The sequence below is a fragment of the Neoarius graeffei genome, chromosome 4, assembly GCF_027579695.1.
Source record: "Neoarius graeffei isolate fNeoGra1 chromosome 4, fNeoGra1.pri, whole genome shotgun sequence".
In the NCBI taxonomy this organism is placed as follows: Eukaryota; Metazoa; Chordata; class Actinopteri; order Siluriformes; family Ariidae; genus Neoarius; species Neoarius graeffei.
Genome location: NC_083572.1, coordinates 6090263 through 6234441, shown reverse-complemented (window position 1 = coordinate 6234441; position 144179 = coordinate 6090263). Strand labels below are relative to the sequence as shown.

The 144179-nt window shown below is 42.2% G+C and overlaps 3 protein-coding genes across 4 annotated transcripts; 1 reads left to right on the top strand and 2 right to left on the bottom strand.

Moving 5' to 3' along the window:
• Nucleotides 1-22810: 22810 nt before the first annotated feature.
• On the bottom strand, nucleotides 22811-34826 carry coq7 (coenzyme Q7 homolog, ubiquinone (yeast)). The gene is made up of 6 exons (XM_060918714.1): nucleotides 34659-34826; nucleotides 34177-34355; nucleotides 32485-32599; nucleotides 30533-30672; nucleotides 30068-30136; nucleotides 22811-23225 (listed from the first exon to the last, which is right to left on the bottom strand). The coding sequence occupies exons 1-6, from the start codon at nucleotides 34738-34740 to the stop codon at nucleotides 23148-23150; spliced, it is 663 nt and encodes a 220-aa protein (XP_060774697.1). The 5' UTR covers nucleotides 34741-34826; the 3' UTR covers nucleotides 22811-23147.
• Nucleotides 34827-74248: 39422 nt separating this feature from the next.
• abcc6a (ATP-binding cassette, sub-family C (CFTR/MRP), member 6a) lies at nucleotides 74249-125307 on the top strand. Its single transcript, XM_060918710.1, has 31 exons — nucleotides 74249-74410; nucleotides 75583-75759; nucleotides 76817-76942; nucleotides 90808-90945; nucleotides 96396-96515; nucleotides 97669-97730; nucleotides 99975-100106; nucleotides 100738-100944; nucleotides 103932-104109; nucleotides 108278-108439; nucleotides 108543-108635; nucleotides 109529-109732; nucleotides 109824-109970; nucleotides 110059-110146; nucleotides 112669-112738; nucleotides 114305-114431; nucleotides 114544-114720; nucleotides 115550-115717; nucleotides 115983-116166; nucleotides 116380-116461; nucleotides 117159-117270; nucleotides 117416-117623; nucleotides 118165-118475; nucleotides 118591-118790; nucleotides 119991-120117; nucleotides 120409-120510; nucleotides 121261-121407; nucleotides 123129-123287; nucleotides 123471-123637; nucleotides 123803-123997; nucleotides 124139-125307. Exons 1-31 carry the CDS (start codon nucleotides 74369-74371, stop codon nucleotides 124245-124247), a joined length of 4521 nt encoding a protein of 1506 aa, XP_060774693.1. The 5' UTR covers nucleotides 74249-74368; the 3' UTR covers nucleotides 124248-125307.
• Nucleotides 125308-125417: 110 nt separating this feature from the next.
• Nucleotides 125418-129400, bottom strand: sumo3a (small ubiquitin like modifier 3a). 2 transcript variants are annotated; one of them, XM_060918712.1, is made up of 4 exons: nucleotides 129246-129397; nucleotides 128103-128231; nucleotides 126893-126964; nucleotides 125418-126284 (listed from the first exon to the last, which is right to left on the bottom strand). In XM_060918712.1, the coding sequence occupies exons 1-4, from the start codon at nucleotides 129264-129266 to the stop codon at nucleotides 126222-126224; spliced, it is 285 nt and encodes a 94-aa protein (XP_060774695.1). In that variant the 5' UTR covers nucleotides 129267-129397; the 3' UTR covers nucleotides 125418-126221. The 2 variants fall into 2 exon arrangements, with proteins under 2 accessions (XP_060774695.1, XP_060774696.1); XM_060918713.1 differs by lacking the exon at nucleotides 126893-126964 and having other exon boundaries at nucleotides 129246-129400.
• Between the last annotated feature and the right edge of the window lie 14779 nt (nucleotides 129401-144179).

Sequence of the window (144179 nt, the reverse complement as noted above, 5' to 3'; positions counted from 1 at the left end):
TCACTCAGTGTTTTTTGTTCCATTCTGTGTAAACTCTAGAGACTGTTGTGTGTGAAAACCCCAGGAGATCAGCAGTTTCTGAAATACTCAAACCAGTCCATCTGGCTCAAACCAACACCCATGCTACAGTGAACGAAAGTCACACTTCACTGTGAGATCACAATTTTTCCCATTCTGATGTTTGAACATTGTGAACATTAACTGAAGCTCTTGATTTGTATCTGCGTGATTTCATGCATTGTGCTGCTGTCCAGGGATTGGCTGACTACAGAACTGCAGAAAACAAAACAGTAGATGGACGGATGCACCTAATAAAGTGGCCAGCGAGTGTATATTTGGGAGATGGGAGGAAACTGGTGAACCTGGAAGAAACCCACACAGGAATGGGGAGCAGAGTTTATTTTAGAAGGATTTTTATTATATTTCTTGAAATTATCTTTACATCACAATAGCGATGAATAAATCAAATGCTGGCGGCACGGTGGTGTAGTGGTTAGCGCTGTTGCCTCACAGCAAGAGGGTCCGGGTTCGAGCCCCGTGGCCGGCGAGGGCCTTTCTGTGCGGAGTTTGCACGTTCTCCCCGTGTCTGCGTCGGTTTCCTCCGGGTGCTCCGGTTTCCCCCACAGTCCAAAGACATGCAGGTTAGGTTAACTGGTGACTCTAAATTGACCGTAGGTGTGAATGTGAGTGTGAACGGTTGTCTGTGTCTATGTGTCAGCCCTGTGATGACCTGGCGACTTGTCCAGGGTGTACCCCGCCTTTTGCCCGTAGCCAGCTGGGATAGGCTCCAGCTTGCCTGCGACCCTGTAGAAGGATAAAGCGGCTAGAGATAATGAGATGAGATGGGAAATCAAATGCTCTGACAATAAAAAGAAAAAAAATATGTCATCTATGGTAGTCACAGGGATGTGAAAAGCCAGAACAATCATTTCATCATCTCATCTCATCTCATTATCTCTAGCCACTTTATCCTGTTCTACAGGGTCGTAGGCAAGCTGGAGCCTATCCCAGCTGACTACGGGTGAAAGGCGGGGTACATCCTGGACAAGTCGCCAGGTCATCACAGGGCTGACACATAGACACAGACAACCATTCACACTCACATTCACACCTATGCTCAATTTAGAGTCACCAGTTAACCTAACCTGCATGTCTTTGGACTGTGGGGGAAACCGGAGCACCCGGAGGAAACCCACGCGGACACGGGGAGAACATGCAAACTCCGCACAGAAAGGCCCTCGCCGGCCACGGGGCTCGAACCCGGACCTTCTTGCTGTGAGGCGACAGTGCTAACCACTACACCACCATGCTGCCTCATTTCATCATGTTTCAAATAAAATGACTGGATGGCCTACCTGCCTGCAATATACTCCTCTCATCAACTCTCTCTCTCTCATGGACTCGTCTTCCAGCAGTAATCAGGCAGTGCGCATTCATGTGTTTTGGAGCAGTGGCTTTGGCCAGAGGTCTGAATGGAAGGGTGAGGCTTTTTCTTTCAAAATCTAGCTAACTCTTGCTGGTTTCTCCAATGTTGCCTACCCTAGCTTTAACTTCCATCAAATGAAGAAGCAGAACTTTATTCATCGCATGTACACTTGTGAAATTCCTCTCTGCATTTAAACCATCTGAAGCAGTGAACACACACATACCCAGAGCAGTGGGCAGCCATGCTAACAGCACCCGGGGAGCAGTTGGGGGGTTGGTGGGTCGCCCAAGGGGACTTCAGCCCAAGGCCGCCCCATGTTAACTTAACCGCATGTGTTTGAACTGTGGGGGAAACCGGAGCACCCAGAAGAAACCCACGCAGACACGGGGAGAACATGTAAACTCCACACAGAAAGGCCCCTATCAGCTGCTGGACTTGAACCCAGAACCTTCTTGCTGTGAGGCGACAGTGCTAACCACTACACCACCCTGCCTCCAATGGTGCCACAAATGGAGAACAGAAGGAACGCTGAACAGCCCATATCGCATCGTGTCATACTCATACTGACTGAAACGTATGTATGCTGAGTCCTTTATGCCCTTGCAAATTTAGTTCCATGAACATTTGAGGAACCACTAAGATATTTCATAGCTCCTGGGACTAAAATCTGTATTTCAGTGTTACTGAATATTAAACTGGTGGGAGGGAGGAGAGAGGAGACTAGACAACCTGAAGGAAACCCACACATACTTGGGCTCGAGTAACTTCAGAACTGCTCGACCTAAAAACAAGGAATGTCTGTACTTTAGTGTTACTGAGATTTACACTTGGTAATCGATACAGAGCCAGAGATTTCTACCCTTCTTTTTCACAGAACAACCTGCTGGAGAAGTGGAAGTTCATACGTAGCTACGTTCATGTATGGAAATGTGGAACATCTGGAAATAAAGCTGACTTGATTTCAACACCTGCTATGATCACCCTGAAGTTCATTATTTTACTATAACAATGCAACTCTTAGTGTTTTATTCCATTTATATCACAGCAATTGACCCATGTTTATGAAATATTTCTCGGTGAAAGAAAGAACATTTCACATTTCAAAGTCACATGCTGTGCCACATCTGTTGTCCCTTCTCGCAGCTATAAACATAAGCAGCTTGTAATTGAGAAAATTCCAGATGTTCTTACGTTGGAAATTTGAAGTTACAGCTTGACCACTGACTGTTATAAAGCGCTGACACTGGAGACTCCTTCCATAAATTTTAAATAAACGTCACGTTACAGAAAACCATATCAATAACAATTTTACGTTTGTCTTTTTTGAATAACAATATGTATTTAAAAAAAAACATAAGCTGGTCATTGTTAGAGTGAGTATATGCAGCGTCTACCATACAGTGGTGCTTGAAAGTTTGTGAACCTTTTAGAATTTTCTATATTTCTGCATAAATAGGACCTAAAACATCATCAGATTTTCACACAAGTCCTAAAAGTAGATAAAGAGAACCCAGTTAAACAAATGAGACAAAAATATTATACTTGGTCATTTACTTCTTGAGGAAAATGATCCAGTATTACATATCTGTGAGTGGCAAAAGTATGTGAACCTTTGCTTTCAGTATCTGGTGTGACCCCCTTGTGCAGCAATAATTGCAACTAAACATTTGCGGTAACTGTTGATCAGTCCTGCACACCGGCTTGGAGGAATTTTAGCCCATTCCTCCGTACAGAACAGCTTCAACTCTGGGATGTTGGTGGGTTTCTTCACATGAACTGCTTGCTTCAGGTCCTTCCACAACATTTCGATTGGATTAAGGTCAGGACGTTGACTTGGCCATTCCAAAACATTAACTTTATTCTTCTTTAACCCTTCTTTGGTAGAACAACTTGTGTGCTTAGGGTCGTTGTCTTGCTGCATGACCCACAGATGTCCTGACATTTTCCTTTAGAATTCGCTGGTATAATTCAGAATTCATTGTTCCATCAATGATGGAAAGCCGTCCTGGTCCAGATGCAGCAAAACAGGCCCAAACCATGATACTACCACCACCATGTTTCACAGATGGGATAAGGTTCTTATGCTGGAATGCAGTGTTTTCTTTTCTCCAAACATAATGCTTCTCATTTAAACGAAAAAGTTCTATTTTGGTCTCATCTGTCCACAAAACATTTTTCCAATAGCCTTCTGGCTTGTCCACGTGATCTTTAGTAAACTGCAGAAGAGCAGCAATGCTCTTTTTGGAGAGCAGTGGTTTTCTTCTTGCAACCCTGCCATGCACACCATTGTTGTTCAGTGTTCTCCTGATGGTGGACTCATGAACATTAACATTAGCCAATGTGAGAGAAGCCTTCAGTTGCTTAGAAGTTACCCTGGGGGTCCTTTGTGACATCACTGACTATTATACGCCTTGCTCTTGGAGTGATCTTTGTTGGTCGACCACTCCTGGGGAGGGTAACAATGGTCTTGAATTTCCTCCATTCGTACCCAGTCTGTCTGACTGTGGATTGGTGGAGTCCAAACTCTTTAGAGATGCTTTTGTAACCTTTTCCAGCCTGATGAGCATCAACAATGCTTTTTCTGAGGTCCTCAGAAATCTCCTTTGTTCGTGCCATGATACACTTCCACAAACATGTGTTGTGAAGATCAGACTTTGATAGATCCCTGTTCTTTAAATAAAACAGGGTGCCCACTCACACCTGATTGTCATCCCACTGATTGAAAACACCTGACTCTAATTTCACCTTCAAATTAACTGCTAATCCTAGAGGTTCACATACTTTTGCCACTCACAGATATGTAATATTGGATCATTTTCCTCAATAAATAAATGACCAAGTATAATATTCTTGTCTCATTTGTTTAACTGGGTTCTCTTTATCTACTTTTAGGACTTGTGTGAAAATCTGATGATGTTTTAGGTCATATTTATGCAGAAATATAGAAAATTCTAAAGGGTTCACAAACTTTCAAGCACCATTGTACAACTCCTTGTGGACGAGTTGTTCCTATAGCAGTGATAATGTACCAGAATGAGTGCGTTAATATGAACCTGCTGCACTACTATCAAAGTTGCTGTTAAAGAAATGTTATCAACACCTTCTGACCAATCAGGATGGAGAATTCAACAATGCTGAACCAAGAAGTGAACTTACAGCTGTACGCAGAGGCAGCTGTTCATGTTTAAGATATGAAAAAAAAACACCCATAGTGAAGGAATGTAGCACCTCAGAAGAGCTGGAAAGCCGTCAGTGAGCTGATACGCATCCTAAAGCATTACCAGTAACAAGGCCACTTTAATTGCTCTCGTCCAGCTCATGTGTTGTTTTTCAGTAGGAGCTGAAAGGGGGTGTCTTGATTTATGAAGGTATGCATGACATTTATTTATATACAGAGAGCGGCTTGTGAGTAGTTCAGCTTAGTGTGTGCAGAAGGGTGATGTCATCCTAATGCTTAAGCTTGTGTTACCTAGTGCAAGGCGAGAAGGGTTAAAGTGACACATGCAAAAAAAAAAAAAAACTACATGTATACATTCAGAATTATGTCATATGGAGTTCTTTTAGAAAGGCATTCAGATGATTCTCTACAGAGATTTAGCTTGTCGTTTTGGGATTTCCCATATTTCATGGTAGTGGCTGGGGTATTTTTACAGGGAGAGTTACAGTGGTTTAACCTTAAAGTTTGTTTCTCACACATGAAACCTCAGCCTCATTTCAGTAGGAAAAACAGAGATTAAATTGGTATCATAATCATGAGAAGAAATGGTTCAAAAATGGTCGATTTACAGAATAAGAACACAAAAGTAAGTGGTGTTAATACAAAGGTAAATATAACCCTGCTGAAAAATTCAACCTGGTTGAGCTGCTCGAACTGGTAGACCACCTGTCCAGCTGGTAGAAATGAACCAGTTGAATGTGTTGCTAGAAACGCAGTAGTTAGGCAACTAGAAAATCCCAGACGTTTACTTTTTTGGGGGGATTTCCCATCATTTTCTGCCTAAATTCATCTTGGCCAACTACTACACACCAGTCAGCTCTCCACGATCATATCGCAGCTACCTACCAAGCAGAGTGAAAGCTAACATGTGCTTCTCTGAGACCATGGACGTCGTTAGGTCCATTTTAGAGGGGCTTAAGCCACCCTAAAATGTTCCCAAGCCGCCTTATAATTTTCAGTGGTTTTTTTTGTGTACCCCGCCTTTCGCCCGTAGTCAGCTGGGATAGGCTCCAGCTTGCCTGCGACCCTGTAGAACAGGATAAAGCGGCTAGAGATAATTTTATATATATATATATATATATATATATATATATATATATATATATATATATATATATATATATATATATATATACACAGTGGGGCAAAAGGGGCAAAAAAGTATTTAGTCAGTCACCAATTGTGCAAGTTCTCCCACTTAAAAAGATGAGAGAGGCCTGTAATTTCCATCATAGGTACACTTCAACTATGAGAGACAGAATGAGAAAAAAAAATCCAGAAAATCACATTGTCTGATTTTTAAAGAATTTATTTGCAAATTATGGTGGAAAATAAGTATTTGGTCAATAACTAAAGTTCATCTCAATACTTTGTTATATACCCTTTGTTGGGAATGACAGAGGTCAAACGTTTTCTGTAAGTCTTCACAAGGTTTTCACACACTGTTGTTGGTATTTTGGCCCATTCCTCCATGCAGATCTCCTCTAGAGCAGTGATGTTTTGGGGCTGTCGCTGGGCAACACGGACTTTCAACTCCCTCCAAAGATTTTCTATGGGGTTGAGATCTGGAGACTGGCTAGGCCATTCCAGGACCTTGAAATGCTTCTTATGAAGCCACTCCTTCGTTGCCCGGGCGGTGTGTTTGGGATCATTGTCATGCTGAAAGACCCAGCCACGTTTCATCTTCAATGCCCTTGCTGATGGAAGGAGGTTTTCACTCAAAATCTCACGATACATGGCCCCATTCATTCTTTCCTTTACACGGACCAGTCGTCCTGGTCCCTTTGCAGAAAAACAGCCCCAAAGCATGATGTTTCCACCCCCATGCTTCACAGTAGGTACGGTGTTCTTTGGATGCAAATCAGCATTCTTTCTCCTCCAAACACGACAAGTTGAGTGTTTACCAAAAAGTTCTATTTTGGTTTCATCTGACCATATGACATTCTCCCAATCCTCTTCTGGATCATCCAAATGCTCTCTAGCAAACTTCAGACGGGCCTGGACATGTACCGGCTTAAGCAGGGGGACACGTCTGGCACTGCAGGATTTGAGTCCCTGACGGCGTAGTGTGTTACTGATGGTAGCCTTTGTTACTTTGGTCCCAGCTCTCTGCAGGTCATTCGCTAGGTCCCCCCGTGTGGTTCTGGGATTTTTGCTCACCGTTCTTGTGATCATTTTGACCCCACGGGGTGAGATCTTGCGTGGAGCCCCAGATCGAGGGAGATTATCAGTGGTCTTGTATGTCTTCCATTTTCTAATAATTGCTCCCACAGTTGATTTCTTCACACCAAGCTGCTTACCTATTGCAGATTCAGTCTTCCCAGCCTGGTGCAGGTCTACAGTTTTGTTTCTGGTGTCCTTTGACAGCTCTTTGGTCTTGGCCATAGTGGAGTTTGGAGTGTGACTGTTTGAGGTTGTGGACAGGTGTCTTTTATACTGATAACGAGTTCAAACGGGTGCCATTAATACAGGTAACGAGTGGAGGACAGAGGAGCCTCTTAAAGAAGAAGTTACAGGTCTGTGAGAGCCAGAAATCTTGCTTGTTTGTAGATGACCAAATACTTATTTTACCGAGGAATTTACCAATTAATTCATTAAAAATCCTCCAATGTGATTTCCTGGATTCTTTCCCCCCATTCTGTCTCTCATAGTTGAAGTGTACCTATGATGAAAATTACAGGCCTCTCTCATCTTTTTAAGTGGGAGAACTTGCACAATTGGTGGCTGACTAAATACTTTTTTGCCCCACTGTGTGTGTATATATATATATATATATATATATATATATATATATATATATATATAAAATAGTGCGGACTTGCACATAACAGAAACCAGCAAGAAAACGAGTCGAACAATAATATGTCTCCAAGTTCTAGCTACGACACGAATAAAATTATCGTTATGTTTCCCAGCATAGCCAGGTAGGCGGGCATGCGCGGTTCAGGCGGGAGCTGTATGTTATTAGGCCTACTTGCTGTAACGTTACGTTCCTGAGGCCGGCAGAGTTGTTAAGGCAGCTGGGCCATAGAAGGTTCACGCTGCACGCTGCATGCTGCACGCTACACGTTCACGTGAAGAACCGGACCCTGGGCCATTAAACTTCATGCTTGGATGTTCACGTGTTGCGTCTGTTCTACTTTGACCGAGTAACCAACAATATGGACTCTTCGGATGACGACGATTGCCTCATTCTGCTTTTACTGAGACAGAGGAAGAGAAAAAGGAACAGAATTTGGAGCCGAGAACACTTCCTTCTGAGAGAAACCCGTGGTGAATTTCACCGAACATTCTATAATCTGCTTGACAATCCCGATGAAGAACTATTTTTCAATTATACCATTCAATTATATTTTTTCTGAAGTTTTCCACTGAAAGCATAGAGTTATCTCCCTAGACCCGTTCTGATTGGCTGGCGCGGCGGTGACCGCATGCATTGACTGGAATTTCCATCTTCACGCCTAGAAAAAAGTGTGCATGTTCATTTCACGCTTCACGCGTGAAGTGTGCAGCGTGCAACGTGAACGCCGTTCTATGGCCCAGAGCAAGTCATGCTACGTTTGTCCACTTTTCTTTACACGCGTGTAGCGTGTAGTGTGCAGCATGCAGCGTGCAGCGTGAACCTTCTATGGCCCAGCTGCCTAAGAGAAGAAGATGACTTAATTCGCAGTGAATGATACAGTGAACAAGAGATTGTAACTTGATGTTATTGTTAATTGCTTAACGTTACCTACGTTTATCTAAGGGGAAGAAAATGTAATGTTGTAGGCTACTTGTCCCTTTTAGCATTATGGCAGCTAAATTGAACTTTATGGAAAATGTTAGCCAATATTAGCATGAACAGTTAAACTTGACAGCTTTCTATATTCTGTCCCATCTGTGTTTTGGTATGTTCTTCAACTATTGGGAGTGAAAACTAAATGCCATTGGTAGCAATAGTTATGGCGAGAGAAGATGTGTCCTTTCAATTCATTGGCTAGATGGATAGACGACGATTTTTAAGAGAGTGAGTGAGGAACAGGAGCGTGACAAGGGAGCTGATGCTGAAGAGGTCTGCGTGGTCGAGGTCAGTAAATGTCAACAGAGAAAACAGGGCTGAGTTCAACCAATGCACCGTTTTGAGACGGTTTAGCTCCGGTTTGATCTAGGCCACTAATTGAACGAGGTAGCCTATTTGGCCGCAACGTAGTAGCCCACAACGCTTTCCTCGAGTTAAAGATGACAACGCGTTGCATAAGAATGGAAACTGTAGGAAAACATTTCAAAACATTGTGACCGCTTTGGCCTTTGCAATAGGCTTCCGAGTTTGTTTTCTTTCGTTTGGTGGGTGTGTCAGAAGTCACCACATCAGCACTGATGTGCAGTAGGGTGCATCAGTTGCCCCCTAAAAATGAAAAGTTCCTCCGATCATGATGCATTTTTGTTTTTATGTTCCTTTTGGTAAGAAAACACACTGGGTGAAATATTTTGACAAAATTCAAAAGTTTAATGGTGGCACCAGGAGCTCAAAGTTATGGAAAAAGCTGCTATTTTATGACTTTTATGACAGTTTCGATCACTTCATGAAACATTATGGCACCTTATAGAGTATACCAAATATCTTAGATACACATTTTTAGTCCATATTCTAAATATATTATCAAGCACAGTTTGAGTTTTAGCTGTTCATTGAATCATTGTTCAACTACTTTTAAACAACACAAATGTATTATGAATCACATTAATGCTTCTCAATCCCTTGCAAAGGTTCTTAACATGATCTCTGGCTCACAAGAAATCAATAAATGGAGTCCAACATTGTGATTCAAAGCTTACGCGAAAACATAAAATAAAATAAGCGTTTTTTGGCAAAAAATTAAGCTCATGGTGCCACCATTAGACTTTTGAATATGGTCAAAAAATTTTACAGGATATCTTTATTGGTAAAAAGGAACACCCAAACAAAAATGCATCAGATTTTATGAAAGTGAGGGCAACTGATGCACCCTAATGTGCAGGCTATCAAAAACCCACCGAATTAAAAAGAAAAAAAGACAACATGCACAGTAGGCTATCCACCTCCAGTTGAATGATATAAGAGTGAAAATAAAGTAATCCCCATATTTATATGCCTTAATCAAGCTTGGATAAAAGCAAATGGCAAGCGATGGCCCACTCAGCTGCTCCTGTCTGATCAACGCCTTTAGTGCACCTCTGTTTCTGTTGAATTAACCATCTTGCATGGCATAAACTACTGTAGCCCCTTATTTCATATTCAGTTCACAACAGTGATAAGAATGGATAGTTGACTTTCTGTATTATAAGTTCTTCTACTTAGTTATATGCTGTAATTTTGCCTTTAATTGTTGATTTAAAGACATTTCCTCCTCTGTTCTCTAACATATCACTGTTACTTACATTAAAACTCTGTTATGTAAGACTCAATCAGACATACACATTGAGTTTATAAGAATGCACTGCAAAAAATGGCCTTTCAAAAATAAGAAATAAAAGATTAAAACAAAGCATATTTGCTTGGATCAGGTGAAAAAAATCTGCCAATGGAACTAGTCAAATTTGACTTGGTAAGATTTCTTAAAGTAAGATGAAAAATCTAACCTGTTTTTAGATGAAATAATTCCAAAATAAGATTGGGGAACTTATTGTGCGAGATCTGATTAACTCAAAATAATCAAAATAGTTCTTATAACAAGATCGTACTTCTTACATTTAGCCATTCAAGTCATTTTTGTTTATTTCATTTTAAGGGTATTTCACTTAAATTCATGACAAAGTCTTAGCAGTAAAAACTGAATTTAAGATAAATATACTAATATTAGGATTGTTAAATTCTACAACTAAGCATTGCTAACTTAAAAGATTCTCCTTTTGTGACCTGTAATTAGTAAAATACTCTAGATATGAGACCAGAGACTATCTTGAATCAAGTTGACGACACGTGTAGCATTGCAACAAGTTTATTTTTTTTCCCATTTCAACATTCAGACATTAAAACATCTCTTAAGATTCCACTTCCCCAGGACCTCAGGCACCAAAAAAAAAAAAAAAAAAACTTAAAAAAAGTCTACGCATTTTGACTTACAGTGCTTACCAGTGGCGGCTGGTAGTCTTTCAAACAGGGGAGGCTGGTCAGTTACGATATTTCCAGATTTCAAAAGAAAAAACACATCAATTTTGCCCATACTCTTGCCTCTGATCTGGCTGATTGTTGGCAGGGTCACAAACTGTGAAATAACAGGTTCTTTTGGCCCATTAGCCTACTGTCCAATATGCATGATGATGGTGTTGGGGGGGGTATATTTTAACATTTTATATTTTAAAATTGTGGCATGTTGTTTAAAAATTGACCTCGGCTGTGTTTTTGTTTAAAAATGTTTTCCAAATTGTAGCTGTGTTTAATTCATCTCCAGAAAAACATACATTCCAATATAATATACTCAGCATAAACATTTTAAATAGATTCTATATTTTTGGTCCATCCATGACATATTACTAAAGTAGCCTATTTACTGTTGTTGACGTGGGTCACTTGCTGTTAGCCAATTCACTTTCTCGTACCAGGAGAGCTGAAAGGAACGAGTATTATTCCCTACCTTTTTCACCAAGTCAATTTGAGGTGTTGGTCTACCCCGCTCTTTAATTTTAATTTTTTTCTCGAAAGGAAGACTGGCAAATGGCTTCGCCAAAATTAAATCAGCAATGTTTGGCATCCGTGCGCAGCTTTCTTGCTAGCTGACTAACCCCCTCAAGTTCAAGTTCAGTCACTCAAATAAACGAAATTTCTGGAACTAAGATAGCAAACTTGACAACACTATATTTACACTTTATTTACAATGAAAATATATACAAACTAAAAAAGCTGGTAGAAACCGTATGTAATGAATGAAATCGAAATGTAAGCCGATCTCTTACAATACACCACAGCACTTACGAATCCGCATGGGACTGAACTGATGTTGGCAGATACTGCTGACGTTATCCAGCCCAAAATATGTTCAAAACCCGCCAAAATGCACTTAAAACTGCCCAATTGGGCGGGAAATCACCGAATCTGGCAACACTGTCCGCTGCCTGTCTATAGTTGAAACGAGCTGTCAATCAAAGAAAATATCTGGCCGCTTTCACCAATCACCAGTCTCCTCACGGAAACTGCCATGTCCCTCCCATGTGAGGCTCGGAGTCTGTGGGCGGGCATTTTCGCAGTATTTGTCCAATAACCATCTTGCATTTTGAGATTGAAAAGCGCATAGCTCCCAAATGCCGTTGAAGTCCATTGAGGCTGGGAGTCCGTGAGACTCCGTGGGCGGGTGTTTTCGCAGTATTTGTCCAATAATCGTCTTGCATTTTGAGATTGACAAGCACATAGCTCCCAATCCACTGAGGCTGGGCTGCATCACGCTGTCACGAGGGGGAAAAACTCACGCACACATTAGGCGAACTGGGGAAAGTTATAACGGAATGATTTCGCACTGTAGTGGGTTGAGCACATATATTTCTATGATTCTGGATGTGAAATAGCAATGTTATAAGGTCGGCTATAACATAAGCCTAGCGCAATTCATCCTACACGATGTTCATCATTTTTAGAGGAGGCTGAGCCTCCCTCGTTGTCTTAGAGCAGTCACCTGTGGTGCTTACCCAACGCCAAAGCAACAGTGCATTTTGGGGGCACTGACTATTCATGTGTACGAGGGGTTTACAAGATCAGGCACAAAACAAACAAACAAACAAACAAACAAACACTGAACTTAACTCACAGCATTCCAAAAAGACCTCACTAAAACGCCCTCCACTCACTCATAGCCTTTTTGAAGGCGCTTGTCTGGTCTAGAGTCTGTACAGCATCTAGAAGGAGCTCACTCTGAATGACTGAGAAAACAGCCGCAGTAAACTTAGGATCTGTAAGGTGGAGTTGAATTGTAATGAAAGATTCAAAGATTTCAGTAAAGTTCATTTATTCCCAAAACAAGCATACTTTGTTTTTTTTTCTTGAAACAAGATGAACCGCATTTGACAAATGTCCAAAATGTACTTACTTGTTTTAAAAAAAAAAACTTGTTTTATTTTCAAAGGTGCTCCAAATAAGACTTTTTCAAGACATTTTGTCTATACAAGATTTTCAAGATGGACTGTCTAAAAACTAGCCTTTCTAGCTAAATGAGGTTTTGCTTGTTGGGCAATTATGTCTTATAATAAGGGTGGCTAGATGTTTTGACTTGAAAATAGACAAATAAACTTCGTAAGATTTTTATTTTTTGCAGTGTGTAGCTGCGTACTGTGAAATAGTCTCCAGGATGTTCGTCTTTAATGTGATGTTGTTGTACAACTTGACAACTTAGGACAACTTATATTTTGGGCTAAACTAAGTAAGACCTTAGTTTTTTTCTTTGTGTTTTAGCCCATCTCGTAAAGTAGCTCTAGCTAGCACTTAAATAATGAAAGCTGTTTTTGAGATAGGACAGAAATGGTGAGCAAATTTTCTTTCTAAACTTCACTATCAGTTTAAGCTTATTTATTTGTTTGATATCTGATCTGAAAACTAAGTGTCCCCCAAAGGGTTAAGGTATACTAGATTCTCATTTGGCAGAATAAATGTTTGAGAAACATTCATATTTGTCTGTATTGTCAGATTTTACTAGGATTTTGAACTAAGCTAGTTGTAACTAAACTAATTAAATAAAGCACCACACCATTATGTTGTCTCCTGTTCAGTGCGTCAGACTGAAATAAATAGCTTTATGTGGAATATAACCTAATTAATTTTTACCGAATGCATTGATGGAGATATTTGCAAACATCTTTCTTCATAAACACAGCCCCAGCCTCTAATGAACTGATTTAGACTTCTCATCTCTCATCTCATTATCTCTAGCCGCTTTATCCTGTCCTACAGGGTCGCAGGCAAGCTGGATCCTATCCCAGCTGACTATGGGCGAAAGGCGGGGTACACCCTGGACAAGTCGCCAGGTCATCACAGGACTGACACATAGACACAGACAACCATTCACACTCACATTCACACCTACGGTCAATTTAGAGTCACCAGTTAACCTAACCTGCATGTCTTTGGACTGTGGGGGAAACCGGAGCACCCGGAGGAAACCCACGCGGACACGGGGAGAACATGCAAACTCCGCACAGAAAGGCCCTCGCCGGCCACGGGGCTCGAACCCGGACCTTCTTGCTGTGAGGTGACAGCGCTAACCAGTACACCACCGCGCCGCCAATCCAGATAACAGATTCTGATAAATGTTCTTCAAATAATGAATAATTGACGAAGCCTATACGAGCAATAAAAAAAATTTCGGCGTGTGCGCGCATTACTGAATACACTCCTGGGGCTAAGCCCCCCCATCTCTCAATCCTAGTGACGTCCATGTCTGAGACACATCAAGCCAGCCAAACACATCTTTTAAAAGTTGAATATGCTGAATATCTCATCGTAACGCGTTCAGAGGAAATCTGCTCTGCTATCTGCCCTCTTCCACATACATGAGCTCACATGCAGATGCTGACGATTGGCTAAAATCGCAAACATTTATTTAGACAAGTATAAAGAAAGCTGGAAAAGACGGTCCACCAGTTTGTTCTGTCCGCTAGCTTTTTCAATAAAATATTCAACTTCGCTGCGTTTATTTTTGGTCATTGTTACAGGGTGCATAATATATTAGTGATGCATTTAGTGTCCGAAGATTGTCAGCAAATCAAAATATAATGTTTTGAAATTTTTAAATAATTCAATTCCAAGCCTCAGTTGAAATAAAGCCTAATGAAAGTTGACACTCTTTAGTAGCAATGTCTGAGAGTAAAGACAGAGGAGTATCCCTGGTCCAAAGCTTCAAAGGAAACAACGTGAGGAAAAAATCCAATCTGCAGGAACATGTACAGATAAGCCATGAGCTAGCTGAGTGGGCTCGCCAGATCTTTTTAATATTTTTCAGTATGAAAGGTCGGGATTAAACTTAAGATGTCACGTTGATACTCAGCAGTGATTGCTTGTCATGTTAAATACAGTATAACTAAGTGCTGCTAGAACCTATAGGTAACATTCAGGATAAAGTGTCTTTGCTAGAGAGCTAACTATGTAGCTTGAAACGTGTATGAATTAACATGAGCTAGCTAGTTACATAATGAACAGACTGAAAACCGAACAGCATTTGGTTAAGTTAGCTAGCTAGCCTTTTTAAATATATACAGTTAGGTTCATAAATATTTGGACAGATGCAACATTTTTCTAATTTTGGTTCTGTACATTACCACAATGAATTTTGAACAAAACAATTCAGATGCAGTTGAAGTTCAGACTTTCAGCTTTAATTCAGTGGGTTGAACAAAATGATTGCTTAAAAATGTGAGGAACTAAAGCATTTTTTAAACACAATCCCTTCATTTCAGGGGCTCAAAAGTAATTGGACAAATTAAATAATTGTAAATAAAATGTTCATTTCTAATACTTGGTTGAAAACCCTTTGTTGGCAATGACTGCCTGAAGTCTTGAACTCATGGGCATCACCAGACGCTGTGTTTCCTCCTTTTTAATGCTCTGCCAGGCCTTTACTGCAGCGGTTTTCAGTTGCTGTTTGTTTGTGGGCCTTTCTGTCTGAAGTTTAGTCTTTAACAAGTGAAATGCTGCTCAATTGGGTTGAGATCAGGTGACTGACTTGGCCACTCAAGAATATTCCACTTCTTTGCTTTAATAAACTCCTGGGTTGCTTTGGCTTTATGTCCTGGGTCATTGTCCATCTGTATTATGAAACGCCGACCAATCAGTTTGGCTGCATTTGGCTGGATTTGAGCACACAGTACGTCTCTGAATACCTCAGAATTCATCCTGCTGCTTCTGTCCTGTGTCACATCATCAATAAACACTAGTGACCCAGTGCCACTGGCAGCCATGCATGCCCAAGCCATCACACTGCCTCCGGTGTGTTTTACAGATGATGTGGTATGCTTTGGATCATGAGCTGTACCACGCCTTCACCATACTTTTTTCTTTCCATCATTCTGGTAGAGGTTGAGCTTGGTTTCATCTGTCCAAAGAATGTTCTTCCAGAACTGTGCTGGCTTTTTTAGATTTTTTTTAGCAAAGTCCAATCTAGACTTTTTATTCTTGAGGCTTATGAGTGGCTTGCACCGTGCAGTGAACCCTCTGTATTTACTTTCATGTAGTCTTCTCTTTATGGTAGATTTGGATATTGATACGCCTACCTCCTGGAGAGTGTTGCTCACTTGGTTGGTTGTTGTGAAGGGGTTTCTCTTCACCATGGAAATTATTCTGCGATCATCCACCACTGTTGTCGTCTGTGGGCGTCCAGGTCTTTTTGCATTGATGAGTTCACCAGTGCTTTCTTTCTTTCTCAGGATGTACCAAACTGTAGATTTTGCCACTCCTAATATTGTAGCAATTTCTCGGATGGGTTTTTTTCTGTTTTCGCAGCTTAAGGATGGCTTGTTTCACCTGCATGGAGAGCTCCTTTGACTACATGTTTTCTTCACAGCAAAATCTTCCAAATGCAAGCACCACACCTCAAATCAACTCCAGGCCTTTTATCTGCTTAACTGAGAATGACATAACGAAGGAATTGCCCACACCTGCCCATGAAATAGCCTTTGAGTCAATTGTCCAATTACTTTTGGTCCCTTTAAAAACAGGGTGGCACATGTTAAGGAGCTGAAACTCCTAAACCCTTCATCCAATTTTAATGTGGATACCCTCAAATGAAAGCTGAAAGTCTAGACTTTATGTCCATGTCCATTATATAACTATAACCTGAATATGTTTCAGTAAACAGGTAAAAAAAAAACAAAATTTGTGTCAGTGTCCAAATATATATGGACCTAACTGTATTTAACAGTTATTCCACAAAATTAAGACATATAAGCCGTGCACGATGAGATTGAGTGGAATAACTGTTTTATTCTATCCACATTCACTGGATTTTGAGAAACAGAGCATTTTTATTTGTATTTTTTGCAAACTCGATAAATAAAAACTTTATACAAAACACCCGACAAAATCATTTCCACTTAGAATGTAAACAAACCGGCGAAATGACAGGAGCAATTTGTGAAAAATGCAATAATAATAATAATAATTCTTGAAAGAAAAAAAACGTTCTTACCATCAAATACTTTCATTCCATATTTTGTTGCTTTTTTTTTTTGGTAATTTTTGGGGTTTTGTTTTTGAGTCACATGGAGGAGTCCCATGTCCCTTCTGTCACCAGTGTTCTGAGCGTGCCAGCCTGGGTGACAGTAAAACATGGGAGTACCTAGCACCTGGGCGGAGGAGATTCAGCACACAAAGGCTACAACACCTATGCCTAAGCCAACAGCCAGCTAGGAAAAGGTAATGGGCAGGCTACCATACATAGGACAGATGAGGGTCCCTCAACTCCTCGGAGAGACACCCCAACAACCTCCTGCCTAGGTCAGTCCCTGCTTGGGTCAGCCCACTGACCTTACATTTGACTGCCCCTCCGGCATGGGGTGTGGATCATTTGCATCCCTTAGGAGTCCACGCTGCACCATTTACCATTGGGGGACGTAAGTACGGAAGAGGGCAGCCTACTTACCCACAGCCCAAGGCCAGCAACCTTTGGTTGTGGAACTTCATACCCGCTACAGACTCAAGACAACGCACGACAAGCTGACCGTGATACATGGCGCTCCAAGACATGGCAAGGTTCTGATCGAAGCTTACCTGGCACAGCGAGCTGAGATGCGACGCCAGTGACATCACAACCGGGCCCCCACTCATCAGACGTGATGTAGACCGCAGTGAGTGAGTGAGTTTTTATTTCGTCCTCGGTTGCTTCAGCAACACGTGCTGCCATTTTGTTTTGCTCTACTCACGGTATATGAGCTGATATCCTAGTAGTAGAGTAGCCAATCAGAGCATGCGATTGCTCATATCCAGTGAATGCTGATAGAATAAATGTACATATACTGTTGACAGTGGAGGTGGAGTTCATTTCAGCATAGCTTACTTGGCTAGGTAATGTAATTGTTCTAAAATGCGTTCCTCAGATAAAGAACATGTACAGATTGTAGACGTAAAAATGTGTAATTTGTAAAGTACTGTAATTACTCAAGCAGGTTTTTTTTTAACTCTTAAATGAGTCATTTGCCTAATTGTGAATTATTACTTGACAGTATTCAGTATTTTTACACAAGTCAACGTGTTTTGTCATAATTCCTCCACCCAGAGAACAAAGACATTGAAAAAAAGAAAAAGAAAAAAACCCTTCTTCTGGGCAGGTTGCATGAAAACATCAGAGAACACCAAACAGGAACTACAAAACATCTGCTTTCCACTAGATGGCGCATTACAAACAGCATCCAGTGTTTGTCTGTCAAATGTTTCTCGGTCTACAATTTTTTTTTCTACTCCAAACACACACCAAAACTGTGAAGGAGATATTTGGAGATTAAGGACAAAGTGTTGTGCAACAAGTGTGTGATATTGTGTCTAAAGAATTTTGGCAAAACTCAAAGAAAATGCTCATTTATTAAAACATCTTAAAGCTAGGAGTCTCCAAACGTTTAACAAGCAACACTTTTGAGGGTTCTTTGGATCGTTAAATGTTTCTTAGCTTACTAAAGCAGCCTCAGATAGAACCACTCTGTTGTACGGTTCTAGATTAACCCTCCTAGGTACAGTAATAGTTAGATCCACTATATGGCCAAAGATCTGTGGACGCATGCTGTTGTGTGGTTACTGAACATCCCATTCACACACGGGCGCAGATAGAGGGGGGGATGGGGGGGATTCGTCCCACCCAGATTTAAATTCACCTCGTTCGGTCCCCCCCACTTATAGGGAGGAAAAAACATCTATGCTGTCTTTCTTTGCATAAGGCAAACCTCATGGAAAAATCAAAAGACTAATTACCATTCAGTTTATTGAGGTGCACAGCAGTATATATAGTTGCAACTGCGCAGACTGCACAGGTTGCGAGCTCGAGCTTGGTTGCTATGGTTACCCACAACAAGTTTGACAGGCATATCGGGGACAGCTCCTCCTAGTTCAGGACCCCAACACGGCGTGATGAAGGGTGCCAAAAGGCAGAAAACGATTGAATCGTTTTTTCAAAAAAAAAACGACTGTAAGTAAACTGTGCCTTACTTTATCATATCACCTTGCAATTTTTTGTTAGTCTGTTCAAAGTAATGTCATAGTGAAAGTAAAATCGTACGGAGTAGAGATGCCTTTCTGGTAGCCTCCTTCTTTCGGTGGTAGCCTGTAGATACAGTGCTCAGAAGGCAGTTTTAATGTTTAATCTGGCGTTCCCTGCCATAATTTCAGCGAGCATATTGTTTCATAAGGAAACTTTGCGAAGAGTTGTTGACTGATTGCCGCTCACGCAACACACAGGCATAGTTAGAAAGTCAGGATGCACTGGTTTACACTTTACACACACACGTAGCCCAGCCTCTCGCTATGTTTAACAGTTGGAACTTAGCGGTTTTAAAACTAGTTTTGCAGTTTTGCAGTTTCTGTGCGTGATGATAATGTGTAAACTTTGGATTTCCATAGGCTATGTTAAAATGTTATCATTGTCCTGGCCTGCAGGTAGTTCCTGGTGATGGCAGTGAGGGAGGTGAAATAACATGTATACACACTACCGTTCAAAAGTTTGGGGTCACCCAGACAATTTTGTGTTTTCCATGAAAAGTCACACTTTTATTTACCACCATAAGTTGTAAAATGAATAGAAAATATAGTCAAGACATTTTTCTGGGGCGGCACGGTGGTGTAGTGGTTAGCGCTGTCGCCTCACAGCAAGAAGGTCCGGGTTCGAGCCCCGGGGCCTGCGAGGGCCTTTCTGTGTGGAGTTTGCATGTTCTCCCCGTGTCCGCGTGGGTTTCCTCCGGGTGCTCCGGTTTCCCCCACAGTCCAAAGACATGCAGGTTAGGTTAACTGGTGACCCTAAATTGACCGTAGGTGTGAATGTGAGTGTGAATGGTTGTCTGTGTCTATGTGTCAGCCCTGTGATGACCTGGCGACTTGTCCAGGGTGTACCCCGCCTTTCGCCCGTAGTCAGCTGGGATAGGCTCCAGCTTGCCTGCGACCCTGTAGAAGGATAAAGCGGCTAGAGATAATGAGATGAGATGAGACATTTTTCTGGCCATTTTGAGCATTTAATCGACCCCACAAATGTGATGCTCCAGAAACTCAATCTGCTCAAAGGAAGGTCAGTTTTATAGCTTCTCTAAAGAGCTCAACTGTTTTCAGCTGTGCTAACATGATTGTACAAGGGTTTTCTAATCATCCATTAGCCTTCTGAGGCAATGAGCAAACACATTGTACCATTAGAACACTGGAGTGATAGTTGCTGGAAATGGGCCTCTATACACCTATGGAGATATTGCACCAAAAACCAGACATTTGCAGCTAGAATAGTCATTTACCACATTAGCAATGTATAGAGTGGATTTCTGATTAGTTTAAAGTGATCTTCATTGAAAAGAACAGTGCTTTTCTTTCAAAAATAAGGACATTTCAAAGTGACCCCAAACTTTTGAACGGTAGTGTGTATATATATATATATATACACAAAATGGAATCATTTGCTGACAGCTCAGTCCCCCCCAGTTCAAAAATCCTATCTGCGCCCCTGCATTCACAATACAGTCCCCCTCTTCTGTTGTAATAACCTCCACTACTCTTCTTCCGTATGGGGTGCCAAGTGTCACCGGGCCCATTTCGTGGACGAAATGCATTTCGTCCCACGAAATGCATTTCGTCCCAAGAAATGCATTTCGTCCCACGAAATGCATTTCGTCCATCACAGAATGCATTTCGTCCATCACAGAATGCATTTCGTCATCACAAAATGCATTTCATCGGACGAAATGCATTTCGTGATGGACGAAATGCATTTCGTGATGACGAAATGCATTCTGTGATGGATGAAATGCATTTCGTGTGACGAAATGCATTCCGTGTGACGAAATGCATTTCTTGGGATGAAATGCATTTTGTGATGACAATGCATTTCGTGGGACGAAATGCATTCTGTGATGGACGAAATGCTTTTCGTCCATCACGAAATCCATTTCATGGGACGAAATGCATTTCGTCCGACGAAATGCATTTTGTGATGGACGAAATGGGCCCGGTGACACTTGGCACCCCATACTTCCGAGAAGGCTTTGGGGCATGGCTGTGAGTACTTGTGTTTAATCAGTGACAAGAGCGTGAGTGAGATCAGACGGTGATGTGAGGAGGTCTGGGGTGCAGTCGGTGTTCCAGTTCATCTCAGAAGGTGTTCAGTGGGGTTGAGTTCAATCAGGGCTCTGTACAGGACACTTGAGTTCTACTCCAACCTCAACACACCACGTCTTCATGTAGCTCTGTGCTTTGTGCACAGGAGCATTGTCATGCTGGAACAGGTTTGGGTTTCTTAGTTCCAGTGAAGGGAAATTGTAATGCTACAGTATACAAAGACATTCGACATAACTGTGTGATGACCGGGTGTCCACATACTTTTGGTCTTCATGTATATTCCGGTAACCATTGCTGCATAGTGGTAGAAGTTATACACTATTTTTATATTTCAGTGTTCAAGTGTTCAGCATGCTCTCAGGCAGAAATAAATACAGTGTCTTGCAAAAGTATTCATCCCCCTTGGTGTTTGTCCTGTTTTGTCGCATTACAGGCTGGAATTAAAATGGACTTTTGGGGGGTTAGCACCATTTGATTTACACAACATGCCGACCACTTTAAAGGTGCAAATTGTTTTTTTTTTTTAGTTGTGACACAAAAAATAATTAAGATGAAAAAACAGAAATCAGTGTGCACAGGTATTCACTCCTAAAGTCAATACTTTGTAGAGCCACCTTTTGCTGCAATTACAGCTGCAATTCCCTTGGGGTATGGCTCCATTAGCTTAGCACATCTAACCAGTGAGATTTTTGCCCATTCCTCAAGGCAAAACTGCTCCAACTCCTTCAAGTTAGATGGGTTGTGTTGGTGTACAGCAACCTTCAAGTTATGCCACAGAGTCTCAATTGGATTGCGGTCTGGGCTTTGACTAGGTCATTCCAAGACATTTAAATGTTTCCCTTTAAACCACTCCAGTGTAGCTTTAGCAGTATGTTTAGGGTCATTGTCCTGCTGGAACGTGAACCTTCGTCCCAGTCTCAAACCTTTGGCTGACCCAAACAGGTTTTCCTCCAGAATTGCCCTGTATTTAGTGCCATCCATCTTTCCTTCAGTCCTGACCAGCTTTCCTGTCCCTGCAGATGAAAAATATCCCCACAGCATGATGCTGCCATCACTATGCTTCACTGTAGGAATGGTGTTGTCAAGGTGTTGGATTTGCGCCACACATGGCATTTCCCATGATGGCCAAAAAGATCGATTTTAGTCTCATCTGACCAGAGAATCTTCTTCCATGTGTTTGGGGAGTCTGCCACATGCTGTTGGGCAAACTCCAAATGTGATTTTTTTTTTAAAAGCAATGGCTTTTTTCTGGCCACTCTTCCATAAAGCCCTGCCCACTCTGTGGAGTGTATGGTTTAAAGTGGTCCTATGGACAGGTTCTCCCATGTCTGCTGTGGATCTTTGCAGCTCCTTCAGCGTTATCTTTGGTGTCTTTGTTGCATCTCTGATTAATGCCCTCCTTGCCCGGTCTGTGAGTTTTGATGGGCGGGGCCTTCTCTTGTCAGGTTTGTAGTGGTGCCATATTCTTTCCATTTTGCTATAATGGATTTAATGGAGCTCCATGGGATATTCAAAGTTTGGGATATTTTTTATGACCCAATCCTGATCTATACTTCTCCTTTGTCTCTGACCTGTTTGGAGGCTCCTTGGTTCTCATGTTGCTTGCTTAGTTGTGTTGTAGAGTCAGGGTCCTTCCAGAACAGGGTGATTTATACAGACATCATGTGACAATGATTGCACACAGGTGGATCTTAAATCAACTAATTGGTTGGAGCAGCTCTTATTTAGGGGTTTCATACGAAAGAGGGTGAATACCTATGCACACTCCAGATTTCTGTTTTTTCCATCTTAGTGTTTGTGTCCAATTAAAAAAAAAAAAAAATCCAAAAATCCATTTTAATTGCAGCTTGTAATGCGACAAAACAGGACAAACACCAAGGGGATGAATACTTTTGCAAGGTACTGTATATAAAAATAAAAACCAAAACAAAAGGCATATACGATAATATTTTATTAGAAGGGTAATGAAACATCCTTAGAAAAAAAAATCTATTCTTCCTGTGCAGATGAAAATGACTCATCACTGGGCAAATAAATGCAACTTCATTTTAAATAGAACCAGTCCTGTACCCCATACCCATAACAAAGCTCTGAGTATCAGCTGATTGCCTGAGTTATCCCAAATATCAGAGGCGTCCTTTACGTTCCTGTGCAGGATCTGAGTCCCGTCACTTAGCGTTGCACTCGTTCATGTCATACTCAACATTGGACTGGTTTAAAAAGAGAGAAAGAAAGAAAACACAACGACACACAGTACAACAAAGGATTTCTTTTTAAATCCGCTGTGAGATGTAAATTGCAGCTTTACAGCCGGCCTGGATTAGAGTCTTCAAAACCAAATATCCAGGTACCTGGAGGAAAAACACACACACCAAAGCCAACAAGAACAAACAAGCTGATTATACATAGTCAAGTATAAGGGCATTATATCAGACATCCTACTCCAGTTAACATCTCATCATCCCCAGTACTTCTCAATACCAGTCTGGAGGACGAATGTGCGTGGTCATTTGAATATCCGACCCGTTGAACAAACATGAAGACGCAAACTGCACATAATTGTACAGTGTCACACTGTGTGTTATACTTTATTTTACAGAACCAATTTTGTATTTGAGCTGTTTATAAATCACCCTATAGCCATCTTTCAAAACACCTCTAGACCAGTTTGAAAAGGTTTATTTTTAAAGTATTCAGGATTCATTAAGACTTCAGTGATTTTACTGGATCACAGAAAGGAAAGCGATTCGATATATGAGCACGAGTATTTTACTGAGAAATGCGCCACTCGCCACTTCATCTGAGCTCCATCCGGGACGTGGAGAACCAAAACCGCGACATAAATCTCTATCACTCGTGAAGAATTCAATGAATTGTTTTGATAAATTTGGGGACTTTTCGTTTGAGAGTGTGTCGGTATAATAAAAAGAAAAATCACATGTTGGCTTGAAGAACGTGATGAAGTTTATCTTCTTGTGTTGAAAAACTCGCATTTTTCATACAAAATACATCACAGATCTGATTGCCATTTAAATAATATTGGTTGGCTTTTTTTCATGGTGTATCAGAAATATTCCATTCAGCTAGCATGATACTGAACAAGTCGAAGACAAGTCGCTAAATGGAATATATATGATATACCATGAAAAAAAAACCCAGCCATCATTATTAATACACATTCCTTTCAGGTGTGCAATGCGTCTGTAGTAATCCCTGATGTAGGTGGAGCACAGAAGCACGGCAGGCGAGAGTTGGCGTTCACACAGACACTATTTTACTTATCATCAGCTTTTCAGCTTCTCTCACTCACACCGTCACACACGCAACACACACGTGTTCTGGTCGGGGTCGCTCTTCTCTGCTCTCCCCCTCCTTGTATACTCCATCCCTAGACCAAACACACACACACACACACACACTAATTGACACCAGGTGTAATGACTTAGCCACTTACCTTCCCCGACCTCCATTCACAGACTGCTGCTTGGCCACGCCCCCGCTGCCACATACCCCCACCACCCGACTCAGGCCGGGGAGCCGTCCGGCCTGAAGCTGACTCCCCCCCCGACGGGACAGGAAGTCCGCCACCACCATCTGTGCCCCCGGCCTGCGGATCACCTCGAACTTAAATGGCTGGAGAGCGAGATACCAATGGGTGATCCGCACATTGGCATCCTTCATGCGGTGGAGCCACTGGAGGGGCGTGTGGTCCGAACAGAGAGTGAAAGGGTGCCCCAGGAGGTAGTATCGGAGGGTGAGGACCGCCTACTTGATGGCAAGACACTCCTTTTCAATTGTGCTGTACTTGCTTTCATGCATCGATAGCTTTCGGCTGATATACAGCACCGGGCGAGGGGCCCCCAGCGCCCTGTCCGATGCATCAGTCTGCACAATAAAGGGGAGAGAGAAGTCAGGGGAATGTAAAAGTGGCCCCCCCACACAGTACAGCTTTTACCTCAGAGAAGGCCTGTTGGTACTGCTCCGTCCACTGGACCGGATCTAGAGCCCCCTTTTTAGTGAGGTCGGTTAGCGGGCTGGTGACGTCCGCATAGTTAGGTAGGAACCTACGATAATAGCCAGCCAGCCCCAAGAACCGCCTCACCTCCTTTTTGGTCTTGGGCCTCGGGCAGGCCACAATCGCTACAGTCTTGTTAATTTGGGGACGCACCTGCCCATGACCCAAGTGGAACCCCAGATACCGTACTTCCACCCGCCCAATCGGACACTTTTTCAGGTTAGCCATGAGGCCCGCCCGCCTCAGCGACTTTAGAACGACCCTCAGGTGGTCCAAGTGCCGCGGCCAATCATGACTGTAGATTATTATGTCATCTAGATAGGCGGCCGCGTAGGCAGCATGAGGGCGGAGGACCCTGTCCATAAGCTGCTGGAACATAGCCGGCGCCCCAAACAACCCAAAAGGGAGCATGACAAATTAGTGTAAACCAAACGGTGTGGAAAAGGCTGTTTTCTCTCAGGATAGAGGAGTCAAGGGGAACTTGTCGGAAAATTCCTTCTGCACCTTGGCTACCTCCGTGAGTTGGGTTGGCGAGAGGTGGTCTCCACAAGGGACCGGAGTGGTCCAAGATGTTATCTTTTTTACCTCCGGCTCCAGCTCTGCCTTCTCTGGGACTACCGACGCCAACGCCATGGGGACCCCCTCATTCCAGCATTTTAAAAGGTTGAGGTGGTAGACTTGCAGTGCCCCACCCCTATCCGTTCGCTTCACCTCATAGTCGACATCCCCGACTCGCCGTATGACCTTGAAGGGCCCTTGCCACTTGGCGACTAATTTAGAACTCAATGTGGGCAATAATATGAGTACTTTGTCTCCCGGCGTGAACTCTCTAAGGCGCGTGCCCCTGTCATACAGCCGGCTTTGACGTTCTTGTGCCTGCCGCAAATTCTCCTGGGTTAGGTGCGTGAGGGTTTTGCGCGCAGGTCAAGAACGTACTGGATTTCATTTTTACTCGGTGAAGGTCCCTCCTCCCAATTTTCCCGCAGCACATCCAGAATGCCATGCGGCTTACGCCCATATAATAATTCAAAAGGAGAAAACCCTGTGGAGGCTTGCGGGACCTCTCGTACTGCGAACAACAGGGGTTCGAGCCACTTATCCCAATTACGCGCATCTTCACTAATGAATTTCCAGATTATGTTTTTGAGTGTCTGGTTGAATCGTTCTACTAATCCATCCGTTTGTGGGTGATAGACACTGGTGCGGATAGACTTAATCCCCAGTAACCCATACAGCTCGCGCAGTGTGCGTGACATAAACGAGGTGCCTTGGCCTGTCAGGATTTCTTTTGGAATCCCGACCCGGGAGATAAAGCAGAAGAGCATTTCCGCAATACTGCGTGCTGAGATATTGCGGAGAGGCACTGCTTCCGGATATCGCGTTGCATAGTCCACTAGAACTAAAATAAAGCGATATCCCCGTGCTGACCGATCTAATGGCCCGGATGAGATCCATCCCAATTCACTCAAACAGGGTCTCGATTAGAGGAAGAGGGTGCAACGGCACTTTTGGAATGGCTGCAGGATTTACTAATTGGCATTCACGGCACGCCGCACACCACCGACGGACATCCCTGCAAATCTCTGGCCAATAGAACCGGGCCATTATTCGGGCTAGTGTTTTGTCTTGCCCCAAGTGTCCAGCCATGGGATTAAAGTGAGCCGCATGGAACACGAGTTCCCTACGGCTCTTTGGGATTAACAACTGGGTTATTCATTCCTTAGTTTGAGTGTCTTGCATCACTCGGTACAATCTGTCTTTAATAATGGCAAAATAGGGGAAGGTTGGTGCTGTGCTTGGCTGAAGAGTTTGACCATCGATTACTCTCACTTGGTCAAACGCATGCCGCAGAGTCTCGTCTCGTGACTGCTCTAACGGGAAATCCCCAAGGGAATCCCCGAGAGAGGGAGGAGGAGCGGGATGCTCCTCACTCTGACGCGGTGTTGACGTAGACGGCTCTGTGACAGCTTCTCCAGCCAATGCCACACCGGGATCTTCCCGTGACCTACTAGGGCAGGACCCACTACGTGTTAAATACTCCATTAGTTCTTTAAATCCCGGCCAATCAGTACCCAAAATCAACGAGTGAGTAAGACGAGGACTAACCGCCACCTTTATTCTATGTGTTTGGCCCCAGAATAGAATATGGACAGACACCAGCGGGTAATGGTGAACATCCCTGTGCACACAACACCTTCACCACTTGTGCTCCCTCCAATGCCTCACCTTGCACCAGGCGTTGGTGAATTGAGGTCTGATTACAACCGGAATCCACCAAAGCGTGACATGTATCCCCTTGAATACTCACCAGTATGCGATACGTTACAGCCTGATCGGGGCGGTTTCTGGCGCGTTGGGGATCCGGATGACAGCACCCACCTCCCTTGCGGAGCTCTGATTCTGGAGATGCTCCGATTCCCCACCGTGCCAGCACATCGGCCCAGGCTTTCCCTCTGCACTGGTGTTATGGGTGTCACTCACCTGAGGGGGGAGACAACACAGACACAGAAGAGGGAGATGGGAGGACACCACGGGTGCGACGGGCCGGCTGGGGAGGAGCCAGCCGCCGCCTTCGTGGCAGGGGAACGGGGAGGAGAGGGGGACAAGAGACAGGAGAGAGAGAGAGGGAAAAGAGAAGCGAGGGGAGACGTCTTTTCTGCCTGCCGTTGGTGCCGCCTCCAGATGGTTCATCGCCAGCTCGATGGCTCGTTCCAGTGACACCGGGCGGTGACACTGGACCCATTCCGCCATTCCTTCCGGAAGTTGAGAGATAAACTGCTCCAGTGCCACCAGATCGATGATCTTGTCTGCGTCGCGGTCTTCCGCCCTCAGCCACCGCCAGCAGGCGTCCCAGAGTTGCTGGCTGAATGCAAACGGCCGGCCGACCTCCTCCAGTGCCAGCGTCCGGAAGCGCTGACGATGTTGCTCCGGGGAGCGGCCGAGCCGCTGCAGAATGGCTTTCTTTAGGTCAGCAAAGACCAGCCGGCTGTCAGCAGGGAGCTGCTGTGCTGCGAGCTGTGCCTCGCCAGTCAGGAGCGGGAGGAGGCGCGCCACACGCTGCTCCTGTGGCCACCCCCACGCCTCGGCTGCTTGCTCAAAGAGAGCGAGGAACGCTTCCGGATCGTCCTGCAGTCCCATCTTTGTGAGGGTGGCGGCAGCAGTGGCCGACGGCCCTGCTGACATGAGCAGGTGCCAGAACGCCTGGCAATCTTCCTGCTGGGCCAGCATCAAGGCTTCAAAGTGCTGCTGCTGCTCCTTCCAGAGGGTGATCAGCGCTTGATGCTGGTTCTGCGGGGCGGTAGCGAGGGCAAGGATGAGCTCTTCGAACGGGGAGGACTCCATGGGGTGGTTCCCTTCTGCGCTCCCGGGTTTCGGCACCACTGTAGTAATCCCTGATGTGGGTGAAGCACAGAAGCACGGCAGGCAAGAGCTGGCGTTCACACAGGCACTTTATTTTACTTTTTATCATCAGCTTTTCAGCTTCTCTCACACCATCACACACACAACACACACGTGTTCTGGTTGGGGTCGTTCTTCTCTGCTCTCCCCCTCCTTTTATATTCCATCCCTGCACCAAACGAACGAACACACACACACACACACACACACACACACACTAATTGACACCAGGTGTAATGACTTAGCCACTTACCTTCCCCGACCCCACCCTCCATTCACAGACTGCTGCTTGGCCACGCCCCCGCTGCCACAGCGTCTTTCTCTTTCAAAATTTTCTCAAAATCTTCCGTTTTTTTTTTTTTTTAAACGAAGCAAACCTGGTGGCCATGTTTGTTTACAAACTGTCCCAGTTGCTCGCTAGCGCGGAAGTTTTATGTCTCTGACATGTGATGTCATGTTGTCTTGACAACCATGCAATATCGTAAACCATATTCAACGCTCATTCTCCATTGGGTAGAGTGACGTAATACACGTAGGATAAGCGATATGCTAACAATATTGCATGCTATCAAACCAAGTGAATGAAACCCGCTAGAAGGGAATAGAACACGTGTTTTTATTCCATCGAAAAAGTGTCCTGCATGTATAATAATTCCCGATATTTCACGCTGATGACGTCACTCCGGGTGTTTTCCCACACGTCAAAATGACACAGTTAAAAATTAAAATTCTTTTCATTAACTTGCGTTTTTGTTTTTTTGTGGATGTGTCCATAGAATATAAAGAACATTACATGGTGATGCAAAGATATGAAATTTATCTTCTTGTGTAGAAAATATTTTCACTCATTTATGAATATATACATTAACAACTCGAAGATAAACTTTATATCTTTGCACAACTCTGCAACATCCTCTATATATTAAAGCTAGACGGCCTTTCGATTTCATGAAAATTGGTGAAATTTAGTGTCCTCTGAAATGTGGTCATTGTGATGCATGTTTAATTTTGTGAGCTATTCCAGAAAATCAGGCCATTCTGTAGCTAGGAAGTTATTTAATTTGAGGGGATTAAAGCAAATAATGTGCGTGAAATCGCTCGCTTTGCGCAGTCAAGCAGACAGAGGAAGTCTGTGTGTGCGTGCGCAGGTTTCCCTTTGAGCGTGCACTGACAGTTCCATCATTCTGTCGCTAAACGAACAGCTGATCACACCGAGGTGCTCGCTGAGCGCCGATATTTATTAGTTTGGTCCTGCGTTTCCTTTCCTTCGTATAGAACATAACATCTTTTCTTCTCGCTTTCTTTCCGTTACTGTAGTCGGTCTTTCACATTTCATTCGCACACTCACGCCCTCCATTTTTCTCTCCTGTTTCAAATTTGTATCACACAATGCCTTGCGCGAACGGGAAAGCCCACCACGTGATGTGATGCATGATCGGGTCATGGTGAAGCAGGAAAAAAAATAGCGGAGAATTTAGGGCCATGTGGAGATAAATTCATTAATTGTTCTATTAAATTAAAAAAAAACTAATAAAATTGAAAGTCTGTGATTCAAATTCAGTAGCTTTCGGTCCACTAGACAAAATTAATTGGGTGTCGGGAAATTTTTTTAATGACCTTTAATTTGTTCCATGGTTTTTAAGCCATTCTTAAAATAAGCAGACGCCGAGGGACTTTTGTTCATAATAAATGCAAATAAATTGTATTATCGAGTCGTTTTAAAGTGAAACGGGGATTGAGAAGCGACACTGGAGGTATGCTTCATGTACCGTGACTCACCAATTCGGCGTCGTGTTCCAGCCCGGTGTCGTGGTGCTCCAGCTCATCGTCACGAAACTCTTTAATAAGCTAACGGAGGTAAAAACAGATCAGAGATAATGTTCATTAAAATGTGTGCGATACCTAATGCCTGTTTTACACTCTGCAATTTCTGCTTTAGTCTTTTAATATCATTATTCGTCACGCTCTCCGAGATCCTAATAAAACTCTACACCAGACTGTGTGACAACACAACATAACATAGCGTGTTCTCCGTGTCAGATGATACGATCGCGCTCCTCTCGTCTAATAATAGACCTCTGATTAAAGAAAACAAACAAGGTCACGACTGTTTACGTCATCAATCAGCGTGATGAGGAAACAGGCTCGTTATAAATACAAACAGTCCTGATGGAAGACGGATATTTCTCTGTTTATTAACATGTCCGTAGAATGTAAAGTCAGCTTTAGAGGTGTGTCTCCTACCTGTAATAACTCCTCATATCGCTCAGGATCTACCTCCATTAGTGTTCGGATTTGGTTGTTGTAGTGTTCAGAGATGCTCTCTTCCACTGCGACGGTGCAGGCCATCGCACCCTCTTTTCCCAGAAGTGCTGTCGAGGCTCCTTCAACCAACACACACACACACCTCACTTTAATCTGAACAGTGCACACACCGCACAAGATACTGTTATAATTTTGTATATTCCATTAGTAATATTTCTCTCTCTATTATGTAGCATTTAATTTGCTGATTTTGCTCATCATCAGGAGGCAAATCTACAGCTACACACTCTAAAGAATAAAACATTCGGGGTCATGCTGTTCTCGGTAAATAATTAACGACTGGATGGTGTGATAAATCAAGAGTTACTGTTTTATTCCTCTTGCCAGCAAATACATTTTTTTTTGTTAATGATATTACAAACACATCAGACTTTTTTTTTTTTTTTTTTAACATTTATAGCTATTGTGCAATAGACCCCTTTCACTGACGTCACCCGAAACCGGAAGTAAACAGACCCTGCGCCATTTTGGAAGACCAACAAACTCGTGATAAGGGGATAATAACGGCAGCGGTATGTGAACCCACGAGAATAAAGTGGAGTGGCAAACGACTTAAACAAACAAATCTGAGCTGTTTTATTTATGATTTATTGGCCCAACAGTAGACTTGAAAGAAACCTGTGTGAGGCTTGGCAAAAAACTGTGGATATACAGTAATGGATAAGTCTGTGCATGATCTACGGACACTTTGAGGTAAGCAGACGCAAGAAATTCAGATTTAAAACATGCTAAATTGGCCCCAAGTTGATAACTGTATGAGGAGCAAGCCTCTCAGACTTCTACAATTTAATAATAATAATAATTTAGGATGGTTTGGGGCTTGCTCGCTGCTGCCAGGTTGGTTGTTGAGTACCCGGACTGGTTTTTTTTTTTTTTCCTTGCGTGTGGTATCATTGTTGACGCAAGGTTGTTTTTTGAACATGCCAATGTGGACACGATTTCCCCTGATGAGTTATGACTTCAGACGCGATGCGTGTGTGGAGGTGTGGAGTCCGCGTGATATGTGCACAAGATAGGCTTCTCATGTGTTTGGAGATCCGCGCTCCGAGACAAGCGCAAGCACACACACACACACACACACACACACACACACAAGGGAAAAAAAGGGACCCCCCGAAAATATCGGCATAGTTCGAACACTGAGTGTAGGCACTGGGTGTAAACAACAAATAGTTTACAATGTCTGGGTAGCAAACAGATGGCAGAATTGGTGTCAGGTCCTCGTTATGTTTCCATTCTCCCTTGCCCCGAGTCTTATCATATGGGTCAAACCCATCGATCACAGCCAGTTTCTCCACATACCGTGCCCTTTCTGCAGCTGGTAATGTACTCACATAACCAGAATTATCATCCATCGTGTCACTTTACTCTCGCTCGTACTTTGTTTTATATTGTGAGTGCATGTACTTGATCTTCCAATATGGCGCCTAACAAAATCTCGCGGCGCGGTGACGTCATGTGAAAGGGGTCTATATCATTAAAAAGTACTTCCTGTTCTCACTTACGTTACAGCAGCTGTAACTAGTCATTAAACAATGGTCATGATGAACGGACGGTTGGATAACGTTTCGAAAGCAGCACGTGGTTATACTGGAAATAAAGACTACAGAAATAAAATCTAAAAATACACAAAAAGAGTCAATTTATACCTGGATTTCTAAAACTGAATCGAATCATGTTGAGGCATGAAGTCTGTCATATTAAGCTGGGTACATTAATATCCTCTGATAAGTCATGATTACTTTATTTAGTCAAAACACCACAAACACACACACACACACACACACACAAGTTCACTGTCCAATTTTTTACAGACTGCACTTTAAGTTAATCAAACTGCATAATCGTTAAAGAGTTAGAATCAAACCTACCGAGTAAAAATCCTGCAACGTTCCATAAAGGCAGCATGAGCGTCGGACGCACCCGGTTCTCCCCCAAGATCTCATTAAGCTTCTGCAAATGCGTCTTTTCTTGGTCCCACATGTGCTACAAATGACAATTCAGTATTTAAACATCTCATCTCATCATCTCTAGCCGCTTTATCCTGTTCTACAGGGTCGCAGGCAAGCTGGATCCTATCCCAGCTGACTACGGGCGAAAGGCGGGGTACACCCTGGACAAGTCGCCAGGTCATCACAGGGCTGACACATAGACACAGACAACCATTCACACTCACATTCACACCTACGGTCAATTTAGAGTCACCAGTTAACCTAACCTGCATGTCTTTGGACTGTGGGGGAAACCGGAGCACCCGGAGGAAACCCACACGGACACGGGAAGAACATGCAAACTCCGCACAGAAAGGCCCTCGCCGGCCACGGGGCTCGAACCCAGACCTTCTTGCTGTGAGGCGACAGCGCTAACCACTACACCACCGTGCCGCCCAACATTAAACACAAATGCTGGTTTGGAGTTTTCGCCTTCAACGCATGGTGGAGGTTATATGTTTGAATCAACTATTAATAGTACCATTAATAACAGGACAGGACAACGATAGGGGCTTTGGGATTTGAACATCTCCATGCCCTTACTTTGCACCATGTCGGTTCCTACGCTTCGACATGCTGGATCACGCTGAACAGAGTTACATCTTGTGCCTTAGAAGTTCAAGAAAAGGTCACATCATTGCTCTTGAGTAAACCCGTCCTGTTATCAACAATGTCTCAGGAAAAGAGAGAAACTGGCTTCCTATCCTTTCTCGCCCTTCACAGCCACAAAAAGTACTCCGCGTTCTCCGGCGCAAGAACCAGGGCTTTCCACAAGCGCCGGCTGCCGGCCATACAACCTACTACACAATTAAGTCCAGCCGGCTACTTTAATGACTATTATTTTTGTAGCCTACAGGCTCTAAATATTAATTTTCGATTTTAATCAAATTAAATGTTTATCTAACGGACTGACAATAATGTCAAACTGAACCGCACTCATTTAAGTTGTGATTCGCGCTGTTTGTACCGATAATAACCACAAATTCCCCGCAGACTTCGTTGATCAAGGGAGAGTAACTCATCCACGGCCCCGACATGCGGTGTGTGTGCGTGAGCACTCGGCGGAGGCAGTAGTGTGTCGGAGGGAACAGAAGCAGAGATAACGCTTATTTTGTCTCCGGTAAACCAGTCTTCTCTCGTTCAATTACGTGCTGGCATCAAAAGACACCGTTGGTTGTAAATGAACCCAAACTGAGTGGTTGGAGTGTATTTTCACACACAAATGGAGAAATGTTTGCTGAGTGTGTAATTGTGTAGCCCCACTGCAGACCGTTGTCGTTGTTAATTCGTAGCATGCTCAGCTGCGTGAATGTGTCATGCACCGAAAATAAGAGATTTACAAGCCAGGAACGCCTCATGATGCAATACGCAAGAAAAGAAAGATGATTTACTGCCATTTTACTTTGTATTTGAGTAAAGTGAATAAATAAATGGTCTGTGGAAAATACATTTAATCCTGGGAACTGCGTGCACAGGAGTTTATTTTGTGTTTACTCCCCCCCGGCTGGCTACTTATTTGTCATGGCTGGCTAGTATGAGCCTTAGTGGAAAGCCCTGAAGAACCTTTAGTACCTGGATAAGTGGGCCTGTCTGAGTTCTTCCCAAAACAGCCATCTGTCCAGCGTAGATACGATTGGCCCCGTATTCTCCAGCATGGTCCACCCGGAGCATGCTGTCCAGCAGGGCTTTCTCCTCCTTGTCCCGAGGAGGAGGAAGAGTACTGTACTTTCTGCACAATAGGGAGCTATTCACTGGAACAAAACACACCATGAGCCAAGAGAACACACTACAACATTACACACAGCAGTTATGCTGGATCATATAATGCACTCAGAAAGTAACCTGGACACTGGTGCCATGTTTCTGCAGAGGTCAAGTCAATCATATGGCAAACATATAAACAACAGAGAGTATACTGCAATCTGTGAGGACGTTAAATATATTCAGAGTCTGAGCTGAGGAAGAAAAATGCTCTTTAACTAGACAATTAACCTGATGCTGTTTGTTTTATTTATTTAGCACATTAGTTAGTACTAATTAATCTACACAGTTACCTCGGTTAATGACAGCAGGAATATTTCCTACATTTAACGGATTAAAAACACGCCCTAAAACGCAGTTTGTAGATCTATGCATAACTACTAAGGGAAAACAAAAACTAAAATAAACTATGCTCCGTTAAGCAATGGTTGTACATGTAGTATTTTGTCGCTTTTGAGATGACGCAATCACTGCGCGTCATCCTGAAAACGGGCGCTTTTTTATTCTTCCACCGCTGCTCAGGTTAGGTTTTTTTTTTTTTTTAATTACACTTTATCTAACTTTACTACAACTTAGGAAACGTTCCAACCACTAAGATTACCTTCGTATAATATGAAATGTTTTTGTATTTTACAGTTTTTCTGAATTGCTCAAACACTAATTCCTGTTGTGTGAATCAATTGCTCAGTGGTCTAAACTCATTCACTGTATTGAGCATCATTTTGACAAAACCATAGCCTAAACTAAATTCATCTCATCTCATTATCTCTAGCTGCTTTATCCTGTTCTACAGGGTCGCAGGCGAGCTGGAGCCTATCCCAGCTGACTATGGGCGAAAGGCGGGGTACACCCTGGACAAGTCGCCAGGTCATCACAGGGCTGACACATAGACACAGACAACCATTCACACTCACATTCACACCTACGCTCAATTTAGAGTCACCAGTTAACCTAACCTGCATGTCTTTGGACTGTGGGGGAAACCGGAGCACCCGGAGGAAACCCACGCGGACAACATGCAAACTCCACACAGAAAGGCCCTCGCCGCCGCCGGCCAAGGGGCTCGAACCCGGACCTTCTTGCTGTGAGGCGACAGCACTAATCACTACACCACCATGCCGCCCCAAGTGGCAAAATAGGAACACAAATGAAACACGTGTCATCCATTGGACACAACGATTCAAAATTGATCACACTTGTTTCTCATCATGTCATGACAACATGACAACCAATATAAGCCAGTTCACAGGGCAAGCAGGTTGGTCCTGCAAGCTCATGACAACAATAGATCAGAGATACAGAGGACGAGTGTGAGGAGGAAGAGATTATTCTGGCTACCGTCATAGACCATGTACTGGTGCATGGCATGACCATGAGGGAGGCAGGCCAAAGAGTCCAGCCAAACATGAGTTGATTCTCTGTGTCCACCATAATCTGGAGATTCAGACATGAGAACAGGTACAGTCTACTTTACTGTACTGTTTTATCATTGAAAGTTTACAGTAGTGGTTAGCGCTGTCACCTCACAGCAAGAAGGTCCGGGTTCGAGCCCCGTGGCCGGTGAGGGCCTTTCTATGCAGGGTTTGCATGTTCTCCCCGTGTCTGCGTGGGTTTCCTCCGGGTGCTCCGGATTCCCCCACAGTCCAAAGACATGCAGGTTAGGTTAACTGGCGACTCTAAATTGACCGTAGGTGTGAATGGTTGTCTGTGTCTATGTGTCAGCCCTGTGATGACCTGGCAACTTGTCCAGGGTGTACCCCGCCTTTCGCCCGTAGTCAGCTGGGATAGGCTCCAGCTTGCCTGTGACCCTGTAGAACAGGATAAAGCGGCTAGAGATAATGAGATGAGATGAGATGAGATATTTTGCACATTCTCTTTTTGCAGAATTGCAAGATACGAGGGTGGGAGGACACCCATGTTCACATCCCAGCAGGAAGCCATTGTAGTCGACATTGTCCGTCAAAACAATGCCATTACACTACAGGAAATACAGCAACAAATTACTGAAAACCACACAGACTTTGAGGGAATCAATAGTGTGAGCCTTTCCACCATAGACCGTATCCTCCATCGCAACAGGATACGAATGAAACAAGTGTACAGAGTGCCCTTTGAACGTAACTCTGAAAGGGTGAAGGAGCTGCGATTTCAGTATGTACAGGTAAGTGTACAGTTAGTTATGGTATACATAATTATTGTCAAGTTCAATAGCATCACATTACATATACAATGTATGTTAGTGAAGAATGCATACATTGTACTCCACAGCATAGGCCTGTCTCTTTGAAGCACTTACAAAACTATATCTATCTAATTGCAGAGAATGTTTGAACTGGATGCCATGGAGAGACCCCATGAATTCATTTTTCTTGATGAAGCTGGCTTCAATCTCACCAAGAGAAGGAGAGGCAGGAACATAATTGGCCAGCGAGCCATTGTTGAAGTCCCTGGCCAGCGTGGTGGTAATATAACACTGTGTGCTGCTACTGTATAAGCAACCGGGGTGTTCTTCACCATCATGCCACTCTGGGGCCATATAACACCCAGCACCTTCTCACCTGTCTTGGTGGTCTTAGAGATGTGTTGTCTGCAAATGAACAGCAGGAACATGAGATGATTGAGTGGCCTATTTGTTCTAATTTGGGACAATGTTAGTTTTCACCACGCTGTCCAAATCAGAGAATGGTTCAATATGAATCAGAATTTCATTAACCTATACTTGTACTCTCCCTTCCTCAATGCAATAGAGGAGTTTTTCTTCACTTAGAGATGGAAGGTCTACGAGCGACAGCCCTACATCAGGCTTGATCTTCTTGAGGCCATGGAACTAGCCTGTGATGACATTGGCGAGGAGATGTGTCAGGGCTGAGTATGGCACACTAGGGTTTTTTTCCCCTGTTGCCTGGCAAGGGCAAATATAGCGTGTGATGTGGATGAAGTGCTGTGGCCTGACCCAGACCAAAGACAGGATGAAGCTCAATGATCAACTGTGTAAAGTCGTGGGTTTTTTTTTAACCTTTTACAGTACATTGTAGGCTGTACACTTTCATTTGTATTTGTCAATTTCAGGATGATTTTTTTTCACAGTACCTATTACTATAGTTTGTTTGAATGCAGAGTAAATGCTAAATCCACTGTAAAACTATTTTGAGGCGATGGTCTGGTTTTGCAAAAAGAATCAGAGGTTTTGTGAATGTAGTTTGAGAAGTTTTGTGTTTAGAATTCTGAGAAAAGGACAGGAGGGTTCAAAAAATGTGTTTTAACAATTGTGAAAAACTGTAATATGCTGTCTTTTTATTTTGTTTATATATTTTGTGTGTTTTTCCCCAGTAACAGTAGCTTTAGTGCCGCTAGGTGGCAGCAGTGTAAAGGTTAGAGCTCCTATAACAAAATCTCGCGGTTACTGGGCCACAGGTTTTGTCTCATCTCATCTCATTATCTGTAGCCGCTTTATCCTGTTCTACAGGGTCGCAGGCAAGCTGGAGCCTATCCCAGCTGACTACGGGCGAAAGGCGGGGTACACCCTGGACAAGTCGCCAGGTCATCACAGGGCTGACACATAGACACAGACAACCATTCACACTCACATTCACACCTACGCTCAATTTAGAGTCACCAGTTAACCTAACCTGCATGTCTTTGGACTGTGGGGGAAACCGGAGCACCCGGAGGAAACCCACGTGGACAACATGCAAACTCCACACAGAAAGGCCCTCGCCGGCCACGGGGCTTGAACCCGGACCTTCTTGCTGTGAGGCGACAGCACTAACCACTACACCACCGTGCCGCCCCAAGTGGCAAAATATGAACACAAATGAAACACGTGTCATCCATTGGACACAACGATTCAAAATTGATCACACTTGTTTCTCATCATGTCATGACAACATGACAACCAATATAAGCCAGTTCACAGGGCAAGCAGGTTGGTCCTGCAAGCTCATGACAACAATAGATCAGAGACACAGAGGACGAGTGTGAGGAGGAAGAGATTATTCTGGCTACCGTCATAGACCATGTACTGGTGCATGGCATGACCATGAGGGAGGCAGGCCAAAGAGTCCAGCCAAACATGAGTTGATTCTCTGTGTCCACCATAATCTGGAGATTCAGACATGAGAACAGGTACAGTCTACTTTACTGTACTGTTTTATCATTGAAAGTTTACAGTAGTGGTTAGCGCTGTTGCCTCACAGCAAGAAGGTCCGGGTTCGAGCCCCGTGGCCGGTGAGGGCCTTTCTATGCAGGGTTTGCATGTTCTCCCCGTGTCCGCGTGGGTTTCCTCCGGGTGCTCCGGTTTCCCCCACAGTCCAAAGACATGCAGGTTAGGTTAACTGGCGACTCTAAATTGACCGTAGGTGTGAATGGTTGTCTGTGTCTATGTGTCAGCCCTGTGATGACCTGGCAACTTGTCCAGGGTGTACCCCGTCTTTCGCCTGTAGTCAGCTGGGATAGGCTCCAGCTTGCCTGCAACCCTGTAGAACAGGATAAAGCAGCTAGAGATAATGAGATGAGATGAGATATTTTGCACATTCTCTTTTGGCAGAATTGCAAGACTGCCATATGGGGGTGGGAGGACACCCATGTTCACATCCCAGCAGGAAGCCATTGTAGTCGACATTGTCCGTCAAAACAATGCCATTACACTACAGGAAATACAGCAACAAATTACTGAAAACCACACAGACTTTGAGGGAATCAATAGTGTGAGCCTTTCCACCATAGACCGTATCCTCCATCGCAACAGGATACGAATGAAACAAGTGTACAGAGTGCCCTTTGAACGTAACTCTGAAAGGGTGAAGGAGCTGCGATTTCAGTATGTACAGGTAAGTGTACAGTTAGTTATGGTATACATAATTATTGTCAAGTTCAATAGCATCACATTACATATACAATGTATGTTAGTGAAGAATGCATACATTGTACTCCACAGCATAGGCCTGTCTCTTTGAAGCACTTACAAAACTATATCTATCTAATTGCAGAGAATGTTTGAACTGGATGCCATGGAGAGACCCCATGAATTCATTTTTGTTGATGAAGCTGGCTTCAGTCTCACCAAGAGAAGGAGAGGCAGGAACATAATTGGCCAGCGAGCCATTGTTGAAGTCCCTGGCCAGCGTGGTGGTAATATAACACTGCGTGCTGCTACTGTATAAGCAACCGGGGTGTTTTTCACCATCATGCCACTCTGGGGCCATATAACACCCAGCACCTTCTCACCTGTCTTGGTGGTCTTAGAGATGTGTTGTCTGCAAATGAACAGCAGGAACATGAGATGATTGAGTGGCCTATTTGTTCTAATTTGGGACAATGTTAGTTTTCACCACGCTGTCCAAATCAGAGAATGGTTCAATATGAATCAGAATTTCATTAACCTATACTTGCCACCGTACTCTCCCTTCCTCAATGCAATAGAGGAGTTTTTCTTCACTTGGAGATGGAAGGTCTACGAGCGACAGCCCTACATCAGGCTTGATCTTCTTGAGGCCATGGAACTAGCCTGTGATGACATTGGCGAGGAGATGTGTCAGGGCTAAGTATGGCACACTAGGGTTATTTTCCCCTGTTGCCTGGCAAGGGCAAATATAGCGTGTGATGTGGATGAAGTGCTGTGGCCTGACCCAGACCAATGACAGGATGAAGCTCAATGATCAACTGTGTAAAGTCGTGGGTTTTTTTTTTTTAACCTTTTACAGTACATTGTAGGCTGTACACTTTCATTTGTATTTGTCAATTTCAGGATGATTTTTTTTCACAGTACCTATTACTATAGTTTGTTTGAATGCAGAGTAAATGCTAAATCCACTGTAAAACTATTTTGAGGTGATGGTCTGGTTTTGCAAAAAGAATCAGAGGTTTTGTGAATGTAGTTTGAGAAGTTTTGTGTTTAGAATTCTGAGAAAAGGACAGGAGGGTTAAAAAATGTGTTTTAACAATTGTGAAAAACTGTAATATGCTGTCTTTTTATTTTGTTTATATATTTTGTGTGTTTTTCCCCAGTAACAGTAGCTTTAGGGCCGCTAGGTGGCAGCAGTGTACAGGTTAGAGCTCCTATAACAAAATCTCGCGGTTACTGGGCCACAGGTTTTGTCTCATCTCATCTCATTATCTGTAGCCGCTTTATCCTGTTCTACAGGGTCGCAGGCAAGCTGGAGCCTATCCCAGCTGACTACGGGCGAAAGGCGGGGTACACCCTGGACAAGTCGCCAGGTCATCACAGGGCTGACACATAGACAACCATTCACACCTACGGTCAATTTAGAGTCACCAGTTAACCTAACCTGCATATCTTTGGACTGTGGGGGAAACCAGAGTACCCGGAGGAAACCCACACGGACAACATGCAAACTCTGCACAGAAAGGCCCTCGCTGGCCATGGGGCTCGAACCCGGACCTTCTTGCTGTGAGGCAACAGCACTAACCACTACACCACCGTGCCGCCCCCACAGCTTTTGTTTTATATTTAATTTGAGAAACCTACAGTATTACCCATCCATCCATTATCTGTAGCCGCTTTATCCTGTTCTACAGGGTCACAGGCAAGCTGGAGCCTATCCCAGCTGACTACGGGTGAAAGGCGGGGTACACCCTGGACAAGTCGCCAGGTCATCACAGGGCTGACACATAGACACAGACAACCATTCACACTCACATTCACACCTACGCTCAATTTAGAGTCACCAGTTAACCTAACCTGCATGTCTTTGGACTGTGGGGGAAACCGGAGCACCCGGAGGAAACCCACGCGGACACGGGGAGAACATGCAAACTCCACACAGAAAGGCCCTCGCCGGCCCCGGGGCTTGAACCCAGGACCTTCTTGCTGTGAGGCGACAGTGCTAACCACTACACCACCATGCCGCCCCCTACAGTATTAGTTATTTGAAAATTGCTACAGTAGGGAAGCAAAGAAGCAGTAGTTAAAAACAGTAGGAGACCAGAATATGTATAGATAGAAGTGTCATTCATTTTGACAATATTCAATATATTCATCTGAGCATGATCTACCAGCTGTGTTTAGTATGATCCCAGAAAATCTGGAGGAAACCCACACAAACATTACATTACAGGCATTTAGCAGACACACTTATCGACGCACAATATACTCTGAGTAGCCTGGAGAGAGCAGTTGGGGGTTAGGTGCCTTACTCAAGGGCACTTCAGCCATTCCTTCTGGTCCAGGGAATCAAATTAGCAACCTTTTGGTCCCAAAACTGCTTCTCTAACCATTAGACCATGTCTTCCCCATGGCTTTAGACATGAAATATTCCACACAGACAGAAACCCGAGCTTGGACTTGAACCAAGGAGAAGTGGCAAAGCTAGCCACTGCTAACTTTTTTGAATAAGGTAAATTTTGTGTAATCTTTTGTGGATTTTTTTTTTCCCCTCAAAATATTATGACCTTAGGGTGTCACGGTGGTGCAGTGGTTAGAGCTGTTGCCTTACAGCAAGCAAGTTCTGGGTTCGAAGCTGCTAGTTGACTGGGGTCACACATGCACTACAATCAATAACATGTCAATCCACTCACATTTTGTGCAATATTTATCCATCCATCCATTATCTGTAGCCGCTTATCCTGTACAGGGTCATGGGCAAGCTGGAGCCTATCCCAGCTGATTATGGGTGAGAGGCGGGGTACACCCTGGACAAGTCGCCAGGTCATCGCAGGGCTGACACATAGACACAAACAACTATCCATACTTGCATTCGAGCCACCAATTAACCTAACCTGCATGTCTTTGGACTGCGGGGGAAATTGGAGCATCTGGAGCAAACCCACACAGACAGAACATGCAAACTCCACACAGAAAGGCCCTCGTCAGCCACTGGGCTCGAACCCAGGATCTTCTTGCTGTGAGGCGACAGTGCTAACCATTACACCATCGTGCTGCCTGCAATATTTATATTTCGGTTATTTATCTATTACCAAATGTAATATCCTTCACAAGTGCTCAGTTTCACTTCCTTAAGCATATGTTATATGAATATCTGTACATTTGTAAATCTTTCATGTACAGTTTGGTCAGAAGTTTACATACAGTGACATGAATGTCATCTTGGATATGAATTTAACGGCAATATTTGGGCTTTCAGTAATTTCTTTGAACTGTTCTTTTTCCGTGGCAGAATGATTGTACAGCATACAGCTTTAATTTAAAAAAGAAAACACTCGAATTTGATGCACAAGTTTTAAAATGTCTCTTATCTTGCCAAGGCAGAGGTCTCTTAACTTCCTGTTAGTGATCATGATTGACTACAGCTGGTAGCTTCTCTGTGCAGTCATAAAAAGGGTTTGTTTACAGCACTCATTGGATTGACCAACACACAGTAAAATGGGAAAGTCCAAGGAGCTCAGTGCAGATCTGAGAAAGAGGATCGCAGATGTACACAACTCTGGAATGTCTCTTGGAGCCATTTCCAAACAACTGCAAATTCCAAGATCAGTTCAAACAATTGTATCACTGTAGAAATGGTGTTCTCAGGTAGAGCCCTGCACTCCTGCGGGAGTCCCACGGGACTCGCGGGACCCGCCGCAAAGCAGTGCAGTCATAAAAAGGGTTTGTTTACAGCACTCATTGGATTGACCAACACACAGTAAAATGGGAAAGTCCAAGGAGCTCAGTGCAGATCTGAGAAAGAGGATCGCAGATGTACACAACTCTGGAATGTCTCTTGGAGCCATTTCCAAACAACTGCAAATTCCAAGATCAGTTCAAACAATTGTATCACTGTAGAAATGGTGTTCTCAGGTAGAGCCCTGCACTCCTGCGGGAGTCCCACGGGACTCGCGGGACCCGCCGCAAAGCAGTGCGGCGCGGGACAAATTTTGAAAGCTCATTGCGGGCGCGGCCGGAAGTGCACATATGCGGGCACAGGTGCGGGCGGTGATAAGCTGCAGTCCCGCTAACTAAAAACGTGTTTGAAATAAAATTTATAAATTATTAATTTATGTCTATCATATAAAATTTGTGCTGGATATTTTATTTAGCATTAATAAAAACATTTTAAGATGCCTAAATTTGCAGAGAGAGTCAGATTGCCAGATTGAGTGAGGGCACCCTAACGGGAAATCCTTTGGTCACTCTAACGACTCGCCCTTCACACCCAGCTAGTAAGAGAACCATGAGTGAAGTGATTTGCTGCTTGAGTTAGTCTACAACTCTAATCAGAGAGACAGGTTACACAGTGATGGTAGGCTTGACTCAATGCTATCCCAGAAATCCTTCCTGTAATATGCAAATTTGGATGTCCAATCAGAGGCGGCCAAATTTGCATATTACAGGAAGGATTTCTGGGATAGCATTGAGTCAAACCTACCGTCACTGTGTAACCTGTCTCTCTGATTAGAGTTGTTCACTCATGGATCTCTTGCTAGCTCTGCTTTGCAATAAAAAAAAAACAAAAAACATTGGTACAAAGCAAGCCCATTCACTTTTTTATGCTGATCAGAGAATTACAATGGTTTCTCATATGACAAAAATGTGCGATTTGCGATCAAATATTTTAATCGCTTGACAGCACTAATTATTATTAGAGACACTACATGCTGAATTCAGAAACAAGGTAAATAATAACAAACGTGAACGTGAGCTGTAGATATTTATGCTCAAATCCACTCAAAGTAGGGGGCGGGGCACAATCACGCTGTGTCAAGACAAGAACTTTCCTGAGAAATAACGCGAACGTCTGCATCATGCAGGATTTGCGGGCGGGAGCGGGACAAAATATGGCAGGCGCGGGCGGGAGCGGGACTGAAAATCATAATTCTTTGCGGGCGCGGGCGGGAGTGGGACTGCACAACGCGGGCGCGGGCGGGAGCGGGACTGAAAAATCCGACCCGCGCAGACCTCTATTCTCAGGGTGTTGGGTTTGCACCACACATGGTGTTTCCCTTGATGGTCAAAAAGATCATCTGATCAGAGAATCTTCTTCCATGTGTTTGGGGAATCTGTCATATGCTGTTGGGCAAACTCCAAACGTGCTTTCTTAAGCAATGAATTTTTTTTTCTGCCCACTCTGTGGAGTGTGCGGCTTAAAGTGGTCCTATGGACAGATTCTCCCATCTCCGCTGTGGATCTTTGCAGCTCCTTCAGTGTTTATCTTTGGTGTCTTTGTTGCATCTCTGATTAATGCTCTCCTTGCCCGGTCTGTGAGTTTTGGTGGGCGGCCTTCTCTTGTCAGGTTTGTAGTGGCGCCATATTCTTTCCATTTTGCTATAATGGATTTAATGGTGCTCCCTGGGATATTCAAAGTTTGGGATATTTTTATAACCCAACCCTGATCTATACTTCTCCACAACTTTGTCTCGGACCTGTTTGGAGGCTCCTTGGATCTCATGTAGCTTGCTTGGTAGTGTTGCAGAGTCAGGGTCCTTCCAGAACAGGTTGATTTATACAGACATCATGTGACAGATAATGTGACACTTTGATTGCACACAGGTGGATCTTAATTAACTAATTATGTGACTTAAGAAGTGAATTGGTTGGACCAGCTCTTATTTAGGGATTTCATACGAAAGGGGCTGAATACTTTTACACACTCCAGATTTCTATTTTTTCATCTTAATTATTGTTTGTGTCACAATAAAACAACAATGTGCACCTTTAAAGTGGTCGGCATGTTGTGTAAATCAAATGGTGCTAATCCTCAAAATCCATTTTAATTCCAGCTTGTAATGCGACAAAACAGGACCAACACCAAGGGGGATGAATACTTTTGCAAGACACTGTACATCTCATATGTCCTCCTTGACCAATTCTGAGGAAAAGTTGAAATATTTCTGCCAACATTTAGGTCAGAAATTGAGGCTAAAACAGAGATAATAGTCCCTTCAGTCCCTAAATGCTGTCACGTGAGTCAGCGCAGAGACAATTAGAGCGCACACAGAGTTGCCATTTTATTAGGTACACCTGAAGGACAGGGCAAAGAAAAAGAGAAGACTGAGAAAAGTAAAATCAAATAAAAGACTTTTTATTTGAAGTTGAACATTTTAGATTAAACCTGACTTTTGATCTTCAGGGCCACCATGGCCTCTCTCTCTCTCTCTCTCTCTCTCTCTCTTTTATCTTTAAATATTAACATGTATATGAGTCAGCCATCTCTATCATATTGACAAAAATGGACCATAAGACCAACTTATCTGATTTGGTCGGTGGATCATTTTCAGTACAGCAGTGACACTGACGTAGTAGTGTAACATCACTACGAGTGTAGATCAGGTCCAGCACTGTTGGGAATTTTTGTGTAAATGTACACCGTGGACATTTACACACTCCTACATTGTTAGTTCACAGTGTACAGTAGGTGTGCAGGTTTTTTTCCATGGACAGCATTCATTATTTGTGCTCTAGTTGTGTAACTGTCGTTCTTTGAAGACCACTCGTCTTTGGTTGGTGAAAATATTTAAAAAAGCAACCAAAAAGGATTGTTTTATTTTATTGTGTGTTTATCATTGAAAAGGGTATGAAGGTATCAGTGGCGGCTGGTAGTCTTTCAAACAGGGGAGGCTGGTCGGTTACGATATTTCCAGATTTTAAAAGAAAAAAGAAAAAACACATCAATTTTGCCCATACTCTTGCCTCTGATCTGGCTGATTGTTGGCAGGGTCACAAACTGTGAAATAACAGGTTCTTTTGGCCCATTAGCCTACTGTCCAATATACATGATGGTGGTGTTGGGGGGGGGGGTATATTTTAACATTTTATATTTTAAAATTGTGGCATGTTGTTTAAAAATTGATCATTATTGAAAGCAGCTCTTTGTCAGGAACCTCAGCAGTAACAGCAGAGTGTTCTGGAATAGGCACAAGCACTGACCTTGGGGAGCCAAACATAGAGCTGGGTGCCACACATTTCATTCAATGACACTTTCCCTATATTTTACTTATTTTGACTGAGAAATGTTTTATTGACAATTTTGATAACCCTTCACTTTTAATCCAGGTCTGTAGTGTGAAATGTTCTCGGCTGTGTTTTTATTTAAAAATGTTTTCCAAATTGTAGCTGTGTTTAAATCATATCCAGAGAAATATATATTCCAATATAATATACTCAGCATAAACATTTTAAATAGATTCTATATTTTTGGTCCATCCATGCCATATTACTAAAGTAGCCTATTTACTGTTGTTGATGTGGGTCACTTGCTGTTAGCCAATTCACTTTCTCGTACCAGGAGAGCTGAAAGGAACGAGTATTATTCCCTACCTTTTTCACCAAGTCAATTTGAGGCGTTGGTCTACCCTGCTCTTTAATTTTAATTTTTTCCTCGAAAGGAAGACTGGCAAATGGCTTCGCCAAAATTAAATCAACAATGCTTGGCATCCGTGCGCAGCTTTCTTGCTAGCTGACTAGCCCCCTCAAGTTCAAGTTCAGTCACTCAAATAAACAAAATTTCTGGAACTAAGATAGCAAACTTGACAACACTATATTTACAATGAAAATATATACAAACTAAAAAAGCTGGTAGAAACCGTATGTAATGAATGAAATCGAAATGTAAGCTGATCTCTTACAATACACCACAGCACTTGCGAATCCGCATGGGACTGAACTGAAATTCACCGCTGCCTGTCTATATTTGAAACGAGCTGTCAATCAAAGAAAATATCCGGCCGCTTTCACCAATCACCAGTCTCCTCACGGAAAGCTTTGCCATGTCCCTCCCACTGTGAGGCTGGGAGTCCGTAGGCGGGCATTTTCGCAGTATTTGTCCAATAATCGTCTTGCATTTTGATATTGAAAAGCGCATAGCTCCCAAATGCCATTGAAGTCCACTGAGGCTGGGCTGCATTGCGCTGTCACGAGGGGGAAAAACTCACGCACACATTAGGCGAACTGGGGAAAGTTATAAGGGAATGATTTCGCACTGTAGTTGGGTTGAGCACATATATTTCTATGATTCTGGATCTGAAATAGCAATGTTATAAGGTCGGCTATAACATAAGCCTAGCGCAATTCATCCTACACGATGTTCGTCATTTTTAGAGGAGGCTGAGCCTCCCTCGTTGTCTTAGAGCAATCGCCCATGGAAGGTATGAAGAAGGTGTGTGTGTGTGTGTGTGTGTGTGTATACGTGTGCGACCTTAACCTTCGTTTCCCAGCTCTGTTGTGAGACAGAGTGTAGAGTTGGCAGTCGGAAGTGAAGTGGAACCGTTCACTGTGTTAGCGGCCATGTTTAATTGTCATGATGTTTTCCATAAAACGTCTATGAGAATTCTGCGACGTCGTGTGCATTTCCCGGCAGCCTCTCCAGCCGAGTGGTAAACTTGTGGCTGAAACAAGAATGTGTAATCACTCAACAGAGAATACTGTCATTGTCATAATGTGGAGGTAGACAGTCAGAGGGTCTGACTAACACTATTTGAAAACAATACAGACAGGAATCTGAGGCTACAGAGGGCACAGATTCACACAAACTGAACAGCTGAAGATTAAAAATCGTCGCCTGGTCTTATTCCGTTCTTCACTTGTTTTAGTTTTGGTGATCCTTGGCCCACTGTAGCCTCAGATTGCTGTTCTTACCTGACAGGTATGGAACCTGATGTGGATTGTGATGGAGATGTTTATGCACAAAATGTGCCATTAAATTATCATCTCTAAAAGATCCCAATCCAGCCATTTATCCCCAGGTTTCAGGCTCTACCGTGGAAGCTGTGATGCAACTGTTTAAATCTCACGAGTGAAACCTCTCATGATATGCAGAAGCTGACAGAATTAAAATAGGAAATATCTTACTGTAATTAATGCTAATTTTTTTCCCCTACACTTCAGTGTCATTCTCTACAGAATAAGAAAAAGTCCAAACATAATTCCTGATAGAGACAAAAAGCCAGATGTTAGGCAAAGAACCTGAGATAGCGCTAAGAGTTTAATAAATTATAAAACGTGCCACTTTAATAGGAACTTGTTCTTAATTCTAAGAGCCCTGTTCTTGGTTGCAGGAGTGGAACCCAATGTGTTCTTCTGTTTTCTGTTGCATGCTGAGATGCTTTTCTGTTCACCACGGTTGTAAAGAGTAATGAGTTACTATATCCTTCCTGGCAAAAAAGCTCGAACCAATCTGGCCATTTTCTGATCTCTGACCTCTCTTATCAAACAAGGCGTTTGTTTCCACCCACAGAACCGCCGCTCACTCACTCGATGTTTTTATGTTTTTCATGTGGCTCAAACCAGCACCCATGCCACAGCGAAAGAAAGTCACACTTCACAGTGAGATCACAATTTTTCCCATTCTGATGTTTGAACATTAACTGAAACCCTTGATTTGTATCTGCATGATTTGATGCATTGTGCTGCTGTCCAGGGATTGGCTGATTAGAGAACTGCATAAAACAGCAGGTATTCCTAATAAAGTGGCTGGTGAGTGTATATTATACCACTGGTCTGTTGAATTCAGAAGGCCCAGGAGTAACTCTAACACATCTGAAAATATCTACATCTCAGATGAGAAAAGCTGCTCACAGGACACCTGTGGAGGTTTCTCGCCACAAAGCCCAACTTTATGTAAGAGTGACAGGAACAGGAAAAATAACCACAGTAATTTGTAAAAAGACATTGAAGAATTAAAAAATGTGTCTTTTTTTTTTTTTTGTCTGATTAGACAAACTTTTTTTTTGGCCTTGCCAAAAAAGCTCTTACTTAACACTTTAATAACACTGAAAACATTGTCAACATGGTGGTGGTAGCATAATGTTGTGGGAATGCTTTTCATCAGCAGGGACTGGGAAATTGGTTTGAGGTCAAGATGGATGGAGCCAAATACAGGAAGAAGAAAACCTGTAATCTGTAAGAGACTACAGTGGTGCTTGAAAGTTTGTGAACCCTTTAGAATTTTCTTTATTGCTGCATAAATATGACCTAAAACAACATCAGATTTTCACACAAGTCCTAAAAGTAGATAAAGAGAACTCAGTTAAACAAATGAGACAAAAATATTATACTTGGCCATTTATTTATTGAGGAAAATGATCCAATATTACATATCTGTGAGTGGCAAAAGTATGTGAACCTCTAGGATTAGTAGTTAATTTGAAGGTGAAATTAGTGTCAGGTGTTTTCAATCAATGGGATGACAATCAGGTGTGAGTGGGCACCCTGTTTTATTTCAAGAACAGGGATCTATCAAAGTCTGATCTTCACAACACATGTTTATGGACGTGTATCATGGCACGAACAAAGGAGATTTCTGAGGACCTCAGAAAAAGCATTGCTGATGCTCATCAAAACCATCTCTAAAGAGTTTGGACTCCACCAATCCACAGTCAGACAGATTATATACAAATAGAGGAAATTCAAGACCATTGTTACCCTCCCCAGGAGTGGTCGACCAACAAAGATCACTCCAAGAGCAAGGTGTGTAATAGTTGGCGAGGTCACAAAGGACCCCAGGGTAACTTCTAAGCAACTGAAGGCCTCTCTCACATTGGCTAATGTTAATGTTCATGAGTCCACCATCAGGAGAACACTGAACAACAATGGTGTGCATGTCAGGATTGCAAGGAGAAAGCCACTGCTCTCCAAAAAGAACATTGCTGCTCATCTGCAGTTTGCTAAAAATCACGTGGACAAGCCAGAAGGCTTTTGGGAAAATGTTTTGTGGACAGATGAGACCAAAATCGAACTTTTTGGTTTAAATGAGAAGCGTTATGTTTGGAGAAAGGAAAACACTGCATTCCAGCATAAGAACCTTATCCCATCTGTGAAACATGGTGGTGGTAGTATCATGGTTTGGGCCTGTTTTGCTGCATCTGGGCCAGGACAGCTTGCCATCATTGATGGAACAATGAATTCTGAATTATACCAGTGAATTCTAAAGGAAAATGTCAGGACATCTGTCCATGAACTGAAGCTCAAGAGAAGGTGGGTCATGCAGCAAGACAACGACCCTAAGCACACAAGTCATTCTACCAAAGAATGGTTAAAGAAGAATAAAGTTAATGTTTTGGAATGGCCAAGTCAAAGTCCTGACCTTAATCCAATGGAAATGTTGTGGAAGGACCTGAAGCGAGCAGTTCATGTGAGGAAACCCACCAACATCCCAGAGTTGAAGCTGTTCTGTACGGAGGAACGGGCTAAAATTCCTCCAAGCCGGTGTGCAGGACTGATCAACAGTTACCGGAAATGTTTAGTTGCTGCACAAGGGGGTCACACCAGATACTGAAAGCAAAGGTTCACATACTTTTGCCACTCACAGATATGTAATATTGGATCATTTTCCTCAATAAATAAATGACCAAGTATAATATTTTTGCCTCATTTGTTTAACTGGGTTCTCTTTATCTACGTTTAGGACTTGTGTGAAAATCTGATGTTTTAGGTCATATTTATGCAGAAATATAGAAAATTCTAAAGGGTTCACAAACTTTCAAGCACCACTTTGAGACTGGGGCAGAAATTCAGCTTCCAACAGGACAAGGACCTTTAAGCAGTACTAGAGTACTTCAAAACCAAAAACCTGAATGTGTTAGATCAGTACAGTCAAAGTCCTGGACTCAATCTGATTAAGAATCCATGGCAAGACCTGAACAATGCTGTTGGCCAGCAATGGTCTTCATCTAATCTGTCAAAGCTTGAGCAAACAATACATTTTTGATTTTTTTAAATTTAACCTTTGTATCACAATTTTAAAAAAAAGTTTGTGACATATTGGCCAGATAGATGTCTATCAATAATGGGAACATAGCCATCTGTGAATCAAATTAGTCAGCAAGTTTACATTTTATGTAAATACACTATATGGTCAAAAGTTTTTGGACAGCTGACCATCACACCCATGTGTGATTCTTCTTCAAACTGTTGCGACAAAGTTGGAAGCACACAATAGTATAGAATGTATTTGTATGCTGCAACATTACCAATTCCCTTCCCTAGAACTAAGAGGCCCAAACCTGTTCCAGCATGACGATGCCCATGTGTACAAAACGAGCTCCATGAAGACATGATTTGTCAAGGTTGGAGTGGAAGAACTTGTGTCGCCCTGACTGAAATCAACCCCACTAAACACCATTGGGAAGAACTGGAACACCGACTAAACTCCAGGTTTCCTCACCCACCATCAATGCCTGACATCAGTAATGATAATCTTGTGGTTGAATTGGCAAATCCCCACTGCCATGTTGGGAATGGAATGTTCAAAATGCACCTATGGGTGTGATGGTCAGGTGTCCACCAACTTTTCGCCATATAGTGTATATTCATGTGGCAGAAGCTTTTTTTTTTTCCAAAGTGACTTACTAAATGTGCTTAGAAGGAGACAATGTGTTCTTCACTGATGTTTCATGGTCAGGGTCAGACAGCAAATATCTGTGGTGGAACTTCAACCGCGAACTCCAGGCTAATGTGAGTCAATGTGTCTGCCCACTGCCTCGAGACGCAACATGTCTTGCCTTGACGTACACAGATGTTGGCGTATTCAATTCCATATGTACAGTATTAGGCATGTTATTTTTAACTAGTAGCCAAGTTTATGTGGGCAATCATCAGAGGCGTAGAGTCACATGATTCCAACTTGAGTCATGAAAAAAAAATAAAACATGGCTTGCACCTCAACTTTGACTTGAGATTCAAACCTCAGACTTGGACTTTGGGTTTATAAACCTGAAAAGACTTAAAAATCCTTGAGCAGGCACACTGCAAACATGCATCCAAGGATATCCTGAAGATATCGGCTTTAATTACAAACGCAGCATGCAAAAAAAAAACAAAAAACGTCATTAGCCGTGAAGATTTTTAGCCACTTAAAATCTTAGATACTTTGCATGTCGCATTATACAGATTTACATTTCTGACTCTTGTTAATTTGTTTGTATTGAGTCTAAATTTTCCTTGGGGGCATCAATCATCTTTACTACATGTTTCTGAGACAAAAGTATATTCACTCGTTTTCAGAAACCCGTTTATCCTGGTCGGTTGGAGTCACAGAGCCTTTTCCAGAAATGAATGGAAACTCTGCGATGGAGGGAAACTAGAGAAAGTGCTGTTAATATTAATATGATACAAGATATTTTGAAGCTGCATTTCATGCAGTGTAAATGGCTTGGGTCGTATGGGTGGAAAGTCACTCTCTCACTCACATTCAGTAAGTGCTTAATCCTGGTTAAGGTCATGGTGGAACCGAAGCTCATCCCAGGAGCGCTGGCGTGAGATGGGAACACACCCTGGATGGCAGACCATCCATTGCAGGGCAAGAGAAAATACAATTACACACTAAAAAGTTGAAGACAAAGAGTTTACAATCATCCATCATTTATAGCCATTAGCATCTCTAGCGTAGTCAGGGTCACTGTGAATCTGGAGCCTATTCTGGGAACAAATGGAAATTCTGGAATGATGCAAAATCTTTCAAATCTACATTTGAAATACACGTGGGTTCTATTGGTGGAAAGTCACGCTTTCACTCACTTTCAGTACGTGCTTTAGCCTGATTGGGGTCATGGTGGATCCAGGAGGCCTATTACAGGAACTCTTGGTGTGAGGGGTAATTTAGCATAGTCTATCCACATTGTGTGTTTGTGTGTGTATGTGTGTGTTTTTGGATGGTGATAGGAAACCAGAGAACCCAGAGGAAACCCACATGGACATTGATGTTCTGTGGAACCTCTATGATAATGTTTGCCCTCAAAGCGTGCTGTATGGTGTTCACGACATACAACAATTTACAACCCCGATTCCAAAAAAGTTGGGACAAAGTACAAATTGTAAATAAAAATGGAATGCAATGATGTGGAAGTTTCAAAATTCCATATTTTATTCAGAATAGAACATAGATGACATATCAAATGTTTAAACTGAGAAAATGTATCATTTAAAGAGAAAAATTAGGTGATTTTAAATTTCATGACAACAACACATCTCAAAAAAGTTGGGACAAGGCCATGTTTACCACTGTGGGACATCCCCTTTTCTCTTTACAACAGTCTGTAAACGTCTGGGGACTGAGGAGACAAGTTGCTCAAGTTTAGGGACAGGAATGTTAACCCATTCTTGTCTAATGTAGGATTCTAGTTGTTCAACTGTCTTAGGTCTTTTTGTCGTATCTTCCGTTTTATGATGCGGCAAATGTTTTCTATGGATGAAAGATCTGGACTGCAGGCTGGCCAGTTCAGTACCCGGACCCTTCTTCTACGCAGCCATGATGCTGTAATTGATGCAGTATGTGGTTTGGCATTGTCATGTTGGAAAATGCAAGGTCTTCCCTGAAAGAGACGTCGTCTGGATGGGAGCATATGTTGCTCTAGAACCTGGATATACCTTTCAGCATTGATGGTGTCTTTCCAGATGTGTAAGCTGCCCATGCCACACGCACTAATGCAACCCCATACCATCAGAGATGCAGGCTTCTGAACTGAGCACCGATAACAACTCGGGTCGTCCTTCTCCTCTTTAGTCCGAATGACACGGCGTCCCTGATTTCCATAAAGAACTTCAAATTTTGATTCGTCTGACCACAGAACAGTTTTCCACTTTGCCACAGTCCATTTGAAATGAGCCTTGGCCCAGAGAAGACGTCTGCGCTTCTGGATCATGTTTAGATACGGCTTCTTCTTTGAACTATAGAATTTTAGCTGGCAACGGCGGATGGTACGGTGAATTGTGTTCGCAGATAATGTTCTCTGGAAATATTCCTGAGCCCATTTTGTGATTTCCAATACAGAAGCATGCCTGTATGTGATGCAGTGCCGTCTAAGATCACGGGCACCCAGTATGGTTTTCCGGCCTTGACCCTTACGCACAGAGATTCTTCCAGATTCTCTGAATCTTTTTGTCATGGTCCTACCTGTGGGCTTCTCTCTTCAGGTAACATCTCCACTCAGCATTACCGGCCATGCCCGCTCTCACTTCCTCTTATTAACTTTCAGTGACTGTCATTGGCTGTTGCCAATCACCTGCTTCCCCCCTGTGTGTATTTAAGCTGCAGTTCTCCCAAGCCTCAGTGTCAGATCGTCTGCAACTTCCAGCGTGATAACCTGCTCTGTGTTCCTACTACTCTGACTCCTTACGATATTCTGTTCCGTCTGACTCTGTCTGCTCTCCAGCCCCGGTAACCTGATCTGCCTTCTGTCCTGTCGACTCTGCCTCTTGCCTGCCTCTCCTGTACCTTCGCCTGATCTCCAGCTTGCTGGGAGACTGCCTGAAACCCAAGTGCTGTCAGCCTACAGCCACACCTCTCTGACAATGCCTGATCCCATCTGATCTCAGAAGCTAAGCAGGGTTGGGCCTGGCCAGTACTTGGATGGGAGACCTCAGATGTTACCACCACGCTCCCACCAGCCGTCCCTGCCTCTCAGTCCTCCTGCCACTGAACTTCACACACACATTCTCCCTTTTCCCCTGTTATTATTAAACTGTGGTTTGAGTGCATTTGATCTCCTGGTGTAGTGGTTAGCGCTGTCGCCTCACAGCAAGAAGGTCCGGGTTCAAGCCCCGTGGTCAGCGAGGGCCTTTCTGTGCGGAGTTTGCATGTTGTCCGCGTGGGTTTCCTCCGGGTGCTCTGGTTTCCCCCACAGTCCAAAGACATGCAGGTTAGGTTAACTGGTGACTCTAAATTGACCATAGGTGTGAGTGTGAATGGTTGTCTGTGTCTATGTGTCAGCCCTGTGATGACCTGGCGACTTGTCCAGGGTGTACCCCGCCTTTTGCCCGTAGTCAGCTGGGATAGGCTCCAGCTTGCCTGCGACCCTGTAGAAGGATAAAGCGGCTAGAGATAATGATGAGATGAATGATCTCCTCTCCTGTCTGGTCCTTGACACTTTTGATGATATTATGCACTGTAGATGATGATATGTTCAAACTCTTTGCAATTTTACACTGTCGAACTCCTTTCTGATATTGCTCCACTATTTGTCAGCGCAGGATTAGGGGGATTGGTGATCCTCTTCCCATCTTTACTTCTGAGAGCCGCTGCCACTCCAAGATGCTCTTTTTATACCCAGTCATGTTAATGACCTATTGCCAGTTGACCTAATGAGTTGCAATTTGGTCCTCCAGCTGTTCCTTTTTTGTACCTTTAACTTTTCCAGCCTCTTATTGCCCCTGTCCCAACTTTTTTGAGATGTGTTGCTGTCATGAAATTTCAAATGAGCCAATATTTGGCAAGAAATTTCAAAATGTCTCACTTTCGACATTTGATATGTTGTCTATGTTCTATTGTGAATGCAATATCAGTTTTTGAGATTTGTAAATTATTGCATTCTGTTTTTATTGACAATTTGGACTTTGTCCCAACTTTTTTGGAATCGGGGTTGTATGAACTGTGACTGTGCAGATGTGCAGTTACATTTTTTTTTTAATTTTTTTTAAATACTCATATAGAATCCTTTGCAAAATACATTGAGAAAAACCTCTGGAATCCATGAAAGAGGATTTGTGTGCAACAGGGTTAACCAGACTGTGTTACTGTGAGTGGCAGCAGATGTTTCTCCACTGCTAGTATTATATCAGTGTGTGTCGGAAAGGAACGTTCGGAACGCTGGATATACATTGGGTTTGCTTAAGTGTACGTGTGCGTGTGTGTTAAGGTCTGGTGGTCATCTGGGTGCTTAAGAACACACTCTGAGAAACAGAGCTGCCAGTGTGTAGAAGTGGATGTGTATTTTGCAACAGAAAACCATGCAGGAAGGAGACGCTGTGCTGGAACGATGTGAGGAGGGTCTTCTCGGTTATGCAACAGTCCAGTACACTGGGACCATCAGTCCAATTGTGGTCCAGAACTTTCCATTTAATTGTCTCCTTATGGTGCTTCCCCTCGACTTGTAAAAATAACACCACCACCACCACCAAACATCAAATTCTGATTTAAATTCGCAACCACCCAGCTCTTTTTATAGCTTACTATATAAGACATAAGCCTAGGGTGAGAAAGACAGCAAGACAGACAGAGATACACTTTACTGGCCATGCTGAAGTGTTTACGCTGAAAAAAGCATGTCTCTTCATCTACAGTCCTTGTTAAGTGGTTCAAAACAGGCAGCCCTCAGAGACAGAGGGAATTCAGCATGCGTCTGGTGGAAGCTCACAACCACTCGTCTGTCTCGGCTGATTTAACTCCGACACTTTCTCCGTCTTGTTTCCACCTGTTCCTGGCTGCGGGACCCATGCAACATTTTCACGTCCAGACACATTTCATTTCCCAGTGAGCCAAAAAAACAAACACATGATATTCTGCGTAATACAGACAGAAAACCAAACCACTTCTCTCTCACAGGGTTTAGATTTTTATTTATTTATTTGATACTTAACCTGTTATTTCGTTATGGATTCAGCACAATTACAGGGAGAGTGAGAAATTAGATCAGCATAATTAAACTACATACACAAATATTTCATCTGTGCAGACATTTTACACAATCAAAATCTCTGCTGAACGTCTCATTTCCCAGGAAAATCAGGAAGAATTTGGACTACAAGCATCCATATACAGTACTCAGGGGCATAGCTGGAGGGGGGGGTGTCCTGGGGTGCCTGTGACCCCCCCCCCTTGTCAGACCATACATTTTTTCAATAGCCACATAAGAATCTTAGAAAAGCGCCCACTGCAATTTTTCTAACCTTTTTTTTTTTAAACTACAACCCCGATTCCAAAAAAGTTGGGACAAAGTACAAATTGTAAATAAAATCGTAATGCAATAATTTACAAATCTCAAAAACTGATATTGCATTCACAATAGAACATAAACAACATATCAAATGTCGAAAGTGAGACATTTTGAAATTTCTTGCCAAATATTGGCTCATTTGAAATTTCATGACAGCAACACATCTCAAAAAAGTTGGGACAGGGGCAATAAGAGGCTGGAAAAGTTAAAGGAACAAAAAAGGAACAGCTGGAGGACCAAATTGCAACTCATTAGGTCAATTGGCAATAGGTCATTAACATGACTGGGTATAAAAAGAGCATCTTGGAGTGGCAGCGGCTCTCAGAAGTAAAGATGGGAAGAGGATCACCAATCCCCCTAATTCTGCGCTGACAAATAGTGGAGCAATATCAGAAAGGAGTTCGACAGTGTAAAATTGCAAAGAGTTTGAACATATCATCATCTACAGTGCATAATATCATCAAAATATTCAGAGAATCTGGAAGAATCTCTGTGCGTAAGGGTCAAGGCCAGAAAACCATACTGGGTGCCCGTGATCTTCGGGCCCTTAGACGGCACTGTATCACATACAGGCATGCTTCTGTATTGGAAATCACAAAATGGGCTCAGGAATATTCAGAGAATATTAGAGAATATTCAGAGAATAATCAGAGAACATTATCTGCGAACACAATTCACCGTGCCATCCACCGTTGCCAGCTAAAACTCTATAGTTCAAAGAAGAAGCCGTATCTAAACATGATCCAGAAGCACAGACGTCTTCTCTGGGCCAAGGCTCATTTAAAATGGACTGTGGCAAAGTGGAAAACTGTTCTGTGGTCAGACGAATCAAAATGTGAAGTTCTTTATGGAAATCAGGGACGCCGTGTCATTCGGACTAAAGAGGAGAAGGACGGCCCAAGTTGTTATCAGCGCTCAGTTCAGAAGCCTGCATCTCTGATGGTATGGGGTTGCATTAGTGCATGAGGCATGGGCAGCTTACACATCTGGAAAGACACCATCAATGCTGAAAGGTATATCCAGGTTCTAGAGCAACATATGTTCCCATCCAGACGACGTCTCTTTCAGGGAAGACCTTGCATTTTCCAACATGACAATGCCAAACCACATACTGCATCAATTACAGCATCATGGCTGCGTAGAAGAAGGGTCCGGGTACTGAACTGGCCAGCCTGCAGTCCAGATCTTTCACCCATAGAAAACATTAGGCGCATCATAAAGCGGAAGATACGACAAAAAAGACCTAAGACAGCTGAGTAACTAGAATCCTACATTAGACAAGAATGGGTTAACATTCCTCTCCCTAAACTTGAGCAACTTGTCTCCTCAGTCCCCAGACGTTTACAGACTGTTGTAAAGAGAAAAGGGGATGTCTCACAGTGGGAAACATGGCCTTGTCCCAACTTTTTTGAGGTGTGGTGTTGTCATGAAATTTAAAATCACCTAATTTTTCTCTTTAAATGATACATTTTCTCAGTTTAAACATTTGATATGTCATCTATGTTCTATTCTGAATAAAATATGGAATTTTGAAACTTCCACATCATTGCATTCCGTTTTTATTTACAATTTGTACTTTGCCCCAACTTTTTTGGAATCGGGGTTGTAGATTGTCACCTCGGGGCGGCACAGTGGTGTAGTGGTTAGCGCTGTCGCCTCACAGCAAGAAGGTCCTGGGTTTGAGCCCAGCGGCCGACAAGGGCCTTTCTGTGTGGAGTTTGCATGTTCTCCGCGTGGGTTTCCTCCGGATGCTCCGGTTTCCCCCACAGTCCAAAGACATGCAGGTTAGGCTAATTGGTGGCTCTAAATTGACCGTAGGTGTGAATGTGAGTGTGAATGGTTGTCTGTGTCTATGTGCAGCCCTGTGATGACCTGGCGACTTGTCCAGGGTGTACCCCGCCTCTTGCCCATAGTCAGCTGGGATAGGATCCAGCTTGCCTGCGACCCTGTAGAACAGGATAAAGCGGCTAGAGATAATGGATGGATGGATTGTCACCTCAGCCTCATTAGGGTTTCTATAACCTTGTATGGACTTCCTGTGCGAAAACCCAGTTCTGTGCAAGCGTAACACGATCGCACTAGAAAGCATGGTCAAGCTGCCAGTGTAGCTGCAGTCTTTTTAGTTGCGAATTACGAGTATTTCCTCATGATAATAATTTGCCATGTCAAAACAAGCAAAACTTTCCTCCTTCTTTTGACGTGAAGAGAGGTAAGCAATTTATTATATATTTTTTCCATCAAAGTTGCATTTTGTGGCTTCAAAGCTAAGTTTTAGTGCCGTTTCTACAACACAACATCAAGAAAACGTGGAAGAAACAGCGATAATGGAAGAGCCGGTTTCTAAGCTACCTAAAACTCATCTCATCTCATCTCATCTCATTATCTCTAGCCGCTTTATCCTTCTACAGGGTCGCAGGCAAGCTGGAGCCTATCCCAGCTGACTACGGGCGAAAGGCGGGGTACACCCTGGACAAGTCGCCAGGTCATCACAGGGCTGACACATAGACACAGACAACCATTCACACTCACATTCACACCTACGCTCAATTTAGAGTCACCAGTTAACCTAACCTGCATGTCTTTGGACTGTGGGGGAAACCGGAGCACCCGGAGGAAACCCACGCGGACACGGCGAGAACATGCAAACTCCGCACAGAAAGGCCCTCGCCGGCCCCGGGGCTCGAACCCGGACCTTCTTGCTGTGAGGCGACAGATCTGTAATAATGCAGGAAAAATAAATAAATAAAAATGCCTTCCTGGTGTATCTGTTCGTGGTTTAGCGCACTAATAGGACATTACTTGAAAAGAAAAAAAAGGAATTTAGCTTTCAGTTAAAAAAAATAAAAATTACAGTACAGCCAACATTTATGCTAATCAGGCTAACAACAAAAGGAAGCTAGTAGCTAACTAGGTTAACAATGAAGAGAAGCTTGTTAGCATGATGTTAACTGGTGTAACATTTGTACTAAAACTAGCCTTAGAGTCCTTCAAAAACAGAAAAGCAGCACCTTCTGACTCCTCAGAATCAAGAATTGTTCAACACTGGGGTATAAAAAAAAAGAATGACCGGGCAACAAGCCACATTGCTAAGGGTTAAATCCTCCTGCTGAGCATTTCGGACACAGAAAAAGCGACTGACATGAATCACTGTGTCTGCTAATTAAAACTTTCTTTGTTTCTAAACCTCACTATGTGCAAAATGCTATAAATGGTGCAAAGCTGCTACCACTAACCATTGATTGCTCAAGAAAATGCAATTTAGCTTTGATTTGGTTTGTGAAATTGTCCTAGAGACATTTTTTAAACATTGGCCCAAACACTTATGCTAACCAGGCTAACAACATGTTAATAACAAGCTAGTGGCTTTTTTTTTTTTTTTTTTTGGACATGTGCACTATTAAAATAAGCCTCAGAGTCCTTAAAACAGAACAGCAGACCAAAGGTTGAAGAAACATCTTCTAGTATGGATCATTATGGATAGGGTGGGATTGTTTTTTGAACAACAAAAATGCATTTCTACTGCGGTTTGCTAAAATCTTAGCTTTACCTGAATGTTCATCTCATCTCATTATCTCTAGCCGCTTTATCCTGTTCTACAGGGTCGCAGGCAAGCTGGAGCCTATCCCAGCTGACTACGGGCGAAAGGCGGGGTACACCCTGGACAAGTCGCCAGGTCTACCTGAATGTTGTTTAGGAAATTTTAGACCACTGGCCATTTTAACAGCTACTCGTACTCATTTGGGCAAATCCCATAATTCTCAATCCGCTGTGTTTTAATGGATGAACCTACTGCGAGATCAACACCACATTCATCAAAGGTGACATATCATATCCTTTTTCCACAAGTCGACACAATTCCCTGAGGTCTTAATGAAATGTCTGTGACATGATTTGGTCAAAATACAAGGATAAAACACCATAGCTCCCTTCTCACCCTGTCTAAACAGCCCTGTTCAAAAACGGCTGAGTTGAGGAACGGCCTGTTCCTTTAAATGATAATGAGCCACTGCTCATCCCACCCACCTCTTCTGATGGCCAATCAGGTACCACTTTCCTCAAGAGTATTCATTCACAAAAGCAGTTCTCAATCTGTGAGTGGAGATACTCAGATAAGGGGCGGGATTTTTTTAATGAGCTCTGCTTGTGACATAGAAAGAAGAGACAAATCTGAATGGCTTGTTGAAGCACATGTTTTCTGAAATAGGCAGAACAAAATAAACTGACCGGGTTGTCTCTTATTTCAAAGTTTGTGGGCTCAGCTGGGAGGTCCGTATCGTGAAATACTGTGACCGAGGTCTTGAAAGTACTGAGCGAGGCCCTCTGAGCCAAGATCAGTATTCAAGGCTGAGGTCACGGTATTTCACCATACGGACCGACCTTAAGCTGGTAAATAATATATTTATTTTTTCTTTACCAAATTCTAACAGAAAACGAGAGCGCCCGAAAGGGAAAACCGAGCCGAGCCGCCATTTTGAATCCTCGTTCACGGCTGTAATGCAAATTGCTTCCTCCTCGGTATACAAGTGCACTTCCATGGCAGGAAAAAAACTACATTTTGCCGCCTATGTAGTCCCCTATTTATACAAAATTGAGTCAGTCAGGATTCAGCCATGTTTTTGCTCGGCGTTAGCAACAGTTACAGGTTTTTAGCTTTCTCCTGAAATGTTTTCTTTTATTTCTTCTTCCTCAGGGTAATAAAACTCGCTTTCGCTGTGAACACTGTCGTTATCGCTATCCATGCTGTAAAATTAATGCTATTCTCCTGAGAAATGCTGGCAAAAATTTATAAGATTGTTGTTAATCTTATAAATAAATCTTATAAAAAAAAGATAAATGTTGACAAAAAATGCTACTATGTTTGTTGTTGTGAACGAGTGAGTCGCCAGAGGTCCGTAACCGGAGTCCGTAACCGGGGTCCATATTGTAGGATACGGACCTGCTCACCAGCCAATCGGAGCGCAGGATTTGATGGAAACCGGACCGCGAAAAAAATAATTCCCTTTAATTATTGAATTAATAATTATAATTGTTGATAGAAGAGGAATAAAACACTTCGAGACGTGCTGTGATAGAAAAACCATAAACTTCATTAACTCTGCTTACACCACCTCATCACACCACTTTGTCATTATTTCCTATAAAAGCATTCCATTACGTGTTTTATTCCTTTCTGAATATATTCTTATTTGTGGATCTTACAGCAAAGTGTTACCTGAAACATTTATATCTAATATTATGCATATAAGGTCCGATAAATTCAAGATACATTCCCAAATAATAATAGACTGACAGCGTTCCACTGAAAAACCAACTCAAACAATTCCCATAAACTTCATGGTGTTGTTTAAATCTCATTCTTGTTCACCTCGAGCGGCCTCGAGGCACATCTGGATGACAGCTGTGTCGTCTTCCATAAATAGACACAAGATTCGACCAAGAACCAGCAAGTTGGATTTGATTTGAACAGACACACCTCTAATGGAGGTCTTTAAGGTGATATAAAGCTTAATTTGGAGCAGTGATATTATCAGAATTGTTATTTTTAGTATACATAAAGAAAAACTAGTCCGATTAGTCATGGCAAGTGAGAAAACATTTACTTCGAGAACACATTTTGGTTTTTTTTTTTTGGTCTATAATAATGTTCCTTTAATCGTTGTTTGTCCTCCGTTGAGGAACTCTTATAAACATCTCCGCACTCCTACGTACGCTTCAGTCCTGTATTTTTAGTCCAAAATATGGCAATAAAAATTAAGCCATGTTTGTGCGGCTCGTGTCTGTACCACGATTTATGTCACAGATGAATGGAAATACGTCATGGAGGAACTCTGAGTAGGAGGCTTTCTCCATTAGATTAGAAGAATGGCTCCAGTGAGCTGTCTGTGGCCCCGGCTTACGGATTTCCTTATACTTCTATTTTGGAGCCAAAGGGCCTGTTTTTAGTAATTAAAAAACCACAGCATCGTAGAAAGCATTGTGAAAGTAATTGGGAAATGCTCGCTAGGTGCCCCGCCTCATTTCAGCCTTTTTTTTTAACATATTTGATTTGATTTGATTAGCAAATACTATCTAAACTATGACTATTAGGCATGAAACATATGGATTTGAATACTTTTAATACTTTTAGTAACGTAGCCAGATCTGTTGATATGCAGAATGTTTCGGAGTCTTATATACTGATTTTGTGAAATTTGTGAAAAAGTACTCCAGTGACGATGATGATGATGATGATGATGATACCGGGATGTTGTGTCACAATGTGAATTAATTTAACCGATTAATCAAGTATCCATTTAAAATTATACTTGACTGAAATGCAGTTTATAAATGAATTTAAAAAATGCACAGAAATGAACCTAATTGAATTGCCACACGGACAAAATAAAAAGGCAAAATCTTTCCAATTTGTAACATATAACTGCTTCGGAATATGACTAAGAGGAATTCATTTTCTCTTACACGCAGGTAAAGTACAAATCCTATAATACTGGGGTTCAAACTTTTGTAAGCAGGGACCCTTTTAATTACATTAAAAAATCATGGACACTCACAATTCAGATTTATTTCATAACTGTTCAAATATTAGTGCACAATATTTAAATAATATTGGCTGGCTTTTTTTTTCATGGTATATCAGATATATTCCATTCAGCTAGCATGATACTAAACGAGTCAAAGACGAGTAGCTGAATGGAATATTTCTGATATACCACAAAAAAGCCAGACAATATTATTATTATTATTATTAATACACATTACTTTCGGGTGTTCAACGTGTCTTTCTCTTTCAAAATTCTCTCAAAATCTTCCATATTTAACAAAGCAAACCTGGCAGCCATGTTTGTTTACAAATTGTCCCAGTCGCTCACTCGCTAGTGCGGAAGTTTTATGTCTCCGTGTCGCTTTTCCAGTTTTTCGATGTCCGTTGGTATGTTTTTCTCTTGTAAATATGCATGAAGAATATCTAATGAACTTTTGGTTGCCTTTTGGGTGTTCAACGCGTCTTTCTCTTTCCCGGCGAACAAAGAAATGCTTCTGTGCATGCGCAGCAGGAAACTTTCTCATTGGATATTGGCATCAGCTCTGATGTGTGACATCATGTTGTCTCGACAACCATGCAATATCGTAAACTGTATTCAACACTCATTCTCCATTGCGTAGAGTGACGTAATACATGTAGGATAAGCGATATGCTAACAATATTGCATGCTATCAAACCAAATGAATGAAACCCGCTAGAAGAGAATAGAACACGTTTTTATTCCATCAAAAAAGTGTCCTGTATGGATAATAATACATAATAATATTTGGGCTGAGCATTGGAGCCAAAAAGGTTTCATTCCTGAACTTTCCACCCACAGAACCCATTTCTATTCAATTCTCATTCAACTGAAATTCATGTTAATTACAGGATTACTTGTAGACTAGTAACTATAAGAAGTCGATAATAAATAACTTGACCCCTTGGTTGTGCTTCTCGGGCCTGGGCTGCTTTTGTGAATCACGGGCATAAAAGTGATGCTCAAGTACAATAACGAATTACAGTTGCTGAAGTACTTTCCAAGTCTGGTCTAGAGATAATAAATTTCTAATGTGTATAATGTAGTTAAATGTGTGTAGAGTGTAGCACTGGCCAGAAGGTTTGCGGTTTGTGCATTGATATTTCAACGAGGTGTTTTTAGTATCACACTTTTAAACAGTTTAGACCGCTGATCACCAACCATCTCTGTTCCTGGATATCTACCACACTACAAAATTCCATTCCAACCCTCAACCAAGGATTGTGTTCCAGATGCATGTACAGTAGTTAGCTGAACCGTCATTGTGGGCGTAGCTAAATAGCAACCCCACCCCACAAGTAAAACTTTCATCTAGGAACAAGCTTGTTTCTCTAGAAAACAAAAGTGTTCCCAGAACTGTTCCCCAGCCACACTGACCACACTATTTAAATAATATTGGCTGGTTGTTTTCGTGGTATATCAGATATATTCCATTCAGCTAGCATGATACTGAATGAGTCAAAGATGAGCCAGTCAATATTATTATTATTATTATTATTATTATTATACATTCCTTTCAGGTGTTCAATGTGTCTTTTTCAAAATTCTCTCAAAATCTTCTGTATTTAATGAAGCAAACCTGGCGGTCATGTTTGTTTACAAACTGTCACAGTCGCTCACTCGCTACCGTGGAAGTTTTACGTCTCCGACGTGTGACGTCATGTTGTCTTGACAACCATGCAATATCGTAAACCATATTCAATGCTCATTCTCCATTGGGTAAAGTGATGTAATACATGTAGGATAAGCGATATGCTAACAATATTGCATGCTCGTCTCGTCTTCTTCCGCTTATCTGGGGCCGGGTCGCGGAGGCAGCAGTCTAAGCATGGAAGCCCAAACTTCCCTTTCCCCGGACACCTCGGCCAGCTCCTCGGGAAGAACACCGAGGCGTTCCCAGGCCAGCCGAGAGACATAGTCCCTCCAGCGTGTCCTGGGTCTTCCCCGGGGCCTCCTCCCGGGGGGACATGCCTGGAACACCTCCCCAGGGAGGCGTTCAGGAGGCATCCGAAAAAGATGCCCGAGCCACCTCAGCTGATTCCTCTCGATGTGGAGGAGCAGCGGCTCTACTCCGAGCTCCTCCCGAGTGACTGTGCTTCTTACCCTATCTCTAAGGGAGCGCCCAGCCACCCTGCGAAGGAAACTCATTTCGGCCGCTTGTATCCGCGATCTTGTTCTTTCGGTCATTACCCAAAGCTCATGACCATAGGTGAGAGTCGGAACGTAGATCGACCGGTAAATTGAGAGCTTCGCCTTTTGGCTCAGCTCCTTCTTCACCACGACAGACCGGTAAAGTGACCGCATCACTGCGGAGGCTGCACCGATCCGCCTGTCGATCTCATGTCGATAGCGATATTGCATGCTATCAAACCAAATGAATGAAACCCGCTAGAGGGGAATAGAACACGTTTTTATTCCATCGAAAAAGTGTCCTGTATGTATAATAATTATTCTGATTGTTATTAGTTACTGCTAGCTATTGATATTGAATTTGTAACACTAACGCATTTCATAAAATACAGCGTAATGTTATGCTAGCAATGACTTTTCTGGAGCCAAACGACAAACAACTGTTGCTTAGCTGTATGTGAATCCATGCACAAATACGGTCAGATACATTACATCGTTTTTTTTTCCACAGATGCGGATCGGTATTTTACCTCGCCCTGTACTGACACCCCAATATAGTAATTAAGTTTAATCTGGCTATGTGATTGTAAAAGGTCTCGCCACACCCCTGGACTCAATTATCCAGGTTATCTTTGCCGGATTAGGACCGTTGAAATCCGATAGTTCTGCAGGAGCAGATGATCTCTGAGGCAGGTACTACAGGAGTAGATGAATCCTCCATCCAGACATAATTACACGGCGGGGCAAGTTTGTTCAGACATGAAATTAAAATCCTGTAATTAGTACAGTAGAGTTGTTTGTGTGGCGAAGGTATCGGGACGTCACCGTTTCCGGTGGGACTTTCATCCAGACGGGAATACCCAGCATCATTCGCCACTGCAATTTGGTCGTCAGCCCATGATCCTCTTGTGGTTGTGGAAGCCTTACCCTGGGATACCATGAAATCCATCTACATCAGCACAAGTCTTTCGGAGCTGATTTTCTGCACAGAACTTCCATGTTGAAAGGATTACAGTGTACACTTTGATAGGAATATAGAAATGTTACAACATCTGAAACATGTCTAATAAGCTGAAATTTGTCTTTGCTTGAGTCAACGTTTTCATGTTGACCATAACGTTGTCCTGTTAATATGTTACGCTTGACACTACTGGAGCAGATGGTAAGACCTGGGGGTAAATAGTTTCGATGCTGATATCCTCACAATGGTCTGTGAGAGCAGCTTTCAGACAGCCGACTGAGCACCGACTGAGCATGTAGTCTTACCATCAAACCCGAGACAGGAGGAAGGAGGGGGCAGAAGTCTCAGGCAGAAGGAGAGAGGATGTGTGTGGTTGTGTGGAAGGTGGGGGATTGGTTCGAGGAGGAGGGGTAGTGGAGTGTGTGGAGGAAAACAAGTCGAGTCATAATTGCACGCGTAGGCTGACACATCTGGAATTACCACTTTTTGGCTCACAGCCATAGTTGACGCTGTTCCTGAAAAAATAATGAAACTTTTGCTTGCTCCTCAAAGCTGTGCCTTAATGGGTTTGGCACTTCTCTTCAGGGATGATGCTAAATTTGTACCCCCTCTCCTCCCGCCTCTTTGTTGGAGTGTGTGGGCTGAAAATGACACCATTATTTTCACCAGACTGTTTTCCTTCAGAGAGAGAGAGAGAGAGAGAGAGAGAGAGAGAGAGAGAGAGAAGGAAGTGGAGGTGAGTCAGTCTGGCAAAAGCAGCGCTCTCTAGACTGGAGTACAGACACTTTCTCACACACATACACAGATGGAGCTCTACACCACCCCCTTACGTGCCAGCACAGGGCTACAGTCCAGCGTTTGCTGGCTTCAGCCCCTCATCCCGTTAGTGTTAAATATCTGACTGCTCCATAGAGCTTTATTGCATTCAGTGGTGTGCTCTTGAAAAAGGTCTTACTCAAATATAACCAAAAATCTGGCTCTTATCTCTGGCGCAAATCATTCAAGCATGAGTGGCTTGCCATATGAATTTTTTTTTTTTTAAGTATCTTGACAACATCTGAGGATACTTCACCCCCAGCATTTTCAGGTTGAATTGCAAAGTGTTCAGCCAATATTTGATTTAGGCCATATTCTAATTTTATACCCCAGACTGGTGACTCACTGTTTGCTCATATTGGAGTACAAATCCCTAAAGAGACTTGAACTCATACAGTCACACACTCATCCTGTGCCGAGAAACAAAACAGATCCAGGATTTAAAAAAAAAAAAAAACCTGAGAGAAAAGCGTGAGAGCTTCAGGGGACAGGAGAGTGAAAGGATACTTTCTGCAGTCTCAGTGACCTTGACCCTCTTTGGGTGAGTGATTAGTAGCAGGGACATGTCTGAATTTGACCTCCAAAAGTTAGGTATTATGCAAGGGTTTAAAACACTTGCCATGCTATTATAGGTTAAAAAAAAATAAATGACAGGGTGGTGTGATGAAGCGGCATTACTGTGACCACAACGAATGTTGGCAGTGCATCTTAACATGTTTTTTATCTACATTCATTGGATATAAGCAATCATGCATTCTGATTGGTGACTCTACTACAAGGATATCAGCTCATATACCGTGAGTAGAGAAAAACAAATGGCGGAACGTGTTGCTGAACCAACCAAGGACAAAATAAAAACTTGACTCGAAAACAAAACCACAAAAAAATCAAGAAAATATGGAATAAAAGTACAACCCCGATTCCAAAAAAGTTGGGACAAAGTACAAATTGTAAATAAAAACGGAATGCAATAATTTACAAATCTCAAAAACTGATATTGTATTCACAATAGAACATATTGGCTCATTTGAAATTTCATGACAGCAACACATCTAAAAAAAGTTGGGATGGGGCAATAAGAGGCTGGAAAAGTTAAAGGTACAAAAAAGGAACAGCTGGAGGACCAAATTGCAACTCGTTAGGTCAATTGGCAATAGGTCATTAACATGACTGGGTATAAAAAGAGCATCTTGGAGTGGCAGCGGCTCTCAGAAGTAAAGATGGGAAGAGGATCACCAATCCCCCTAATTCTGCGCCGACAAATAGTGGAGCAATATCAGAAAGGAGTTCGACAGTGCAAAATTGCAAAGAGTTTGAACATATCATCATCTACAGTGCATAATATCATCAAAAGATTCAGAGAATCTGGAAGAATCTCTGTGCGTAAGGGTCAAGGCCGGAAAACCATACTGGGTGCCCGTGATCTTCGGGCCCTTAGACGGCACTGCATCACATACAGGCATGCTTCTGTATTGGAAATCACAAAATGGGCTCAGGAATATTTCCAGAGAACATTATCTGTGAATACAATTCACCGTGCCATCCGCCGTTGCCAGCTAAAACTCTATAGTTCAAAGAAGAAGCCGTATCTAAACATGATCCAGAAGCGCAGACGTCTTCTCTGGGCCAAGGCTTATTTAAAATGGACTGTGGCAAAGTGGAAAACTGTTCTGTGGTCAGACGAATCAAAATTTGAAGTTCTTTATGGAAATCAGGGACGCCGTGTCATTCGGACTAAAGAGGAGAAGGACGACCCAAGTTGTTATCAGCGCTCAGTTCAGAAGCCTGCATCTCTGATGGTATGGGGTTGCATTAGTGCGTGTGGCATGGGCAGCTTACACATCTGGAAAGACACCATCAATGCTGAAAGGTATATCCAGGTTCTAGAGCAACATATGCTCCTATCCAGACAACGTCTCTTTCAGGGAAGACCTTGCATTTTCCAACATGACAATGCCAAACCACATACTGCATCAATTACAGCATCGTGGCTGCGTAGAAGAAGGGTCCGGGTACTGAACTGGCCAGCCTGCAGTCCAGATCTTTCACCCATAGAAAACATTTGGCGCATCATAAAATGGAAGATACGACAAAAAAGACCTAAGACAGTTGAGCAACTAGAATCCTACATTAGGCAAGAATGGGTTAACATTCCTATCCCTAAACTTGAGCAACTTGTCTCCTCAGTCCCCAGACGTTTACAGACTGTTGTAAAGAGAAAAGGGGATGTCTCACAGTGGGAAACATGGCCTTGTCCCAACTTTTTTGAGATGTGTTGTTGTCATGAAATTTAAAATCACCTAATTTTTCTCTTTAAATGATACATTTTCTCAGTTTAAACATTTGATATGTCATCTATGTTCTATTCTGACTAAAATATGGAATTTTGAAACTTCCACATCATTGCATTCCGTTTTTATTTACAATTTGTACTTTGCCCCAACTTTTTTGGAATCGGGGTCGTATTTGATGGTCAGAACGTATCTTTTTTTTATTTTTCAAGAATTATTATTATTATTATTATTATTATAGCATTTTTCATAAATCGCTCCTGTCATTTCGCCGGTTTGTTTACATTCTAAGTGGAAATTATTTTGTTGGATGTTTTGTATAAAGTTTTTATTAATAAAATTTGCAAGAAATAAAAATGCTCCGTTTGTCAAAATCCAGTGAAGGTGGATAGAATAAAACAGTTATTCCACTCAATCTTGTCATACACGGCTTATAGCCGACTCGGTGCTACACGCCTCTTTGGCTATCAGCTCATGTACGACTCGATTTTGTGGAATAACTGTTAAATATATATTTTGTTATTAAAGGACAACACCTCATAGTTTGTGTGTATTTGTGGTTACATTTAAGTCCCTGTTATCATTTACATTTACATCGCAGCTATATAAAGTCTCTGGAAGTTCTCATCTCATCTCATTATCTCTAGCCGCTTTATCCTGTTCTACAGGGTTGCAGGCAAGCTGGAGCCTATCCCAGCTGACTACGGGCGAAAGGCGGGGTACACCCTGGACAAGTTGCCAGGTCATCACAGGGCTGGTCTCTGGAAGTTATTCAGAGAAAAAAAATTCAAGAAACTGCAAAGTTCTGAACACTTTACAGCTTTACCTCTCACTCTTACAAAGCGCTAACACTGGAGACTCCTTCCGTAAATGTTAAATAAACACCTCCTAACAGAAAACTGCACCATATCAACAATTGCATGTTTTTTTGAACCAGATTACGTGGCGCAGCCATGAAACAAGTCACTGTAATTTGCAGCAGTGTTACTGTTAGAGCTGCTGTTGTAGAAAATTAATCAACACCATAGGCGGATCTACCGGGGTGGCATAGGGTGGCAAATGCCACCCTAAAAGAAAGCCTTGCCACCCCTGCTGCCACCCCAGTTGGCAGCGACGAATTCAAAGAAAAATTACAGCCAATTTGACATTTATGTGCGCAAATTTCCAATGTCCGACTGCGGCGAATGCAACACGAGATAACGCCAGAGATTGGTTGTTTTGGAAAATTGAGAGGCGCGAAGCGAGGGAGCCAGGAGTCGCGAGGAAAGGAGACACGGGAGGAAAGGGGTAAAAGCTGATTAACTATCTATCAAGAAATGAAATTATAATGAATGAACAGTGCTAGCATAGTTGCGATGCTGATTTTGAGAGAATAAAAATCAGGTTGGAGAACGTTATTTAGCTAACTATACATGTAATGTGAAGTGTTTTGCTGAGCAACATGGAAATCGCCGCATTCAGCTGTTGTAGGCATGACAAGTTCATGTTATGCTCACTGGTGAGCCTTTACAAAGCGTGAGAAAAAAAACTATAAAATGTGACACTGGTGTAAATGGTTTAAATCATGTTGAACTTGAAGCAGTGTTGTCATTGTTGTTGTTTTTTAGTGTCTGTTCTTTTGCATATACAGTATAAAACTGTCCAGAAACGGTATAGACCTCATCTGAGAATGTGTGTTCTTCGTGAACAATAAAAGCATGAGATTAAGTTTGTCTGTCTGAGTTTGTAAATGGCAGCCCGTGCCCTTTTGTAGTGTGTACATACTATTTGTCATCAAACTGTGATAACTGTGATTAAATTCAGTATATATACGTCTGTAATACGTTGCCACCCCTCAAACATTCCTGCCCCCCTCTTGCCACCCCATAAATATTTTTCTAGATCCGCCCCTGATCAACACCTTCTGAAAAATCAGAATTGCTGACTCGACAGCACTCGTAGTTGTGATTAAGTTGTGTCCTGTCTATAATATTATCACAAGCTGTATGATTTAGTGACCATATGATGCCACATTATGCGTTGTGTAACTTATACATGCACAAACAAATTCTAGTTTACAAGCAAATTTACAAAAAAAAAAACAAAAACAAAGAGTGAATTCGAAGGAAAGGACTTGCTTGGAGTTTCATGGGTTAAAAATGGCCACATTAATACTACGTCAGGTTTTATTTCAAAATAGAGGAAACAACAATGCGAACACACCCAAGAGCATCTTAGTATCCTGACCACATCTAAGGACCTTTCACTGGCTTCCCACGGAATTCTCAGGTTGAATACAAACAGCAAATCCTATGGTTAATTTAGACTGTTTTCTAATTTTATAACCCAGACTGGTGATTCATTGCTTTTTTCATATTGGAGTAACTATGAGGTCAATACGGGACACTGCTTATGGTATGGTACTTTCACTAAAATCCAATAAAAAATATCCTTCAGCTGTGTAAAGCCTGTAGGATCAGTTTGGCCCACCACATTGCACCATGGTTTAGACCATTATTTAGACTGTTATTTAGGTGTCTGGTCTTGATTAGGACAAAAACAAAACGAGATAAATTGGCCTCTTGGATATGCCCCATGGGGTGGCTGTTTAATGTTTCATAAGCCATAACTACTGTTCGATGTAAATAAACTCCAGATCTACCCCCCCTCCCGTTTTCAAGGGGCCGTGTTATTGTTGTAGTCGCGTGTGGCAGGTTTTTTTTTCTTGCAGCGCTCCAGGCTTGCTTCCTCCCGCTTCTGCTACTTCAGACGTAATAACATGGTCGCTCGGTTGTCTAGAGCCAGTTAGTCAAACCTTTGGTGGCTTCATGGTTAACCACCAAGAATGCCTCCATTCATCTCTCTGTCTAAGCCTCTGGTATTGTTTACACTCCACTATAGATGGGCGTTTTATATATGAGACGACGACACCCTTATGATCTATTACTGACAGTTTGGTAAACAGTTGTGGATGGAGGTGACCACCGATCTTGGGGGCCACTGGGTTCAGGTTCAGTAGGTTCACTCAATCAACAAAATCTCTAGGGCTAATTAAAGACCTTTTTTAAGACGTGGTGCATGATTGAAAACAGGATGATCCACTATTTGGACTTTCACATCCCACACATGTGAAAGTCAACAACTTAGCATAATGTAGTCCAGGTTACCTAATTTCAGTTTGTGTTTATTGGGCACAAACGTAAACTGGTAATTTAACTGGTGAATCAAATCAAAGCAGGGACATCACCAAATTGTACTGGATGCCAACTTTCTAGGATGGGAATTAGAGAACCCTGTTGTAGGCCTATAGTACGGTAGATACCTGGGAATGTCAATTTTTTTTGGTCTTCGTAGATACTCACTTGTGTGGATGGTTTAAGAAGTTCTTCTAAAATTAATGGAGTTTCAAATAATATAGCAATCACCAGGTTTGTGCAGATTGCATCACTTCTTGCTAAATCTATGTGCAGTGAAAATAAATAAACATGGATGACCCAGAAAAGCAAAGGGATCACCCGATTTGTGCGGCACGTGTGTTGTTTTTTCTTTCGTGAACAAGGCTGATGACTCTTACTTAACAATAATTAACCCCAATATAAATATACACTGAAGTTCAGTGCAGGTAAGACATATGCAAAACCAGGATTCAGAGTTGCTTTAGTGGCTGAGTTACAGGTAACTGTTGGAGAACTGAAGTGAAAATAAGCTTGCAGACGCACAAATATTTGGACATCCTGAAAAAAAGCATTGCAGATATTTGCTCTGGTGTAGAACATGTCTTGACATGGACAGTGTGGGTCGGTTCGTCCGCTCATCGGTTTTTCCATGTCTTGGCTCTGGTTCCTTGGCCAAGATCGACCTAAAACTTTCCGACAGCGTGCCTGGCTTTTCCAGCACTTCAGACCATGATGACTAGCATCTGTTCGGCTGATGTTAGCTCATGACAGAACACTGAGAGCTTCAAAAGAGACAGACATAATACAAATCCGTCCTGTCTGTTTCAGTAGTGCTGATCTGGCAAAGGAAAGGTGTGTGTGTGTTCGTTCTGTGAGGACAGGTCAGTAGGCTGTGGCTCTACTTGTCCCTGCACTGCTAAATACTGGCACAGTCCTTTTTCCAAGAAGTGTCGCACTTGGCAGTCTCTTCTAGCAGACGTATATCTTATAGAGTGATTATTGTATGTCCTGATGGTAAAGGATGCAACGATGCATTGCATTTTGCATCTAGAGGTTTGTCGATGACCTTATACACAAATGAGCCCATGTTTTGTTAGAGATCTCGAGCCGGTGTGTTTTCATGTGAGAGAGAATGGGAGGGAAATCGAGGCAGAGTGACAGGGATAGGGAGGGAAGAAATGAAGAAAAGGGAGGGATAGAGAAAATGAGAGCAGGAACATGTGAACAGGAGGAGGGCTAAATGAGAGAGACAGAGAATATAACCACCCACCTAAGTGGCCAACAGTCATAAAACAGCCCGTCTTCCAAACAGTCTCAGAAACAAGGAGCTCTCAGTCACAAGGTGTATGGGAGAGAGAGAGAGAGAGAGAGAGAGAGAGAGAGAGTTGGACTTACAGTCACACGCTCTTGCATCCTGTACCGAATAACAGAACAGTGCCACAAAATACACCTGTGAAACGTCTGGTAGCTTCAGGAACAGGAGAGTGAATGGACACTTTCTGCAGCCTCAGTGGCCTTGACCCTCTTTGGGTGAGTGATCAGAACGAAGAACCTCATCAGGCATCGTCCTTGCTTATTTATTTAATTTTTTAAAAATGTTAGAATTCTGTATGCTAATTTTAGGATGTCAGTAATCTGTTTATGATAAATGTTTGGTGATATGATCACATGCTGTATGATTTCGTGACCTTATGTGATGCCTCATCACCGGTTCCCATTAGCAACAGATTGTAGTTCACATGGGTATGTTAAAAAAAAAAAACATTTTAAAAAATATGCGTATTTATAAAACCAAAAGTGCAAATTTAAACTGAGTACAAATGCACTGTAATGGAAGGAAGTGTTGCCAGAAAGCCTACACTGATACAAAAGTATGTTATGTTGCTTACATACTGTAATCGATGCAGAAACTAGGTGTTCTTTTCATGCATAACTTCTTCTTAACTTCTCAAACTTTCAGCTTATTATTACACTTGACTAATTGTTCTTCCAGTAGCTACTATGAATTATTCCGTAACTACAGTGTCACTATTAGGAAATGTATCCAATTGCAAGAATGAGAACCTCTGGGTTTTATTACGCAAAAAATCAAAACAGAGCAAACAACAGTACAATAAGTTTCTGTTCATCTGGTACAAAAGAAGACGAATGGTTAAGTCAGATCATACTATGGACAGTAGGAGTTCCAGTACTCTTTGAGATCAACAGCAGATGGATTGGTGAAATTAGCCAAACCACCATAACACATGGTGTGCAGATTCATCTATGGGGCTTAACCGCCAGTGCTTCCTGGACACCATTGTACTAATACTCTAAACAACAACAAAATGATCAGTTTGGGACAAAGTCTTCAGTGAATTCAGCATAATTCCAGTCATTTTAGGACATTTCCATGCCTACATGTGAACTGACTCAAGGTTTCTTTAGGAGGAGTGATGGTTTCATTTAGCTTATAATTAAAACAAACAAACAAGAAACCAAAAACTAAATAGGTTCAATATGCAAATAGGGCACAGCTTGTTCTGGAAAATGAAACAGAGCAGAACAGGATTGATTTTGCTTTCAAATCAGAAATAATTTTTAAAGCTCAAATGGATTTTATTGATTAGCCTGAAAAACAACCGCAACTAATGGATACCATTATGTTTCTCATCATGGCATATCAGGACATGATTTCACATGATCTTCTCCTAAACTTCCAGGACTGGAACCAGACATGGTACACACACACCCCTGAACTGAGCGACTGTTTCCAGAACACAGTGCTGGTATGGGCGCCCTGTATCTACCTGTGGCTCTGCTCACCCTTCTATTGTCTTCATCTGTACTGCCATGGTCGAGGACGCCTGCCCTTCTCCCTGCTCTGCAGTGCCAAGCTGGTGAGTGAGTTCTCGGGTAGGCTCTGTTTCATGGTTAACGTGGATGGTGTCAGGCTCAAGGACAGGTTTAGACATTATAGGGATAGCCATATTTAACCCTTAAAGCTCAAATGAATGGTGTTTAGTGAAAGTGTCAAGCTTAGAGACAGTTTAAGGCATTATACACAGACACACACTGGCTCTCAAAGCTAAAATGGAGGGTGTTGGATGAAAGCAAACATGGCAGGATGGTGTACGGCATGAGGAACAGTTTCTGGAGAAAGAGATGGTGAATTGGGATGACAGCCCAGCACCGCAAAAGCCTGTGGGTGAGAGTAACACACTGGTGCCTGTTTGGGTTTGCTTGGTGATACACTGATTTTCACATAGCTATCATGTATGCCCAGTTTATGAGCAACTGTTTATTCATTGCTGAAGAAAAAGATAATTAGGTTTAATATTTCTAATGGACCAAACTGTAGATACCGTAGGTGTTTGTCATGTCTTAGATCAACCCTTAAGGCAGGAGTGTCCGATCTTATCTGCAAAAGGCCAATGTTGTTGCAGGTTTTCATTCTAGCCTGTCAGGAGCATGTCTGATTCCACCTGTGTAATCAGTTGGCCTTCAGTTGACTATCAGGTGTGGTTCCTGATTACTTGGAAAGATAACTTGCAGCCTGACCCCCTTGTGAAACGCCTTTCTGAATGAGAATGGACATCCCTGCCATAAGGGTTCTTTGGTTTGCCGTTATGGGAGAACCTTTAAAAATTAAATGTAGCAAATTTCCAACAGCGGGTTTTCCTTTCACAGTGGGTTCAACCTTGGAAGGCGTGGAAGCCAAACCCAAAACACCCTTGAGAAACTCTTTTTTAAAGCTTTTGGTTGACAGGAATTTGCAGTTCCAGCAGGGAAAGTTTCACAGTGTAAATCTGAAAGGGTTAAACGGCACCACTGCCGCCTACAAAAACCATCCTTCCAGACATAATATGTACTGAGAGACTAAGGTCATTCCCGGAAGAATGACTCAGATGAGTTTCTCACCCAGGTCTGATTCCCGTTCATATTTGTCTCCTATAGTTGCTGGGCTTCTTCTTGGCTTCCTTTGGCTTTGTTGAATTCTTCTACATCCTGTTGGAACGAAACCAAGAGATCCACCGCCACTTCATCTTTCTCCTGGCCTCGGTCATACGCAGCCTCACTGTGGTAACATATATTCCATTACACTGGAGTGTTAACATTGCCATAAATGATATGTTAGACTACCAATCTTAACCACTGCCAGGAATGATGGCATGGAAATGATGAACTGTAAATCAAACACAGGAAAAAACACCCAAGGCTTTTTTTAAAAAGTTGGATTTCAAAGGTGGTAGTGGTGGCGGTGGCGTTTTTGAAAAACTGACATGAATAATCCTTTTCTAAAACAGCCCTAGCTCCTTTTCCATCCTCTTTGGACATGCAATATCAATTAAAATATTTATTAACAACAACATTTATAAACGGCTAAGCAAATACTACAGCAAAATCTATTGACTGTCCTTAAGCTAATAAATACATCAGTAATGTATCAAGCTAGCAAGCTAACTAGCTGCTTTGCGTACATTTTGCACATTTGTACAATCATACATATGTGAGGTAAGATTTTTGAGACAGGCAGTAGAAGATTCCTTTTTAGCTGTGAACTAACCCAGATAGCAAGCTGACATTGAATAGATATTGATTTTCCATCTGAATCATCAGAATGGTCAACATTGAAATCTTGATGCAAAATAGATGTTGAATCACCATTGTTAAACCGATGTAACCCGACCTAAAATAGTTGACAGCAGTGATATTGAAACAACATTGAAAGCGCACTGATTTTTAGTTATGTCGAAATTTCAATGTTGTTTCAATATCGATGCGAATTGAAATACAATTGAAGTTACGTGTGTCCATAGTTAATAAATCAACATTGTTTCAATGTTAGCGGAGGGTGCAAACTGATGTTGATTCAATGGTTTAACGTTGACAATGCAATGTTGATTCTACATCGTTTCAATGTCAGCTTCTAGACTCCTTTATTGAGATTTACATGAGAGAAAAAGCCTTGCTAGCTAAGCTAATTCAGCTTATTTTCAGAGGTAAAACAAAAAACAAATCTGGTCCTCTCCTTTTAGCTATCTGGCTAACAAATTAAAAACGCCATTCAAAAGTTTGGGGATGATTTGTTTTGTGCCAAATCATCTTTTTAGTCGTTTAAATCAAGAGTGCTTGCAAATGTGATTCTGATTGGTCGGAAGATGTTGATTAGTTTTCTGTAACAGCAGCTGTCCAGCTGTAAAATCACAGGTTTATGTTAATACGCTCTTTCTAATATGTTATCGTTTCTGTCGGAACAACTTGCACAGGGCCTTAGACAATGGACACTCCTTTTAAAAAGTACTGATAAACTTGTATAATCGTTGATATGATGAGTTTTTCTGTAAGGGTATTATTTATTTAGCGTTTATGGAAGGAGTCTCCAGTGTCAGCGCTTTGTAAAAGTCAGAGGTTTCTCGATAGCATGACGAGAGACAGAGAGAGACAGAGAGAGAGAGAGAGAGGACATAAGAAAGAAAAAAGACAGAGGACAGAGAGAAAGAAAGGAAGAACATAAGAAAGAAGAGAGAGAGAGGGGGAGAGAGAGATTAAGAAAAGAGAGAGAGAGAGTAAGAAAGAGGAGGGGGGCAAGAAAGAAAAAAGAGAGTAAGAAAGAAAAGAGAGGAAGAACATAAGAAAGGAGAGAGTAAGAAAGGGGAGAGAGAGGACATAAAGAAAAAAGAGAAAGACAGAGGACAGAGAGTAAGAAAGAAAAGAGAGGAAGAACATAAAGAAAAGAGAGAGAGAGAGGCTGGTGAGGGAGCAACTGTTTATAGTTGCTGTAAAGCAAGTGCTGAAAGGAATGAAGTTGTTTTGGAGACAGTCCAAAAGTTTAAATGCAACTATAAATGGATAAAAAGTATCGCATTGTTTTGTAATAAATAAAATTGTCGTCATTGCCAAATTGCTGTCGGATAAAAGGATGAAAGCATGATGGAACATGTTATTACTTGGGGAAGCCATGGCCTAAAGGTTAGAGAAGCAGCTTTGGGACCATAAGGTTGCCTGTTCAATTCCCTGGATCAGCAGGAATAGCTGAAGTGCCCTTGAGCAAGGCACCGAACCCCAGACTGCTCCCCAGACTGCTCCCCAGACTGCTCCCCAGACTGCTCCCCAGACTGCTCCCCAGACTGCTCCCCAGACTGCTCCCCAGACTGCTCCCCAGACTGCTCTGGGTTTGTTGTACATCGCTGTGGATAAGAGTGTCAGCTAAATGATGCTAATATTACTGGAAAATAATCAAGCTTATCTCTCTTGGTTAGTTTCCTACAACAGCACTCCCCATTGTGTTTTATTCATATTTCTCTGCCTTGAGGTTTTTTTTTTTTGTCTACACTGTCAGAAATAGAGCTGGAGTAGGAGTCCACTTCTGTCCCCATGGTACAATCTACCGTACACTAATGTACCCCATAGGGCTCCTTATTGGACCTCAAGGTAACTGTGTGTACCTTTTTAGGGCCGAAACGGTACATATATGTTCCCAAGCAGTATTTAAAAGGTGCAGATAAGTACCTGAGAGGGTACTGCCCCAGTGACAAGCCGTTGTACCTCTAAATGTACAATAATGTACTTTATTTTCTGAGAGTGTAGGATGAATGCAGGATCCAGTCACGTTTAATCTTTAACTTGTTGTAGATAAATTGCAAAATAAGAAAACAATAGAATTCCCTTTGCACTGTAATAGAAAGCCTAATCTGTAAGCATCTTGGTCTACACTACCGTTCAAAAGTTTGGGACCACCCAGACAATTTTGTGTTTTCCATGAAAAGTCACACTTTTATTTACCACCATAAGTTGTAAAATGAATAGAAAATATAGTCAAGACATTTTTCTGGCCATTTTGAGCATTTAATCGACCCCACAAATGTGATGCTCCAGAAACTCAATCTGCTCAAAGGAAGGTCAGTTTTATAGCTTCTCTAAAGAGCTCAACTGTTTTCAGCTGTGCTCACATGATTGTACAAGGGTTTTCTAATCATCCATTAGCCTTCTGAGGCAATGAGCAAACACATTGTACCATTAGAACACTGGAGTGATAGTTGCTGGAAATGGGCCTCTATACACCTATGGAGATATTGCACCAAAAACCAGACATTTGCAGCTAGAATAGTCATTTACCACATTAGCAATGTATAGAGTGGATTTCTGATTAGTTTAAAGTGATCTTCATTGAAAAGAACAGTGCTTTTCTTTCAAAAATAAGGATATTTCAAAGTGACCCCAAACTTTTGAACGGTAGTGTGTGTATATATATATATATATATATATATATATATATATATATATATATATATATATATACACACAACCCCGATTCCATAAAAGGTGGGACAAAGTACAAATTGTAAATAAAAACGGAATGCAATAATTTACAAATCTCAAAAACTGATACACTGATACTGTATTCACAATAGAACATAGACAACATATCAAATGTCGAAAGTGAGACGTTTTGAAATTTCATGCCAAATATTGGCTCATTTGAAATTTCATGACAGCAACACATCTCAAAAAAGTTGGGACAGGGGCAATAAGAGGCTGGAAAAGTTAAAGGTACAAAAAAGGAACAGCTGGAGGACCAAATTGCAACTCATTAGGTCAATTGGCAATAGGTCATTAACATGACTGGGTATAAAAAGAGCATCTTGGAGTGGCAGCGGCTCTCAGAAGTAAAGATGGGAAGAGGATCACCAATCCCCCTAATTCTGCGCCGACAAATAGTGGAGCAATATCAGAAAGGAGTTCGACAGTGTAAAATTGCAAAGAGTTTGAACATATCATCATCTACAGTGCATAATATCATCAAAAGATCCAGGGAATCTGGAAGAATCTCTGTGCGTAAGGGTCAAGGCCGGAAAACCATACCTTCGGGCCCTTAGACGGCACTGCATCACATACAGGCATGCTTCTGTATTGGAAATCACAAAATGGGCTCAGGAATATTTCCAGAGAACATTATCTGTGAAAACAATTCACCGTGCCATCTGCCGTTGCCAGCTAAAACTCTATAGTTCAAAGAAGAAGCCGTATCTAAACACGATCCAGAAACACAGACGTCTTCTCTGGGCCAAGGCTCATTTAAAATGGACTGTGACAAAGTGGAAAACTGTTCTGTGGTCAGACGAATCAAAATTTGAAGTTCTTTATGGAAATCAGGGACGCCGTGTCATTCGGACTAAAGAGGAGAAGGACGACCCAAGTTGTTATCAGCGCTCAGTTCAGAAGCCTGCATCTCTGATGGTATGGGGTTGCATTAGTGCGTGTGGCATGGGCAGCTTACACATCTGGAAAGACACCATCAATGCTGAAAGGTATATCCAGGTTCTAGAGCAACATATGCTCCCATCCAGACGACGTCTCTTTCAGGGAAGACCTTGCATTTTCCAACATGACAATGCCAAACCACATACTGCATCAATTACAGCATCATGGCTGCGTAGAAGAAGGGTCCGGGTACTGAACGGGCCAGCCTGCAGTCCAGATCTTTCACCCATAGAAAACATTTGGCACATCATAAAACGGAAGATACGACAAAAAAGACCTAAGACAGTTGAGCAACTAGAATCCTACATTAGACAAGAATGGGTTATCATTCCTATCCCTAAACTTGAGCAACTTGTCTCCTCAGTCCCCAGATGTTTACAGACTGTTGTAAAGAGAAAAGGGGATGTCTCACAGTGGTAAACATGGCCTTGTCCCAACTTTTTTGAGATGTGTTGTTGTCATGAAATTTAAAATCACCTAATTTTTCTCTTTAAATGATACATTTTCTCAGTTTAAACATTTGATATGTCATCTATGTTCTATTCTGAATAAAATATGGAATTTTGAAACTTCCACATCATTGCATTCCGTTTTTATTTACAATTTGTACTTTGTCCCAACTTTTTTGGAATCGGGGTTTTATATATATATATATATATATATATATATATATATATATATATATATATATATATATATATATATATATATATGTGTATATGTATATATATATAAAATTTATAAATATCAACAGTCTTGACAGATTAGCGCAGTTTAGCTTAGCTGGATAGCGTAACCAATTAAGATTATACCTATTTATGGACATTAGCAATCTGCTTCTTTTTTTTTTTAGCTAACTGGCTAAGAAAACATAGAGGAAATGTATGGGATATTTTCTCTGAGGTAAAATTTTTGACAAGATTAATTTTTAGCTGTGAAATGGGTTTTAGAGTATTTCTAGGCTCATTTTATGACATTCAGATTAAAAATCTGTCCTAGCTAAGCTAATCAGCTGTGTTCCTGAGGTAAAAATACAGAAAATATCATTATCAAGTAAAAGATCTGATCATCTTTCATAACCATAAACAGCTACGTAAGCTGTAACCTGACCGAGCACAGACACAGACATATTTATCTCACTGTGGGTGACTTTAAACATGAGTTTGAACTGTGTAGGTTAGCAAAGTGGGTGCACAAAACATAAGGCCACAAGATTTCACTGCTGTGGAATTTTTTTTTTGCATCCAGACTAGACTCTCGCCCTATCTGTGGTCACTACAGACACCTAAGTCAACACTGACCTGAGCTCTGTGGAAAATGGTAAAAGAGATAAATAGGAATTTTTTTTTTCCAGTGAATACTCGCTCATCAAATGATTGTAATCTCAACTCTATAAACAGTAGAGCAGATAGCTGAAAATGCAGTCACGCGCAGGGATATAGGTCAAAAGAATTTACTCGTAGTTGGGTGACTTATTAACTACATGCACAAATATTACTGTTAAAACCTTGAAACAGTCCTTTTTTTCTGTTCTTACTTTTTTAACCGTCTACTTTTTAAACTCTGATATCTCCAGGCATTATACAGTTCGACAAACAAATGTCTATCTCTGTAGTCAGACACTAAGAAAACAATCCAGATAGATCGACATATAGTAGTAGTCTGGTCCACTCGGTAACAAGTATGGGGAGTCCTTCCCTTCACCATCCTCTTCAGGTACATCTTCCACCCCTGGTAGCGTCCAAGCGTTGATGGCTCTGAGTATGGCTGTAGAGCCTGAGTTGAGTTCGAAGGAGCCTGGGGCAGTGGGAGCACGAGATGGATGGGGGCTGCTGCTTGCGAATCATTGCAAGATGCTTACGGTGCTCTCTCCACTCTGCCACTTTCCGGCGGAGGGTGACCTCGAAGCGTGCGACTGCTGCCTTGGACGTTCCCGGGCAATTCCATGTAAATGTCAACCTCACCATGCAAAAATAAAGCAACATGTAATACATCAAAACCACTCCCAGAGATATCACCTAGGCCTGTATTTTACAGATGTGAATAAGTTGAACCAATTTGTAACCAACCTAATATGTCACAGTCAGTCAGTCTTTCTTATAATGTAAACCCCAAGCTAAAATCAACTTTGATCATGTACAATTCTATATTATTGCCACAAGCCACAGAAATGTATGCTAAAATCCACAAAACAGCAAAACAATAGCCATCCTAAATATTATTTAAGAGCTTTGATAGTTTTAGCTGATATTTAGAGAGTTTTTCAAAGGGTTATGGTGGTTAAATTGCTGATTTTCTAAACATATGCCATGTCTATTTCAGACGCGTCACATCCATAACGGAATTTCGTCACATCCATAACGCTGACTTTTCCTTCCGAAACTCTGCATGAAATACAAAATATTTTAAACAAAGATTTTTTAATATTCACCTTGGACCCCTCTATCAAATGGATATCTCCATTTCGACATTAGGTTTACAATTTCACAGAGTTTGATAAAAATGTACAGTCACCCAAGAAAAGTGATACTTTTTCTGTCACATCCATAACGCATCTTTTATTGGCATTTTCTGGCATGCCCTAGATGTACTATGGGAATTGTTCTTGTTCTATCACTTCTCCAGTATGGTACAGCCTTAAAATATGCAACACCTGTTTAAATACTGGGAGACAATAAAACATGCACTGGGTCATCTGTTGCCATTTTGAGTTCAAGTGTCACGTCCATAACGCTGGAATTGCTCTCCCCTCCATCGGTTCCTGTCCTTGGCCAACACCTCGAAGTCTGAAGGGGGGACTTCAGCCGCTTGGAGGTTCTCCTTGAGGACGTCCTTGAGGCGCTTGAGAGGTCTACCTCAATGCCTGGCTCCCACCGGCAGTTTGCTGTACATGACCAACTTGGAGAAGTGGGAGTCTTTCATGTGGACGACGTGACCCATCCAGCAAAGCTGGTGCCAGAAGATCATAGAATGAATGGATGGAAGAAGCGCTTGCTCTAGGACGGAGACGTTGGTCCTACGCTTCTCCCACGAGATGTTCAGAATTTGGCGAAGCTTGCTTTGGTGGAACTGCTCGAGGATCTTAGGGTGCCAGTGGTACGTTGTCCAGGTTTCACAGGCATAGGGAAGGAGAAGAGGACTACCACTCGCGTGACGCAAGGGCTCGGCTGTGACTTCCAGGCCGCTACTTGGCCCAGGATCCTGTGGTTCCGTGGAACAGAACTGACAGAACGGCGGGAAGCCAGGGTTGCACCCTCCGTGTGGGTTGACATGACATTTAGTGTAAAGTGTAAAACTGAGCACAAGGGTGAACAATCTTGTTAAATTCCACAAAACGGAATTTAAAATTAAATTTACAGAAAAATCACATGTAGATAATGAAATAATTCATATGTGAAATCGACACATTTTTATTCTCACACATGATTTCTCCCACTAATTTAAAGGTGCTGACTGTAAAGTCATCTGAAATTTTCAAATTTTTTATTGTGCATGTCATTTTCCTCTGTCTCACAAGAACAATATCATGTGGACGAACAGGATGTGATCATTTTGATATCCTAAGGGTCGCTTTCCTCCGTTTTAGGACCATTTTCCTCCCTCTTCAGGTAAACGGTACGGTCCTACGGAAACAGCCGAATGAGAAGGAGGAGCTTTAACTAATTAGCATAACTATGGAACTGCGTCACACCAAGATGGCGACGCCACCAAGAGAACATCGTGACTTTACATCGATATCAACCTCGGAGAGTTTGAGTCGCAGGGATGTAATTTGTAGTTGACATTCGTGAATAGATCCGTGAAACAAAAGGCAAATGCATCTTTTCTCTGTTACTGCTTTTGTGTTCTCATTTCTTTTTGTGTAAGACCAAAACATTAGGTATATAACTCCATCCTCACTACCGTGGAGTCGAGCTCATGCATTCTGATTCTAAGATAGCTAAGCACTAGCTAGAATGATTTAGTTATATGTCCAGAAAAATGACACGTCCTTGAACCTTGCTCTATCTTGCAGTTGCACTCACTAGGCAGGCTTTCCTTTTCTTTTCCGCTGATGGGAGAACCGAGTCCACCGTGTTTGCCCATGCTAGCTTGTTTTGGCTAAAAGTAGATCAAACATGCCCCACGGTAGTCATGTGATATTGTGGTCATGTGACACTTGCTTCAGCAATCTCCGGAATCGTAAAATGTGGGGTACATTTTATCTCTGCAAAACATTTACACAGAGGATACACAGTGTGTGTGTGTGTGTGTGTGTGTGTGCGCGCGTGCATGCAGCAGCGAAACATCTCGAAACTCCAACAGCAGTAGAAATAGAACATTTTGGCCGGTATTCAACTTTGCAGTCAGCACTTCGCATCTTAATTTTCCACATGTAAAGCATGTGATTTCATCTGGATTTTTTTTTTGTCAGTCATGATTTTTCACGGGCGGCACGGTGGTGTAGTGGTTAGCGCTGTCGCCTCACAGCAAGAAGGTCCTGGGTTCGAGCCCCGTGGCTGGCGAGGGCCTTTCTGTGTGGAGTTTGCATGTTCTCCCCGTGTCCGTGTGGGTTTCCTCCGGGTGCTCCGGTTTCCCCCACAGTCCAAAGACATGCAGGTTAGGTTAACTGGTGACTCTAAATTGAGCGTAGGTGTGAATGTGAATGGTTGTCTGTGTCTATGTGTCAGCCCTGTGATGACTTGGCGACTTGTCCAGGGTGTACCCTGCCTTTCGCCCGTAGTCAGCTGGGATAGGCTCCAGCTTGCCTGCGACCCTGTAGAACAGGATAAAGCGGCTACAGATAATGAGATGAGATGATGATTTTTCACATAATTAATGTTTAAACGTGATCGCGTGCACACTCTCAGAAAATAAAGTATATTATTGTACCTTTATGGGTTGTACAACGGCTTGTCACTGGGGCAGTACCTTCTAAGGTACTTATTTGTACACTTTATATACTGCTTGGGAAACTATATGAAACCTTTTGGACCTAAAAGGGTACACACAGTTACCTTGAGGCCCAATAATGAGCCCTAGGAGGTGCATTAGTGTAGATTGTACCTTAGGGGACAGAAATGGACTCCTACTGTACCCCTATTTCAGGGAATAGGGGAAAGTGGGGCATTAGGCCTAACAGTTTTTTGGTTTAAAAAAAATGATATGGTATAAGGAATGTCACTTTGTTAACAGTAACAAGCAAACATGTAATTACAAATTAACTGGCATCAAATCTAACGATTTTTTTTTAACAGTAGAGCCTATTTCCTATAGGTGTGGGCAATAATCTTCCAGCAGAAGAGTCCAACTTTGAATTTCTATTTCATTTTAAGGGTACAATTATCATGCGTTCTGATTGGCTCCGGAGTAATCTGCAGTAATGTCGGACATGCTGGTGATAGTCCATGCATTTTGAATGTACTGGGGTCTAATACCCCACAGGACCTCATGCCCCTCTTTCCCCTATATGGTGAAATGCACCTTCACATGTTTTTCATGTAAAGTTCACATGTGTAAAGTGTTTTTAACCCAATCCCATCTGCTCCTGCAGTTATTATTTTTGCTAATATTTTCAGATATTATCTGTTAGCTTAACATGGTAACCCAAATGCTATTAAACATTACTGACTAGGAAACATTTTACAGTTGCACTAAAAAATGCTTCCTAAAATATCTTGTGAAGCTAGTTTATGTTAACCATCTGATTAGCGTTAACAGTGAAGATAATAATCAAACCTTCTCAGAATTCCTGTCAGGTTTAGTTCATCTTATCTAGCCGGATAATGTTATTAGCGATGATTATGAACGTTTATGGCTTTATATGACTTTTAAAAAAAATGTAAATCTTCTTAACTCATGTTAGCCAGTAGTGTTAGCAGTACAATTTATGCTTAGCTAGCTAATCCAATAACGTTAACTATCTGGTTATGTTTATGATCTTGCTAACAAAATCCAGGAAAATAATGTGCATATAAAGTCAATGATTTCAATATATGAACACAATATTCTCATCAGTGGTATTAAAGCCATTCAGTGCAGGTCCGTTTATGTCCATATGGACCCAAATACATGCCTTCTGCAGCAGACAGAGCTGATCCGCTAAAAATCCCCACACAAACCCAAAGATCAGACTAATCAAGGCAAGTTCTAGTGCACCACACCACCAAGTCTGAGCGGTTAAGTGAGCCTCATCTTTTCCTTCTTCCCATGAGCCAACCTGTGAGGGCATCACCAGCTATATTCAGGAGCCAAGCAATGCAAATCTCAGAACAACCTCACTCAGCACTTCCCCTTTCTGATTACTAGGTAGGCACTGAGTCTGAGGTTTAACTGATGCTTTAGCTTCCTCCCACACTCCAGAGTAGGGGCCATTACTTACCTCATTACAAGGCAGATACGATAAGGGGAAAAAAAAATAAACACCCATTAGCATGTTTTTGATCACACACCTACAGTTTGTAAGATGAAGTGAGAAGTATTTGGAAAGTTCAGGCCACACCAAGTGATTAAGAGATTCCCTGAAACATTTTACTTCATTACCCTGAGGTTGGGAGACTTTGGTTTGGTTTGGAAAAGGCTGTAGTTTAGATTTGGAGGAGGCATCATTAGGAATAGCTTGAAGCCTGATTTTTAGCCGTGCCTTACGTAATCCGGTGTTTTCCACAGCCTTGGAGATGCTCTGACAAAATAAGACCATGAAAAGATATCCACAAGACACCACAGGATGTTTAGGACGAGATGAGGGATGGAGAATGTTGAAGGCCTGTTGGACAAAGAAAATAAAGATAATTAAAGGCAAAACGCAGAAACGACAACGATCTTGTTGGACATGTGGTTTATTAGGGAGGTTTTTCATGGACCAGCTGTCGTGGCAGCGAGAGGAAATCTCATTATAAACCCAATACAACTGGCCAAGCAGAAATACAGACTCCGCTTTATTTATACGAGGCTCTGACCCGAGCCTTGGTCGTTATAAAGGTACAGCCCCAATTCTAAAAAAGTTGGGACAAAGAACAAATTGTAAATAAAAACGGAATGCAATGATGTGGAAGTTTCAAAATTCCATATTTTATTCAGAATAGAACACAGATGACATATCAAATGTTTAAACTGAGAAAATGTATCATTTAAAGAGAAAAATTAGGTGATTTTAAATTTCATGACAACAACACAGCTCAAAAAAGTTGGGACAAGGCCATGTTTCCCACTGTGAGACATCCCCTTTTCTCTTTGCAACAGTCTGTAAACGTCTGGGGACTGAGGAGACAAGTTGCTCAAGTTTAGAGATAGGAATGTTAACCCATTCTTGTCTAATGTAGGATTCTAGTTGCTCAACTGTCTTAGGTCTTTTTTGTCGTATCTTCCGTTTTATGATGCGCCAAATGTTTTCTATGGGTGAAAGATCTGGACTGCAGGCTGGCCAGTTCAGTACCCGGACCCTTCTTCTACGCACCCATGATGCTGTAATTGATGCAGTATGTGGTTTGGCATTGTCATGTTGGAAAATGCAAGGTCTTCCCTGAAAGAGACCTTGTCTGGATGGGAGCATATGTTGCTCTAGAACCTGGATATACCTTTCAGCATTGATGGTGTCTTTCCAGATGTGTAAGCTGCCCATGCCACACGCACTAATGCAACCCCATACCATCAGAGATGCAGGCTTCTGAACTGAGCGCTGATAACAACTCGGGTCATCCTTCTCCTCTTTAGTCCAAATGACACGGCGTCCCTGATTTCCATAAAGAACTTCAAATTTTGATTCATCTGACCACAGAACAGTTTTCCACTTTGCCACAGTCCATTTTAAATGAGCCTTGGCCCAGAGAAGACGTCTGCGCTTCTGGATCGTGTTTAGATACGGCTTCTTCTTTGAGCTATAGAGTTTTAGCTGGCAACGGCGGATGGCACGGTGAATTGTTTTCACAGATAATGTTCTCTGGAAATATTCCTGAGCCCATTTTGTGATTTCCAATACAGAAGCATGCCTGTATGTGATGCAGTGCCGTCTAAGGGCCCGAAGATCACGGGCACCCAGTATGGTTTTCCGGCCTTGACCCTTACACACAGAGATTCTTCCAGATTCTCTGAATCTTTTGATGATATTATGCACTGTAGATGATGATATGTTCAAACTCTTTGCAATTTTACACTGTCGAACTCCTTTCTGATATTGCTCCACTATTTGTCGGCGCAGAATTAGGGGGATTGGTGATCCTCTTCCCATCTTTACTTCTGAGAGTCGCTGCCACTCCAAGATGCTCTTTTTATACCCAGTCATGTTAATGACCTATTGCCAATTGACCTAATGAGTTGCAATTTGGTCCTCCAGCTGTTCCTCTTTTGTACCTTTAACTTTTCCAGCCTCTTATTGCCCCTGTCCCAACTTTTTTGAGATGTGTTGCTGTCATGAAATTTCAAATGAGCCAATATTTGGCATGAAATTTCAAAATGTCTCACTTTCAACATTTGATATGTTGTCTATGTTCTATTGTGAATACAATATCAGTTTTTAAGATTTGTAAATTATTGCATTCCATTTTTATTTACAATTTGTACTTTGTCCCAACTTTTTTGAAATCGCGGTTGTACACATTGCAGTTTTTAAACAGCAGAGACTGAAAAATGGATTCAGTATCAGTTTATTAATCACGTTTTATTTCCTTTATTCCACTGGAACAAGTATATCTAGTAAATTGATTTAACTCTAGTGTCACTCTGTGGAATAAGAGGAATAAAACACTTCATTATGGTAACAGTAACACTGTATCACCTCGTCGTTGATTAATTTCCTGCATCAGCATGTCCTGAGTTTTTATTCCTTACATAGTTAAAGCATCCAATCAAATCCCTACCAGCTCATATGAATATCACAATCAGTCAACGTCAAATGAATGAGTGTGAGAATACTCTGTGTGTGTGTGTAAGATTTTTCTTGATTTAATATGAATGAAATCATGTTAGGGTGGTGCAGTGATTAGCACCATCACCTCACAGCAAGAAGGTTATGAGTTGGAGACCCATGATTGAATGGGGGCTTTTCGTGGAGTTTGCATGTTCTCCCCGTGACTGCGTGGGTTTCCTCCAACAGTCCAAAGATCTGCAGATTGGTTCAGTTATCCAACATAGAACTCTAAATTGCCCATGAGTGTTAATGGCTGTCTGTCTCTCTGTTTTGGTCCTGCGATGGATTGGCGACCCATCCAGGGTGTACCCCGCCTCTTGGCTGATGTCAGCTGGAATTGGCTCCAGCTTCGCTGCAACCCACAATGGATAAGCAGTATAGAAAATGAAATCATGTTAGGGTAAAAGACACAAATCCTAACTCCACCCCTGATGCTAACCTTAACCTTTTCTACATGTTGAGTCATACGATATGTCAAGAAGAAAAGACGTCCTGCCCTGTAATTTCCTTGAACTTATCTAAATACTTGAGCATATTTAGAAGTGTGGATGCTTTTCAACTTTCACTCCTGTATGATTTTCACTCTCCACTTTTTAATTGTGCTGGTCAGTGTTTTGACTTCATAGCCACACTTTCTGTCCTTTTTTCCACCTTTGCTCATGACTCATGTTTTTTTTTTTTACCCGTTCACGTTCAAAGGACATAGTCATTCTGCCATCATTACGTTTACAGTAATTCCACACAGGATTCAGAATATGAGTCTGGTCCGGTCAGTAAAGCTCAGTGTTGTGTTTGGCAGGTTTTGGCGGTGTGTATCATCCAGTGGGAGCGAATGCGAGGCTGCCGTTCCTCTGTGGTGCTCTTCCTGTACTGGCTGCTCAGCGTGGTCTGTTCTCTCGTTCCTCTGAAGGCCAAGATCCAGCTGGCCGTCGAACAGGTGAGAGAAATGACACGCACCCCCAATCTGGGGCATCCATTTCACGGCCCTGTCCTAAAACCCATAAAGACCTGTATGCACACACACATACACACACGCACGTACAAACAGTGAGAAAAACGCACGCATGCATGCACGTGCACAAGGTTTTGCACTAAATTTGACACAATCCAGAGCTACTTTTACCAGAGCATTTTTGTGGCAGCTATTTTTAGGGAGAGTTTTATTTGTTATGATTTGTCATATGAATATATAAACTCAAGTCAAGGACGTAAAATGTGCCAGTGTGAAATTTGGAAGGAACGTGTCAACATACATCTGATTAAAGGACATGGGACATGGATTTTTTTCTGGGTATAATTATGTATAAAGGACATAAGAAATGCCATCTAAATCACTGCAGGGCGTCAAAAATGTGAAAATCATCACATTATTCAACTTTTTTATACATCAGCGTAAAACAATGATTTGTTAATTAGCTAGGTGGTCACGTGACCCGTGACGTCACAAAAACTTTCCAAGGAGCCAGCGCTTGGGAATCTAATGTAAACAGGTTACCGAAATGGACACCATCGACAGTGACATTCCCGATGTTTCACAGAGATGTGAAGTTAGACCCTATCAATTCGAACCGATAGCTGGAAATTCACATGAACATGGATCTTGTCTTTACTCTGACGGGTCAGATGACTCTGATAGTGAGAGTTCATTCAATCCCCATGAAACTGAAAGCGGTCGGCTCCATAACACTTCCTGGTAAGTTAAAAACAATTCTGCTCAAAGGCTAATGATCTGTTGAAAGAAGTATTATTTTTGTATCATACATTGAAAGTTCATCATAGATCTAGCTAAAGTCCGTTGCAAGCTAGTTTTTTTTTGCTGATATTTTTCGAGATTGATTGAGATACAATGCTTCCAGAGTCCGAGATGAAAACATTCAAAATGGCGAAACGAGTCAGGATTATGATAATCAATAATTGATACACCCAAAATTATAATACTAATCCTTACCTCGGCTTTCAGTCGCTTAGCGAATGCACCTCGGCATTTTTCCGCATGAGGCCCATGGTAAAACCACACTTCCAGGAGGGGCTGCTGTCTGCCTCCCAAGCCGGCCGAGAGCGCTCCTCGTCGGGCACGGCCAGGCGGGCAAATGCCCTGGTCCGTCCGCCCTGTCTAAAAAATAATGGTACAACTCCGAGTAAAGGTATCAATGCGCTGTCGAAGCGCGCAGAAGGTGTTAGTACGCCTGTCATTATAGTGCGGACTTTCCATAGCATAGAAAATCGCCACGTTTCAATTTGTGTAACTGAACTTGTTTCATGTCACTGGTCATATAAATCTATGCAAACAGGAAAAACGTGGAAGAGTTTGGTCGCATCTAACTACAGCCCCAAAAAATACCATTGGCCATGCTGAGCCTAGCTACATTGCTAACAGGAGTGACAGCGCGTCTGACTGACTGGTAGGTCGCAATACACCATGATGTTCAATGTATGTTAAACACTCTAAAAACGAAACAATTTTCTTGTCATCCAAGACACAAAAACTATTTTGTCGCATTCGTCATCATCACGATTCGCACTTCTCCATATTCATCTACCCGCTTGTGCTGTACCCGAAAGTTTTTGTGACGTATGATCACGTGACAGCTCTGTGTAAAATATGCATATCGGAGCTCGAGCAGAAATGCCATATAATCATCACAAATATAACGATTTTGCTGAATTTAATAGATAATTTTGTATTTGTTGATGCGATTATTTCATATTTTTAATGGAAAGAAACTGATATAGCGTGCATTTATGTTTCATGTCCCATGTCCTTTAAATGCTCGCTCTCTTTTCATGAAGGGAATGTCAGATTTGTGCGTGGGAATGTGCGGTTAAAGATTCAGCGCTGGCATTTTGCGTAGTGCGATGCGGATATTTACGATATCGCACTACTGGGACCGTAACCGTGTCGAATTACATCTTTCCAAATAATGAGATTTTTTTTTCATAACGTCTCAGAGAAAATATCCCAGTAAAGACTTGATTGCTAAACCTGAGCTTGCAGTTTTGAAAAAAATAAATTAAATAAAAAAATACCCAAGCTATATTGGTAAGACTGATCTGTGTTTTTTCACACTGCCTTGCTAAAAGCTGAATTTATGCTTGCATGAAAGTGAAAAAAAGAGGCAGACGGTTTGACAGAACTATATTTTGCGACCGCTTAAACCAAGGCTGACCCTGTTTTGTTCTGTGGTGGGGGGAAGAATATAGTCGTATCTTGGCATGGTGCGCACTCACTCAGCCCGGGCAAGATGTTTACTCTCGGCTTGCTGTTTCACAAATCCAGTGCAAAGTGCAGCCTCGCACAACATGGCACAGGCTCACCTCTTCCTGAGTATGTGTTCAGATCCGCATATGACTGCCATATGGAGTTAGTAAATAACCCATTTACTTGGGCTGTTCGACCACAAACGGAGGCCGCTGGCTTCCGCGAACGCAATCTATGCATTTCCAGAGTGTAGCGTGACTCGTTGTGATTACTATTCTTTTCATGCGTAATTCATTTATATAAAGCAGACCATTAAAGATTCTGGTTTTCACCATGATTTGCTTTCACTGTTCAAAATAAGCTTTATGGTGTCATTAATGGCAGGAGCACGCCCATCAGCCTGCACTACTAAGCAAGCTTACAGTCTCAGCAGTGTGCATTATGCAAGTAAGCCATGGCCTAATGGTTAGAGAAGCAGCCTTGGGACCAAAAGGTTGCCAGTTTGATTCCCTGGACCAGCAGGAGTGGCTGAAATACCCTTGAGTAAGGCACTTAACCCTCAACTGCTCCCCAGGCTGCTCTGGGTATGTTGTATGTCACTCTGGATAAGAGCGTCTGCTAAAATGCCTGTAATGTAAACTAGGGAGTAAAACACTTTGGGAAAATAATCAATGACATGGTGGGGTGATGTAGCAGTTGCTGGAACGTCATGTCCTGAAGTGTTTCATTCCTCTTACCGTACAGCAATTTTCCCAACTATTACAAATATTTTAGTTAATAAAGAATATTACGTAGGGGCGGCAAGGTGGTGTAGTGGTTAGCGCTGTCGCCTCACAGCAAGAAGGTCCGGGTTCGAGCCCCGTGGCCGGCAAGGGCCTTTCTGTGTGGAGTTTGCATGTTCTCCCCGTGTCCGCGTGGGTTTCCTCCGGGTGCTCCGGTTTCCCCCACAGTCCAAAGACATGCAGGTTAGGTTAACTGGTGACTCTAAATTGACCATAGGTGTGAATGTGAGTGTGAATGGTTGTCTGTGTCTATGTGTCAGCCCTGTGATGACCTGGCAACTTGTCCAGGGTGTACCCCGCCTTTCGCCCGTAGTCAGCTGGGATAGGCTCCAGCTTGCCTGCGACCCTGTAGAACAGAATAAAGCGGCTAGAGATAATGAGATGAGATGAGAATATTACGTTGTACTTTTTATGCATTTGTGGCTACGCTTAATGTTGTGGAACTTCCAAGAAACAAATTAACATTGAAATAACTTTTCATTCCTTCGTTCCCTTCGGAGCCTCTTTTAAGCTGTGAATTCACCAGGCAGGAAAACTTATCTCTGACTGTTACAAAACACTGACACTGGAGACTCCTTCCATTAATTTTACATTTATTAAAACAGAAAACTTTTTTTTAATTAGTTTATGCAAAGCATCTGCAGAGTACACATAGATAGATAGATAGATAGATAGATAGATAGATAGATAGATAGATAGATAGATAGATAGATAGATAGATAGATAGATAGATAGATAGATTGATTTACTTTATTGATCCCAAGCTGGGAAATTATGTTACAGCAGCAAGTTATCAGACATGCAAAAAGAAAAAAGGCACACTGTACCACAAAAGAGAATTTAAAAAAAAAATCCCAAGAACAGATGGCACAGTGGTGTAGTGGTTAGCGCTGTCGCCTCACAGCAGGAAGGTCCGGGTTCGAGCCCCGTGGCCGGCGAGGGCCTTTCTGTGCGGAGTTTGCATGTTCTCCCCGTGTCCGCGTGGGTTTCCTCCGGGTGCTCCGGTTTCCCCCACAGTCCAAAGACATGCAGGTTAGGTTAACTGGTGACTCTAAATTGAGCGTAGGTGTGAATGTGAGTGTGAATGGTTGTCTGTGTCTATGTGCAGCCCTGTGATGACCTGGCGACTTGTCCAGGGTGTACCTCGCCTTTCGCCCGTAGTCAGCTGGGATAGGCTCCAGCTCGCCTGCGACCTTGTAGAACAGGATAAAGCGGCTAGAGATAATGAGATGAGATGAGATCCCAAGAACAAGCCGACAACACAATATAAAGATAAAAATGTCACGATAAAAAAATATATATATATCTGTGTATTTGCTTTGTACAAGTGAATGTGCATTAATAGGGCTAAAAAACAAGAATTGCAATGAATTAATGAAAATAAAAACTGTGCAAAAGTGGCAGTATTGAACGGAAGATAAATAAATAAATAAGTTATTCCACAAAATCGAGTCGTACATGAGCTGACAGCCGACGAGGCGCGTAGCACCGAGTTGTCTATAATCCACGTACAGTGAGATTGAGTGGAATAACTGTTTTATTCTAACCACATTCGCTGGATTTTGAGAAACAGAGCATTTTTATTTTTTGCAAATTCGATAAATAAAAACTTTATACAAAACATCCGACAAAATCATTTCCGCTTAGAATGTAAACAAACCAGCGAAATGAGAGTATCAATTTGTGAAAAATGCTGTAATAATAATAATTCTTGAAATTTAAAAAAAAAAGATACTTTCAAAGATACATCAAATACTTTCATCCCATATTTTGTTGCCTTTTTTTTTTTTTTGCATTTTTTGAGGTTTTGTTTTCAAATAAAGTTTTTATTTCGTCCTCGGTTGGTTCAGCAGCACGCGCCGCCATTTTGTTTTCCTCTACTCACGGTACGGTATATGAGCTGATATTCTTGTAGTAGAGTAGCCAATCAGAGCGCACAATTGCTCATATCCAGTGAATGTGGATGGAATAATACCAAATAGACTCAAAAGTTGCAAAGTTAATCAACACCTTCTGAAGAATCAAGAATCAGACAGTACAGGAATCGGATCAGGACGCTGCACTGCTCAGTTTTCGACAAGCTTCGGTTTATTTCAGCCCTACTTTGGAATGCAGGTTTTGAGCTCGTATTGCGAAGAACTTCATAAATATCTATGAATTCATGGTTTGTATACCATAGAACGGAACAATAATTATATGTAGGAATGAGGTTTGATTGTTTAGATATCTTCGTAGACCATAAAATATGTGTCTTGGGACGTCTGTGGCTCCAGGACGAGAAAGAAATAATGGAAAGCCACTGTTATACTGTAGGGCTCAATTTGTGCTACACGGTTACAGAGTACAATATCTTGGTCTGTCTCCATGTCTCTGTCTCTCCTCTCCTGAATCCCGTTTTTCTTTCAGGGTCTCACTCCTGATATCGTGCACTACTTGGCCTTTTTCTCGCACTTCGCCCTCCAACTGGCGCAGCTCTTCCTGAGCTGTTTCGCAGACCAGGCTCCTCCAGGCAAAGCCGTCCTCCAGGTACGTGTCTCCGAGACAACACGAAACAGAAAGACGCAGGGAGCCAACATGTCATTTAGTCAGATTTATGGAATATAAAACCACACCCCAGCAGCAGAGGACACGTGCACCCCTCGTAAGTGATGCCTTGTCATTAGGGAGAGCTCATGATTGCTTCAAGGAGATGTTTTGAAGTTTGGTTAACTGGTGAGTCATGTTTAGGAATGAGCTCCTTCTGCCTTGATAATAATATCTACCCCTTTTAGCCCGAGTCTTGCGGCTTAGGGAGCCCAATATATTGGTGTTTACTGTGAAAAATGCATGCAAGGCCACACACACAAGACAAAATACATGATAGAAAGTCTGATTGGATCCATAAATGAAAACGTCTGATCAGTTCCGGGTTCACCTTTAGTTTAGGACAATATTGCTCTTCTTTTTTTGTGTGCCATATTAACTTTGATGTTTTCTGCATGACCATGGTATTTGTATGTTTTTTTAACGTCTCTGATAAGAAACATAAAAAAAAAAACTCGACCTCGCTGATATCTGTTTACGTCTGTTTCATGTCTTCAGGCCTCAGGAATCTGAACCATGATTATGATGAGCTAGTGGGCAATAAATGTGCCCTGCTTTAGTGTGTGTGTGTGTGTAATGAAGTTGAAGCCACAGACATGGGTGCCGCACCCCATTCTCCTCTCCTGGCTCAGTCCCTTCCTGTGTTATTCACAGCATGCCACTGAGTGAGACCTCCGGTGAAGAAACGTGTGTGTGTGTGTTCATGCCCGTGTTTGGGTGGATGGGGACAGGAGCAGAGCTGAGGTCAGCTGTGGGTGGAAATGTGTAGTAACTTGGCCCATGCTGGCCTCACACACACTTTCTTTCTCTCACACACACACAGCACCAGTTTTGTCACTGATTCCCACAGACACTCTCACTGATTTTCTGTTTACTCTCAGAGCACTGCGGCCAGATACTTTTTTTTTTTTCCTGCTCAACCATCCTCACTATCCAAGAAAGCGATACTGTAAACCCGCACTCTCTCAAAATGCTTTAATAACAAATTAACGAAACAATATTGATGGATATGACGTGTATAGTACAGTATACACCGCAATACAGCTACTATATACAGTATACCAAACGTAAACCCGGTCATTTGTTTTGATTTCAGAATGCGTGCCCTGTCCAGGATGCGTCATTTTTGTCGAAGATGCTCTTCTGGTGGTTTAGTGGGTAAGCAAGACAACCTCGTCCAACCTCGTTTGTGTCTTTTCGGATGTTTGTTTTGTGCCAAATCATCTTTTTAGTCGTTTAAATCAAGAGTGCTTACAAATGTGATTCTGATTGGTCGGAAGATGTTGATTAGTTTTCTGTAACAGCAGCTGTCCAGCTGTAAAATCACAGGTTTATGTTAATACGCTCTTTCTAATATGTTATCCTTTCTGTCGGAACAACTTGCACAGGGCCTTAGACAATGGACACTCCTTTTAAAAAGTACTGATAAACTTGTATAATCGTTGATATGATGAGTTTTTCTGTAAGGGTATTATTTATTTAGCGTTTATGGAAGGAGTCTCCAGTGTCAGCGCTTTGTAAAAGTCAGAGGTTTCTCGATAGCATGACGAGAGACAGAGAGAGACAGAGAGAGAGAGAGAGAGAGAGAGGACATAAGAAAGAAAAAAGACAGAGGACAGAGAGAAAGAAAGGAAGAACATAAGAAAGAAGAGAGAGAGAGGGGGAGAGAGAGATTAAGAAAAGAGAGAGAGAGTAAGAAAGAGGAGGGGGGGCAAGAAAGAAAAAAGAGAGTAAGAAAGAAAAGAGAGGAAGGACATAAGAAAGGAGAGAGAGTAAGAAAGGGGAGAGAGAGGACATAAAGAAAAAAGAGAAAGACAGAGGACAGAGAGTAAGAAAGAAAAGAGAGGAAGAACATAAAGAATCGAGAGAGAGAGAGAGAGAGAGAGAGGCTGGTGAGGGAGCAACTGTTGATAGTTGCTGTAAAGCAAGTGCTGAAAGGAATGAAGTTGTTTTGGAGACAGTCCAAAAGTTTAAATGCAACTATAAATGGATAAAAAGTATCGCATTGTTTTGTAATAAATAAAATTGTCGTCATTGCCAAATTGCTGTTGGATAAAAGGATGAAAGCATGATGGAACATGTTATTACTTGGGGAAGCCATGGCCTAAAGGTTAGAGAAGCAGCTTTGGGACCATAAGGTTGCCTGTTCAATTCCCTGGATCAGCAGGAATAGCTGAAGTGCCCTTGAGCAAGGCACCGAACCCCAGACTGCACCCCAGACTGCACCCCAGACTGCACCCCAGACTGCTCCCCAGACTGCTCCCCAGACTGCTCCCCAGACTGCTCCCCAGACTGCTCCCCAGACTGCTCTGGGTTTGTTGTACATCGCTGTGGATAAGAGTGTCAGCTAAATGATGCTAATATTACTGGAAAATAATCAAGCTTATCTCTCTTGGTTAGTTTCCTACAACAGCACTCCCCATTGTGTTTTATTCATATTTCTCTGCCTTGAGGTTTTTTTTTTTTTTTTGTCTACACTGTCAGAAATAGAGCTGGAGTAGGAGTCCACTTCTGTCCCCATGGTACAATCTACCGTACACTAATGTACCCCATAGGGCTCCTTATTGGACCTCAAGGTAACTGTGTGTACCTTTTTAGGGCCGAAACGGTACATATATGTTCCCAAGCAGTATTTAAAAGGTGCAGATAAGTACCTGAGAGGGTACTGCCCCAGTGACAAGCCGTTGTACCTCTAAATGTACAATAATGTACTTTATTTTCTGAGAGTGTAGGATGAATGCAGGATCCAGTCACGTTTAATCTTTAACTTGTTGTAGATAAATTGCAAAATAAGAAAACAATAGAATTCCCTTTGCACTGTAATAGAAAGCCTAATCTGTAAGCATCTTGGTCTACACTACCGTTCAAAAGTTTGGGGTCACCCAGACAATTTTGTGTTTTCCATGAAAAGTCACACTTTTATTTACCACCATAAGTTGTAAAATGAATAGAAAATATAGTCGAGACATTTTTCTGGCCATTTTGAGCATTTAATCGACCCCACAAATGTGATGCTCCAGAAACTCAATCTGCTCAAAGGAAGGTCAGTTTTATAGCTTCTCTAAAGAGCTCAACTGTTTTCAGCTGTGCTAACATGATTGTACAAGGGTTTTCTAATCATCCATTAGCCTTCTGAGGCAATGAGCAAACACATTGTACCATTAGAACACTGGAGTGAGAGTTGCTGGAAATGGGCCTCTATACACCTATGGAGATATTGCACCAAAAACCAGACATTTGCAGCTAGAATAGTCATTTACCACATTAGCAATGTATAGAGTGGATTTCTGATTAGTTTAAAGTGATCTTCATTGAAAAGAACAAGGAAATTTCAAAGTGACCCCAAACTTTTGAACGGTAGTGTATGTGTAAGTGTGTAAGCGTGTGTTTGTATTTCTGCAGGTTGGTTGTTAAAGGATACCGCAGCCCTCTCCAGGCAGAAGATCTTTGGTGCCTGCGTGAGGAGGACACGTCACACAAAATCCTCTCGGATCTGGAAGAGGAATGGACCAAGGAGCGCACCAAACTGCAGCAGTATGAATTTTGTCCATAATCCCATTTATATATCCATATTATACCCATATTCTCATTCAGTCCCAAGAGAGATATTTGCTCACGTTTAACAAATTAGGGTCAGTACAAGGTTTGTGGGGAATAAGATGCACTTAGAGTGATGTATTTAATGTATTTCATATCAGTGTGTTAAGATTTAACCACCATGAAACGACACACCGCTGCTTCTGGTTTTGTCTTAATGAAAATCTGCAAGACGTGACATTTAGGCAAGTGTTGTGGTTCATTTTGTTGATTTGACGCAAATCTCGATCTGAACGATGCCCATGACAGCAGCTGTAAACAACCGAATCAAATCACAGCACAGACACCATCGACACCAGTGCCAGCTTGTTAATTCATTTCTACTTTGAAGATACGTTGTATTGTTGAGGAACTGGATCTTCTTCAGAAACTTCATAAGCGAGGAGTCAACTGCCTTTTACGACTTGTGGAAAACTGATGCATATTGCAGACAAGCTAACCCTTTTTAAGGCTTTTCCTTAGCACATCTCATTTTTAAAAATAAGCAAAGAGCTACTTTCATGAGTTGGTTAAACTCTTGTCCTGATTTAATGTGTAAAGAATGTTTGGTTTTTTGTTTCATTCCTAGGCAGGAGAAGCAGCTGAGCAGCAGTGTGGTGTTGGGAACCCGCTTGCCGGATCAGGCTCAGCTCCTGAGGAAGCTCCAGAAGGAACAAAGCTCAGGCTTTTGTCTTTTACGGATGCTCGCTCGCAACTTCGGGCCCTACTTCCTGTCTGGAACGCTGTGCCTCGTGGTCCATGATGCTTTCATGTTTGCCATTCCGCAAGTCCTCAGGTAAGCAGGACGTTCATCCATTAAACCAGGAGACACACTCTGGTCTAGTCTGGTTCTTCTAAGTTCATGAACTTTGGCATGTGGAGGTGGAGGCAGGTTTATGAAAATTCTTCTCATTAAATAAACACAGACTCTGAAATAAACTGTCTCCTGATGGTTCAAAGACACATTTCTAAATGTTTTTCGGTGTCCATCGTACGGTTCATGATATCTCAGAAAAACAGGAAGTCACAGTTTGTAGCAGGTGCTCGGCCAGTCGGTGTTAGCCTAGCCAGGGAGAGATTGGGTTGTTTATGCCCACAGAGCGGCAATTATGGCTTAGAGTCTGAACTCTGGTCAGGACCAGTCACCACAGCCTTGTGCCCGGTGTGGACTCGTCTGCTCCAGTGAAGCTGAAGCGGAACTGCTGAGGTTGTGGTCGTAAAGCTACCATGGCAGGAGAGCCAGCCAGCCAGCCAACCAGAAGTATGAGACAACCACCAGCAACGTACGACAGTAAACGTTGCCCTTTTTACTCTGCATTAAAGACCTAAAGTGATTGTGTCTGGAATTTCGATAGGGCCAGATGAATGCAAGGAATGCGACATTGTCCTTAATGAACAGTGTTGTGGATTTAACTCTCAACTCAGTGAAGCTCTTGCCAGGAGCAGAGTAATTAAACCAAACATTTTGCACTGAGGATTGCTTTCTTAATATAGGATCCTGACCTTTATCGCCTGGTCTGCACTTTTCTCTGGCCAAAGATAAGAGCAAATTGTTGAGTTTTCCTTTCCTAGTACTTCAACAATCATCCTACTTCAATCATCTTCATTTTTGATGGATGGTGAGGTGATACCTTGCTCAAAGTGTGCTTAAAGGAGATACGCAGAACCTCTCATCTCATTATCTCTAGCTGCTTTATCCCAGCTGACTACGGGCGAAAGGCAGGGTACACCCTGGACAAGTCGCCAGGTCATCACAGGGCTGACACATAGACACAGACAACCATTCACACCTACGGTCAATTTAGAGTCACCAGTTAACCTAACCTGCATGTCTTTGGACTGTGGGGGAAACCGGAGCACCCGGAGGAAACCCACGCGGACACGGGGAGAACATGCAAACTCCACACAGAAAGGCCCTCGCCGGCCACGGGGCTCGAACCCGGACCTTCTTGCTGTGAGGCGACAGCGCTAACCACTACACCACCGTGCCGCCCCATACGCAGAACCTTTATTTTTAAATACATTTCTGAGTGGATAGTATCTCTATCCTTGACTCTTGTATGCTGCATAAATGGGAATAAAAAAAAAAAATTTTTGAGAGTTAAAATCGACCGCAAAGTTGGGATTCGAGCTGAGCCAGCCAGCCCTGAGCGCGTGACGTCACAGCGGTAACCGGTTTTAAGGCCGAGACCTTTGACAGCTATAGACCAAAGTCATATAAATAAAAATTTATGGTGAAAGTAAGAAATAGCGTTACCGACTCGCTCAACTAAGACTGATTTGACTTCACTGATTGTGGGTTGACTCTCATTAAAACAGGATGGGTGTTATAACTTATGCAACATACATGCACATACATGCATTTTCACTGATAAAACGCAAAAGGCGAATTAAATAATCAGATGAACTGAGACAATCACATTCTGAAGCAAATTAAATAATCTTAAACTGGTAACTTAAACACACAATACAAGTTACATGTATTAATCTAAATGCAGGTAAACGAGTGTTGTTGTTGTTTTGTATCCAAATGAGAGTTGCATCTTACCCGTCTGTGTTCTCGCTTCTTGAAGGCCGACCTTGTGGCCGACTGTTTTGAAACAATCTGGCTTTCAGTTGTTTGTTCGGTTCTCTGTTCATTTGCTTCTTCCATGTAAGGGCGAGATATTGCTGCTGAGGCGAGCACATCCAGCAGAGAAATCAGACGGCTGGTCCACTCATTCTCCATTTTCTCCATACTGAGTACTCCGCCATTACTGCTCGGCTCAGGCAATTACTAAAATCCGGGATGGGACGGGACATCACTGGTTTAGCACTGCCCAAGTGATAATATGTCACGTCACATCACGTTCCGTCCCAGGTTTTAGCAACAACCCTTGACTCACACTCTGGGAGAACTGGTGCAACTGAACTTACTTTCCTTTCCTTGTAGTTTTCTTTTCCTTTAATTGTTGGGACTGCACCCTCTTTCAATCTGGGCTTATAGCCAACGCTCCTCAACAGATCAGAGGTCTCGTACGAGTCTTCAGTCAAATGTGCAGAGCAGACGAGAGACCACTTCCTAGGCGCCCAATGTGCCCGTGAACTTCTCGCAAAACACGTCCAAATCTTTGCAGTTTGAACATTCTTGGGTCATGAATGCAACGTAAATCCAACTTCTGTCGTGTTGCTGCACCCGCCAGCAACACATATACATGTGATAAATTAGCTCAAAATGGAAGCTCAGACCGCTACCTATATGAATCACTTTAATCGTAAAAATGACTATATTAGATTTATTGTTAACGCTTAAAACTATTCCTGTGCCATTCTTGAGGTCTCAAGGCATTTATAAACAAAAAGTGAGGCCATGGCTCTGTGTACCTCCTTTAAATGTTTCGTTTTCTTAAGCAAGGGTCAAATATTCAGTCTGCCTCGTTCACGGGTTCAGCTGTAGTGTGGAAGCCACTTTGTGGCGTCTTTTAATAGCGTATACTTTGAGATTTGTTATGTAACATTAATCTTGTGAACAACAGTGTTGTTTTTAGCACTAGGTTCTGTCTCAAGGCCTCATTTCGCTAACCATTTGGCTGCTAGATCTTTCACCATTTCCTTGTTTATCTCTACTTTGACATCAAACTGCAATAAGGGGATTCTTTTCTGGTAAGGAAGTGATTTGGAAAAGCTTAAAAACTAGCTAATGATTAGATGTATAATTTCTACATAGCAGTCGCAGCAGTTAAATGATGAAAAATAACCCCTGATAACCCCTAACATGTGTTCTTCCTGTCTTTATCCTCACAGCCTGCTGCTGGGCTTTATGAGGGAGGAAGACGCTCCACTGTGGAAAGGATATTTCTACGCCACACTCATGTTCCTCCTGTCCTGCCTGCAGTCCCTCTTTAACCACCAGTACATGTACTCCTGCTTCACCGTGGGCATGAGAGTCAAGACGGCCGTCATGGGCCTCGTCTACAGGAAGGTAGAAGCTTCTTTGGCTGCGCTGGATTTGTATCTGATTTTTTTTTTTTTGAAGCCAGACGCTGTGCTCTAAGTGAAAGCTGTTTGTTGTAGCAAAAAATAGTTGGAGCAATTTGTAAAGCAGCCATTTTTGACAAGATCTTACCTGTAAATTTAACATCATAAATAGAGTTAACAATTACACTGACTGAGATTTAACCCTGCTGTTGATGTGATAGAACACAATTATACTCCACAGTATACACGACAGCATCTGGGAGAGGAACTAATAACTGATAGGTACGAAATAAAACACAACAAGGCGTGCTGTTATAGGAAAATAATCCCTGACGAGGCCTGACGTGAAGCCAACCCAACCTGAAGTGGATCAGTTTCCTATTCTTTGTTTGCAACCACATGACCAAAACTGCTTGCATCATTGACCACCGCCATGTTAGAGGATATACAATCAAACAATATGGCGTCTGTAAACAGCGTTCCAAGTGATAACGTTACTAACTTATTCGACTTATTTTAACTCACTGGATGGCCTTTCCAAGTAAAGGTACCAAGCCTATACTGTAAATCAATGGAGGCTTATAATTTTTACGTCTCTGGCTGGGTGAACACTTTGCAACTGAAAACACACACGATATAACATACTTAGTTCTACAACCCCGATTCCAAAAAAGTTGGGACAAAGTACAAATTGTAAATAAAAACGGAATGCAATGATGTAGAAGTTTCAAAATTCCATATTTTATTCAGAATAGAACATAGATGACATATCAAATGTTTAAACTGAGAAAATGTATCATTTAAAGAGAAAAATTAGGTGATTTTAAATTTCATGACAACACGTCTCAAAAAAGTTGGGACAAGGCCATGTTTCCCACTGTGAGACATCCCCTTTTCTCTTTACAACAGTCTGTAAACGTCTGGGGACTGAGGAGACAAGTTGCTCAAGTTTAGGGATAGGAATGTTAACCCATTCTTGTCTAATGTAGGATTCTAGTTGCTCGACTGTCTTAGGTCTTTTTTGTCGTATCTTCTGTTTTATGATGCGCCAAATGTTTTCTATGGGTGAAAGATCTGGACTGCAGGCTGGCCAGTTCAGTACCCGGACCCTTCTTCTACGCAGCCATGATGCTGTAATTGATGCAGTATGTGGTTTGGCATTCATCAGAGATGCAGGCTTCTGAACTGAGCGCCGATAACAACTTGGGTCGTCCTTCTCCTCTTTAGTCCGAATGACACGGCGTCCCTGATTTCCATAAAGAACTTCAAATTTTGATTCGTCTGACCACAGAACAGTTTTCCACTTTGCCACAGTCCATTTTAAATGAGCCTTGGCCCAGAGAAGACGTCTGCGCTTCTGGATCGTGTTTAGATACGGCTTCTTATTTGAGCTATAGAGTTTTAGCTGGCAACGGCGGATGGCACGGTGAATTGTGTTCACAGATAATGTTCTCTGGAAATATTCCTGAGCCCATTTTGTGATTTCCAATACAGAAGCATGCCTGTATGTGATGCAGTGCCGTCTAAGGGCCCGAAGATCACGGGCACCCAGTATGGTTTTCTGGCCTTGATCCTTACGCACAGAGATTCTTCCAGATTCTCTGAATCTTTTGATGATATTATGCACTGTAGATGATGATATGTTCAAACTCTTTGCAATTTTACACTGTCAAACTCCTTTCTGATATTGCTCCACTATTTTTCGGTGCAGAATTAGGGGGATTGGTGATCCTCTTCCCATCTTTACTTCTGAGAGCCGCTGCCACTCCAAGATGCTCTTTTTATACCCAGTCATGTTAATGACCTATTGCCAATTGACCTAATGAGTTGCAATTTGGTCCTCCAGCTGTTTCTTTTTTGTACCTTTAACTTTTCCAGCCTCTTATTGCCCCTGTCCCAACTTTTTTGAGATGTGTTGCTGTCATGAAATTTCAAATGAGCCAATATTTGGCATGAAATTTCAAAATGTCTCACTTTCGACATTTGATATGTTGTCTGTGTTCTATTGTGAATGCAATATCAGTTTTTGAGATTTGTAAATTATTGCATTCCATTTTTATTTACAATTTGTACTTTGTCCCAACTTTTTTGGAATCAGGGTTGTAAAAGAGCACTCACTGGGCGAGGCGAGGAGGCTGCAGTGTTTGACATGAATCTTGTTCGATTGACTCTGATCGTTTGGGAAGATTTTTCAATAATTTTGCATTTCTTTCTGTGCTCTGTAAGCCTCGCATTTCGAGCTACCACTTTAGTACCATCTTTGATTTTGCTGTGGCCCGTATTTTGTGTTGAGGCCCATTCTGGATCTGTAAAATTGTAGAGCTCAGCTGGAAAGAAAAAGCAAATAAAAGCAGCAGCATCGAAACATTTTTAAAATGAAATAATCGTAGAAGCCTTTGATTGTCGGATCATGTGCTCAACGATCACGGCTTTGTCATGTTTGACAGTGGCGAGTTTCTGCACGACCAGGCTATTGAACGATCCAATGTTTCTTATATGTTGCGATCTTTCCTTAATAACTAGTTCGTAGCACTTACCATTGATAAAATGTTCACTGCAGACTCGTGTGGTTTTTGCTTTCTCATCGCTTAGATCAGCCCGGTTTGTGTTGGACAGCCAGTGACGTCTACGCTTGTTTTTTCTCCTTGATTATTTATAATTGCAGGAATTCTAAAGAACTTATAAGTCCCCTTGTGTCGAATAGAGTTGCGCCCGCATCCAATTACGGCACAAAGACTCAGCACAGCGAAGAAACAAGAGGAATTCTTGAGCATAACAAGCTCTCGGTGAACCCTGGCTTTTGCTGGAGGAGGCAACTGAGGAAATGTCTGAACTTTATTCGGGGTTAATCATCTCATCTCATCTCATCTCATCTCATCTCATCATCTCTAGCTGCTTTATCCTGTTCTACAGGGTCGCAGGCAAGCTGGAGCCTATCCCGGCTGACTACGGGCGAAAGGCGGGGTACACCCTGGACAAGTCGCCAGGTCATCACAGGGCTGACACATAGACACAGACAACCATTCACACTCACATTCACACCTACGCTCAATTTAGAGTCACCAGTTAACCTAACCTGCATGTCTTTGGACTGTGGGGGAAACCGGAGCACCCGGAGGAAACCCACGCGGACACGGGGAGAACATGCAAACTCTGCACAGAAAGGCCCTCGCCGGCTACGGGGCTCGAACCCGGACCTTCTTGCTGTGAGGCGACAGCGCTAACCACTACACCACCGTGCCGCCTCGGGGTTAATCAGAGTCATTTTAATTGACGGCAGGCGTGAACCCAAAAAGACTGAATGCTGTAATTAAATCAAAAGGTGCTTCAGCAAAGTATTAGTTTAAGGGTGTGCACACTTATGCAACCAGCTTAGTGTACTTTTTTTATTTTTTACGTTTTTCCCCCTAACAGATTTGTTTGTTTTTTAATTGACTTGTACAGGTTATAGGTCACATTAAAGGTGGGAAAAGTTTTGAAATTATTTATCGTGGTCTCATTTTTTTTACGTCAGAAAAACCCATCATTTTAACGGGGTGTGTAGACTTTTTATATCCACTGTATGACGTCATGTGCAAACGAAGAATACCAGCAAATCGGGAAGTGTTTTATTCCTCTTATATCACAATGATTGATTTGCCAATGAGCACAATTTTAAATTTACAGATTTGAACAAAGGGATGACACTTTGCACTCTTAACCATTTATAGTTACATTGTGGAACATCTTCGAAATGAGTTAATTTATGTTGACAGTTACGTTTTAGCCTCTAGAAACAGTCGTTCCCTCACCATAATCTATTTTTTTCCTCTCTTGAAGTTAATTTACAAAAACAAAAACAAAAAAAAACGTAGCTTGCTATGTTACTGTCCTCTGAAACGGTCTTCAATCCTGAAGACTTTCCTGTGGCGGAAAACCTACTGACCTTTACACATTACACATTACAAAGCGCAGACTCCTTCCAAAAATAACAACGCATTTTTAAAATCAGGTTTAGATTTTGTGAAGCATCAGTCATAGCTGTTGTTGAAGTTAGTTGTTACGATAAAAACACTAACATATTAGAATGAGCATTTTAATCCTCAGGTCATGATACCGTACGATAAACTTCTGACCCATGTCGCATCAGGGTTCCTGAGTGATCGTATTTCTGTCTGTCGTCTCCTCTGTAGGCTCTGGTGATAAACAATGCAGCACGGAGGACGTGTACGGTCGGAGAGCTCGTGAATCTGGTCTCGGCTGACACCCAAAAGCTCATGGATTTTGTCGTGTACTTCAACGCTGTGTGGCTCGCTCCCATCGAGATCGCCCTCTGCCTCTTCTTTCTCTGGCAGGTGAGCTTCTCGGGAGGTTTTTATTTCCACCACAAATGTGTTATCATTTCTGATCTAGCTTTGTAATCATGAACCTTAATTTCTTGCGCTGTTCCTGAATCAGCACCTGGGACCATCTGCTCTGGCTGGCATCACCACCGTCTTTCTCATCTTCCCTCTGAACGGATTCATCGCCAAGAAGAGAAGCAAACTGCAGGTGCTGTAGGACAGACGCTGGACGGATTAAATGAAATGAAATAAAATAAAATAAAGTCTTTTGGGTAAACAGGTCAAAAAAGGAAGGACTGCGGTTTCAGGATATTTAAACGAGTTAAATGTTTATATAACACGGTCAGCAATAAATAGTTGCGGCTCAAGCCGTTGTCTGCTAGTAACTGCGCCAAAAACTTTAATAAATCACACACTCTCACACTTTTGGTACCAGGGTCTATCCTCGAGGACCAGCTGTGCTCAGGTGATTGAAAGACAAAACAAAGTGCACACTTACTTGAACTAATTTCACGTCTCTAAACCATAATCCTGGACTTCACAAAGGGTCAGTGTTCAAGCTCCACAGCTGGTTCAGATAGCCCAGCGAGCACAGAGCGGAGTGTGGGTGTGTGGCTTGGATTCAAGCTCCTCATTCCTTTGATGTTTCTACATCTCCTTAGACGGGAGACAACCACAGTGCAAAAAGTGGCAATATTTTATTCCTCCTTTTTGAAAACAGCAGATGCTCGCTCCCTCTGACAAATTGGAAGTCGTAGAACTTTGGTTGTAACCTTGGCCCATGTCTATGTCTGGACCTTCTGAGTTGCGAGACACTGGCTGACCCAGATTTCTAGAAATATCACGTCATAACTGTAGGTTCGCTCATGATAATTGAGATATATATATATATACTGTATTTATATAAAAAGCAGGGAATGTTGTAAAACCAAACCCAATACTTTCTTTGACTTAATGACCGGAACTTTTTTCCACGTTCATCATTCCCATCATTCCCACTGACTTTCTCTATAAAGACTCAGACTGTAACTTGGAACATTATCTTAGCGCTGGAATGCCCAACCATCCTGAGTGGTCCATATTTCATTTCTGAAATTACAGGAGATCCAGATGAAGTTCATGGACGGCCGAATCAAGCTCATGAACGAAATCCTGAACGGCATAAAGATCCTGAAGTTCTATGCTTGGGAAAAGGCTTTCCTCGAGCAGGTCTTGGGTTACAGAGAAAAAGAGCTTCAAGCCTTGAAGAAGTCCCAAATCCTTTACTCCATCTCCATCGCTTCATTCAACTCTTCGTCCTTCCTGGTGTGTAGCAGAGATAATAACTTTTGCATCCACCATTTTGCAGCCGTCACTCAGCATAACTGAGCGGTTTTTTTCCCCTTTCCATGTTCAGATCGCCTTTGCCATGTTTGGTGTGTACGTACTCATAGATGAAAAGAATGTCTTGGACGCTCAGAAGATTTTTGTCTCCATGGCACTCATCAACATCCTAAAGACTCCTCTGAGCCAACTTCCTTTTGCCATGAGCACCACCATGCAGGTACGACCGTCCCTAGTGTCCGGATCTTCTATTCCACACTTTTTATATCAGATCTTTATCTTCTGAAGTGTCGTCTTTTATATCGCAGGCTGTTGTTTCGCTCAAGCGTCTGGGGAAGTATTTGTGCCAAGAAGAGCTAAAGCCAGACAATGTGTCCAGAGATGCCTTTAAGTCGGGTGAGTTGTACAATACAATTAACAGTTGTTCCACGAAATCAAGTCGTCCATGAGCTGATAGCCGACGTGTATGCTGACGTTGATTGGGACGACTGTTTTATTCTATCCACATTCACTGGATTTCGAGAAATGGAGCATTTTTTTTGCAAATTCGATAAATAAAAACGTTACACAAAACGTCCGACAAAACAATTTTGTTGCTATTTTTTAGAGGTTTTGTTTTCGAGTAGTTTTTATTTCATCCTCGGTTGGTTCAGCAACACGCTCCGCCATTTTGTTTTTCTCTACTCACGGTATATGAGCTGATATCCTTGTAGTAGAGTAGCCAATCAGAGAGCACGATTGCTCATATCCAGTGAATGTGGATCGAATAATAAGATATATTTATATTACGATGATGTAATATGCACAAAGCTTTTAGTTTGGGAGATAACATTCTTAAGAGACGTTCAACAGATTCACTGTAAAAAATGATTTGTTGTTTTAACTCAAAAAAGTGAGTGCAAGGGCTGCCTTAAAATTTTGAGTTCACTGAAATAAATATACAGTAGACCCCCGCCTATTCGCGGTTCAGTATTCGCGAATTCACATATTTGCGGGATTTTATATAGAACATATCTCCTATACATTCGCGGAAATCTCAGCGATTCGCGGTCATTTGCGGCGAACATATCGAACGTTTACGCACTGCGAACGTTTCCGCACTGCTACATTCTCGGAGCCTAATGCTCGCTCGCTATTGGCTGAAGTTTGAATGGCGGGCTGCTGCTCATTGGCTGATATGAATGAGCGCATTGTACAGTACAGTCTCGCGGTTCCCGTAGTTCAGACTTGTTCACGTGTTGTGCGTTCTTGGTATTTTTGAATAATTTTTACGCCCTACAATGGCTCCTAAACGCTCTGCATCTTCTAAGGCTCCTGCCAAGGAACCTAAGCGCCAGAAGAAGGTACTGACACTGCAGGAGAAGGTAGGACTTCTCGATATGCTAAAGGAAGGGAAGACTTTTGCGGCAGTGGCTCGTCACTACGGGGGGGTTACAAGTATTCACGATTTTGACTTATTCGCGGCCATGTTCGGTCCCTAACCCCCGCGAATACTGAGGGCTTACCGTAGTAAGTTCACAACAATTTAACTTACTACGTGAATTTCAATGAACTCAAAACTTTAAGGCAGCCTGGGCACTAACTTTTTTAAGTTAAAACAACAAATCATTTTTTACAGTGTTGATGATAATTTGCCAACAGCTGCTGAATTTCATGGCCGAGAGAGAGAGCGAGAGAGAGAGGAGGAGAGCAATTAGAGACGCAATGCAGCAGCAGCCCGTGCTAGACTGTGGTTTCAACATAGCCTTCTATTTTTGTGAAACACAAACACATTTTGGCCCCGCAAACTGTCAGCGCACTTGCAGACAGCTCATGAAAACTGCTATTTTGAAGATGATGCTAATTAGACTGCACATAATTAAGGAGACGCTTTGATTCCACAAGCTGCCATAGAGGAAATATAGAGGCTGTCCGCACGGCAACGGATTCAGGTGAATCTGATAAAATTGTTTATCGTTTCGGCCTGGCATCCACACGGCACCGGCGTTTTGGGTGCCCCAAAACGATATTTTTTGAGAACGGGTTCCAGAGTGGAAAAATCTGGCAACAGCGCCGTTGTGAAGTCGTCTGGATGAGTAGAACGGATTTGTTTACGATGACGTCACAACCACATGACTAGAACAAGCAGCACTCTCGCTGTTTTGTATGAACCACTGCATTGCATTCACTTTTGTATACAACTTTTCTTTTAAATAAACAAGTAACTGAACCATTTCTTGAATTTCTTTTTTTTTATTGGATAAGACTGCTTTTCAAAATGTTCACACACAATATAAAAAGTTATATAAATTATATAAAAATGCTTTTCAAAATGTTCACACACAATAAGAAAATTAAGTTGTATAAAACTATGCACACTAATAAAACTAATTTGTACACACAGAAGGCATGATTTCCTCGCGTAGTCACAGCCATCTTCTTGTTGTTGTGTGCTTGTTCCTGTGAGTGCTTCACGCCGGGTAGAAGAAGGGGTTTATGCGCATGCGTCCTACTTCTTCTATTGTTCTGGTGTCTCCGATGGGACCATCTTACAGCGCACGTAGAGGTGTGGCATGTGTATTGCATCGTTTTCAGCAAGCGTTGCGTTGCCATATGTACCTGATATTTTACTGATCCGTTGCCCATGTGGACGCGATATTTTTTTAAATAAAATCTCGTTGCCGTTGTCGTGTGGATGTAGCTTTACTTTCACAGACAGTCCTCTGCTCTCACCTTAATTGTTCCCATACGCCAGAACAGCATGCATATGTATGCTTTGCTTCACACACATATGGGGAACTGTTACTGTGTAATGTGTAAACACCAGACGGTGTATTATAGAGGATTTGTTGCTCATGTTTCCCTCGCTTTCTTTCTTTCTTTCTTTCTTTCTTTCTTTCTTTCTTTCTTTCTTTCTTTCTTTCTGTTTTTTCGCTCAGACGAACAAGGTGTCACGGTTGAGAACGGGACTTTCAGTTGGTCTAAAGATGGTCCTCCTTGTCTGAAAAGGTACGACGATAGAATAAAGAATAAAACACTCAGGGCCATAATGTTGTATGAAATGTGGAGTCAATAATGTGGAGTTACTTTTACCACCCAGAAGTTCATTCTTTTCCAATAACGGCGTGTCCTGAAGTGTTCTATTTCTATCATACCACAGCACTTTGCAAAAATGTTCAGCATTTTATTTATTACACAATAGCACGTCATAATTTTTATCCATTTATAGCTACACTTAAATAATATTGGCTGGCGTTTAGTGGTGTATCAGATATATTCCATTCAGCTAGCGTGATATTGAACGAGTCAAAGATGAGTAGCTGTGATATACAGTACCATGAAAAAAAGTCAGCCATTATTATTATCATTATACATACACATTCAGGTATTCAACGCGTCTTTCTCTTTCAAAATTCTCTCAAAATCGTCCATATTTTGTAATGAAGCAAACGTGGCGGCCATATTTGTTTACAAATTGTCCTCGCTAGCATGGAAGTTTTACGTCTCCGACGTGTGACGTCATGTCATCTTGACAACCATGCAATATCGTAAACCATATTCAACGCTCATTCTCCATTGGGTAAAGTGATGTAATACACGTAGGATAAGCGATATGCTAACAATATTGCATGCTATCAAACCAAATGAATGAAACCTGCTAGAAGTTTACTAGAAGGTGGTGTAGTGGTTAGCGCTGTCGCCTCACAGCAAGAAGGTCCGGGTTCGAGCCCCGTGGCCAGCGAGGGCCTTTCTGTGCGGAGTTTGCATGTTCTCCCCGTGTCCGCGTGGGTTTCCTCCGGGTGCTCCGGTTTCCCCCACAGTCCAAAGACATGCAGGTTAGGTTAACTGGTGACTCTAAATTGAGCGTAGGTGTGAATGTGAGTGTGAATGGTTGTCTGTGTCTATGTGTCAGCCCTGTGATGACCTGGCGACTTGTCCAGGGTGTACCCCGCCTTTCGCCCGTAGTCAGCTGGGATAGGCTCCAGCTTGCCTGCGACCCTGTAGAAGGATAAAGCGGCTAGAGATAATGAGATGAGATGAGATGATTAACCCTGAATAAAGTTCAGACATTTCGTCAGTTGCCTCCTCCAGCAAAAGCCAGGGTTCACCGAGAGCTTGTTATGCTCAAGAATTCCTCTTGTTTCTTCACTGTGCTGAGTCTTTGTGCCGTAATTGGATGCGGGCGCAACTCTGTTCGACACAAGGGGACTTAAGTTCTTTAGAATTCCTGCAATTATAAATAATATAAAGAATGTGTACCCCGTCTCTCGCCCGTAGTCAGCTGGGATAGGCTCCAGCTTGCCTGCGACCCTGTAGAACAGGATAAAGCGGCTACAGATAATGAGATGAGATGAGATGAAATGCAGCTGAGAAACCACAAAGCCTTCAATCCTGAAGACTTTTCTGCCATGGAAGAGTTACAGCTTTACTTTTCACTGTTATAAAACATCAACCCTGGAGACTTCTTCCTAAACTCGAGCTGCTGTCATAGTGCTGTGGTATAAGTTTAATGAATGAATTATCCGAATGGAATTAGCAGCAGTGTGTAAATATAGGTGGGTGTGGTGTTTGTAGGATCAGTGTGAGAGTTCCTCGTGGTGCACTGGTTGCAGTTGTTGGCCATGTTGGCAGCGGGAAGTCATCCTTACTCTCTGCTATGCTCGGAGAGACGGAGAGGAGAAGTGGCAGTGTTTCTATCAAGGTAACAATCGATGAATTATAAAACGGGTTGGTTTTTTTGTTTTGTTTTAAATTCTGATTACGTCTTGGTGTATCTTAGAGACTTTATCTGAACTCTCTTAATGGTTTTATAGGGATCGGTGGCTTACGTCCCTCAGCAGGCTTGGATTCAAAATGCTACATTGCAGGACAACATCTTGTTTGGTAGAGAGAAGAGGAAGAGCTGGTACCAGCGTGTGGTGGAGGCCTGCGCTCTGCTGCCTGACCTCGACATCCTGCCAGCAGGAGACGCCACTGAGATCGGTGAAAAGGTGCTCATTTTCTTCTCAGCTCGTAGAAGAAAACTTTTAAACTTGCTCATCACTGAAGGTTCCTCAAGGGTTCTTTTATTTATTTATTTATTTATTTAAATTAAAAGAATTCTACTTGAATTCCTATTTGAAGGTTCTGCAGAGACATAAACCAAAGAGGGGGGAAGTCATGGCCTAATGGTTAGAGAAACAGCTTTGGGACCAAAAGGTTGCTGGTTTGATTCACCAGACTAGCAGGATTGACTTAAGTGCCCTTGAGCAAGGCACCTAACCCCCAACCACTCCAGCAAGAGTCGTGGTGTACCTTGTGTCTGATTAGCCAAAGAAAAACTGATGATGTGGTCATCAGTTTGGGCATTGAACCTGACCAACTGAACTGAAAACCAAAGAAACTTTGAGAAACCCTTTTCCTTGTAAGAGCTCATTTCTATCAGTATTTTTACTTTTCAGAGCACCGCTCCTACAATTTGACCTCTAAGATATTATAGTACCTGGGGAAATTCTAGCTCCTTGCAGTGAAATAGCCAGTTTGACAACTAAACCACTTGAGTGACTGTGGAACTGTAAAAAGTGAGATAAAATCTGAGAACTTGGGGTTCTGAGTGGCTTCTGATTGGCGCTTCATAACCAGGTCTGTCCACAGAAGACTCTTGAGAAGATGTTGAATATTGGGGTAGAAGGTGCAGAAACTTCGCCACTAATGGGTTAAGAAAGATTAGAATTTATAGGACATTATCTGTGAAGAAGGCGTCATCCTTCTCGCAAACTTTTTTTTATTTCACAACTATTTTTCTGCGAATGTGTTTTAAAATTCCGAAGCTGTTCGCAGGGTTTGAATCTGTCCGGAGGTCAGAAGCAGAGGGTGAGTCTGGCTCGTGCTGTATACAGGAAAGCTGATATCTATTTGCTGGATGATCCTCTGTCTGCTGTGGATGCCCATGTGGGTCAGCACATCTTTGATAAGGTCATCGGACCCAAGGGTGTACTGAGAGACAAGGTGAATGAAAGATCTTTCTTTTTTTTTTCTTTAGACGAGAGAATTGAAGTAACACCATTTTTTCACACCAATGAATGTGACAACTATATTTGAGTAAACATGAGTGCTAGTATTTAAGCTTTATGCATGCATCGGATTTAACACAGAGTCAGATATAACACACTGTAGGCAAAAAATGCTCAAACACACTTCTAAAAATGATCCCGGAACACTTGGCTGGCAGCGCAGTTTTCTGTGAAGGTTTACATTGTTTTACTTTTGGCAGACTCGCATCCTGGTGACCCATGGGACAAGCTTCCTGCCCCAGGCCGATCTGATCCTGGTGCTGGTTGAAGGAGAGATCACGGAGAGCGGCTCCTATCAGGAGCTGCTGAATCGTAACGGAGCCTTTGCAGAGTTCATCCATACTTTCGCCAGCTCTGAGAGGAAGGAGTGCTCTACACAGAGAGGTACATCAAACACTTCCAATATGTCCAGGATACTAAGCAAAAATACCTTACCTTGTTATGTTTAAACAGTAGGGTTGCATCGATACCAATACTGGTATTGAGTAGTTGTAAAATAGTATTGATGCATTCCTGTTGGATGGTCTCTTTTAACCCGAGTCAAATTACTCAACTATTAATTTTGATATCAAATAAGAACTTGTATTTTTGTTTCAGGCTCCAGAAAGTCCTGCTCAAGGCTCAGCGTAACAGATTTCATGCCGTTCTCCAGGGACCTCTCTCAGGAGCAACTTATTGGGTGAGTATACCCAAAGAAACATCATCCAGTCTTATCTCCAAAGGGTTATAGGTTTTTCATTCCAACCAAGCAGGTGCCACATCTAATGGTCAATTAAAGGCCAGTATTACCCGATTGAACATGTGGAATTGGATTAGTTGGAACCAAACATGCTGCCACATTGGCCCATTGCAGCTGGACCTGGAAACCCCTGCCTTAGTATCTCATCTCATCTTATTTTATCCTGTTCTACAGGGTCGCAGGCAAGCTGGATCCTATCCCAGCTGACTACGGGCGAAAGGTGGGGTACACCCTGGACAAGTCGCCAGGTCATCACAGGGCTGACACATAGACACAGACAACCATTCACACTCACATTCACACCTACGCTCAATTTAGAGTCACCAGTTAACCTAACCTGCATGTCTTTGGACTGTGGGGGAAACCGGAGCACCCGGAGGAAACCCACGCGGACACGGGGAGAACATGCAAACTCCGCACAGAAAGGCCCTCGCCGGCCATGGGGCTCGAACCCGGACCTTCTTGCTGTGAGGCGACAGCGCTAACCACTACACCACTGTGCCGCCCCCTTAGTATCTCATTGAAAGATATTTATTAGGATTCTTTAGATGAAAAATGGATCTACTTGAGATCATTACTATGTGTTGTCCATGATGGAACTATTTGCATCCACTAACCGTCCTTCTCTTTGCTTCAGTGGTGACACAAACAGTGTCACTATTCAGAGTGTAGACCCTGATATTGAGCAGGAGCAAATTCCTGAAGACCTGGGGAAACTGACTGAAGTGGACAAGGCTCGGATTGGCAGGGTGAGTTTGTCATGTAGCCGAAGGATAAAATTACAGTTAAGACTTTCGTCTTTCAGCAAGATAACCAAGGAACAATGCTGTGTTGCTGTATTCAGTCTTATTTTATGGGTGTTGCTCAGACCTCCGTCTCCATCTACCTTCCCAGGTGAAACTGGAGATGTATGTCGAGTACTTCCGCACCATTGGCTTGGCTCTGATTGTGCCAATCCTCTTCCTGTACGCCTTTCAGCAGGGCGCTTCTCTGGCATACAACTACTGGCTCAGCATGTGGGCTGATGAGCCCATCATCAATGGTACACAGCTCAATACTGACATGAAGCTGGGAGTCTACGGAGCTCTTGGGTTTGCACAAGGTAATTGATAAGTGGATCCTGCCTAGTCCTATGCACAATTCCAAGTATTTCACTACTTGTAGTCAGTCAAACAGTGAAACCAGTGGGCTTTATTGGTATTCAGATGAGTGATGAATCCGTCCATCCATTATCTGTAGCCACAAAGACAACCATTCACACCTACAGTCAACTTAGAGCCACCAATTAACCTAACCTGCATGTCTTTGGACTGTGGGGGAAACCGGAGCACCCGGAGGAAACCCACACAGACACGGGGAGAACATGCAAACTCCACACAGAAAGGCCCTCGTCGGTCACTGGACTCGAACCCAGAACCTTCTTGCTGTGAGGCAACAGTGCTAACCACTACACCACCGTGCCGCCCCGAGTGGTGAATCATCTTTGAGAATTTAACACAAGTCCTGTTTCCTAAACTACAAATACCTTTATTCAACTGGACTATCAGCTTGAACTTAGCTTGCTAACCCACAAATCCAGCCTTGTTACTTTATATCCTTCATGTTTTGCCATGTCAAAAAACAAAACAGTTTTTTTATTTCAGGCATAGCCATTTTTGGCACCACAGTGGCCATCTCTATCGGGGGAATCATCGCGTCTCGTCAGTTACACCTGGACCTGCTGAAGAACGTGCTCCACTCACCCATGTCCTTCTTCGAGTCCACGCCTAGCGGCAATCTGCTAAATCGCTTCGCCAAGGAAATCGATGCCATCGACTGCATGATACCTGATGGCCTTAAGATGATGTTGGGTTATGTCTTCAAGCTGATGGAGGTGTGCATCATAGTGCTGCTTGCTACACCTTTCGCTGCAGTCATCATTCTTCCTCTGGCACTGCTCTACGCCTTTGTGCAGGTAAACAAAAACAGATTGTGCTGTTCAGAATGGATTTTTTTTTACCATGGATAATGTTGGATTCTTTTGACTGGGTTTTGGCTTTTTTTTAATTTTTCTCGTTTGCTCAATGAAGAGTTTCTACGTGGCCACATCCTGCCAGCTTAGGCGTTTGGAGTCAGTGAGCCGCTCTCCCATCTACACCCACTTTAATGAGACAGTACAAGGCGCCAGTGTGATCCGGGCATTTGATGAGCAACCACACTTCATTCTGCAGGCCAATCAGAGGGTGGATCACAACCAGACTGCCTACTTCCCCCGCTTTGTAGCAACAAGGTAAGACACCCCGCTATACAAAGATGGTTCCTTAGATATGCCAGCATTTATCTGTTTGGCTTCTGGGAAAACATGATCTGTAACTATTGCGTTCAACTATTTATCTGCCCTTATTTATTTGATGGTCAGAAGTTGCTTAGTAGCTAAAGTTTAGTCATAATGATCAGAAGGTTATAAAGGTTTACATCTTAGGCGTTTTCAAACTTGGCCCAAATATACGAGTCTACATCCAAGACCGATTCTGAGTTTGTTTGTGGGAGGGGCTCATAATCGCAGGTTTGCTTTCCCTTTGAAGAACAGCACCAATGATTGTCCATTCCATACTATGTTCCTGCATACAGATTTGCAAAATGGTAGGCACAAAGTTCATCCATGTAACAAGTTGAGCTGATCACGCTACTGGGCATGTAGTGCTGAAAACAGATAGCTTCCATACCTTTTGCAGACTGCACTATGGTTTGGTTAATGCCCCAGAATACCAACTGAGGACCAAGAACTGGTTCTCTAGACAGCTCCCAGGCTTGAAAACAGCTTTCACCCTTGTACTGAACTCTTAGGGCAAATGGCCCAGAGTCTGGAAAACCCACAAGTGTGAAAACAACCTTGGAGTTTCCACTGTTGGTCTCTTTAACAAAGTCATTAACCTTCTGCAGCTCTGATGTATTCTTGGAATGGATTCGGCCCTAATTTGGTTACAAAAAAGTCTTTGGATACAAATGAGCGGTTAACTAGTAATTGGAAGAGACTGCAAGAGAACCACTGTTGAGCCACTGACTCTTGACCCTGAAATGCTATCCTTGGACTGCATCCTGTCTCAAATGTATCTACTTCCTCTGGAGTGATATATACAAATGCTATACACATTTCCTTCCTATGCTGTGCTCTTGCTCTCACCAGCAGCATGACCTTCTAAGGTTACAGTGATGTTAAGAAATGCCAAGGTAGCAGTATGGAATAACAAAGTGGCCTATGAAAGCAAAGGCTGCCATTTGTTTGCAGGCGTCACACATAGACATTTGAAACCAGTTTCAGAAAACCCCACAGAGATCTTGTACAGGTCAACAGTGTTAAAAAACTGGAGTTCCTTATGCCCTTTCTTTACCAGCGTCACTGATGTTAACGTTACGTTCATGCAAACCAGGCTTGTAAAAAAGCCCTGTGGGGTCTGTGGAACTGACGTGTTTATTGGCTCCTCTGCAGGTGGCTGGCCGTGAACCTGGAGTTCCTGGGTAATGGTGTTGTTCTTGCTGCTGCCATTCTCTCTGTGATAGGCAAAGACACTCTGAGTCCTGGGATTGTCGGCCTGGCGGTGTCTCACTCCCTGCAGGTGAGAGTTATTACCAAACATTTGCAATCCCAACCACGGGATCCCAAATTGATCTCCTGGAGTGTCCTCCGATCTTTCTCATCTTCTTTCCGCTTTTGCAATGTCCTGTCTTATATGCTGTCTAACCTCAAAGAGAATCCTACCATCTTGCAAAAGCACCACCTGATAGACTAGGGCTTCGTTTGTGGGACTTTTGAGCTGACAAGGAAACCGAAAGCTTTAGTCTAGGCTTATTTAGATCCCAAAACTCCTGCACGGATTTGGACTAAGCTTTATTTGTTTATGTTTCAGGTCACAGGCATCCTCAGTTGGATTGTGCGTTCATGGACGGATGTGGAGAACAACATTGTGTCAGTTGAGAGAGTCAAAGAGTACACAGACACGCCCAAAGAGGTAAATAAAGAGGGAGAATGTGAGCCAGTTCCTCTGTGTATTTACAGTAGCTATACAGTTCTATCTAAAAGTCTAAAGTCCCTCCCATGCCATACCCTGGTCTTCCCAGGCAGTCTTCTGTCCCAGTACTAACCAGGCCGTTAAGGCGCATTGGGTGGTGCCGACCTCCATTTCCATAGCCCTCTGCCTCTCATCTATACAGCTAGGGTTACAGTGGGGGGCTAGTCCTCTGGTAACTTTGAGAGTTTGACTCCTCACTTGCATCTGTATTGCAGCGTGCCTTGACAGACGGCACCATTTTTACGATGGTCTTTGGTATGACCTGACCGTGAGTAGAACTCGCGATCTCGAGGCAGACACGCTAACCACTAGGCCAACTTATGGTCATACAGTTCTATACCACAGTGATATTGAATTCTCAATTCTGAGTCAAGGCTTTTTTTAAATAACAGTAGCTCTATCAGGTGGCAAATCACAGGTATATATTAATTAAAATCATTTTATCATTTAATAAATGAATACACCCTGCGATGATTTGGCAACTTGTCCAGGGTGTACCCCACTTCTCACCCATAGTCAGCTGGGATAGGCTCCAGCTTGCCTGCAACCCCTGCACAGGATAAGCAGTTATGGATAATGGATGGATGGATGAATACAAACAACCTCTGGTCTAAAATTAAAGCAGATTTTGAAAACATACATGTCCAAAAACATATGAAGAGAAAAACATTTTATATTTTCTATTTGCAGGCTGCATGGAGCTCAGAAGACATGTCACTACCACTTGCTTGGCCCCAAACAGGAACCATAGAGTTCCAAGATTATGGGCTGCAGTACCGTAAAGGTCTCGAGTTTGCTTTGAAAGGGATATCACTACATATCCAAGAAAGAGAGAAGGTAAAATAGATTGCTAATTCATCATACTTACCAAAATATTGCTGAATTTATTAATGCCTCATTTACAGTGGTGCTTGAAAGTTTGTGAACCCTTTAGAATTTTCTATATTTCTGCATAAATATGACCTAAAACATCATCAGATTTTCACACAAGTCATAAAAGTAGATAAAGAGAACCCAGTTAAACAAATGAGACAAAAATATTACACTTGGTCATGTATTTATTGAGGAAAATGATCCAATATTACACATCTGTGAGTGGCAAAAGTATGTGAACCTTTGCTTTCAGTATCTGGTGTGACCCCCTTGTGCAGCAATAACTGCAACTAAACGCTTCCGGTAACTGTTGATCAGTCCTGCACACCGGCTTGGAGGAATTTTAGCCCGTTCCTCTGTACAGAACGGCTTAAACTCTGGGATGTTGGTGGGTTTCCTCACATGAACTGCTCATTTCAGGTCCTTCCACAACATTTCGATTGGATTAAGGTCAGGACTTTGACTTGGCCATTCCAAAACATTAACTTTATTCTTCTTTAACCATTCTTTGGTAGAACGACTTGTGTGCTTAGGGTCGTTGTCTTGCTGCATGACCCACCTTCTCTTGAGATTCAGTTCATGGACAGATGTCCTGACATTTTCCTCTAGAATTCACTGGTATAATTCAGAATTCATTGTTCCATCAATGATGGCAAGCCGTCCTGGCCCAGATGCAGCAAAACAGGCCCAAACCATGATACTACCACCACCATGTTTCACAGATGGGATAAGGGTCTTATGCTAGAATGCAGTGTTTTCCTTTCTCCAAACATAACGCTTCTCATTTAAACCAAAAAGTTCTATTTTGGTCTCATCTGTTCACAAAACATTTTTCCAATAGCTTTCTGGCTTGTCCACGTGATCTTTAGCAAACTGCAGATGAGCAGCAATGCTCTTTTTGGAGAGCAGTGGCTTTCTCCTTGCAATACTTCCATGCACACCATTTGTTGTTCAGTGTTCTCCTGATGGTGGACTCATGAACATTAACATTAGCCAATGTGAGAGAGGCCTTCAGTTGCTTAGAAGTTACCCTGGGGTCCTTTGTGACCTTGCTGACTATTACACGCCTTGCTCTTGGAGTGATCTTTGTTGGTCGACCACTCCTGGGGAGGGTAACAATGGTCTTGAATTTCCTCCATTTGTACACAATCTGTCTGACTGTGGATTGGCGGAGTCCAAACTCTTTAGAGATGGTTTTGTAACCTTTTCCAGTCTGATGAGCATCAACAACGCTTTTTCTGAGGTCCTCAGAAATCTCTTTCGTTCGTGCCATGATACACTTCCAGAAACATGTGTTGTGAAGATCAGACTTTGATAGATCCCTGTTCTTTAAATAAAACAGGGTGCCCACTCACACCTGATTGTCATCCCACTGATTGAAAACACCTGACTCTAATTTCACCTTCAAATTAACTGCTAATCCTAGAGGTTCACATACTTTTGCCACTCACAGATATGTAATATTGGATCATTTTCCTCAATAAATAAATGACCAAGTATAATATTTTTGTCTCATTTGTTTAACTGGGTTCTCTTTATCTACTTTTAGGACTTGTGTGAAAATCTGATGTTTTAGGTCATATTTATGCAGAAATATAGAAAATTCTAAAGGGTTCACAAACTTTCAAGCACCACTGTACATCATGCCATTTTTTAATCATTGAATTGCACTGTCATGCTTTCAGATTGGCATTGTGGGAAGGACCGGTGCAGGGAAGTCATCACTGGCCCTGGGAATTTTCCGTATCTTGGAAGCAGCGAAAGGAGAGATTTACATAGACGGAGTGAACATTGCTAAGCTTGGACTCCATGACCTGAGATCCCGCATTACTATCATTCCTCAGGTGAGAATCTTGCAATAAAAAAAACAACAAAAACAAACAAACAAAAAACCCACCACCACATACCTAGTGCAATTTTAATCAAAGTATAACCAGTGAGATATGAAATTAGCTTTGGCGATTAGCATTCTATTTGAAAGGCTCTTAAAAGACTCCTCTGCTTGGTTCTCTCACACGTTCCTACAGGATCCAGTGCTGTTTTCCGGATCCTTGCGTATGAACCTGGATCCATTCGACGCCTATTCCGATGAAGAAGTGTGGAATGCGTTAGAACTGGCGCATCTGAAGCACTTTGTCTCCGGGCTGCCTGATAAACTTAATTACGAGTGCTCAGAAGGAGGAGAAAACCTTAGGTGAGAACATCGAGCTTGTTCAACACCATCTAACAATGATCTGATGCTAAAAACTGTATCTACAATACCATTCCATACCATTTTGCTAATGTATCTGTATCTCTGTTGGCCGTTGGTGGATATACTGTATGATTTTTAGATGATCGCTATCTTCTTGTCCTGCAGTCTCGGCCAGAGGCAGTTAGTGTGTTTGGCGAGGGCTCTTCTCCGGAAGACAAAGATCCTGGTTCTGGATGAAGCCACAGCAGCAGTGGACCTGGAAATGGACACGCTAATCCAGTCCACCATCCGCAGCCAGTTTGAGGACTGCACAGTGCTCACCATTGCACACAGACTCAACACCATCATGGACTACACCAAGTAAGAGTTCACAGTATGAGTAGGAAGTGTGCTAGTTGATTTTTTTTTTTTTTGTTAAGCATTCCAGGGCATCTGATTGAGACTAGAGATAGAGAAGTAGAGAAGATGCAAAACCAGTCATTTCATGTTGCTCCTTTGCAGGGTTCTAGTGATGGACAAAGGGCACATAATGGAGATGGACTCCCCCGCTAACCTGATTGCACAGAGAGGCCAGTTTTACCGGATGTGCAGAGAAGCTGGGTTGGTGTAACAGTGTGATCTAAAGCTGTGCTCTGAACTGGTTTTGTAGCCCGTTGGCGCAACCTTGTGGTGGACTTCAAGCATCAATCACACCAAGAGGCATCCCCCTGTTGGCCAGTATCATAATGCAAAAACAAAGAAAAGCTATTAAAGCAATATGGTGCTCCAGTAAAAAAACAATAAGGGTAATGATTTTCAGAAATCCCAAGCATATATATATTTTTTAAATTGTTTTTACAAAAGGCACAGTAGTGTATTATTCAAGCTGAAAACTCATACTCAGGTCAACATGCTCAAGAGCACCAGAACTGGATGTAGTCACCCTTTGGAACTGGAGATCTCTCAGATCTTTGGTTGTTTTAGCTCAGCTTATGAACTGATGAGACTTAAACTGGAGGGAATGATGTGTAAATAAGTGTACATAAGAGAGACAAGTGGCACTGTGTCTGGTCATAGCTACACCAAATCACCTTAAGATTTCCAGTACATCAAAAATGTGAACCGAAGCAAAGCACTCGCTCTTACACTTCATGAAGAGAACAAACAGGGCTACAAAGTGTTTGTGTAGAAGCTTGAGTGACAAACAAGTTTACCGACAGTGCTGCAAACACTCCATCCACAGGAAATGTTCTCCAAAGTGGCTCTATATTGAGACTCTCCCACTCAGAAGCCATCTCAGTGTTTTTAAGGTGTCGTCGAGGAGACACACGGTCTGGAAGTCCAACTATGTTGTGGTGCTTGTTTATTTCTATCAAAAATACACAAGTTCAATGAAGACTCTTCCTCCACCCCCCCAAAAAACACCCTCAAATCCAGATACCATTCAATGATTGCTAATAGTCATGATCTAGAAAATGATTATACTTGATTTTTCAACTAACAATTTTGCACTTCAATTTTTAAAAAATTGAATGTAATATCTTCTATAACAGCTCCTGTTGCTGTAACTCAATTCAATAGACGTTGTTTAAAAACGTTACAACAGGAAACGCTGCAAAGTTGAAAGTTCAGGTGCCTTGGCATTTATTTATATACGTCCCATTTTACATTCACTTGTGTATTGAAAGTTCTAAAATTGGTTTGTATGTATTTCTGTATATGTAAAATATTAAACTTTTTGGACAATAACCTGCTTGAGTATTGAAAATTCGACTGACACGGACAAAGAACTGGCTAGAAATCTGAGTACCAAACTATATTTATTGTACAGTAGTAAAGGACAACAAATAATGTACAAATCAGTACAGAAAAAAAAATAATGAGACCACACGGACAATGACTCCGTCCCAATCCTTATGGACGCCAGATTGTACGGGGGATTAATAATAAAACCATTCCTCTTTGGGGTGACAGGCGTCCAGGACAGAGCACAGACTTGTTGCCTTCGAAAGATGAGGAATGATTTTTTTTTTTGGGGGGACGACAAGGACTTATGGGATATTTTATTATTTTTAATAAAAAACCTGGACTTATCCAGGACATATTTGGAGGTTCGGTCCAAGAAGAGACCAGAGTTCCCTTTAATCTCTGCAGTTGGACCATATAAACTCGGATGGGCATCATTTTAGCTAACAAACATGACATGGACTAAAACTAGAATTAAAGCTGCATGAGACAGAGAAAAAGGGGAAGACAAAAACAGATCAGAATTTGGCAGATTTCATACTGATGGGAATGGACTTCTTTATTCAGGACAGGAAACAAGGCTTGGGCCTTCTATTCATACACCGGCAGCCATTTTGAACCTTATGGCAGCCATCTTGAAGTCACCTCTTAGCCATGTTACCTCACGCATCTTTAAATATTAGGAGTGGGGGAGGGGGAAAGAAAGAATGAGAGCCCAACCCTATGAAAACTAGAGGGGGCATCCAAATCAACAAAAGAAGGAAAAAAAAAGGAGTAAATAAACAGCACAGTTTAAACATTTTGGGGATCGAGTCAAATAAAACAGCCGAGGGAGGTCCCCGCTGCTGGAGGAGAGGGTTTAGCGATGGCCGCCTGTTTGTTGTTGAAATACGTCGATAGTGTCCTCGTCTTCCATCTCCAACTGACAAACAAGAAAATAAATATTTAAGATGACATTTTTAGTGCCAAGTTTAGCAATAGCTGCTGCACTGAATACTTGGGTGGTATGCTAGAAACAGCGATTGTTTGAACCCATTTCCTCAAGGAAAACTTTATTAGCCACTAACATACAACTCAAACCTTACTCTACCTTCACAAAGCAAGCAACAAGGTCACAATGACAAAGCAGCCAAAATGTTTAGCTTACACGCCACTTTTGTTTAAAATGCATTTTAGATTTACATGTTGCACTTGGTTGGGCGCTAGCTTCGTTTGCAGAGAAGCAGAGCATCTTCTACACCCTTCCAAGCTTTCTTTTTCGTTTTTGTAATGGCTCTAAAACACATTCCATGAGTTTCTAAAAAGACACCAGTAAACGGGAACCCAAATATTGCGAGTGAGGACCTGAAGGAACATCAGACCACACGTGCTGTAGCACTGGGCCAACGAATCACTTGGATTTGTTGCTTGATCACATCATGTTGCAGAAAACCTCAATCCATATTGTTTCACTCTAGCAGAACATTTATTTTAAAAAAAAAAAGCCAGCTTTGTTGTGAACGCAGGGATACATAAGGGTTATAAGCTCACCTGTGCTGGTGTATCCGTCTCATTTATCGGCTGTCCATCAAACCTAAACCTAATCTGTCTTATCGACAATCCCTGCAAGAAACAGCAGAACAGTGTAAGTGCAAAAACAGTCCAGATGTTAACTACCGGATTAAAAAAAAAAAAAAAAAAAAAAAAAAAGTGTTCACGCGACCCACATTGGGTTAACACCAAGTTTGGAGAGGTCTAGAAGAAACTTAGGCTTTTCGTCACATCTAACTAAAGTTTATTAAACCCTTTCAAAAATTTCTGTAAAACTTGTACAATATACAGGCACTAACAGTACACTGAAAGTTCTCTAGCTAACACTGGATGAAATTTACAGGCAGGAGAAGGACATACGACAAAGTGGTATTGTTGTAAAGAAGAAGAAAGACTACGCAAAATTCTCACAGAACTAATTACAGCTAACATTTCGTTACCCGATTCTGGGTTGCTACAAGTTACGTCTAGCTAGTTAAAAACTAGCTCGGATTGTCAGTGATGGCTGATATCTACAGAACAGAAATGTGGTTGTTTTGTGCACAACTCAGAACATGTAGAATCCCAACCCACCCTGCAGGAAGCGTGTATATTAGATGGGCGGCACGATGGTGTAGTGGTTAGCACGGTCGCCTCACGGCAAGAAGGTTCCAGGTTCGAACCCAGCGAGGGCCTTTCTGTGTGGAGTTTGCATGTTCTCCCTGTGTCTGCTTGGGTTTCCCTCACAATCCAAAAGACATGTAGTTAGATTAACGTGGGGCGGCCTTGAGCACGGTACCTGACCCCTGACGCTCTGGTGTGGCTGCCCACTGCTCCGAGTGTGCGCGCGTGCTCACTGCTTCAGATGGGTTAAATGCATCTGTGCTTCAAGTGTGCATGTGACGAATAAAGGTTTCTCCTCGATGCAAAGCTGAGTTTTGACAAATTAACACCAGTTTTCTTTGCCAGGTTCAGGCTTTCTGGAAAAGTTATGGTGCGGGTCGCTGAAGCGGTCCTTCGAGAGTACGTTTGTTTCTTATTAGTACATACTGCACACCTTTAAAAAGGTTAACACTAGAAACTGGTTACGGTCCAATTATATGCCTTTTTTTTAAAAGTACGCTATATGTATACGCACACTTCCAGGTGAACGATGCAAACCAGGAGCGAAACAAACTCATTCTGTGAACTCAAGAGACAGAATGCGACGAATGATGCGTGAGGCACTCACCTGTCTTTCACAGTACGCCTTCATTAACTTGTTGAGCGGTGTGTGCCTTTTAATTTTAAACTGGACCACAGAACCGTCCTGTCCAGCCACCTTCAGATTGATGTGGTCATTCTCTGTCTTCACTCCCTCCTAAAAAAAGACAAAATAGGCACAAAAGGCAAAATATAAACGCTAAATAAAGTCATATCACAGTCTAAAAATCCATAAATAGCTTTTCAATGAAGGTAGTTCAAGAAACATCCTGTTTTTGACATCCTGAGGAACATTTTGCTGATTTCTGTGAGGATTGTTTTGTTATGTTATGCTATGCTAGTTTACGTTATGCGCGTGCTGGGTTTTTTTTCGTGCATACCATTTTTCTGCGTAAGATACGTTAAAAAAAGGTCATCTCCGGTTAAGTTGGAAGTGCTTACGTGAGTAAATTAGTGCGCAAAAATAAAAACAATTCCAAAAAAAAAAAAAAAAAATCATAAAGCATATCGCGGTAAACAGTATTAGACATCCATCATCATCATTGTAGTGTTTGTTGAAGCGATGCGCTGTTTGCGTAGTGTACGCTGCGCCATTTTCGCACCCTGTCTGGCGCAGGAAAAAGCGACCGCTGGAATTGTAAAAACAAACGCGAATACGAGTTCATGATTGCGGGTTCAAGCGGATATTCAGATTTAGTCAAGACACTCGATAAGACGTTAAACTCCACCTTATTAAAATCCATCGATTCTGGGCTTGTTATCGCGCACCCAATCGCGCTCTTGTGCTTGCGGCATTTTTTTTTTTACGCCACTTGCGTAACGTGGTCGAAAAGCGCCACTTCGCTTTCACAAAGGAAAAAACCCGCAAAGGAAAAAGGGGAGGGAAATCGCGCCAGAACCAAACAGCACAGCTTTTTTTTTTTAAATGAAAGTCGCTTTAAAGTCATCTCACACTGGGTCATGTTTTAAAAAGCATAACAAACACAAAGATTGAACCCAAAAGTGAGACAACGCGGTAGGAAATACAATGATTGCACGCCGGCGTCCATTCCTCCCGCACAAAATGCGCAATCTGCCATCTACAGCGAGGCTGCGCACAAAACCCACACAATAAAAACATCCTACAGCTCGCAAAACCCTCCATTATTTAAACTAAAGATGCAGAACTCACCTTGGGCTTATCCTCGGACATTTTTGCAAAAACACAAATTGTTTAATTTACACAAGATGCGCTCTTAACAAACTGCCTGTCCTCTCTAAGCACCGCGAGCACGCGCCACTCTCTTTACCTCCTCCGGATGTGATTGGACGGCGCTGGGTCACATGACCCGAACCTCGCGGGAGCGCGCGTAACTAGTGCGCGCTTCCTCCCCCTCTCTCCTGAGTCTGATTCAAACACACCGACCGGGCACGCGCAAAACAAGCCCCGCCCCGTATTACATTGAGGCCAGGAGAAGAACAACATGGAGTTCATTTCATTTCCCTCCAGATGTCTATAAAACCTTCCAGAAATTTAATTCTAGTTCTGAAATGTTCCTGTATTTTCAGGCGTGTGTTTGTTTCCCTTCGTGAGTGCTGTAAAATTGGTGTGAATTAGATTTTAATTTCACAACCTGTCTGTATAGAAAATGGTGGTTAAAATACAAAAATAAAGTCATTTTGACGTTATAAATGCATACTGGAAAAACAGTTATATTTAATCTCTGTGTAAAAACTGTGCAAAAAAAAAAAACACTTCAAAATCCTGTTCGAGTTTGCGTTTCTAATTGGCAGAGATGCTGCTGTCAATCAAACTCAGTGGGCGGGACTATTGGTAGAGGTGTGTGTTTAAGAGGAAGTGGACTTTTGCGTTTGAAATTTGGCAGCCATTTTGAACATGTTATGCATTTTACATGTTTTATGTTTGTTTGTTTTTTGCAAAAGACAAGAGCAAAGATGATTTTCTATTTAATAGTTTTCTGATTCCTGGGGAATTTTATATACACGAATTAAAGTGTATGAAGGTGACACCGAGGCTTTTTTTTAATATAAAGAGTTTCTTTTATACATAAAAGCCCTTAAAGTCGATCCATCCATCCATCATCTGTAGCCGCTTATCCTGTCCTACAGGGTCGCAGGCAAGCTGGAGCCTATCCCAGCTGACTACGGGCGAAAGGCGGGGTACACCCTGGACAAGTCGCCAGGTCATCACAGGGCTGACACATAGACACAGACAACCATTCACACTCACATTCACACCTACGGTCAATTTAGAGTCACCAGTTAACCTAACCTGCATGTCTTTGGACTGTGGGGGAAACCGGAGCACCCAGAGGAAACCCATGGGGAGAACATGCAAACTCCACACAGAAAGGCCCTCGCCGGCCACAAACCCAGGACCTTCTTGCTGTGAGGCGACAGTGCTAACCACTACACCACCGTGCTGCCCGCCCTTAAAGTCATGAACAATAAATATCAAGTGAAACTCATCTCATCTTCTTCTTTGGTTTATTGGCAGATCACGTCTCTTTGGTGCATACCGCCACCTACTGTACAGCAGTGTGTAAAGGGACTTAGCAGACTATCATGGCTATCTGAAGTTTAAGAAAAAAAAGGATCCTAGATCCTTTTAATTAAACCTGTATCATTAAGATAAATAAATAAGGATTTGATCCTATCTCTCTGCATTCCTTCTTCCTTAAGGATGTTTTCTATTCCATTATCAGCCTCTCTTTCTCTCCATTGCTGTCTGTGTTCTGTGTATTTATTGCAATTAAATAAAACATGAACTACATCTTCTAGAACATGACATTCACTACATAAACCATTACTCTTCCGTATTAACTGCAGAGTGTCATTAAGACCTGTGTGACCCAATCTTAGTCGACTATATACCACCTCTTCCCTTCTGTTGAGACCTGATACAGTATTATCCTTTTCCCCCAAACATTTTCCTGGATCTCATGATAATGCCTTGCATTGAATTCTACCTTCCATTCATTTTGCCATTTAAGTAGAACTTCTGTTTTTATTTTAGATTTAGCTTCTCCCTTCCCCATTGAAATATTAATTTCTATATGTTCTTTTTCCAGCATTTTCTTAGCAATTTTGCCAGCCACTTCATTTCCTTTAATCCCAACATGGGACTATATACCACCTCTTCCCTTCTGTTGAGACCTGATACAGTATTATCCTTTTCCCCCAAACATTTTCCTGGATCTCATGATAATGCCTTGCATTGAATTCTACCTTCCATTCATTTTGCCATTTAAGTAGAACTTCTGTTTTTATTTTAGATTTAGCTTCTCCCTTCCCCATTGAAATATTAATTTCTATATGTTCTTTTTCCAGCATTTTCTTAGCAATTTTGCCAGCCACTTCATTTCCTTTAATCCCAACATGGGCTGGAACCCAACAAAACTGAACTAATAATCCAAGGTTCTTAAGATTCAATAAAACATGTCTTGCCTCTATTATCAAATCCTCTCTTATTGAGTTTCCTGTTTCAAAGCTGAGTAACACTGCCAATGAATCAGTACATGTGACAGATCTTGGTGGTTTGACTTCTTCAATCCATCTCAGAGCAATTATTCCCGCTAATTCTATAGAATATATTGACAAAAAGTTGCTAAGCCTATATCCATACTTTTTGTTGAATTTGGGAATATATATATATATATATATATATATATATATCTCCCAGGGCGGCACGGTGGTGTAGTGGTTAGCGCTGTCACCTCACAGCAAGAAGGTCCTGGGTTCGAGCCCCGGGGCCGGCGAGGGCCTTTCTGTGTGGAGTTTGCATGTTCTCCCCGTGTCCGCGTGGGTTTCCTCCGGGTGCTCCGGTTTCCCCCACAGTCCAAAGACATGCAGGTTAGGTTAACTGGTGACTCTAAATTGACTGTAGGTGTGAATGTGAGTGTGAATGGTTGTCTGTGTCTATGTGTCAGCCCTGTGATGACCTGGCGACTTGTCCAGGGTGTACCCCGCCTTTCGCCCGTAGTCAGCTGGGATAGGCTCCAGCTTGCCTGCGACCCTGTAGAAGGATAAAGCGGCTTGAGATAATGAGATGAGAATGAGATGAGATATATATCCCAATTCCACAATGCCCATCTTGTGGACCTTTTGACTCATCTGTAAATATTTAAATAAAACCATAATATTTAGATATAAGATGTCTTTGGCTGCATTCTGAAAGGCTTTGTTCATTAGGCTGCTCTGCTTTTTCATTCAGCAGTTCTAAATCAATGGATGGAACAGGTAGCACCCATGGAGGAACTGTACTCAACACAAGTGCAGGGCTTAAGTTAAAATCTTTAATTCCATATTCTACCCCTATGTTGTTAATATGCCATCCAAAACCAGAACTCTTTGAATGGTATTCCCAACACTCAGAACTGATACAGCAAGATTATTTATGCTCCCTTTAAGTCTCACCCAGTACGGTATGTTAAGGACAATTTATCAAATCTTAGTTTAAGTGGGGTTTCTTCAGCTTCTACTAACAGTGCACAGGTAGGAGTTGTTTTGATAGCTCCTACAGTAATCCTTAAACCTTTAAACTGAACTCTATCAAGTTTCCTGAGAGATGTTGCACATGCAGAACTATACACTATGCAACCATAATCTATGGTTGATCTGATTAATGATTTATAAATATTCATCAGTGATTGTTTGTCTGCACCCCAAGTACTGCTCAGAAATCATCCTCATAAGATTCAATACTTTTTTTACACTTAGTTTCTACATGTGCTATATGCTGTTTCCATGTCATTCTTTCATCCATGAAGATATTTAAACTTACACTACCGTTCAAAAGTTTGGGGTCACCCAGACAATTTTGTGTTTTCCATGAAAAGTTACACTTTTATTTACCACCGTAAGTTGTAAAATGAATAGAAAATATAGTCCAGACATTTTTCTGGCCATTTTGAGCATTTAATCGACCCCACAAATGTGATGCTCCAGAAACTCAATCTGCTCAAAGGAAGGTCAGTTTTATAGCTTCTCTAAAGAGCTCAACTGTTTTCAGATGTGCTAACATGATTGTACAAGGGTTTTCTAATCATCCATTAGCCTTCTGAGGCAATGAGCAAACACATTGTACCATTAGAACACTGGAGTGAGAGTTGCTGGAAATGGGCCTCTATACACCTATGGAGATATTGCACCAAAAACCAGACATTTGCAGCTAGAATAGTCATTTACCACATTAGCAATGTATAGAGTGGATTTCTGATTAGTTTAAAGTGATCTTCATTGAAAAGAACAGTGCTTTTCTTTCAGAAATAAGGAAATTTCAAAGTGACCCCAAACTTTTGAACGTTAGTGTATTTACCCTTTCAAGTGGTTGGTTGTACAACATTATTTTGAAGTTCTCTGGGATCTTCTTTCTGGTAAAAAAAATTACCTTAATTTTTGGTAAAGAGAATTTAAATCCCCAATCTATTCCCCATTATTCTAATATTTGCATTTCTTTTTGTATGCTATCTATTATATATGGGACATTACATCCCCTTTTCCATACAACAGCATCATCTGCATACAATAGTCCTTCACCTCCTTTCTCAAATATGTCATTAATCATTATATTAAATAGAACAGGGCTTATAACGCTCCCCTGGGGAATTCCACTTTCTACCATATACCGTATTCTTCTGACAATCCATTGCCTACTCTTACCCTCAAAGTACGATGTGTCAAAAAGTCTGAAATGAAATTGAACATTCTCCCATTTATCCCAATTTTCTCCAACTTAATTAATAGGCCATCTCTCCACATGGTGTCATAAGCTTTTTCAGTATCCAGAAAAACAGCTGCCATCACCTCCTTCATAACTAAAGACTTTTCAACCTCATTATAAAGTTTAACAAGAGCATCAGTGGTTGATTTACTCCTTCTAAATCCTGTTTGATAGCTTTTAAGCAAGCATTTATTTTCTAAGAAATAATTCAGACAACCCACTACCAATTTTTCCATGAGCTTTCCTAGGTGTGAAGTTAAAGCTATGGGCCTGTAATTACCTGGGTTACTAGGGTCTTTCCCTGGCTTAGGAAATGGAAGAATTGTTGCCTTTTTCCATGTTTTAGGTAATTTTCCTTCTTTCCAAATTTGATTAAATAACTCAAGCATCTTTTCCAGTACAACCCCGATTCCAAAAAAGTTGGGACAAAGCCCAAATTGTAAATAAAAACGGAATGCAATAATTTACAAATCTCAAAAACTGATATTATATTCGCAATAGAACACAGACAACATATCAAATGTCGAAAGTGAGACATTTTGAAATTTCATGCCAAATATTGGCTCATTTGAAATTTCATGACAGCAACACATCTCAAAAAAGTTGGGACGGGGGCAGTAAAAGGCTGGAAAAGTTAAAGGTACAAAAAAGGAACAGCTGGTGGACCAAATTGCAACTCATTAGGTCAATTGGCAATAGGTCATTAACATGACTGGGTATAAAAAGAGCATCTTGGAGTGGCAGCGGCTCTCAGAAGTAAAGATGGGAAAAGGATCACCAATCCCCCTAATTCTGCGCTGACAAATAGTGGAGCAATATCAGAAAGGAGTTCGACAGTGTAAAATTGCAAAGAGTTTGAACATATCATCATCTACAGTGCATAATATCATCAAAAGATTCAGAGAATCTGGAAGAATCTCTGTGCGTAAGGGTCAAGGCCGGAAAACCATACTGGGTGCCCGTGATCTTCGGGCCCTTAGACGGCACTGCATCACATACAGGCATGCTTCTGTATTGGAAATCACAAAATGGGCTCAGGAATATTTCCAGAGAACATTATCTGTGAACACAATTCACCGTGCCATCCGCCGTTGCCAGCTAAAACTCTATAGTTCAAAGAAGAAGCCGTATCTAAACACGATCCAGAAGCGCAGACGTCTTCTCTGGGCCAAGGCTCATTTAAAATGGACTGTGGCAAAGTGGAAAACTGTTCTGTGGTCAGATGAATCAAAATTTGAAGTTCTTTATGGAAATCAGGGACGCCGTGTCATTCGGACTAAAGAGGAGAAGGACGACCCAAGTTGTTATCGGCGCTCAGTTCAGAAGCCTGCATCTCTGATGGTATGGGGTTGCATTAGTGCGTGTCGCATGGGCAGCTTACACATCTGGAAAGACACCATCAATGCTGAAAGGTATATCCAGGTTCTAGAGCAACATATGCTCCCATCCAGACGACGTCTCTTTCAGGGAAGACCTTGCATTTTCCAACATGACAATGCCAAACCACATACTGCATCAATTACAGCATCATGGCTGCGTAGAAGAAGGGTCCGGGTACTGAACTTGCAGCTTGCAGTCCAGATCTTTCACCCATAGAAAACATTTGGCGCATCATAAAACGGAAGATACGACAAAAAAGACCTAAGACAGTTGAGCAACTCGAATCCTACATTAGACAAGAGTGGGTTAACATTCCTATCCCTAAACTTGAGCAACTTGTCTCCTCAGTCCCCAGACGTTTACAGACTGCTGTAAAGAGAAAAGGGGATGTCTCACAGTGGTAAACATGGCCTTGTCCCAACTTTTTTGAGATGTGTTGTTGTCATGAAATTTAAAATCACCTAATTTTTCTCTTTAAATGATACATTTTCTCAGTTTAAACATTTGATATGTCATCTATGTTCTATTCTGAATAAAATATGGAATTTTGAAACTTCCACATCATTGCATTCCGTTTTTATTTACAATTTGTACTTTGTCCCAACTTTTTTGGAATCGGGGTTGTACTTCCACAGGTAGTTTTCTAAACATAACATAACACAAATTATCACTTCCTGGTGAGGAGTATGCTGTATTAGCTACTGCCATTTTCAATTCTGACATATTAAATTCATTATCAAGTATACAGTGGGTACGGAAAGTATTCAGACCCCTTTAAATTTTTCACTCTTTGTTTCATTGCAGCCATTTGCTAAAATCAAAAAAGTTCATTTTATTTCTCATTAATGTACAATCAGCACTCCATCTTGACAGAAAAAAACAGAAATGTAGAAATTTTTGCAAATCTATTAAAAAAGAAAAACTGAAATATCACATGGTCATAAGTATTCAGACCCTTTGCTGTGACACTCATATTTAACTCACATGCTGTCCATTTCTTCTGATCCTCCTTGAGATGGTTCTACTCCTTCATTGGAGTCCAGCTGTGTTTAATTAAACTGATTAGGAAAGGCACACACCTACCTGTCTATATAAGACCTTACAGCTCACAGTGCATGTCAGAGCAAATGAGAATCATGAGGTCGAAGGAACTGCCCAAGGAGCTCAGAGACAGAATTGTGGCAAGGCACAGATCTGGCCAAGGTTACAAAAGAATTTCTGCAGCACTCAAGGTTCCTAAGAGCACAGTGGCCTCCATAATCCTTAAATGGAAGAACTTTGGGATGACCAGAACTCTTCCTAGACCTGGCCGTCCAGCCAAACTGAGCAATCGTGGGAGAAGAGCCTTGGTGAGAGAGGTAAAGAAGAACCCAAAGGTCACTGTGGCTGAGCTCCAGAGATGCAGTAGGGAGATGGGAGAAAGTTCCACAAAGTCAACTATCACTGCAGCCCTCCACCAGTCGGGGCTTTATGGCAGAGTGGCCTGACAGAAGCCTCTCCTCAGTGCAAGACATATGAAAGCCCGCATAGAGTTTGCCAAAAAACACATGAAGGACTCCCAGACTATGAGAAATAAGATTCTCTGATCTGATGAGACGAAGATTGAACTTTTTGGCGTTAATTCTAAGCGGTATGTGTGGAGAAAACCAGGCACTGCTCATCACCTGCCCAATACAATCCTAACAGTGAAACATGGTGGTGGCAGCATCATGCTATGGGGGTGTTTTTCAGCTGCAGGGACAGGACGACTGGTTGCAATTGAAGGAAAGATGAATGCGGCCAAGTACAGAGATATCCTGGAAGAAAACCTCTTCCAGAGTGCTCAGGACCTCAGACTGAGCTGAAGGTTCACCTTCCAACAAGACAATGACCCTAAGCACACAGCTAAAATAACAAAGGAGTGGCTTCGGAACAACTCTGTGACCATTCTTGACTGGCCCAGCCAGAGCCCTGACCTAAACCCAATTGAGCATCTCTGGAGAGACCTGAAAATGGCTGTTCACCAACATTCACCATCCAACCTGATGGAACTGGAGAGGATCTGCAAGGAAGAATGGCAGAGGATCCCCAAATCCAGGTGTGAAAAACTTGTTGCATCATTCCCAAAGAAGGCTGTACTAGCTCAAAAGGGTGCTTCTACTCAATACTGAGCAAAGGGTCTGAATACTTATGACCATGTGATATTTCAGTTTTTCTTTTTTAATACATTTGCAAAAATTTCTACATTTCTGTTTTTTTCTGTCAAGATGGGGTGCTGAGTGTACATTAATGAGAAATAAAATGAACTTTTTTGATTTTAGAAAATGGCTGCAATGAAACAAAGAGTGAAAAATTTAAAGGGGTCTGAATACTTTCCGTACCCACTGTAGACCCTGTTTCAAGGTCGTGATTATCAAAAATACGCTTACATCGCTTGCCAAAAGCTGTTGCTGCAGCACTGATCCTGTTATTAATTTTACGGTCAAGGGAACCATCACAGAAATTTCAGGTTGGGTGGTGATTGGGATGGTGGTGTCAGAGGCAGGTCGACACATAGCCTCTGTTTTAGTGCAGTTCAGTGATAGTCCGAGTCTTTTGTAGGCTTCTGCAAACCAGCTTCTGAGTATGAACAGACTGCAGCATCATCAGCACAGTGAAGTTCCACAACTCAGGCTGTAGACACCTTAGTTTTAGCTTGCAGACGACGTAGGTCAAGATTGTGTAAGGTGCTCAGAACTCACATTTCATCATGTGATTTTTTTTTTTCCAGAAGGCTAATTTGCTTATTCCAAAATATCAGTATCACTAAAAAATGTCATGGTAAATAACACACATGATGGCGTAGCGTTGAGCCTCTCAAGCTCCAGGGTTCCTGGGACAGGCTCAGGATTCACTGACCAGGATAAAGTGCATACCACAGATGACTGAATGGACTAATGCAGGTATGTAACAACAGAGGCAGCGCAGCGTTGCAGTGGTGAGCACTGTCACCTCACAGCAAGCAGGTTCTGGGTTCAAACCTGCTGGTCGACTGGACTTTCTGCGTGGTGTTTTGCATGTTCTTTCTTCTCACCATCTCAGATGAGGTCAACTGACTAATCTAAATGGCCCATAGGTGTGAATGGCTGTCCCTCTGTGTTAGTTCCACAATAGATCAGCGACCTGTCCGGGATGTACCTCACCTCTTGCACAATGTCAGCCGGGATTGGCTCCACACGGAGCCAATAGGCCCTGTCCACATGGCAACGGATTCAGGTGACTCCGATACAATTGCTTATCGTTTAGGCCTGGTGTCCACACGGCACCGGCATTTTGGGTGCCCAAAACGCAATCTTTTTGAGAACGGGTTCCAGAGTGGAAAGATCTGGCAACGTTGCCATTGTGAAGTCGTCTGGATGAGTAGAACAGATTTGTTTACGATGACGTCACAACCACATGTGCTTCACGCTGGGTAGAAGTGTAACGAACTCGATGCGAGTTGTCAACAAATCCTATAACTTGGTTCATGAAACGCGCTTACAAAATATTTTCACTGTGAATATTTATTGTGTAATGGTGCAAAGTGAGAGAGAGAGAGAGAGAGAGAGAGAGACTCTGCCCTTAGGGCAGAGTCAATCCCGCCAGCAAAAATAGGGAAAAAAAGGAGCGATCTCACCTCTTCAGATGTTGGTTTAAGTCCGACAATACATTCCTCAAAAAGGGCGTAGAGGAGCAAATTAATCCATCAACATGTAGCATTCAATTTATTCCGGACCATTAAAGACGCCGCCTTCCGCGTAGAATCATACGTCATCCTCGCCGCCATATTGGATAGGTCAAAGCGGAGAATAAAGATTCATGTGCTGCGTTTAACTGTACCAACAGGTTTACCGTCCAAACGAGATCACATGGGATTACCTTTCACAGGTGAGAAACATCAAATTAATCAATCAACGTGTAGCATTCAATTTATTCCGGACCATTAAAGACGCCGCCTTCCGCGTAGAATCATACGTCATCCTCACCGCCATATTGGATAGGTCAAAGTGGAGAATAAAGATTAGCTGCGTTTAACTGTACCAACAGGTTTGCCGTCCAAACGAGATCACATGGGATTACCTTTCACAGGTGAGACTGGAAAAATACTTTTCATTGTATTTGGTCATTATAATGTAATTTTACGAACAGATTTTCCTGACTTTGTGGCTAATATGAAGTCTCGCGCATAATAGTTTATGCGCATGCGTCCTTACTTCTTCTATTGTTCTGGTGTCTCCGATGGGACCGTCTTACAGCGCCCCTAGAGGTGTGGCATGTGTATTGCATCGTTTTCAGCAAGCGTTGCGTTGCCATATGGACCTGATATTTTACTGATCGTTGCCCATTTGGACGCGATATATTTTTAAATAACATCTCGTTGCCGTTGTCGTGTGGATGTAGCCTTAGGCTACATCCACACGACAACGGCAACAAGATTTTTTTTTTTAAATATCGTGTCCACATGGGCAACGGTTCAGTAAAATATCATCAGGTACATATGGCAACACAACGCTTGCTGAAAACGATGCAATACACATGCCACACCTCTACGTGCGCTGTAAGAAGGTCCCATCGGAGACACCAGAACAACAGAAGAAGTAGGACGCATGCGCATAAACCCCTTCTTCTGTAGCATCAGCCACATAAAGTTTTGATTATTAGTCAGTAGCGTAAAATAGTATCTATTGTCTAAGACACTTATTTATATTTCATATTAAAATGTCTATGTAAATTAATACATAGAAAGTCTGGCCAGGCGCTGAACGTTCTTCTGCCTTCACTTTAAGAGAAATTCAGGGCGAGCATGAGCCTAGGTTCTTCCCTGTCACTCACCCTGTCACTGTCACACGCACACACCTTCTCACTCCCTATCCTATGGATATAGTCCCTTTAAATCACGTGCTCGTTTTTTGAATGGAGATGCGGAAAGAGGAATGAATGGGGGTAGATGGAAGCCAGTACGCCAACATTCTGATATCCTCCAGAATTCTTTAAAGGGATAGTTCGGGATTTTTGACATGAATCTGTATGGCATCCCCATCAATAGTGTCGTGCAAACACACTGACTTACCCCCGACAGCATCCTGTGAGTCCAGTTCTTGTCCAGTTTTGGTCCAGACGAAAGTAGTCCGGCAAGTTTGTTGGGGTCACGAAAGTAAAACGTTTTTCGTCTCAAAACAGTATGTGTTCAAAAGAGTGATATATTTGCATCACAAAACCGTTGCCAAATAAAAAGTCAGACCTTGAAATCGCTTGGCACTATTTTCTTTCCCTTCTTATCACTGCGCGCTGCCGCCAGGTGACAGCCACGGCTGTTTCATTCATTGTTTACTGCTAGCAAAGTTAGCGACAACATGTCTGACTACGACAGCGACGTTGAAAACATTGACTTCATCTCACAGCCAAAGGGATATCTTTATGAACCCGAATATACAGATGAAGAAATTCGCCAGATGGAGTTAGAACGGGCAGAGAGAGAAAGGGTGGACAGAGAAGTGGAAGAAGGTGAAGCTGGAGCCGCAGCTGGAGCCGCGAGACACCGGGTGACCGACAAATGGTGGTGTACTTGTTCCAAATGTGAAGTAATGCAGACAGAGGTGGAGTGCTACTGCTGCCACGAATGGGATCTCATCATGCCACAGATGCAAGACCTTTCAATTGACGAGGAGGCCAGCGTGCCAGCTGCTGTCTGCATCACAAACCACACTGACTTCCCTGCACTCCTGAATGTTGGTGTCTTGCAGACGTTTTTCCACATTCCTAAAATTAACTGGAAGAAGCGTCCCAGGCCAGCTGGACCCGATGGTCAGTTGTCTTCAGAGTAAGTGTTGACTCCTTTTTTACATGTTGTAGCCTACAGGTGTTTTGTTAGTTGAATGTTTATAACCTTATAAACTGTACACGTGATCAAGCAATGACTTATTCTGGCATACTGTATGCTTTAGTTAGTATAGTCCAGGTCATTAATATATAAAAGAAAAAGAAGAGGACCTAAAACACTCCCCTGAGGGACCCCACATTGCACAGTAATAACAGTCTACATAAATGTATGTTTTGTAAGCTTCCCCATTTTCCTTTTGCACAGCCTCCATGCATCACCCAGTCACTATGCACTGATACCATGGGTAGAACTGGGAGGATTGATATTGTCCTGTCCAATGTTTTCATTTCAATGTTACCATTGTCTTGGCGTAAATTTGGAATGTACAAATGTGTCTGGAGTTAGGATATGTTTGCTCTATGTCAGTATCTCGTAATGTCACGGGCAGATAACAACATGTCTTTCATTCATGTCTCAAAACACAACGTTGCTAGCAGCTAGCTCTAGCTGATTCTTGAAAGCCTGTCTGCTTGAAAGCATGGCGGTACAACTTTGTTCTTACCTGGGGTGCAGGGACAGCAGCTTTCTTCAAAACCCGTTTCTTCCTCAGTCCTGGGCATGAAGAAACATAGTCGTCGTCGCTGAAGTGCGCACTGCAAACACGAAGCTTTTTTACCTTTGCCTGTTTGGAGTCCACATGGAAGCCCAGAGCAACAAGCCAAAGTTTCCTCAGTGACACGTCCGTCATGGGAAAACGGTGAAATGTGTGCGGAGATTCAGCCACATCTTTGTTGCTACAGCCTGGATAGTCGCAAGTGCGCACCATTTTCACAAATATATTATTGTATAGGTTATAGAAGGTGATAAATTTGTCGCTGTTCTTGCTCTCAAATTAGCTTGTTAGCACTGCTGATCTGAACTCCTAATCACTGCCAAACAATGGGAAAGGTGTTGATTCCTGCGCAGATGTCAACATGACAGCACACAGTGATACCGAGGGAGACAAAATATAGCGCCAAATAATTGCGAGGTCTGACTTTTTATTTGGCAACGGTTTTATGATGCAAATATATCACTCTTTTGAACACATACTGTTTTGAGAAGAAAAACGTTTTACTTTCGTGACCCCAACAAACTTGCCGGACTACTTTCGTCTGGACCAAAACTAGATAAGAACTGGACTCACAGGATGCTGTTGGGGGTAAGTCAGTGTATTTGCACGACACTGTTGACGGGGATGCCATACAGATTCATGTCAAAAATCCCGAACTATTGCTTTAATGGTCCGGAATAAATTGAATGCTACACGTTGATGGATTACTTTGTTTTTCTACACCCTTTTTGAGGAATGTATTGTCGGACTTAAACCAACATCTGAAAAGGTGAGATCGCTCCTTTTTTTTCCCTATTTTTGCTGGCGGGATTGGTTTTTTTTTTTGGAAAGCACACGGGCGGTGTGTGGTTTTGGTTATACTGCTTACGCAGTGTTTGGACTAAAGACTCTGCCCTAAGGGCTATTCTCTCACTCTCTCTCTCTCTCACTTTTCACCATTACACAATAAATATTCACAGTGAAAATATTTTGTAAGCGCGTTTCATGAACCAAGTTATAGGATTTGTTGACAACTCGCATCGAGTTCGGTACACTTCTACCCGGCGTGAAGCACTCACAGTCATGTGGTTGTGACGTCATCGTAAACAAATCCATTCTACTCATCCAGACGACTTTGCAACGGCGCTGTTGCCAGATCTTTCCACTCTGGAACCCGTTCTCAAAAGATTTCATTTTGGGGCACCCAAAACGCCGGTGCCGTGTGGACGCCAGGCCGAAACGATAAACAATTTTATCAGATTCACCTGAATCCGTTGCCGTGTGGACAGGGCCTTAGAGTACTCTGGTCCAGGACTCGTGACTTGACTTGGACTTGAGCACTGATGACTTCACTGCAAAAAGTAAAATCTAACCAAGATTAAATATCTTAAATCAAGACAAAATATGCTTGTTATTTGTCTGCCAAGATAATTCTCCTTTCCAGGCAGGTTTTGTGTAAGAGTATTTCACTTACTTTAAGCATTTTTTCCCTCAATTATCTTAATAAGGTATTATAACTTGTTATTGAGATTTTATTACTGGTTATGAGTAAGTTCTGTCTTAAAATGCGAATTACCATAATTTAATCGGTTATATTAACCATGACAAGTTTGTCAAAGTCAGAATTTCTTATTTCAAGCATCTTATCCTTTCTTTTAATCTCTTAACACAAAACAGATAACTAAATTAAATGAATTGTTGTATTGTCAATCTGGCAACAAAAATAGGCTACAAAATGGATTGGTTTGTTGTTTTGATTTATTTGTCGGTCTCAGTTGGTATAAACACTTACTTAAACAGAGCACACCAATATGCCCAGATGAAATAGTCAAACTGTTGGTTGGGGGACAAAGTATCTAGCATGTTAAAATGAGCAGTACAACTTTACTTGTTTTTAGTATAAATACACTAGTTTTAAGACATCTGTGGGGTTTCTAAAGCTAGATATATTTACTTGTTTTTAAAAATCTTGCCAAGTCAAATTTTCTTGTTCTGTTGGCAGATAATTTTGCTTATTTTAAGTAAAATATTCCTAATTTTATTACTTTTTTTTGTAAGCCGGGTTTTTGCAGTGTTGGACTCATAAATTGGAGATGAGGACTTGGATTTTTTCTTTATTTTTGTAACATGCCATACTAATTTGGCATAAGATATTTATATCTAAGTACCAGTGGCAGCTGGTAGTCTTTCAAACAGGGGAGGCTGGTCGGTTACGATATTTCCAGATTTTAAAAGAAAAAACACATCAATTTTGCCCATACTCTTGCCTCTGATCTGGCTGATTGTTGGCAGCGTCACAAACTGTGAAATAACAGGTTCTTTTGGCCCATTAGCCTACTGTCCAATATACATGATGTTGGGGGGGGGGGGGGGGGGGGGTATATTTTAACATTTTATATTTTAAAATTGTGGCATGTTGTTTAAAAATTGACCTCGGCTGTGTTTTTGTTTAAAAATGTTTTCCAAATTGTAGCTGTGTTTAATTCATATCCAGAAAAACATATATTCCAATATAATATACTCAGCATAAACATTTTAAATAGATTCTATATTTTTGGTCCATCCATGACACATTACTAAAGTAGCCTATTTA

Excerpts from the sequence above, each read along its gene's own strand:
- sumo3a (XM_060918712.1), bottom strand. The coding sequence starts at position 129,266 with ATGTCCGAGGATAAGCCCAAG. Across the intron at positions 126,965-128,102 it reads AGGCGTACTGTGAAAGACAG|GGATTGTCGATAAGACAGAT; the intron begins GTGAGTGCCTCA and ends TGTTTCTTGCAG. Across the intron at positions 126,285-126,892 it reads AGACGGATACACCAGCACAG|TTGGAGATGGAAGACGAGGA; the intron begins GTGAGCTTATAA and ends CTTGTTTGTCAG.
- abcc6a (XM_060918710.1), top strand. The coding sequence starts at position 74,369 with ATGGACACTTTCTGCAGCCTCAGTGGCCTTGACCCTCTTTGG. Across the intron at positions 104,110-108,277 it reads TGGGCCTCGTCTACAGGAAG|GCTCTGGTGATAAACAATGC; the intron begins GTAGAAGCTTCT and ends TCTCCTCTGTAG. Across the intron at positions 118,791-119,990 it reads CCCCGCTTTGTAGCAACAAG|GTGGCTGGCCGTGAACCTGG; the intron begins GTAAGACACCCC and ends GCTCCTCTGCAG.
- coq7 (XM_060918714.1), bottom strand. The coding sequence starts at position 34,740 with ATGCATAGATCTACAAACTGCGTTTTAGGGCGTGTTTTTAATCCGTTA. Across the intron at positions 32,600-34,176 it reads AGACAGGCCCACTTATCCAG|CACATGTGGGACCAAGAAAA; the intron begins GTACTAAAGGTT and ends TGTCATTTGTAG. Across the intron at positions 30,137-30,532 it reads GATATGAGGAGTTATTACAG|CTTATTAAAGAGTTTCGTGA; the intron begins GTAGGAGACACA and ends TACCTCCGTTAG.